Raw genomic sequence first — 122,932 nt, 5'->3', positions numbered from 1 at the left:
AAATAACATATATTTACAGCATGCTTTTCATAATTTTTAACACTGCAATTTTTCACCTTTCATGGTTTACTGACGTCAGTCCCTAAGTTTTAATCCTCTAAGGGGGCGAGGCCGTAAAACAGTTCTATCCCACTGTTAAGGGCCATATGTTGGAATTCCACCCATTTTCAGGGAATCCTCACAGTGTTCTCACAAAACGTAACAAGATTTAAAAAAAACGTAGACGGTGTTCGACCGCATTTTTTTCTTTAAAAGAAAAACACATAACCCAAAAATTTAAAACTTTAAAAAAATTTGCCCACTTACCTTAAATTCTTGATGCAAAAATTACGTGAATAATTAGGGTTGCTTGCACAGGAATTTCGAAAATTCCTCTTCAACGGCTGGACGGCGGCAGCGCTTCGCTGTGCTCGAAAATTCCTATGGAGACTAGAGGAGAATTTTCGAAAATTTGCTGTATTCTAAGGTGTGATTTTCGAAAACTAGGGCCCTTCTATTTATAGGAGTTGGCTGCTATCGTGATAGTGCGTTTGAACTGTGAATCAAATCTAAAATCTTGATATATCCGTGATCTAGGTAGATATCCGAAATCTCCTTCTTTTTTTTCCACCTAATTTTCGAAAATCTCATGGTGTATATTGTTAGATTTCGAATTCTAGGGATTTTATTATCTCTTATTTGATCTTTTATCCCGGTATCTCAATATCAACCTAAATCTTAGACATTTATCTGCTTATTTTTCAAAATTCCTTCTTTAATTCCTTAGATTGGGATAAATTTATTCCTACCAAAATTTCAAGTTTAAAAATAGATGATATTATCTTAATCTCGAGCTTTATAATTCTGTACACGATAAAATTATCTACACAATTATCTACTCAACTTAGATAACCTTAAAACAAATCTTATATTCTGAATGATTTAAATATTAATATCCAAGATTACACCATCAAATTATTAACCTGATATTAAACTGATATGATCACGATATTACAAAATCTCGGGTTTTACAACTCCATTATCTAAGTCATACAACAAACATTATGCGATGATTAGGCTGATTAAAATTTTGAGGTAACATTGACATTTGACTCATCAAAACATGCTCAAACATCATAAGATGATGATGAAAATTTAATTTTTTTTCATACATATCTAGGGTATGGTTTTTAGTTCTAATCCATTTTGATATTAAAACATAATTATTTATCAATAATCAAATAATTAATTTAAATAGTTTGTCTATTCTGTGTATAAAAAGGGTACGATAAGATAACAGTTGACGACAATCGATATGAGTTCTTTATTGAAAAATAATAATTATATCCTTTAGTTCAAACAAAAACTTTAATCATATAACCACTTAACATGTGGTGATACCCCAACAAAGAAAAATCGAGGATATAATTAGTATCTCACACGAGAAAACGTAAACCACAGTCTACGGGTTATAACATCACCATATGCGAGGCATTCACATAAAGTAACACAGTTTCACAATTTCACCATAAAACAGAATGAAACCTTGCGTTGGAACAAATTACTGATAACACATCAAATACAGTCGAATGCTAGAATAATACAGTGCACAAAGTTTTGTTTCCTTGGATCATATCTTGGATTAATAAGAGAGACCATAATCTGGTGGAATTTGAACAGCACAAAAATAGCTTGGTGAGATTCTTAAGCAAACCGAATTGTCCGTCACCAACTAAAATCGTTAATGCATAGAAAAGGGTAACATCAGATGGGGCATTGAACTATGTTCTCCAGCAGCCAAATACAAAGTAATCTTTCTCTGCAGAAAAAACCTCCAAACCTGTAGTCAAATATCAATATAAGCTGCTATAGAAAACTGTGTGCACCAGCAGGAATGCCTGACCTGCAAAACTTAAGAGGGGTATTAAATGGTCTTATATTATTAATATATAGAACGCATACAGCGCATACAGGTGAGGAAACTTACCTTGCTAATAAATTTATATTCTCATAATCACATGTCATATGCAAGAGAAATGGATGGTGAGAAGAATCTGTCTGACTCAAGTTAAAAACGCAATGGAATCATAAACCCTTCAGAAATTACCTTTTACAAGAAAAATAAAATGCTTTGTTCGGGTGGAAACATGCAGAAAGCCGAAGAAGTACAACAAAATCAGTATATAGTGATATGTTTGCAACAAGATAGGCAGATGGTAAAGAAATACTGCCTACTTCCCATGATAAATATGACCATATGACTATTTGAATTTGAAGGACGTTTTTAAGAGTTGAAATGGTAAGAATATATGAATTAGGATATCTTAGTTTTTCCTTCAAATTAGCATTAATGAATTGCTGTGGGCCATAGAGTAGTTACTTTCGAAAGAAAGCTGAGAATCTTTTAAGGACAACTCAAAGAGATAACTGAATACTCAAATTATAGAATCGGAAGGCAATGGAAGTATGTGCAGATAGCTGTTAAACCAGTTTCTTTTTTTAAAGGCCTAGGGAGTTTCTTTGGAAGGAGGAAACAGAGAGAACAGAGATTTTGGTTATTTAGGATACCACAGGAGAATGAATCTTCCTCACCTGCACAGTGGAAAATGGGCAGTAAGCCTTTTTTCCTCAAAGCTGCCCATATTTAACAAAAGAAATATCTCTAAACAAATAGCAAAAAGTAGCACAAGAAGGGAGAAATGAACAAAGAAAAGGAGACAGACCATGATAGCTGCAATGGCATTACAGGTCGTCATAACTTTCACTTCTTCGTCGGGGTGGGTGAAGGTTATTATCGTTGCCCTTCTCATTATTATGCTCATCTCCATTAGCACTACCATCAAAGTTATTATTGTCATCTCTGGCAGATTCTGCTTGCTCTCTTTCCTTGTTCCATTGCTCAATTTTAGCCCTTCTTTCAACACTGCTTTCCCGTGCTGGGCTCCTGTTTCTCCTTTCTCCAGGGCTCCTGCTTCTTCCACTCCTTCGACCAGGACCTCTGCTTCGAGGCCTTCTACCTCTATCATAGTGACGGTGATCGCCTCTTCTCTCAGAGCCATGCCGCTCATCTTGGTGACGATGACGAGGGCTATGGCTTCTACTTCTACTGCGACCATGCCTTCGTCTACTCCGAAATAATTGTTGCCGCAGCTCTCTTCAGAAAACAAATGGACCAATCAGCAACCAATCTGAAAGAAAATCCAAGATATGGAGAACAAATTCTGTTTAAAGCTGACCTGCTTATCTTTTTCAGATGCATAAAATTGCAGTATCCACCTCGATTGCACACATTCTCTTCGTACTGCCTACAAGTCGCTTCACGGAAATCCGTCACAGGGGAGAAGTCAGCAATGATTGGGCGCCCTAAAAATTCCAATACCAGCACTCTTATGATGGAAATAATGAAGTTATTTACTGAATTTAAAAGATTCCTGTTAATGCTAGACATACATGTAGGTAAAAAACGCACAGGCTCTGCATAAAAAATCCTATTGATCTTTCATAAAAAAATTTAGCACCATTATTTAGGTGATTTATGATAGGTCATGCGCAAACAAGTTCACACTCCTCCAGATAGTTCAGAGACCTGACCTCAAATATCTTAGTGTCTGTGGCCAGTAACCTATCTTTTAACAGTGAAAAATGTAGACACTAATGAGAAAAACTAGCCTTCATAAGATCTTCCCATGAGATTCTGAAGAGCAGCTTGTGCCTGGTCTTCCTCCCTAAACTGAATGTACACATTGCCTACCATGTGGTCAGCCAAATTATCACATATGTTGAGACTCTGGATGTCCCCGTACTTGCTCAGCTCCTGAAACAAATCTTCGTAGAAATCCTGTTTGATCGAAATTAATTAAACAAACATATATGCAAGTTCCACACTTTGTTTGTTTGTGAAAAGAAAATTAAGACCGATTAATCAATTAACCGAAACTATACTTGAATTCCAAATTTCAGACAACATGGGATGCATGTCAGTGAGAGACTGAGTATGCAAGTGTGTGTGTCAAGACAGACGCAAATTTAATCAAATTTAAAATCTAAGTGTCACCAAATCATACATTTATTACCAAATGTGTTGGAACAGCGTATGCACAAATTAAAACAAAGGCGGAAAAAAACAGCATCTAGAGATATTTCTATAGGACAACCCGGGTCAGGGGTGTCACGGAATCGAGCTTGATTTAACCTTGCATTCGATTCCCACTGCAACAGCTTATCGAGATAGTTTTTAGGTTATCAGATTCAAATATAGTAAAATAAGAACATCCTACATTGCATTACAAAGTAAGATTGCATCTATTTTTCAATATCAAAAACAATTTGATACGAATTTACTAACTTTCTAAAAACCATGTCAAAGCTCGAGTAGAATATATAACGGAAACAGAAGGGTAAATCAACGGAACCTCGAAGTGGGACTGGATCTTCTTAGGGTCAATGTTCTGGCACTGAGGATCGACACCAGGCGTGATCATATCAGGGCGTTGGTACATGTTGGAGAGCAGAAGCGTGGGGCTGATGCTGGGTTTCGTGTGCAGACGAGAGCAGCGGTCTCCGTGGCGGCACGCGCCGATCTTGAAGTAGAAGGGACAATTCACTCTATCCTTTTCCGTACCGAAGATGGACGCCAAGTGCTCCGCCATTATTTTTCAAATTCAGCTAGCTTTTGGGATTTGGGGACTGGTTAGGCGAAGAGAAGGGTTTCTTCCTAGGGTTTCAAATCGAAAAAAAGCCGGTCCATTATATAACTGATACTACTTACTTTGCATACGCAGTTTTTTTTATCATTATCGATGGATTAGATTGAAATTTGATAAATTATGAAAAAACTAAATTGATATTTGAATTGTTGAAATAAAAAAAATAAAAATAAATGTGTGTGTTTAAATTTTAAAAAAAAACAAAAAAAAATAATGTTAATATCATATAATGATAAAATTTGAAGAAAAAATTGGTGTCTTTTTTAAGTGGTTAATATCATGTTCTCAACTTTAATAAAATAAAATAGATATATAGACACACACGCAAACTTTTTACAATATTTAAAAATTCTTATTAAAACAATTTCTTATTAGTATTATTGTATCAATATATCATATTAAATATTTAAAAATAAATACAAAATTAAATGAGAAATTTTTTAAATTTCTTCAAAATTCAAATTTGCATTTTATATTCATTGAAAATATAAACCATATTAAATATCTACATTTGTTATATCATTTCATTAAATTTTGGTTAACGTTTTGAATTTTATGTTATTTTTATATATTTAATTAAATTTTGGTTAACGTTTTGAATTTTATGTTATTTTTATATATTTAATTTAATTATCATTACTTTCTATTATATCAAATAAAACATATTAAATTTAAAATTTAATATTTTTTTAAAATGAATCTTTTATTTATAATTTTAACCTCAAAAATTTGAATCATCGTGAAAAATACCATTTTCTTGAGTGATAAAAGTTCACATCAATAATTTTAAGGGGGCGTTTGGTTTAGGGGATAAGGGGGGATTATTTTTTTTATCCTACTTAGTCAGCTGTTTGGTACGCGTGATTATTTAACCAAGTCAATCCCTCCTATGAATGATTAGGTTATATTAGGTAGGTTAAAATAATACCTCTTCACCCCCTACGATTATTTATCCAACTCTTGATACCTCCTATTTTTCCAATTTTACCATTCTCTTATATTCAAACTCACCACCACTTCCCGCCACCGATCGCCGCCGCCGCCACGACCGCCGGGCGGGGTCGCCCACTTCCGGCGCCGGCCGACATTTCCGGCCGGTCGTTTCCGGCCGCCGCCCCCCGCCGGCTGTTTCCGGCCGGCCGCTGCCGCCACCGTCGCCGTCGCCCCCGCCGCGAAGGGTAATTTTGTCTTTTCATCAAAAAATTCAAAATTATCCTACACTTAAAAATCTTACCAAACATAATATTATTTTACACCATATATTACAATCCTACTACAATCAATTTCTTTATCATTTACATATTAATCATTAGTTTATCCTATCCTTCCAACCAATCGTAGCCTAAAAGTCAAAACTATCACTTTGTATCCTTTTATTTTATGTTTTCAAAGTTGATTTTTTAAAACATTAAAATATTTTTTAAAAATATGGAGATGCGGGGTATCGATCCCCGTACCTCTCGCATGCTAAGCGAGCGCTCTACCATCTGAGCTACATCCCAACTACAAATTGTAGGATTTTTTAAAATTACTATCTATTGTAATAATGATTCCAGAACAAAATTTAAATATTTTCACACCAATAACATCGGTATCTGCATTATAATTATATATTTTCTATAATAATATATTATCCATAATCTTAATTTATAATATTTTAAAATTGAAATATATTTATTCTGTTATGATATGTTTAAAATTGAAAATATTAGTTATAAAATTTTATTTTCTTATTAATTATTATTTGAATAAAAATTGATAGATTTTAATTTATCATAATATTTTTTCCGTTTCTAAATATTATTAATATAAAGTTGGAAAATAATTTTAATGATTTATTAATTTTATAAAAATAATATAATTTTAGAAGGTCCAACAGATTCAATTTTGATTGAACCCACTGGGTTTACGGGACGGGACACGATAGGCAGATCTAAAGTGAGGTGAGATGGGTTTTTGTTTGGCCAAACTCGAAACAGACCCGTCTCGTTGTAATAATTTGTCAAGTATTGTTAGTTTTCCTCGATAAATATAAATAATAGAACAAAAAACAGTATGAAATATAAATTAATAATAATAGTAACAATAAAAATTAAATATCTAATAATATTTATCATAAAAATAAAATATAAGTTAATAACACGAAGACGGGTAAAAATAAGTTTGTAAAAAATAATTTTTTTACCTAACGTAAACAAATAATAAGTGAAAATAGCGACAACTATAATAAATAATAGAAATAATGATATGACATAAGATAATAATACCATTCATGATAATAAATAAAATATAAAATATTATTGTCATCTCCTTGTTTTTATCTTTTGATAAAAATTTGTGTGAGATGGTCTCACGGGTCGTATTTGTGAGACGGATCTCTTATTTGGGTCATCCATGAAAAAGTATTACTTTTTATGCTAAGAGTATTACTTTATATTGTGAATATGGGTAGGGTTGACCCGTCTCACATATTAAGATCCGAGAGATGGTCTCACATGAGACCCACTCTTATCTTTTTATGTAGTTATGTTTTTGGTAAGTGATAGATTTTATATATTTGGAATTATTCAACAAAAAATTGAGTATATTAAAACAATTTAATTTTAAATATATTTTTATGTTATTGAGATTAAAACACAAATTTAATATGATTTTTTTCCTTTAACATAAAAATGATTTTTATAAAGTCACAATTCATGCAAAAACCGAGCTGTCTGACTTTGAAAACAACATTTTTAATTTTGTTTTGAAAGAGGCATAGGCGGTAATGGACACCAAACAAGACTAAGATTCATCACTAGATGCTATATTATTCAGCTCGGGCATTGCATCGAACATTTCGTAGGCATTGCTTTCAGCGGCACCAATTTCCGAACGACTATCCCCATCCTCTCTCTCGAGTCCACCAATCCTTTCCGACCAATCTCATCTACTTCCCAGTCAAACTCATGCAGCAAAGAACCTAACAAAAGGTGAAGCATTCGGTGAGCCAGAGGAATCCCGGCACACATCCTCCTGCCAGCGCCGAAAGGAATCAGCTCGTAATGCTGCCCTTTGTAATCAATCTTCGAGCCTAAGAATCTTTCCGGTTTGAAAGATAAAGGGTCATCCCAGCAAGCTTGGTCCCTTCCAATCGCCCAAGCGTTCACGAAAACCTGCGTGTTTTTGGGAATTTGGTAACCCAAGAAGTTGGCATCTTGAATTGCTTTGCGAGGGACCAGGAATGGAACCGGAGGATGTAGTCTGAGAGTTTCCTTTATCACAGCCTGCAAGTATGGTAGATTTTCGACGTGATTCTCGTCAAAAGTGTTGCTCTTTCCGACTACCTGGGCGAGTTCGTTTTTGGCCTTCGTCATTACCTCCGGGTGGCTGAGCAGCTCGACCATGGCCCACTCGGTGCTGCTGCTTGTAGTTTCTGAACCGGCCAGAAACACCTCCTGAGAATTCATAATTTTTTTTGCAAACGTTTATTTTTGTATGATGGTTTGGAAAGAAATAAATTTGCAGATTTAAATTTAAAAATAGGATTTGAATCCTAAATTCTAGTTCATTTAATTATTCATGACAAAAATATGAGGAAAAAAATAACATTATGTTATCATCACTTTCAGTTCAAATTAACTAGTTTAGAATTAAATGGAGTCGGGCTTTGAACTTGAAATATTCTTGATTAATAAATATGGAACTTGTATGTAAACTCCCGATCAATATAAACTGATAAAATGACTCAGTACATAGCTAGGAAAGATGATTTTATTTACCGTGATCATTATATTTAGGTCGTGGTCTGAAATCTTATCACCCCCATTCTTTCTTCCATTGACTTCACTTTCCAGTAACACTTCCAGAAAATCCTTCTTACCTTCTGCAACGGTTTGCTCCTTCAACCTCTCCGCCACGAACTGCCCCACAATCTTAATTGTTTTCCCCATTCCTTCCTCAGCTTTCCGCCTCAGACCCTGCGGATCCAGCCATTTCAGCCATGGAAACAGATCGACGATGTTCGGATGGCCCGACCACTCCATCAACTCAACCATGGCCGCCAAAAACTCCGATCCCTGAGTCGATTCAGGGCTCACCAAATCACGAGATAGCATTAAATTACCCAGCATGTTGAACGAAGCCAAGAACACAAACCGCGCCACGTGTATCCCTGCGGCGGAGGCTGTGGTGTCGGTGGATTCCTTTCCAATCCATTCCACCATGTCTGCAATGCACCGTCGCCGGATAGCGGCGGTCTCGTTGATCTTTTTGTGAACCAGCATTTCAACAGTCATCACACGCTTCATCACCCGCCAATATTGGCCGTAGGGGGCGAGGGAGACAGCCGCCTTGTTGAAGTCATGAGCCTTCATCACCTCTGTGATCGTGCGCTCAGCGAAGTTCGCGTCGTGATTCTTGAACAATTCCGCCGCGGTCTCGGCGGTGAGCAGCACCATTGTGTTGATAGAGCCGATTCGTAGCCAGACAACTGGGCCATAATCTTTCTGTAGCCAAGCTAGAGTTTTGTGCGGCATGGAACCGAGGTCGAACATGTTGCCGAACACTGGCCATCCCGGTGGCCCTGGCGGCAGCCTACGGGTGGGAGAGCGCCGCTGATGACGGAGGAGGAAGAGTACAGATGCCACAAGGAGAAGGCAACAATAGAGGATGGTCAACTCCCAGTGCATGTTTAATTTAATTTGTTTAATTCTCACTCGTAAATGTCTCCCATATTTAATATACAGGCGTTGCGGTCGTGAGAAGATTTTCTTGCCGACTTTTGATTGAACTTGTCGTATTTAATATTTCTGACTTCACAAACTTCTATGCTTCAATTTATTTATTTTTGGATCTATGTTTATAATTATATATACTTTTGGTTTAGGACTTGATCAAATATACAAAAGACCGATATCGAAAAACTTGTATCGTTTGTAGTGTGGTCCAGTAGAAATATACAATATATCTTTGGATTATGCTACACCTACAAATTAGGTTATAAATTGCATTTAAAATTAATAAATTTCTTAAATGCACTTTTGAAAATATTTTTTTCTAAATAAAGTACATGGATAATTTTATAAATTTAAATATATTTTGTAACTCAATTTGTACATATAGCATTTTCCTATATTTTTATCGTTTGTTTATAAATTTAATTTTATAAATGGATTAGTCGCATATTTTCTTGTATGAAGAATGTTGATAAAATATTTTTTTAATTAACTAGCTATAGTAAAAAGTTTTCCTCTGCATAATTACTATAACATTCAATGTTATATTAATAATTGATAAATACCTGTTTAATTCAACATATTTTAAAAAAATATCACATCAATAAAAGTCCAGCGTTTGATAATTAATTACTAATATAATAAAAAAAATATCAAAAAAATGACTAAATACCGTTTCAAGTGTAGGCTATTATCCTAACGAAATGAAATTGTCAGTTTCTTGTTAGTCAAGGAAAGAATCCGCATGCTTGAAGAAACCATGTTTGTTGAATTTGTCTTTAATGAAACATAATGAAACAAAATCAATATATCTAGTTGCCTAAAGCAAAAACTCGAGCGAGACGGTCTTACGAGTCGTATTTTGTGAGACAGATCTTTTATTTGAGTTATCCATGAAAAATAATTCCATGAAAAAGTATTATTTTTCATGCTAAGATTATTACTTTTTATTATTAATATCGGTAAGGTTGACCCGTCTCACAGATAAAGATTCGTGACACCGTCTCACAAGAGACCTACTCTATATAGAAACTTTTAATGTTAGACTAAAATATATAGTTGTTATTCAAGATATAAATTTATTTCTTTATATATGTGGTAACGCAAAGTGCTTACATGAGAGCTAATGTGTCGAGCTGTTAGACTCATAAATACGAGAAGGTGCGGTTTGTGTCCAAAATATTAAATATTATCTTTTAAGATTTGACTCTTTTACGATTCACTTAGTCAACCATTGATAATAAATTGATAACAATATAAATAACTAAACATAAATTGGAATCGAACGAGTGACTCTGGCATAGCGAAACTAAAAAAAAAAAAAAAAACCCTTTAATCAGAAGAAATACAAAAACACCCTCTGATAAAATTCCCATCGTTCTCACCATTTCTTTATAAGAGGTTATTAATCCAATACAATTCAAAACTGAACAAAATCAAGATCCGAAGAACCTTAAGCCGGCCGAATTGAAATAAACGATATTCATCAAGATTTTAACGAGTTCAACATATATAAGTTTTAACCTAATTAGAGCTAGTTTTGGGCCTTTTGGTTAGTCTATCCGTCATTTTATTTTTATTAGGAAACAAAGAATTTCATTAGGAAAAGGAATTATTTTGAATAATGATCAAATATCTAGGGAACTTCTCACAGTATTATCGAGCAAGAACAAATTATTAAGGAAAATTTTATTAGTTTAGAAAAGCCACTACAACAAAAATGACTTTCCGCAGCGCGCATATGGGCTTTCCGCAGCGCGCATTGCACGCTGCAAAATTGCAAGCCGTTGAAAATTCATGATTATCCGCGGTGTACATGTGCACGCTGTTAATACTATTATTAACGACATGCATATGTACGTCGTTAATAAAACTATCTGCAGCGCGCAATGTATGCCGTTAATATTCATAGAACATCTAACGTTTAGCGACAGTTTTTGTAAACACCGTCGCCATTTTGCGACGGGGCAAAACCTATAAAACCGTCGCTAAATAAACGACGGTCTTTAACTTTAGCGACGGTATTATTACCGTCGCTAAATTTTTAGTAAAAATAAAAAAAAATTTACTTTTATAATTTAGTAAATTTTAAAAATAAACTACAAAACAACCATAACAATTATGGTTAAAAAATTAACCAAAAATTGAAAAAAAAAAAAAAACTAAATCGAAACTTAAATGGAGAGAAATTTGAAGTGTTGAGAAGTGGTGTGTAGGAAAATAGAACGGAAATCTGATATTTATAAATAATTTGCGACAATTAGCGACGGTAAAAATCAAGTTGTCGCTAATAGCGACGGTTATTTATTAAACCGTTGCTGATTTACGCTGTTTGCGACGGTTTTTAAAACTGTCGCTAAGAGCGACGGTTATTTTAGTAAACTGTCGTCAATCTTAAATCGGCGATGGGTTATTGTAAACCGTCGCTAAATGTTGTATACACTGTCGCAAATTTAAAGTGGCGACGGTTTTAGTAAAACCGTCGCTAAATTTAAATTTCGGACCCATTTTCCGCAGCGTGCTAATAATATGCATGCCGTTAATGATATTATCGACGGCATGCGATTAATGTACGCCGTTAATGTATAAACATTATTTTTTTTAAAAAAAATGATTTACTTTTAACAGCGCACATAGACATGCACGCTGTTAATAATACTATTAATGGTGTGCCTTTATTGTGCGCTGCGAAAATATAATTTATTAACAGCACACATAAATGCGCAGCGTGCTTTTAATGCACGCTGTTATTGCTTTCAAGTGCAACACTATTAACAGCGCACGTATAGGTGCACGCCGTACGTGAAAAGTAGTTTCCGCAGCGTGTTTTTAATGCACGTTGTTGATTACGTGCTGCGGAAAATCATTTTTCTTGTAGTGAGCAACCTTTTATATTTAAATATATCAATATTATCAACAAGTTGCATACTATACATCTTACTTCTTTGAAATGGTTTTTATTTTTTAAATGTATGTTTTTTTTAATAATATATTAGATTACAATCTGATTTAGACACGCATCATCACTGGACATCTTGCATTCACTAATTCTATTATTCAAACTAGCACTTGCTATCATGTCGATATGGAAATGGAAATGGAAATGGTAATGGTATAGCCTTCAGTGAAACCCCTTTCCTCAAAGTAAACCCAATCTTCTCGCTCATGTCCATTTCATCAGGCTTCATCCCACCCGCCAACACCCAATCAAACGAGTGCACCATCGACCCCACAACCATCGGCAGCACGCGAGAGGCAAGAGGCATGGCCGGGCACATCCGACGCCCCGACCCGAACGGTATATACTCGAAGTTCTGCCCTTTGTAATCAGCCATGCTCGGGTCTAGAAACCTCTCTGGTTTAAACTCCAATGGGTCTTTCCACATTTTAGGGTCTCTTCCAATGGCCCAAACGTTAACAAGAATTTGTGTTTCTTTCGGAATATAGTAGCCTAACATCTTGCATGGATCCATGGCCATGTGGGGGACTAAAAACGGGAGGGGTGGGTGAAGTCTTAGAGTTTCTTTGATGACCGCTTTCAGGTATGGGAGGTGATCTAGGTTTTGTTCTTCGAGCTTTTTGCCGGGTGGGATTAGGGTTCGGAGCTCGGATTGGAGTTTTTGAAGAGTTTGGGGATTACGGAGGAGCTCCGCCATGGCCCATTCTAGTGTACTGGTGGTGGTATCAGTTCCCGCTATGAACATTTCCTGTAATGTTTCACAAAGGAAGAAAAGAAAAATATGATACGTACTTACATTCTGATTTGTACTATTTCCCAAAGTTGCCCATATTTTTAGTTGCTAAACTAGCCGAGTTAATTATAATAAATCCAGTGATGGAAGAAGGGCAAGTGGTAGTAGTTTTTAATTTTTGAGAATTGAGTAAAACAAATAGCTGCCTGACATCACATATATTAAAATAAAGTATAGATCCAAGTGAAGTATATAGGGTTTGAATTAAAGGGCTTTAATTAAAAGTAAGCGAGAATTGGAAAGGGGGGGAAGCTTGCTTACAAAAACAATAACGTTGATTACTGTTGAAGAAAAACTGGAAGGCCCCTCCACTCCATCTCCCCTGTATTCCAAAAGCACATCCAAATAATCCTTCTTCTTTCCAACACCGCTGTATTTAGTGGTCTCCATTTCTCTCATTCTTTCTTTCAAGAATTCTCCAGCAACATCAAACGCTCTTTTAACATGAAACTGTGTTTTTCTTCTAACCTGTTGAGGGTCAAGCCACCTAAACAGCGTCAAGAAATCTGAAACATTAGGTTTCCCTGCAAACTCCATAACTTTTCCTGCATGATATAAGAATTTGGCTCCCCTTTCTGATTTTGGGTCCAACAAATCCTTCGAGAACATGAGATTCCCGATCAGATTGAAAGCCATCAAGAAAAAGAAATTCCCCACATCAACACCGACGCTGTTTGCAGAACCAGAGGAGGATGCTTCTGTTATAAATTCGAGCATTTGATCGACGCACTTAGCTCTGACTTCTTGCATGGAGTCGAGGCGCGCGGTGGTGAAGAACTCTGATGTGCAGAGCCGCCGCAGCATCCGCCAGTGTGGCCCGTATTGGGCGGTGATGAGAGACCCTTCGTTGCTTATATCGCCTTTCATGGCTTCGTATATCTTTCTTCCTGCCAAAACTGCGTCGTGGTTTTTGAACATTACACGCGCTGCCTCACTGGAAGAGATCACCACCGTTCTCATGGAGCCGAGATAGAGCGTCATCACGGCGCCGTATCTATCAGCTAGTTCAGCAAAGTGTTCATGGGGTGCACGCGCGTCGCGTGCTAGTTGGAAGATGTTGCCAACCACCGGCAATGGCTGTGGCCCGGGCGGCATCCTGCCGAGCTCCTCCAATCGTCGGTGTCTCCGTTCTGTCACAACCGCCCATGCAACCCATAATAGCAATGCTAGAACGAGGCCCGCGATTTCGTAGTCCATTTTAATCTAGCCAAATAAATATATTTCGATTGATGGTAGTTTTATGTAATACGACATATTAAACGAGAAATTAATTTTCTGGCATGTTTCCTACTTGTAATTTTGTAAAGACAATTTTTTTTAATTAACATATTCAAACCCAAAAAAAAAAAAACAAGAAGAAGAAGAAAAAGTTATATATATAGTTAGAGAATTTGTCCAAGAAAACCAAATAATAGAATTTTCGAGGTAAATAAGAATGCATTATATAAAAATAAATGAACCCAAAACAATTTCCAAGAGCAAATACTCGAAAACAAAATAAATTTCACTTACCCGAAACCATGAACGTAACTTTTCTAATTATTTCCGAAGTGATAATAGTGAAAATAAACAAAATATAAAGCTATACTTTACTTACTTATTTTCGCACTCTTTGCCAACTAAATTGTAATAATGATACAAACATGTAGTAAGTAGCTACGTATACATATATAATCAAAAGATAGAGTAAATCCAAATAAAGTTGAATAAAATAAATTCAATTTGACGATGGTGACAAATATGGCATCTTCGATTACATATCTTCAGGAAAAATATCCATTATTCTTTTGAAATCTTGTTTTCTTCTAATTATTGAAAATCAAATTTATTATTAATCAATTACTACAGCACATATATTTATTATATATATAAACAAGGGAAGCACACCCAGACGTTTAGCCCAAAATTGATAATACCTGACAAGCTGTTTCGAAAAATAACAAAAATATAAGATAAAAACTTGTGTGAGACGGTCTCACAGGTCGTATTCTGTGAGACGGATTTCTTATTTGAGTCATCTTTAAAAAATATTATTTTTTATTGTGAATATCGGTAGGATTAACCCGTCTTAAAGATTCGTGAGATCGTTTCATAAGAGACTTATTCAAAATATAAATATAAAATCAGACTATTATTGTTAATATTAACATGTACCACGTGTTTAGTTGTCCTATCCTCTTCAAATCTATGAAAGTTTACGTAACCTTTACTCTAGTTCCATTTTAAGATAAATTACGATGTATATTTGGCTCATCTTAAACATGTTAATTTATTTAATAAATATACTTAATTAAAATTATGTTAATTAAAGTAATAGGATTTTTTTTAAAAAAAATTTAGATTAGAGAGACCGTACGTATTTATTTAATTTCGTTATTACAAATCTCACAATCTTTTACATTTTCCCTCCACACAAATATATCCATGCACATGCTAATTAAGATAAATCTGCATTTTTAGTCATGTATATTTGTCTTTTTATGATTTTGTTTATTTAGTCGGCTATATTTGTTTTTTTTTTCGGTTTTAGTCTTTTTTTATGTGGAGTCTATGTGACATGACCGACGTGACAACGCTGACGTGTGTAGTTTTCACTTCATCACTCATGTGAAAAAAATTACTGAAATTGGCAAGTTGAAAGATCTTGAATATAGAAACCAAAATCACTAAACGATTAAATAAAATAGAAATTTTTTATAATTTGAGAGGAAGGCTTTTTGGTTTACCAAAAAATATAAACCTTTCAACTTTAATAATATAATATAATATATATAGTATAAAAATATATATAATATTAAATAGTTAATTATCAATATTGATAAATATTAATTATGAATTTTTGTCCATGCACGGTATTTCAATTATCATTACATTTTGGAATAAAATTATTTATAATTACATAAATAACTGCGAACTACAGGGGACTTGTTGAAATGCGGTGAGCAAGGGTGCTGAGTCACATTGGAGGTCGATGTAACATATTTAATTTATTTTACGTAATTTACAACAAAGTTTGTATATATTTTTTGAATAATAAATAGCAACATGAATTGACAACTATTAAAAATATGTTTTCAGAAATCATTATTTTATTATTCGATTTTCCGACAAGAGAAGATGTATATCTTGAACAAATAGACTAATAGAGTAAATGCGGGGTTCCTAAAACAATAAATTAATGATGAATAGATATTGTAAATCAAAATGGGGAGAATATAATGGCCCTAGCATTTTTATTTATCTGAAATTATATATTTTCCTCCTTTTCCTGACTTAATTTATTAGAAAATGAAATAGAAAAATAAACATTGGTTCCATAAACATTTTTGGGTTTTTTTTGGTATAAAATTATATAATAAGTTATTAAAAAGGGAAAATTACAATTTAGATCTTCATGTATATTTGATTCTTTACGATTTTGGTTATTTATTTTATTAGATTTCGGTCTTAATCGTGTATCTTTTGATTTTTGAAATAAACGAACTCCAAACATATTTTATTGTTTTCATGAGTAAATATTACCCTATATACTATGAAGCTTGATAGAAAACGATCCATTATTATAGTTTACTATTCTAACACTTGATCAATCCCGCCTCAAATTATTACAAACGATTTTTTGATATTATATATGACGAAATCGTTTATTTAACTTAATCTATTTCGTAGAGAGTGAATGCGACTGCATGCATGCAAAATAATTATGAGTGAGTTAATACCATTGTGTAGATCGATATCATGGACTTATCAAAACTTGAATCTTCGATACCTACCAAATCATATATACAACTTTTTTCTGGGAGGCTCCGAAAATTTTAAACTTTGTATAAAAATAAAATCCATAAATTTTATCGCCCATCCGCCCTCGGGTTCGGCTGGTTATATAAGCCCCAGATTTTAATTTAATTTGCTGGATGTTCATGAATGTTTATATATATCCAAACCTTGGCATTATTTAGCGTGAATTTTGATTGAGACTACTACCTATTTTTTCTTATTTTGTTGCCAACCCTAATTACAAAATCTCATTCCGAACATAGAATCTTCCTCGTAATAATTCATTAGTTCAGGATCCTTGTGGCTGTACGACTATATTCACACTTTCAATTGATGAATTTAGCATTATCAGCCAGAATCTTATCCGAAATCAATTCTTAAAATTTATGTTTGTTGTCATGCATTATCAATCGTTACCGAGTTAGGTAGGTAGGGGGGGACAGGCACGTGCTATCAAACAATAAATTAATAAATTATAAAATATCACGTCATAGTTTTGATGTATACATTGTCGTCAAAATTTATAAATATAGACTTTGTAATATCAAATATCAATTGGATTACAAGCGAGTATGAAACGAAGCGTTAATATAGAAGAAATTTATTAGTTTTTATCATTTCTTCTACGCCAATCACGCCTTCAAGTTCAAATCTAGTGATGGGAAAATTATCAAATCTCATCTCGTTACAACACAAGAATTTTACCCACCGTTTGACATGAGAATTTGCACGATAAATTTCAGGCAAAGTATTTGACTCTAGCTAGTAGCTATCAAACTGAACTATCATATACGTACTAGATTCATGCTAATCAAATTGAATTTTCTTTATCGAGTAATAAATATTATAAGCAAATCTAACCAAAATAAATCGAAATGATCAAACGTAAAGAATATGGTCAATGTCGATTTTTCTCGGTAAAGCTCTCACATAAATTCTCTGAAATTGATATTTTTAGGATTTCATCAGACAACTTTGTTTACATTTTCTTTTTTCATCGGGTTTGGCGACACAAGTTTGTTTGTTTCTCACTTAAAGTGATTGCTTTTCTTTTGCAAACAAGTGAAAAAGAAAAGAAAAGAATAACAATTTCTAGATGGAACAAAGAAAGTGAAATGTCAAAATTATATTTAGCGACCAGAAGGGAAAATTTTAAAAAAAAATTATAATTCATTAATTAGAAATATTACGAATAATAATACATAGAATGTTGCAAAAACAATTCTTTATGTCTTGTCCGCCCACTGAAATCAACCTTTGTCTTAGCAAAGAAAGAATATATATGAGGGGAGGAAATATCGTGAAAACTGAAAAGAAAATTATGAAAATTATCTCGAAGGGCGCGCTCTACTTTTACATGAACTTCACTATGGATCCCAGTATAATAGAAGATAACAGACCGAATACACAATTATTATAAATAACCTTCATCTTCTTTTCCCCCTTTATTCACACTCTTTTTTTTACTCCATTACAATCCCCATTAAAAGGAGTGGAGAACAGCAATCATTTGAGCAATCAATTCCCTCCAAATGCTTCTTGTCTTCTTAATCATTTCCCTTACTAAAATCGAATAGTAAATATATATAATTTGTGTATATTTTCTTTAAAATAATCTAAATTTTGCATTCAAGTATTTCTGATTCATATCTATAAATTACTTTTCTCCCCAAATTTTGAAACTCATGATATCCTCCGACAGTAGAAAGCTAATAAAATTATTCGCCCATGCAATCGCTGCTCAGTGCAGCATTCACATATGGACCTCTACTTGATTTTTCTCCTCTTCCTCCTCCCACTCCTCAGCGGTACAGGTGCCACCAGCGACACCGCTGCCCTCTCCCTCTTCCGGTCCCAAGCCGACCTCCACGGAACACTCCTCTCCAACTGGACCACCACCACCACAGCATGCACGGCCAATTGGGCAGGAGTGAAATGCACCAACAACCGTGTGACCACCCTCTCCCTCCCCTACCTCAACCTCCGCGGCCCCATAGACGCGCTCTCATCTTTGGATCAGCTACGCTTCATTGATTTGCGTGGCAACCGCCTTAATGGCACCCTCACTCCGATATCCCAATGCCTTAACCTCAAGCTCATCTACCTCTCTGGAAACGACTTTTCCGGTGAAATCCCTCTAGAGTTCTCATCCCTCCACCGGCTCCTTCGCCTTGATCTCTCCAACAACAATCTCCAAGGTCCAATCCCCTCCAACCTCTCAAAATTATCCCGCTTGCACACTCTTCACCTCCAAAACAATGAGATTTCAGGGACAATTCCAGACTTGCTTGAGTCACTTCCACAGCTTAAAGAATTGAATCTGTCAAACAATGAACTACATGGAATGGTTCCAAAGTCATTATTATCAAAATTCGGCGACACCAGTTTTTCTGGCAATGAAGGGCTCTGTGGGAACAACCCTTTTCCGCCGTGTTCATACACGGGTGGACGACCAGCATCGCCACAAACTGTACTGTTCAATCCCAGTTCACTTCCCTCCTCATCAAGTACAACAATTGAAGAATCATCAAGCAAGCATCACAAAAGACTCGGCAACGGAGCAATAGTAGCAATAGTAGTGGCAAATTCAGCCCTTTTACTGGTTACAGGGTCTTTTGTAGTAGCATACTACTGTGGGAAGTGCCCGATAGACTCAAATTCAATGACGGGAACTGAGGGTGCGAAGAGAAGAAATGGCCACTCCGGAGAAAAGAGAGCGTATGCTAATAAGGGAGGGGGAGATAGTGATGGTACAAATGCCACTGATAAGAGTAGACTAGTGTTTTTTGATAGAAAAAAGCAATTTGAACTCGAGGATTTGCTCCGGGCATCGGCTGAAATGCTTGGTAAAGGGAGTCTGGGGACGGTGTATAAAGCCGTGCTTGATGATGGATGCATCGTGGCTGTAAAAAGGCTCAAGGATGCAAATCCTTGTGCTAGGAAAGAGTTTGAGCAGTACATGGATGTGATTGGGAAGATTAGACATCCTAATGTAGTGAGATTTAGAGCTTATTATTATGCAAGGGAAGAGAAGTTGCTTGTTTATGATTATCTGCCTAATGGGAGCTTACATTCACTTCTCCATGGTATGAAATTTGAGAACTTTAATAATTAATATTAATATATATAAAAAATTTCCCATGCTGATTTCTCGATGATGACAGGAAACAGAGGACCTGGGAGAATCCCACTGGATTGGACAACAAGAATCAGCTTAATTCTTGGGGCAGCTCGAGGGCTCGCAAGAATTCATGAAGAGTACTATGCAGCTTCCAGAATCCCTCATGGCAATGTGAAATCATCAAACGTATTACTAGATAAAAATGGAGTTTCTTGCATTTCGGATTTCGGATTATCGTTACTTTTGAGTCCCGTGCATGCCATAGCTAGATTGGGAGGGTATATGGCACCAGAGCAAGCAGAAATCAAGAGACTTTCACAAAAGTCTGATGTTTACAGCTTTGGAGTGCTGTTATTAGAAGTACTCGCAGGGAAGGTTCCATCACAGCATTCTTCCCTGAATAGGGCTAGAGTTAGAGAGGAGGAAACATCAGTTGATTTACCAAAATGGGTTCATTCTGTTGTGCGGGATGAGTGGACAGCTGAAGTGTTCGATCCAGAATTGTTGAGGTACAAGAATATTGAGGAAGAATTGGTATCGATGCTTCATGTGGCCATGGCTTGTGTGGTGCCACAGCCTGAAAAAAGGCCTACAATGGCTGAAACTGTTAAAATGATAGAGGAGATGAGGGTGGAGCAATCTCCTTTAGGGGAAGAGTATGATGAATCACGTACTTCACTTTCCCCCTCACTTCCGACTACGGAAGATGCGTTGGCTTGAATTTGCCTGACTTGGTTCTACCAGTTTCTTAAATGTGCAATGTTATATTGCGAATTTGTCTTTTTTGCAAGTTCTTTGCTTTGAGGATAAGGGTTCTTGATTCCATGTAGCTTTATAGTTCGTGATTTCCATGTCAGCGTCGTTATTTATCAGTGATTATTGTCCATTGGTGTCCTGCCTACAAGTCACCAAGTCTCTTCATTAAATATAAAGATAGGAGACTTGTGATCAATCGTTTATTTAATTTAAGCAGAAATAACAGATTCGAGATCCTTATTTTCTTTTCGAATATTTCATTTCAATTCAAATGACACTTTATGTACAAAGCAGATGAGTAATGTCAAAGAAAAACTTGACTTCGAATATCACACTGCCCGATGTGTGTTCTAAGCAAACTATCATGTCCCCCTTACGCCTGGGTCTTAAGCCGAAATAAATTAAATTATAGACACTTAAAAGGTATCATTGGCAAAAGAATCTAGTTAGATGTCTACTGAAATAGATGTCGACCTTGTCAAAGAATCAAAAACAATAACAAAATAGTTCTAAAGGTCGAGACCCCAAGATTTCGTTTGACGAGCTAGATTGATACTGGGAGATGAAACCTGATTTTCTAAGAAAATTAACCTACATTCTAAAATTCTTTTCGTTAATAGGCAACCAATCGATCCAATGCTTGATCTACCCCTACCTTGAGTGATTATGAAGCCTCATCTCCTCACTGTTGAATCCTTAGACAATTGTCCAAGAAACAATGAACACTCCGATGTCTCTAATCAATTCAAAACATCTGTAAAAGAACTTTTCCGTCGTACCCTGAGAATACCCCCTCAAAAAAAGGAAGGCAAAGACGATGTTTTAACAACTTTGTCCGACTAAATCATGATTGTTAATCATTTCCTTCTCATAATTACTCAACATTGTCATATGAGCGTTGCTTTTTAAAAATAATGGACGCAAGTCAAGCTCAAGCTGGCTCGATGAAATTGGAAGTCCAGACAGGAAATAAGAATGATATTCGACACAGTTCGACTCATTCTCACCTCTAATATTTACTATTACTAACAAAAATACACAAATGGCAGGATAATTTTAGCCATATTCTGCTATTGGTGTTGGGTACTGTCATGCTTAACAATGACAACAACCTGTTTTTTATACTCATGAGTAAAACCACATTGCATGAAATAAGAACAAATGGTAATAGTCTCGTACAAACAAAACAATATACATCTCCAGTCCTGTTTATAGGAGGCAAAACTTTTCATTAAATTCATAAAAAAAATTAAGAACGCAAACACATACATGAGGTATGTCCAAGCTGGTATCAGAAATACAAATCTTAACCAGATATCTTTCCTAGAGATACAAAGTGCTAACTAAAATGTCAAGAACACCATTACAATCCAGATTAGCCCAATTTAAGGAAAAACAAATGATAGAACAACAACAAGGTATACACTCAAGAAACACTCAAAATCGTGAAGAGGTACCTCAAATGTGTTTGAATTATGAAATTTAACCATTATCAGTTGCCTAAGGTATGCAACATAACCTTTTGGAACTTCTCCCAAATTCTACATATTACACAAATTATTTCGTTTATATCGGGTCACTTCGACCCAAACTTTGTTTTAGGAATGTTAGTTGGAGAAAGCTTTTTCACAGAACAAGAAGTTCAATCACCACATGCAACTAGATGCCAGATGCAGCAGCTGAAAATGAACATTAACATATGGTCCCAGTTTGACTGATTAGAGTACCGACCTGTTCTCCACATAATGCCCTTGATATTTTTCCAGGCTTGTGAAGATTGAAAACGACAACTGCAAAAAGTAATTCATTTTAATCAAGAACGAACAAATAGCCATTTTTTAAATAAAATGAAACTAAATTAAAATGCGAGAAACAGGGAAAATTTAAACACGACACGAGAAGTCAAATACCTGGAATTATATTCTCCTCACAGAATGTCATGGCCATCATGTCCATAGGAGATGCACCTCTAGAAGCCAAGTCTCTGAAAGAAATGTGTTCGGCTGCAGTATTTTCGTTTCTGGAGTCACAAATGTAGATGCCATCCACGTTTGTACCTTTCAAGACCGCATCAGCATGAACTGGAGAAAATCGAGGTAGAATAATCTCTATTAAGACATGCGCAAAATCATAGAAAAGACCATAACCATTAACCAAGATCATGCATACATACTCTCTGAAGCCCGGAGAGATGCAGCCGTATCGGTGGAAAAGAGTGGATTTCCAGTGCCAGCTCCAATGCCGCCAAAAATTACTACTCTTCCTTTTTCAAGATGCCGGATGGCTCGTTGCCTACCATATGGCTCAGCAACCTCAGGCATAGAAAATGCACTATGCACACGTGTCTGCACTCACAACTTCTCCAATGCTGACTAGAGAAGTACAGAATTCATCACAGTCGCCATCATTCTTTTGGCAGTAAAAATATGAATGAGAGGACATAAACCATTGACAGCTATGTGGAACTTTAAAACAAGAAAAGAAAAACTAAGAATTAAGACCCCTCTGATGATTTTTGCAACATGTGATTACTGCTAAACAAAACGATAAAAAAAGGAGTTCCAATCGGACCACTTGGTTAAATCTCACATCAAATTAGATTGTCAGTCAGTACACTTAGTGATACCCGCGGAGATGGGTTCGGCCCACTATCGGTAGCCCAGGTGGATTTGGGCCCAGTATTAATAAAATCCCGGAAAGTCATCTTCGCCCGTCAGGAGGTCACCTCATTTACACGAAGCTGGTGGGAGGTCATCTCGGCCGACCTCCCATATGTCCGTAATCTCGTCAATCAGGAGGTGGCCGACCTCCCATCATGACCCGAGCCGACCTCCACGATTATGGTATCGTGTTGATTGGGAATGTTTCGGCCGAGCTCCCGAGCCGAGCTCTCACAGGATCCAGATTATAGACGGGCTCCTATGTAGGAGAGCTCCTACTCATACATTAACGGATAACCATAGAAATCAAGCCCAAAAAGGTGAAGCCCACAAAGATTTAATCTAATCATGTCCAAGATTCTAAGAATCTAGACCTACCAAATCAAGACTTCATTATTCTCCTATAAATATCAGGTTCCATTCATTGTTTAATTATTTATATATTCACTCATTTTACACACATAATACTCTCTTTGTTTTCTATTATCTGACTTGAGCGTCGGAAGGGCTACGTCAGAACAACTTTCCGGCCCCCTTCTAATGTTCTTGTTTGTGTTTCTAGATTTCGAAGGTCCGATCCGAGCCTCCCAAATGAAGATCCGACCTCCCAACTACCATCCCGAATTTCAGCAACATCACTTAGCATCATCATCTAACAAGACTGAGAATTCATATATACTAAAATAAATGTTAATTTCATGCCAAGACACCTACCCTATCTGATAAGCAGTACACCTATGCAACCCAGTCGATGTTACCCATGTGTCACCGCAAAAGAAATTGTGGCCAACAACAACAATGGCCACTTATATGAAAAATGAAAACATGCATGTTAAAACAGATGAAACAACGAAAAATTTCATGACTTATATACAGAAAAATGAAGAAGTCGTCGCCGCCGACAGTTATTCCGTTCTGTTAATGATACCTCGACACCAACACGGGAAGCTACCGAGACTTCTCTAGCAATCAGCATGGCCACCTATGGATATCATTTTAAAAAATTAATCAAAAATTCAAAATCAGGATAATAGGTCCTCAGTGATGAAAGAAGAACCTGTCTACTTCAAAAAAATTTTCAGCCCAGAATTGGGGTGATTTTGATGATTTCACATAACCGTTTATTATGTAGAAAGTAAATAGTGGTACGAGAAAAATGCAGATATTTATTATGTCAGAGTGATTCGCATAAATTAAACAGGTAACATTATATAATTTCTAGCATATTGATTCCTACTGTCATTTTGTTCATCACATATGCCTTCTTCTCCTTAAGTCCAATAAGACAATGAAAATAAACACACGTCACCAAAAGGTCTTTTACATGTACGTGCACCTTCCATGTTGTCAGCGAAGTTGATTTCGAGGAGAGAAACCTGTGCAGAACAGCATTCTACATGAAAAGAATGTAGCACAAATAAAAACACATTTGAAACTTCACATCTCCCTGAGAGGGAGTTGAAGTTAATTTTAGAAAAATTACAATTGAAATTTCATAAATTTTTCAATCTGTGGGTCAACCATTGACAAAACTGCCGGTGAGATATATAAAAAATAAGCAAAAGACTGGAAACTAAAACCACTCTTTCCAATTTATATAGTTCTTTCATTTGGTTGTAAAAGAAATCAAATCAGTTCAGTTTCAAAAAGTTTCCATTGAAGTACTGGCGCAACTCAATTTTCTCAATCATGTTATGATAAATAGGACTACTTGAAACGAGGACAAAACTCATGATGACACAATTAATTGGGGACCATATAAATGGACTTGATTGCCCAACAAGTCAAAAACCGGGTCGGTAATAAACCTTCGGATCCATATTATTAGGAGCAGTACCAGCCAGAGCAGCACCACTAACTTTGAACACAAATCTTCGCCACCTAAGACTCAATGATTTTGGCTTCACGCTCATAACCTGACCACCAGGACTGGTAGATAATGTTCCTAGTCTGCCCATAAACAAGTTATTTCTCTATCATTCCAGAAATATAAATATGACTATATCATGCAACAACGGAATAACAAGTCAAACAACACAGTGTTTGTAGTGAATTATCCACTCCTTAATCAAATCAAATCGTATCACTTATTCCCAATCGTAATCAAACTCTAGTTTCCTATCAACATTAGAAGTCCTACATCTGATTAGTCTAGCTCTCCTACTTAGACACGAGACTTAGAGATATTCTTCACAATGTTTACAGGAGCTGGTACCATAAATGCAAACTAGACGACATAGATCACACAAGAAGAAATTATGATTAAAAATACACGAAAACAATGTTCTAGCATCACCTGCGCATCCATAAATTATCAAAAGATGCTACTTTTAAAGCAAATAATTGTTCCCGTGAGAATCGATTAAGCTTTCACATACTTGTGGTCAGCTCAGAACTTTTTTTCCACTTTCACAAGTTATTCAGTTTAACCAATAAAAAACCAATAAAAAGCTTAGTCGCGACTTACAATTTACTCTTTTCCCGTTCCGTTGGAACCTTTACATAAGATAAAAATGACACCAATAATTCATTTTTCGTAGCAAATAGACAAGAATTCGTGTTTTTTAGAGCTCAATACCTTTTGGACTGTCTCATGGAGTAAGGGGATCCACACCGGGGAACTTCTCTTCTTCGGCAGCTGCTTTGGCTGCAACAGAGTTGCCCACGATCTGCTCCATCTGCTTCGACCAAGGCCAGTGACTAACCGATACGCCACCATTGCTCAATCGATGCCTCTCCAATTTGTACCGCTTCTTCAAATTGTCAACCTTGTTCTTACACTGTTCAACAGTCTTTGTTTGCTTTTCGCACCTCTCGCTTACCACCGCAGCCACCTCCTCCCAATCCCTACATCTCAAGTTCCCTCTATTCAACTGCACAAACTTCTCCGTGTACGCCTCCAGCAAACACGTGATCGCGGTGTCACTCCATTCCTCCCGGTCCTTCCTGCAGTCTCCGGGGGTGGAAGAGGATGAATGCAATCTCGTTCTTTTAGAGGTAACACCGTGTATATCTTCCCGATCAGTGATGCGTTTTCCGGAGATAGAGTTGGGGTCAGGTTCTGAATCGAACTGATCGGAATCATGTTCGTACGGGCTGATGTTAAAAGGCGGCGTTTGAGCGGCTACGGAGGCGGAGGAATGGACGGAGTTAGGATTTGGTGGTCGTCGAGGAGGGAATAATCGTCGTCACAAGAGGCCATGGACGGTGTCAAGACGGACGTGAAAAAGAAGACGGCCGGAGTTTGCCGCCGTTAAAAGGAGTTAGGGTTTGGATGGTTTCGCGGAGTTGGGAGACGTGGCGTTACATTCGTGACGAGTCCGTTAGGTAGGCACGTGTTGGAGGGTCACGTGCGCGAAATACCGTTTGACCCTTAATTTTGTTTTTATAGCTACGACACCCCCCCCCCCCTCTCCGGCTTCAAATTTTCAAATAGATTAGTTAAATGTCACTTATAATTTTTGGTAGTCAATAAATTTATCAAAACATAGATTCAATTAGTTTGAGTATGCTAGGACATCCAATTTTTTCATAATTTGCCAATTGATATAACATTGAGCATTTTCACCCAAGAGATATTTATAATCTTTAATTAATATAACAACTTCCTTTCATATTTTAGAAACAGTCAACTATTTCACGCACAATTGGAAAGAACACCTCGTTTTGTCAGAAATCTAATTCCTCTATTACACCTTGTAACTACTGGTTCATCGACTAATCGAAGACGGGTCGCTCTTCTTGTTAGAGGATTGCTGCGGAATCTGTGGATGATCAAGGAAATCATGCTCCTTTTGCCGAATTAAGAGAACCTCTCTCTCATTCTCCAACTTCATTCTTTCATTCAAGAGCTTTTCCCTCTGCATTTCCCTCTCTTTCTTGGTACTGAATTTCAGCCATTTTAAACGCTGCTTTTCCAGCTCCAACATCTGGTACTGGACACCGACACTTTGCTCCTCCAATTGCATCAATTTTGCTCTCAACCACTGCCTCTTCTCGAAGGGACCCCTCGTACCATCTTGCAATATGTTAACTAACTCAGATTCCAGTTGTCGAATCAGAGGCGCAGAATGACAAGGCCATTCCCTCTCTCTCTTTCTTGATGATCGTTCATCCATTTCATTGATATCATCATCATGTGCCCGGTCATGACATCGCGATCCTCCACCTATCACCTCGTCAGATTCATCCTCATCTTCATCCTCCTCATCTTCATCACCGTAATCATCTTCAACACATATCCCTTTTACCGATTTAGATCCCTCGTGATTCTCCTCTCGATTTATGTTAGGCATGACCGGTATGCTTTCTGACGAGTGGAAGCACCTCTGCTGCTGACACTGTACTAGACCTTGAGTTGGCTCTGCCGCCACCTCTAGAGGCGAATGCTGAATACCACCACTTACAGGGGCAGCAGCACCTGCGTGACCACAACTATTATGATAAGCACACATCTCCCTGAAAAACAAGTGCTTAGAATTCAGCAATTTCTTGACTTCGTCCTTCATTTTAGAAGATAAGTGGTCCATTGTATCTAGCAAAGTCTGATTCTCCACAACTTGGCAAGCCGTTCCCTTTCCAAGAATCTCATTAACCCTCTTGTACCTCTTATTCAAATCATTGAACTTGTCTTCACATTGCTGTGGAGACACGAAATGTCCCCTCTCCATCAAAGCCCGCGACACTGATTTCCATTTCCCCTTCTTCTGCAAAATCACCCCACTTTTCTTCTTATTAACAGGATCATTACCCTCGGAGCCAACCTCATCACCAATATAAAACACAACCACAATCAATAACCTCACCATATCATCAGTCCACTTCATTCTCTGCCAAGGCGAAGTTTTCTTCTTCCCATCATCAGCACTGTTCTCGACAGCGAGCCCAGGCTCATCTTCATCACTCAATGCTAAAGTTTGATTCTTGGATATTACGGAAAATGGGTACCCTTGTTTCAAAGATTTCTGATTCTGTGGGCGGTAATCGCCTTCATTATGCCCATATGAAATCATGGGGAGCTGCTGTTGCTGCGGCAAAAGGGGAGAGTTTTGTGGTGGTGGTGGTATGTGGTGGTGGAGTGACATTTCCAGGCCTAAAATATCAGGATTTCTATTTGGGTGCGTTCCACCAGACATAACATTCAATTCCATACAACAAATCTTGAATTGCCACAGGTGGGAAATTGATGGAAACTACTAAAGATTCGTACTTTATGCGGAGCTAACAAGAAGGGGCCAGGATAAAACAATTAACATTCAAGAAAGTCACCCACTTCTTGAAAATATAATTTCTTACCAAAAAATAAGCATTCCCTATATAAGAAATGCACGAATTCGTAGTTATGATGCCAACCAAGGCTGGAGAATCTTTCTTGATTGATCAGAAACCCTATATGTCAAAGCAGAGAAAACTAAAAGTTTGAAGCAGCGATCATAAATTAAGAATTACGCTCGATACAAAAATAAAGAGCGGAAACAAAATGTGGTCTTGAATCGAGAGATCGTAGCATGTTTCAGTGGCGAGGAGTTTTCAAAAACTATACCGCTCCATGCCCATGGTTTTGGTTTTCTTTCCACTGCTGCAGTGCACTCTGTAGGAGAAGAGAGAGAAAGTAGAGAGAATTCACAGAATTGTGCAATACGAGCTTTCATCTTCATCCTATACTATTCCTGCAACTGGATGAATCTGGGCCCTTGATTTTTAGATTCGTAGTGGGTAGCCAAAAATGCACCTGTTGTGCAAATGTTCCCGGTCGACTGGCCCAATTTGATATATTTTTTTTATATATCAACATAATTTAAAAAAGATTATTAATTTTAAAATCTATAAATTAGTTTTATTTTATTCAACAACTTAACGAACCCGTAAAAAAATTATATGAGAAGAAAGCAGTTTTTGTGATATTTTTGATTCGTTTATTGTTTTAATTAAGATTATTTAAACATTTTCAGAATTTTGGTTTTTACATAAAATTGGTTATATTATTTTGATTTTTATATAATATTTTTTACTAACAATTCGATTTAATTCCACTATTTCGAAATAAATTTAATTTTTAAAATTTTTGTTCCCTTCCGAAGGAGAGGTGTCAAAATGGTACGGTACATTTGCTTGTTCTCCTGTTTTCATAATTTTGGGCACGATTACGAAACTGTAGCCCAATAGAGAACAATTATTTCGTTCCTTCGAGTAATTTTGGACGTAAACGTTTGACGCGATTTCTCTCGATTCTATAAATTGGGATGCTAAGTATGATATACTTAATTTTACTATGGTCAAATAAGCAACCTATAAAAAAACTGACTTCTACTGATAATTTGATGACTATAAACTTCAACACAGAGAAATTCAAAACTGGTTATTCAAGCTTTGGTTAAAGTTCGCAAAGAAACTTATTTTAAAATAAATTTGGATAGCCCAATCAGTTATTTGATTTGGTTAACTTCGTATGGAAACTTATTTTATTTGACTGCGTAAACTACATTCAACTTCTTCCTTTTTATCAAAATAAATTTGTTTGTCCCTAATAATAATAATTATTGATTATTGTACATAAATTTCGAATTTTCTTGTATTGAAATAGTTTAGTAATTACTTTAGCTGATGGCAGTCGCCATTTGGTACTAATTGGTAAGTGAGATAATATTTTTTCATGTCGTGGATATCGCAACTGTTAAATTTTGATCTGTGTTATGAGAATCTCTGAACTAACGTAATAATTTTCAAAACATGTTAGTCAGAGAAATCGTAATGAGTAAGCTATATATGACAAGCTCTCTCGAAAAGATGTTAGGCAACAAAAATTGAATTTCCGATCAAATATTCACATATTTCATCAACTAGTTGACCGTGGGAATCGGGGGAAAAAAACTTTACCGAGTACATGAACTTATTATTTGATGGATGTATGTTTGTTTTTTTGGGTACAAAACTACAAAGACATTTTAGGATTTTCCTCATTCTGCAACTTTTTCTTGTACCAAAAATGTTTTAATTTGTAAAACACTAAGCTAAATATTCATTTTATGCTTATTGTGTATTATGGACAAAGAAAATTTGGTTAAACAAAAATAACCAAAAGAGTGATCATATGAAAAAATTGGCTACAGTGATGAAAAACCTATTTTACATTAAATTTATGTTCAAAAAAAATGTCTCCCATGCTACATATTAGTATATATATCCAAAATTTATAATTTCACTCACGAAAACAAGAACAAATACAAAAAATTCATCCCAATTCTTCGTGAAGTAGAATGTTAAGTCTCCTCAACCAAATGGAATGAAGAGTCATATGAAACACATCGTACCTTTGAGGAACCAAATTGACCTCAAAATGTCGCCTAACTTGCACACCCCTCTTGTGCATCCTCACGTATCGTCTCATAGGGATTGCTTGTAGAATTTTCTTCATGTTAGGAATCTCATCCGTCGAGATCTCCACCGAAAACGACTCCCAGTTTAGGACATCCCCGAACGGGGGCGCGTAGTGATCTTTAATTAGCACGGGGACGCACCCCATGTACAGGGCTTCGACCATCCTAGGGCTCGCGACCTCGTACCCGCTGGGACAAATGCAGTACTTGCTTTGTCTCATCATTGAGAAATATGACATGTTTTTTGGTAGGTACTTGTGAACTTGAACGTCTGGATCTTTGTTCTCCCAATGGTCCAGAAGAATAGGCCTGATGGGGCCGTGGAGGCCTCCCGCAAAGAATACGAGAACCGGGCGTTTCCATGGGGCTGGTCCCCCAAGCAAGCCGGGCATTACGCCACCTACGAGGTTTATTTCAGGTATGGATACATCTTTCGAGGGCTGGAACCCTTCAGATGTGTTCGCGTTGCACAAAGCTCGAATCGAGTTCTTGAATAGCTCCGGAACAGACTTCGAAAGCTCAGGCCCCTGCATAATCATGGGATGAGGTACTCAAATTTGGTCGGTTTGGTAAAATAATAAAAAAAACAGAAATAAGTATAAGTACATTACCCAATCATGGCAAGCAAGCATGAAATGATCGGATCCGCTGCTTCGATTCCAATAAGGATACTTTACAGCGAGCAGATCCACGTAGTCCCTCACCGTCTGCTTCATCGGCTGCCATTGATCCGGAATATTCTTCTGGTATATGAAGTGGACTATGGATGCCACACTGAATGGAAGGAAGAAAACATGTGCATTCTCAGGATTCCTTGTCCGAAATCTGCTACATTCAATCTTGGACATGAAATTTCCCTCTATAGAATAGATGCTTCCACAAGGACCGTTGTGAAAAATAGGCTGCTCCCCTTCTTCGTATACGAATACTTTGAGCTTCTTTTCCATCTCCAAGTAACTCCTAAAACGCCAACAAGAACATTTCCACATGTTAAATGAATCAATTCCAAGCTTTTTCGATTGAGTTTGGTTCGTTTATCAGGTATAAGTTACAAATTATGCAAATATGGTTGAATAAATTAGTTGTAGCTCACAAGGTCCTACTTATATTCTGCTCATATATAGAGAGGAAAAATTCTTTAGGATCAATAATAGCAAGTATGAGAATACATCTCATTTCGAAATCCTCGTGATCTTACTCGATATTATACTTCATCCACTGTTTGTCTAGCTTTTTAACTAATGCAACGTGGTGGTGCCCGAGAAGGAAATATAGGTACCGGTGGAACGAGAGAGCATTCCGGTAAATTGGACCATCCGGGATGTAGTCCGTATCCTCTATATGATTGTTGTTCCCTGCATTTCGAATCGCGGCTCGAGCTTGCTGCAGCGTGGCCTCGACTCTTGGTAAATTGCTGATGTTTCTACTGATTGTTGCACTTGATGGAGGAGCAAGAGTATTATTGAATAATGTGACAGCTTGGGATCTAGTTTCTGTGCTTAAGGGTTTTTCTTCCTTGTCATGCACCTGTTTCACAAATTTATCAGAACAATGATATAAAAATTATGTAGGAAATCATTATTAGAATTGTCGTGATTGATGAATTAGTTAGAAGGGGTAAAATCATATCATGATGTGACAACGTTAATCTTTTTTTTTTTTTTTTTTTTTTTTTTTTTTTTTTNTAAAAAAAAAAAAGCAAAATAAACCATGAATACAAAGTTAATTTTCATTTTAATGCATAAGAAAGGTTATACATTCAATTTAGCTTCTTAGCAAAGTTAATTTTCGTTTTACAATTGTTAATTTATTTTTTAAGGATTGAAAGTATTCATTTTAATTTAGAAAGAGAAAAAATAGCAAATAAATCATTTCCGACATGATTAAAAGAACAACGAATTGAGTTAAGAGAAGTACCGGCTGTGCCGTCTCCGGTGGCACGCCGAAGATACCGAGACTGTTGTGATCCCTCGATAGTACCTCCGCCCTTTCTCCGTCTCCCGTTTCCCTTCCTTCGCCGCCCTGAACAAAACCCTTCAATAATATAGTACCGCTCGAATCATAGTAATTCCGGACAAACATCCAACTCGAAGACTTCGCACAAAATAACGCCACCAGCCCAGAAACCAACACCAATGGAAGCAAGATCACCGATAGTCTCGTAGAAGACGACGATGTTTTCCAGCACAAACACAGCCTGTTCTTACTCCTTTCCATCATAACGAAGCACAAATCTTTATTTCTCATACAATTCTGATGAATCTCATGATATGAGCCATATCCTTCTCTTGATTTTCAAAATCTTTATTTTCAAGCACTTACCTAAATTATCTCAATCTCTTTAAACTTCTATACATGTTTGTCTCTGATTCTCTCCGAACTTTCTCACTTTATGAAGCTATATTATATATGTATACGCAAACGCACGCACACAGAGTGCAAATTTATATATATAGACGAATGTATATGTATAGGTCAGTGAGTGAAATTAAGAAGGTGAGTAGGCATGAAGTGGAAGCGGAAGCTACGATTGGTGAGAGCTGATTCCGCCAAATAGCCAAGCGTCTCCTACCTCGGCCCGTATAATAGTTTTTTTTTTTTATCCTTTCATGCAAAATTATATTAGTCCTTTTCTAATATTAATTAATTTAGACCGGTCATAATTGTAATGATTGTATTATTGTCTTATCCAAATTTTATCCTTTATACGTTTTTATTAATCTGATTCAAAGTTTATTATATAATTTATGCATTTTTACGATACCCATTTAGAAATTACATGTTCCACAACTTAAATGGGCTTATAAGATATGAAAATTAAAGTGCTATATATATATATATATATATGTGTGTTGGGAACTTCGGACTAATCGTTATTTTATGAGTGTCAACATATTGTGAATATCACATAGTAAATCTCGAGAAACTGCATTAAATGCTTTCAAAATGTTCACATGAATATCTCGTGTAATATCACATCAAGAACATCTTGCGATGTCCATCCAAAGCCAGCATATTAAAATTATATATATAGTTGTTTTAATTGTTATGTGATAGTGAAAATGTGAAATTAATTATATTATGATATATAAATATATTTACATAATATTATATTAGTTAGTTAAAAAACTTATCTGTATCTCTACTTCGTGATTTCTTATCTACTTGATTACTTCACTCAGCAAATTTCTCGTGTAAAGTTGTTGCCTACTGCGTAGCCATGACGCTCCAAATGGTCCGTCGTGGACGGCGGCGGACGGGGCTTCGATGTTCGAAAACCGGTGAATTTTGTGGTGACTAATCACTACTGAATAGTGCAGTTAAAGATATATGTGTGAGGTGTGTAGCTAATTTATTATGGCATTAAGTTGACAAGTTTTGTTTGACAAAAGTTTGGCCGCTTGCTTAAACAGTATTAATGAGTACCTTTCGTCTATTTTGGACCATTAAATTCTGATTAATTTTTCCCACACGTCTCAATAAATATATTTTTCAAATATATATATATATGTATTTCTTCCTACATGTGAGGTAACCATCATGGTGAGTCTGACCATACTGCAGAGACATGAGACATGGTGAGATTGACCAGTTAGAAAGATGGAGGGATGGAGAGTTGAGACATAATGCATGGCTTGCGCCACTCTTTTTAAGGTTTCTTATTAATCTTAAACAACAACGTGTGATGTTTTTCTACTTTGCATTATGATTTCATTTTTCTTGTTTTCAGCAATAATGTTCCATTTTAATTTTAGAAATTGATTTTGACCATTTTTATTAAATACAACATAATTTCTATCTAAAAACATATTCGTTTTGATGCTTTCGCAGTTGATCGTCTTGGTTCGTTCTTAATTCTTTTAGGCATCAAGTTACTAGAAGTTGATTTTGATATCGTGATTGGATATAGTTCATTTCTCTTTTCACACATAAAATTTGTTAAGAGACAAATTAGATTCAGATATCTGGCTTAGAGATCGGACTGAAAATGGATGGATATATCGAATAAGACAATTTTAACTTCCAAGTTTCTGTGAAAAGAAGTCACTACGTTATTCACAAAATTAGCTTCTGCTAAATAACAATATACGTGTAAAATAAAAATGGAGTGGACTTGATATTTGATCGTTCTTCACAAGTCGTATAATCTTTGCAGGAACATTCAGTACCCATTGGAAATCGGTGAAAACCGGAGGCAGTTTTTGCACTGTGGTATAACAAAATATTCATCTTTTGATGCTCCTCTAGCTACTTCATGAATAACAAAGCTCGAATCAGGTGTATAAACCGGCTTTCAAACATTCCGAGTACAATATTTCGAGCCCACTGTAAATTCTTTCGACTGAGAATCATGAGATCTGTGCCTTTCAATATGAAATTCTTAATATTTTAGTTCGAATTTGGACGAATCAAGGCTCGATTTGACTTTGGTTCAAAATATTTGAATATATTAGTAAGTTAGTAAAAAATAAATGTTAAATATATTTATTTAATATTTAATTATATTATATTAAAAAAAATTTTGGCTTGGTTTTAGTTAAAAAAAAGTTCGAACATATTCGAGTTTGACTCAAATTTAATAATTTTAAATACGAATTAAATATTTTTCGAGTCGACTGAAAAGCTTGTGAACCAACTCAATTTGTTTATTCCCCTCGTACCAAAAAAAACATGTCTCATTATAAAATTTTTTTATTCATGTTTGGGTACTATAAAATCACATATTAGTGTCAGATCTGAAATATTTAATACTCAAATATCATATATCAATACTAAATTTTCAATGTTTTGTACCGAATTTTTATCTGAAAAAGATTTGTCATTAATACCAAAATTTGTTATACATGTTTGGTACTCGAAAATCATATTTAAAACATTTAATACTCAAATATCATATATTAGTAACAATTTTTCAAAGTTTTGTACAAAATTTCATCCGAAAGAGACATTTCATTAATATCAAAAAAATTTATACATGTTTGACTACTCAAAAATCATATATTAGTGACATATCTAAAGCATTAATTCCGAAATATTATATATTTATTCTAGATGTTTAATATTTTGTACCGAATTTCATTCGAAAAACGTATGTGGGCTCATAGAGTGCATAAATATTTTTTGTGTTAGTTAGATACTGCATAAAAAGATTCAATCTGATAGAGACTAAATAAAAAGATTAAGTCTGACAGAAACTAAACACACATTTAACTATTTAGATGATTTATTGATCATTTGCTCGTAAAATAGATGTCGAAATTATTTTATTTTAAAAACATATCAAATATAAATCAAACTCACCTATTTAATTAAATATAAGCCTATAGGAAGTATGAGATCCTAAAAATATATATTAATTATAGAGTTGTGAAAATAAGTTAGTTCAATCAGATCAGCCCATTCCATAAAATAAAATGGACGAATTGTGTTGGTAATTTCTAAACCGTCTAAAATATAGCAGTGAGTTGCAACGGGTTATGGCTCAGCCTAGCCCACCCAACACCCAATTTACATACAAAATTGACTAAGCGGATCGGATCAGGCTGTCCTTCTAGCTAAAATTAGTGGGTTGGTAATTTGCCAAACCCACCAAAAATTTTACATGTCTAAATATCTAACTAATTTCAAATGCAAATATACCTTGCTTTAAATTTTCGTGCTAATATCTTTTGCTAAAAAAATAAAATCGGCAGATCAAAGATATGGTCCAATATCGAAGCTTGGATGGGCTAAATCTGCATTTGTATTGGGCCTGTTAATCTGTAAAAGGAGCATGTCCAATAATTCCCACCTCTCCGATTTTCCTTCCCGCGGCCATGGCGGTTAGTCTCGTGGGAAGGAGAACGATTTTCAGTCATCTGTCGATCATCGCCGTCGTTCGCAGATCAACGGCCTCCATCAGCCATAGCTTGCAGGGACATGGATGTGCCGCCTCTTCATCCTCACCTTCACCGTCTTTGGCTAATCGGAGCAAGAAAATTAACGGCGATCGTCTCTCCGCCGTTATTGACTCCGTCAATGACCGAAAGCTGCCACCTGAGCTTCGTGGACAACGCAACGGTGTCAGGTCAATATCAATAAATTCTCTTTAACTATTTTCTCGATTTTGAGTTCACTTTTTAAATTTTGCGTCGAGGGTTTGCTGATTGCTGAGGATATTCCAAGAAATTATGTGAATTAAATTTGTCTACTGACAAGAGTTTGGTTATATTGTGACAAATGATACTGATGCATACACTATGGAGCCTAATATTGAATTTGGTTCTAAAGCTAGCTTATCGCGTTTATTTTTGAGTTGATATTTCTGATTTAAGTGCCGCAACTGCAAGTCTCGAAATATATTCAATTCCATATATCTCTAGCCAATGACTTGAATATTCGGATAACTTTCTGGGATTAGGTTTGATCTGGGCTCATGTTTAGGACATGTAGATAGAAAAATGCTTTCCTTATAGTTAATATTAAGTAAACGGCTGCGTTTATCATGTGAACAAGAGTAATATTTCTATTTAGTTTTGATATGCCGTATGTACTCTTCGCTACTTTCATGTAGAAAGGCGATCTTTGATGTTGGCATGTAATGGACCATATTCAGGATAAACTTAGTTGGCTTGGTTATCACATTGATTGCACTTTTCATAGAGTCTTGATTGTAAGCTACATCCCTATCAAAATGTAATGTCTTTACAGAGAATGGACCATATTCATGATAAACTTTTTTGGTTATGACATCGATTTCACTTGTCATAGAGTCTTGATTGTAAGCTAGATCCCTTTTAAAACGTAGTGGATAATAGTTTAAAATAATGTAGTTGTAATGTCAAAAGCTCATAAAGACTTTGCTTTTTCTCATCAATGAGCTAAATTCGGTCTGATGTCTCAATGCTGATACTTGTAGCCCCTTGTTACAATGATTGGTTTTGCTTGATAAGGTACCCATTTTGCAACGGCTTTTTGCTGTCCAGACTCAGGTTTTAATATTTATCTAGTAATCGTTTCGTTTACATCGGAAATTCTGATTACTTTGCCAAGTAGCGGGGGCCTGAGTACTTGCAGCAGCTGTGACTACTGAAGCTCGATCTAAATTTGACTATAACTGCAATTTGTTAAATTGAAAATTGACCATAAATGCTGGTAATGATCATCTTTGTTATTTAGCAGATCGGAAACTGAGATTATCAATGTCGTCGAGCGACGAGTGTGGCATGCAATGGAAGAAGGTCAATTTGAAAACTTGCCTGGTAAAGGAAAGCCCTTGGACCTCACCAGTAATCCTCATGTGGATCCTGCTGAAGACACCTTGTACAGGATACTCAATAAAAACGGATGTGCACCAGAATGGGTTGAACTTAACAAAGATATACGAAGTAAAATTGCTGCTTGGCGATTGGCCCTCAAGAAATCTTGGATGTTTAAAGGTGGACATGATGATTCCAAATGGGTTGAGTTGTCAGAGTCTTTGAAACTTCAACTGCGCGACTTGAACAACATGGTACGCTCTTCATTTTTAGCTTAGTAACGTACCTGCAGGATCATGAGACGATTAATCCAATAAAAAATTTGTGGCAACTTGTTTCTCGGACCTGGAACCAACATCAATTATTACTCCATCCTTGCAAAATCATATATCTTGTCCGTGCTTTATTGCTTAGACCGTATGTTTGGTATCTTGTAGGTGTTTCGATACAACCTCATTGTTCCATTTGGCCGCCAAATGTTTGGATTCAAGTGGGAGAAGGAATTAGATCGGCTGCAAGAGGAAACTCAGGTGGCAAAATAGTTTATATTTCTATGATACAACCGAGAAATACCTCACATGTCTTGTTCTGTTGACTTGCAAAACATAGGAGTGCCGTATTTGGGATTCAGAAAACTTCATTAATTCGAATATGTAGTAAACAAGTGTATTTTTAAATCTTTCATTGGAACTCAAGTCGTATCAATGTAAAGTTTCAATATCTTTACATTACAAAAGGCCGTGACTCCATTTAATAAAATCTATCATCCATCCATCTCATTGAGTTATTGATATGCGCCTCAGCATTGAGCAGTTTACTCAATGAATCCTATGTTAATATTTAAATATTTTTTATAAATTTTGAATGCTCAAAAAATATATATAAATTTTGAAAGCTATATTAGAAAACCTATACTATGATTATACAAAAAACTGAAATTGGATCTCGCCAAGGTTTTTGAATTTTAAATACTTTTGAAGATGATACGTTCGTGTCAGATGCTTGTCCGATTTGGCCGCTGAGCATGGAAGAAACATTTTAGACAGACAAAATTCATAAATAACTTAAAATAAAGTTTAATATAGCTCGGAAAATGGCCTTAAAATAGTACAAAAATCAATAAAAATTAAATAAATCATCCTGACAAAAATAAACATCTCTAACATTATCACAGTGATCAATGTCCCGTCGCTTATGTTTATTTCGAAATAAAGTCATTTTGGAATTAATTTAATTTAGTAGAGTATAAATTAATTAACTAAAAATAGAAGCTACAACAAGCTATATTAGAAGTCTCTATGAATATTTTTTCATGGAAAATTGGTATATCTATGATCTTAGGATTCTTATTTAACTTAAGTATTCCTTTGTTAAGAATTACAAGTATGAAAAAAAAACTTTAAAATGGCCACAAATTAGAAATTCATCTTAATATGAATTTATAAAAAATAAAAAATAAAAAAAAACTGATTATGTTGTTGATAGATTGTATAACATCCACAAGCTCATAATTGATAAATTTGATTTTTTTTTTTAAACGAGTATATAATAATATAGGAAGAGCTTGTAGTATGAAGATCTATACAAAGATGGGTATGGCTTACAGACGGCAGCATTAAGCACCGTTTTGTTCAACGATGGACAAGCATTTGGAGCCTGTTACGAGATCAAATGCCGCAATGAGAGCAAATGGTGCAAGCCAGGGCAGCCGTCCCTCTTCGTTACCGCCACCAATTTCTGTCCCCCGAACCCAAGCCAGCCCAATTATGACAATAGGGGGTGTGGTGCAACGTACCTCGCGAGCATTTCGATCTGTCTCAGCATTCATTTCTTCAGATTGCTCGGTAAGAGGCTGGCATTGTTCCTGTGCAATATCGCAGGTATAGCTTGTCTATTCTGAGCAACTAAACAACGGTGAAACGGGGGAAATTAGAATAGATGATTTTTTAAAGACTCTATAAAGAAAGCATGGCCACAACTAATTTGAGTGCATTTGCAGGGTTCCATGCAAGAAACGAGGAGTTCGATTCAAAATAACAGGGAATCCAATCTTCAACTTGGTCTCGGTCTTGAACGTTGTAGGAGCCGGGGATGTAACGAACGTGGAGGTGCGAGGCAATGAGAGCCAGAACTGGACTACTTTGAAGCGTAATCGGGGTCAGAAATGGGAGACTAATGCAAAGCTCGTCTGCCAGAACCTGAGTTTCCGGATCACGACCAGCGATGGAAGAACGCTGATTTCACGAAACATAGTCCCAAAATATCTTCAATCGTATTGTGTTCATGATGGTATGAGTTTACACAAGATATTTGGGTACATGATCTCTATTTTGATCGCCAGATTTCCTATTTTAACAAAAAATGCATATTGCGCGTTACAAATTTGGGATCAAAACACAACCTTACACGTAAAACCACCACCAAAACACAGCTCTTTGTTAGAGACTTGATATTTACCTTGTCCACCAATCTACATCACGACGTAAAACCATCTGTAATCTTGATCGAAGTTGAAAGCTCAACAAATAATCTCAGTGCTTGTATTGCGAACCGGGCTAGGAAATATGCTGCAAAAACGAGCATCTAGCTGCAGTTGTCGATGTTGACAAAGTAAAAATCACATTCTAAGAACTGTATCTTCATGACCAAACATGATCATTGTTCATCTTTTTCTTCTTTTGTTTGTGTCCTCGATTCCGCACGTTTCAAATACTGTGAGCGTATTTCCAATAACTTAGTTTTTGCATCTCGAAAGGGTGCATCCGTGCATCTGACTTTGTGGCCATCAGATGCTGAGAAAATTGGTGCGTGTTAAAGTTGCAGCAGAAGAACGAAATTAATAAATTTTGAGTGCCAGAATTTACTTTACCTTGAAATGTTCCATTGCTGCTAAATTGACGCCCAAGGTATTTTTGCATTCCTTTCACAAACAATCATAAAAAACATGGGCAGAAAATAAGCTCTTATTTTGGATTCGACTGCTAAAGCACTAAGAGGAATATAATTATTAAATTTCACCAGAATCTATATATACAAAAAAAAAAAAAAAAAAAAAAAAAAAAAAAAGCATGTGTCCCCATCCTATGGCTCTTTCCAAACATTTTGAGTGCTGAATGGGTCACGAAGGGGTTCGATTATGGGGAGAAATTGAAAAAATGGATAGAGTGGTCAGTACAAAGTTGAACTTAGGGCTTAGGCACGGGCCAAAATATTATTGGGAGAAATAAGTAGCGGTCAGAATATCAAAAGAACGATGAGAAACATTATTACCATAGGCGCAGGTTGAACATAATATTTAGCGACCTCAACATCTATTATTTGTATGACTAGAGTGTGCAAGCAATTCAGGTATTTATGCTAATTACCACTAGCATACATCATGCAAAATAAAATATTGGAATTGAGTAACTGTCATGGCGCTAGCACTACTATAAGTGTATAATTCCACATTACTCCAAAAATCATCTTGATCCTTGAATGCAAGATGTCTTTCAGCATGGATAATGCGGGTCTGGCAGACACATAGCTGATTATGATTGATCTGCAAAAAAATTGTAGCACTCGACAGACAAGCTCAACCTGCAAGGATAGCAAAACTAAATGTTTCCAACAATGAATCTGGTCGTTGATATCAAGAGACTTTTGTGGGATATACCAGGACCAAACCACAATTACACGAGTAAACAGAACTCTTACAGTTACCAACAACCAAATTAAACAAGAACATAAGCTGCAACCTAGGCAACAAGTTAGGTTCTATCAGCTATACTAAAAGTTTACCAAAAGAAAATATATATAAATTCGTCAAAGAACAAAATAAATAGCAGAGAACTTATAGTTGTTCGTGGATGTTGTTTGGTTATTATTTCGTTTAGTAACCTTTCTTTAACTGAACTCATCGGTTATAAATAGTCTTAGATTCCAACTGTCACATTGAATGCATTTAATGATTAATATCTGTTGAATCGTCTTATAGTCTATGTAGACGACTTTTTTCTAACAGTGAATTATGATGTATCAGACTTGCTCTGCTTCATCTGTTCTACTATGGTACGGACTGTCAGTTTGTCTGCTGATATTCAAATTGCAGTTGACGACGTGGCTAAATGATCACGGGTCAAACTGGTCGACTGATCAGTTCAGCTGGACTATATCAGTTCTAACTGATGTCTTCTTAGTTTGAACATTTTAGTTGAGTTATGTCATTTCAGTTCAGTTTTGCGAAGTTTTCAATTCTGATCTTCAATATGTTTAGCGAACTTCGAATCATCAGTTCGACGTCTTATTTATACTTATTAGAACATTAGTCCATTTATTTCAGTTCTTAATTTATTAAAATCCGATAAATCTTCTTTCAGTTACGACTTCTCAGTTGTGTCAGTTCAGTTTGATTTTTAAGTTCTCTTACTGATTTGTTTGTCAAGCTCTGAAACTCACAAATTCCAACAAACTTGTTTCCCTCACACTCTTAAAGTCGTATATTTCACAATGTAATTTGTGTGACGGTTTCAATATACGTATTTAACACATATTCGAAACAATCGATGTTATAGTTTTATCCAATATTCATGTTTTATCTCGTTTCTTTTAGTAACATATGTACACTAAAATTAAGCAAAAGAAACTGTTGCTATGTTAGTTAAAATCAAATTTGAGCCACAACTCTTGGATGGGAGGATAGCCAAGAATCGTTTTGTGCGGCAATCATTAAAGAGTGTGACAGCATTAATATACGATGTAACTGAAATTCATGCACAAACAGCAAGAAGCATGTGCACCCCTCCATCAATTAATACCAAAACCTTGATCGAGTGACACAAAATGTGACATTAAATGTATATGCGTGACATTGTATCTAATCATATTTCGTAGAAGCCATGAAACATGGAGTGTGTTTAATTTTGTCCCATTGAATTTGAGGCAACTGACGTACACATGTAACTAATAATCGTGGCCGAAACCTTTAAAAACACATTTTGTGGAATCTAAGGAAAAAAAATTTATTACAAAGCCATACCCGAATTTTGTCAACCCAACTTAATTTACAATATATTGAAATCACTTATTCAAAACGTTTGAGCAACGTAATATCACGATCTGAAAATTAATTTTGGATAGTTTGTATTTTATGTTTTGAGCTAAGTTCGATATCAAGCTTAAAAGTAAAATAATAGATGGATTCGGTTTCTATTCTAATCATTTGTGCCGGAATTGCTCCTAATTCAATGGTTGACAGACTAAAACAGATGTCAAAATTTATTACACATGTGAAAACATAATTATTTAATCTAATAAAAGTTTGTGTTGTTAGAGAAAAAATAGCAATAATTTTGATAGCACACCACTTTAGTTTGTGCTAAACCGATCCTAACTAGATATTCAATCCAGTCATCACATGCTGTCATGCGACAATTCAATGGAAAGCCATACTTATAATCAATTCTTGATCAGGAATTAATTAATTTTTTATATGCAAAAGAATCTATTTCAATTGATGATCGATAATCTTTATGATGTATAGAACAATGATAATTTTTTTTTACAAATAATTGATTCACAATTTCATTTGCAGGATTAATTAAAAAACAATAATACAGAAAAGAATTGATGGATGATAACTAGCTAGTAATGGCAATTAATTAGCGGGGTGGCGGAGAAGACTAGTTCTTCCGGGGCCGGAAGATTGAGGTCTAATGACAATATTTTTCCGGGCTTCTTTTCTTCTTGGGGCTCGCTGCGGCTGCTGTTTTCCAATGGCGGAAGTGGCCTGTGCCGCCGCATGTGGCCACCCAAGGCCTGGCCGGAGGCGAATTCAGCTCCACATATTGAACACTCATGAACCCTAGGCCTGTTTAACGTCCCGCCGCCTAAGGCTAGGCTTCTGCTCCTAATTTTGAGCGAAAGAATTGTGCGATCAACAGGTTTTTCCTTGTTTTCCGCTAATGGGTTCTCGTCCCCTGCAGTTGTTGGTAATGTCTTGATAATGGGCTTCTTGTGGCTGGCTCGGTGGCCACCTAATGCTTGGAATGAAGAAAAACTCTTGTAACAAGTCTTGCAGCGGTAAAACTCTGCAGCCCCCGCCTCGTTCCCGGAGGCGGGAAACCGCGGCGATGACACCTGGCGGCGGCCTTTGGCCAAGAGAATCAAACAATTCGCCATGTCTTCTTCTACTTCTTCTTCCATGCCTTGCTTGAACTCACCGGAAGTTAACGTCATGTAGTGATGATCAGAACTGCCAGTAAGGTCACTTATATCGCTGCTGCCGGTGCTAAAACCTCCGCCGCCGCTTCCGATGTTGGCGTTGCTCGATGAGCTTGTATCCATGGTTAAGGCAAGAGGCGAATCCGATCTTGGTCTCTTGCCACGTTTTCCTTTCATGGTATCATGGTAATCCTTGGCCACCATTGCCGTTTGTTCTTGAATTTGCATCATCCTTTTCGTGTCGTTCCCTTGTTTACTTTTTTTAGCTTCCCTTTTCTCCTATTTTTAATTAAAAAAAATAAGATGAAGGGAACTTTGTCATGCATGGGACTATTCAAAAGTGTGATAGAGATTGTATTTATAGAAGGGAATGACTTGATCAAGGGTTGGAATCACTTACGTTGAGATAATTAATTTTCATATGTTATTGGATAAAATATATATAATCACTTTTATGGAAAATTTACGTGACAATGTTATAATTTATGTCATATATAGAAATATGCAGCTAGCACAAAGTACTATTTATGCAACTTAACAGACTAAGATTAAATAATTTAATTTATCCAAAGATTACATGTATTAAATCAAATTTTTATTCCAAAACATGGTCTTAATTTAACACAAAAAATTAATTAATGTCTGGGAATAGCATTATTTCATAACATTTTTGAAATAAGGATCAAATTTCCTCATATCTATAAATTTTGAAAATATAGGAGGTGGGTAAAGTTAGACTCGAACTTTGTGATCCTAAAACTTTTCAACGAATAGAAATTATAAAAAAAAAAATAGAGAATTTTTATGACTGACAACCAAGGAAAGAAGTGGGAATCGGTTGGCTTTGAAGCAAACTTATTACCTTTTGTTTTGGCAACGATTCTTTGTGGAGGATTAGGGTGCAAGCAAGCCTGGCAACACAGAAATCCCGCTTCACCACCTCACTCCCTCTTTATTCTAATAAATATAATATAATTTTCTTATATTATTTTAATTACTTTATTCATATCTTGTCCTTGTAACTAATTAATACATTTTATATCGAATTTGTACCTATCTCAATTAATCGGTGCTTTGAAGTTCGCTTTATCTATTTTTAATACTCACGTTGGTTGTTATAACTTGTAAGTAACTAATTGATACAGATACATAAAGCACGTACCTTAAAAAAAATTATAGTCAATTTTTTTATAATGTTTGTACAACTGTCACTTATCGTTTAACCAAAAATTATAACTGATAATAATAATAATATGACTCAACTTTTTTAAATCGTACAACATCTCAAACATAATATTTTGACCCAACAAGACAATTGTTGCACTCCAACAATTTAAATTTCGTGAACTGTTTTAAAGTTTTATCATGAATTAACATAGCTTTTATGTATTTATGTTTTTTTTTTAAAATTTGTAAATAAACATGTATTTTTAAAAAGTACCTCAATCAACATTATTCAGCTTTAATACTAATAAAAATTTATAACATATCATGTAATTCGACGTTATAAAAAAATTTAATTTTTTATAAATATTATTTTTTTTAGACGCATAATTTTGTTGACGAGGTATCACTACATTTGGGCCGATTTGACTTTATTTTGAACTCTCCAATAGTTGACTAATAAAGAATTTCCCTGTGGAGTTGATGCACAAACTGTCTACTCGGGTACTCTGCATTGGCCCCAAATTTGTAAAAAGAATGACTTAAAGACCCAAAAATCCCGCCGGTCAAATAATTAAATAGGTAAAATTTTGGAATAATTAGCAACTTAATTAAATTTCAGCCAATAATTAAGAGTTGGTAAAAGTACACATCGATACGACGTTGTCCTAAATTGCTGATCAATCATACTGATGATATCTGTCACCAAGTATTATCAATTTGTTATTGTTTTCTAGGGGCAGGGGTTTAAAAAATGTCCAACCTGAGATGTCTCTCTTTAATTTCGCTTTGATTCTTAAGCGAAAAATGTTAGATAATTGATGCAGCCATGTTTATTCTTTTATTTTTCTTGTTCCGAGTCATTCATGAAATCTATAATATATATATTATTAAGCTTGAGACACTTAAAGCAACTAACTTTTGATATCGTATTCTGTTTTAATAATTATAAATAAACTCTAACCATACAGACAAGTTACATTGTGTTTCTTGCGAACTAGGAAATTTCAGTTGATGCTCCATATAAAGATGGGTCCGCATATTGTGAATTAAGAAATTTCTTTAATGATTAATTAAGTACAATAATTAAGCAAATACAGATGCTGCTATAGCCTATGATGGATCAGGAAATTAGATGTTACTTTTAGGATATTAGTCCAAGAATTCATATAATATTAAATATTTATCAATACATGTGGGGTTCATTGATTTTATATACATTTGTCATGTATTACTCTGAGATGTACGGTTGAGGTCGTAGTTTTCTACGAATAGCTTGAAACTTCCTAGATAGATCCACATAAAACAAGTAAGAGCATATCGATTTCATGAAATGAAATTTTTTTTTTTTTTGACTTCAAAATTTGAAGTTTGTACCCTCTTCAGGAAAAATTTTTTTTCCAATTTTTGCTCATCACAAAACACATATTTGGAATAATCAATTTGAGTAAGAGAGATTCTTGGAAATGTATTATGTGAGAACTTACACTTCTTGAATTATATGTAGCTGTCATGTATCCATTGCCAGCATGTATATTATCTGTGCATGTTAACCAGTCGACTTTTGCTCTGGCCTTTCTGTTCTTTTGGTTTTCTCGCCTGGAATTCATGTAAGATTGAGTATCTCATAAATCGAATTAAAAAAATGTATCTCGTAAATTTAATTTTGGATATTCAAGTATAGTTTTTCAAAAATTAACATTAATTTTTTTTTAAAAAATCATTTATTTGAATTACCAAAAATATATTTCAAAAAATTAACACCGATCTCAACCTAAAAGAAATTATGCGAAAGATTATTTTGGAAATAAGATAACTTTCTCATCAGTTATATTGCAATATTTATTAGGCATAGTGACGCATAAAAACAAATCTAGTATTTCCAGTTTAGTCCATAAAAATATATATTAAAGTTGCATTTTAATGATTTGTTTTCAAATCTACTTATGTCTCAAATCCATTGTATCAATTTAGCTCAAAAATGAATATCTTATCTTGCCAAATATATTTTTTCGTTTCAATTTCAAATCAAATCTCCAACTTAATAATTTGAAATCCATGAAACCCTCTCACAAATCCAAATTCTTCATCCTAACACAACATAACTTCAATCAAAAAAAAAATCGTTTTTTTCATCCTTTATATCTGTCTCTTTACACTTTCAAAATCAAGCTTGAGTCATAAATCTTTCAATTTTTGGGTTTTAGTCATTTTTCATCGAAAATATTAATGTGACACTCTACACGTGAGTTCCACGCCGTGTCTGATTAGTATTATGTTTACACTTTATCAGCACCACGTCGGAAAAAAGACCATAAATGCAAAAACACAAACGTAACAACTAAAACGATATTTTGATAGTATAAATGATCAAAAACACAAACAAACAAATAAATATAGCACTGAAAATCAGATGTTTACTGAGTAAACTCCGAATATGTGCAATACCTACAAACTACACAAACCAAGTAAAAATGAAGGAGACTGTATACAAGCTCAAGCAAAAAAAAAATTACTTTTGTAAAATTCAAACTTGGAATCTTTAATCCTACCTTTGCACGTTCACCCAACTCTCCTGTCCCTCTTGTTTTGATATTAAGTACTCTTCCTCCACAAGAGTGTTACGCCCCGAAACTCGGGATTGACACCGACGTTGTTTAACAATCACACAATCGAAACAACAAGCCTTTCGTACCACAGTATAAACCGAACCAGTTTATATATCATAATTTCAACTCAAAGTAAACATTGTCTTTTACAACCAAAAATTTCTAAACAACAGAAATAAATACGGAAACGTAAAACTGCATATTAATACTAACTTAAACTTAATCTAATTCTTGAGATTCACCATCCTCAGAACTGCTCGGATTCTTCATCCTCAACCTGTTCTTCGGACTTATCTTGGAGGGGAGAGTAAGGGGATGAGTATTTTGGGAAATACTCAGTAAATGGGGGAATTTCGAATACAACAAAAATTTTATAACATTTTCGAAAACATAACATATGAATACAGCATTCTTTTCATACTCTTAACATCATATTCGTAACATAACAACACTGCGATTTTTCACCTTTTAACGGTTTACTGACGTCAGTCCCTAAGTTTTGATCCTCTAAGGGGGCGAGGCCATAAAACGGTTCTATCCCACCGTGAAGGGCCATATGTTAGAATTCCACCCATTTTCAAGGGATTCTCACAGTGTCAAAACATAACGTACCAAAATTTCATAAAACGTATAGACGGGAGACGGAGCTCGACCGAATTTTAAAATAAAAAAAAAATCGAAATTTCATAAGCATCAAAACCGAAATTTAACTTTTAAAACAAGCCCACTTACAGCATAATGGATGCTAAAAACGTGGTGGTTCGGCTTCGGGAATGGATCGCTTCGCGTTCTCGCTCGGACGGTGCTTCGGATTCGATTTTCGATCAGATTTTCGGCTAGGGAGAGGCTGCTGAATTTCGAGAATTTCAACAAGGGAATTTCGGGTTTTTTGTGTAGGGAATGCTAGGCTTTGATGTGGTATTTATAGGGGAGAAGGGTGGAGCTCAATATGGTAGCCCAATCATGCCTAAATTTGGTTCAAATCTCTCAATTTTGGCTCTCATCTCCTTGCCATTATTTCGAAATTCTTGATGCTTAATTAGTGAGACTTATTCCTTGATCTCATGCTCTCCATTGGTTCAAGATTTAGGTTGCTAGGTGGAAAGGATTTTGGTCAACCTTGGATGATTTACTTCCATGTACACTAGTATCTATCCATCCCCATACTAGGTAATTAATCTAGGAGGAATTTTCGAGATTCCCTAGCAACATCCCACCTTAATTCTTTTAATTTGAATGATACCCAAATCTTGCAAAAATTTTCCTTCCCAATTTCGAAATTTGCNAAGAGTGTGTACATCTCTTTGATCCTCCGAATATTTATTACCTAATAAAATTTTGGTCTATAAATTCATCAGTAATCATCTTGGTCCAAATGTATCAAAATCACTGTATTTAGTTTTATCCTTATCTTTTCTTATCCATATATATATAACTTTTCTGATAAATATTAACACCAGACCTTTTTTTAAAATTAAAAAGGAAACAAAATTTATCGGACGGAAAAGAAATAAAAGGTTAAAAAAACAAATTATTTAGCGTGATAAAATATTTATAAGTTCATACAGTCAATCAAATTTGATTGTTCAGTAGGTCTCTTGTGATACGGTCTCACGAATCTTTATCTGTGAGACGGCTCAACCCTATCGATATTTACAATAAAAAGTAATACTCTTAGCATAAAAAGTAATACTTTTCATAAATGACCAAAATAAGAGATCCGTCTCACAAAATACGACTCGTGAGACCGTCTCACAAAAGTTTTTGTCTTGATTGTTTGGTACAATTTTTAGGTAAGTTAAAATAAAATAATTAATTCTAAAATTTGTAAAAAAAAATCTTTCAAGGTTATATTATATTTGTATAGTTTTTCAAAATATACGAGTCCGATATAACTTTAGCAAAATAGATCATGACGTAAAAATTTAATTGATTTGAAAATCTGATTAAAAGAATTTATACGAGTCAAAATTTGTTTAGATTTTTTGGAATAAAAAATTAAATTTTTTTTTTTTGCGTAATTTTCTTCTCTAAGAGTTATTATTTTGTTCTAAAAGCAAACTTATTGATATCGATTTTTATTTAAAAACAAATATTATCGGAAGATAAAAGTGTAAGGATGAAGATTAAAAAAATGGATTAATTCAAATACATTTAAGCCAAAATTGATCATATTTTGAAAAGCGATAAATGAAGTTAGTTCGATGGGCCATTTGAATTGGACAGAAAAATATTACGGATAGGGAGACTAATATAGAGAAGTTTTAAGTTTGAGACGATTTATTTGGTTAAAGATGCACTTGTAGCAAACTTCTCCTAGCTAAAAAGAAAACTCATAGCAAGATTGAATGTTTGATAATATCAATTAGTCGATTATTTAAGATGCAATTTGCATGTTTAAAAGTTTATAATGATCACCACAATTAATTTACAAGTAAACAAAAAGTCCAAATCTTGAAAACTTACAGATTCAAAGACAGTATCTGGATGTGGATTTAACACTTTACACGTATTTGACCGTAGGAATTGAATCCTGCTTACGCTTTCATTAGGTTACGTGCTTCTAAATAAAGGGATCTTCGCAATAGCAACTGATTTTACATTGGACCAGCTCAAACGATAAACTACACTCTATCTTTTTCATTCAAAATATTTTTAATTTTCTTTAAATAAAAATTCAGAAAATCTTATTAATCAAGCGCACTCAATTAATCACTTCTTCGATTTTAATAAAAATAATAATCGTAAAATCATGCATGTATAGTATTACTTATGTTCTCACATTTTGATACATCGATAAAAAAAACAGAAAAGAAAGTGAAATAAAGAACGAGAGCGGATGGATAAAGAAAACCAGCGAACGAACGAAAGCAACAGTGTAGTGATCTGAAATCAAAGCTGGAAATTAGGGGAACAAGTCTTGTTATTTTATGTGCCATTTTAAAAAGTTTCTTTTTTTTTTGTTTCTTTTTCTTTTTGGGTCAAAATAATCGTCTCAAATGGACAAAATACGCAGATTGTGATAAACATGAGGGAGCTGTCCTCCAACCCAGCTGTTAGATGAAGCTGATACGGATACTTTTGGTCCTTATCTCCTAGCTCCACACTCATTCTTAGATTCTTCAAGCAAACCCGCGGCCGACGGCCTACACATATCTACGTAAATTATAATCATAAAATATCCTTATTTTTTTAAAATTCACCGCGTTGATGCACCATGATATTATATAGAAAAAATTATATTTTTTGTAACGTACGTTTGTCTCTTTATGATTTTGATATTACATGTTATCAAATTTCAATATATCAACACTAGTTTTGTTTTGTTTTTTTTTTTTATTAGAACACTAACTTTGATTTTTTGGCAATAGCGTGGGGTTGGATTTCTCGGGTTCGGCTTTTTTTTTCAAGTAACAAATAATAGCTGAACCGAGAGAAACTCACAACCCGATTCCCGGGTACCCGAAAGATGTCGGGTTCCATTCGTCACTATTATTTTATTTTAGTAATGTTGTGATATTATTATTATTATTAATTAAATAAAATCTGAAACAATCAAACCTAAAAAAAATAACAAAAACAGTGTCCTAAACATGTCGAGTACCTAGTAAAAATAGTACCCAACACCAACCCGAAAAAAGTATCAGTTCGGATACGAACAGAAACCTGACATATCTGATAATTACCCGACCCGATCAAGGTAGTTTCGGGTACCCAAAACCCGAACCCAAACACCCTCACCTAAACTTGACGTGCGTCTGTAATGTTAGATCAATATTTTCACTTTAAAAAAAAACCAAAAATACAAAACTAAAACCGAAATATACACAAAAATTTGCCGATAGACACCTTTTAACTATAATATATATGGGAAGCATAGATTAATGAATCAAAGGAATATATAAAAAGAGTGGATGTCCCTTTCAAAACAAGTAAGGTTGCGTTGTAGTAGCATTAATGAGACAGGGTTGGGCCTAGGATGCGTCACATAAGGTGTCAAACGTACAGTACCCAATTCCTTATCACCAAATCTTCCCATATATGCCAAGAGCGCCACCTTGCTGCTAATTATACCAGCATCTTTTTCTTTTACATATATCGCGACAACTTTTCAATTATATATAAATACCATATATACATATTTAAATTCATAAACTATGTGATAGTAAATTGATTCGAATTTGTAATTCTAACTTCTAAGTTTATCTAATCAATTTTTCATATTTTTCTCAACTAACAATTAGAGATATGATAAATAATTTTTCAATTTATTTACATATTGTTTTAGCGGTAAAAAAACATAATTAAATCAAATATTTGGAGAAAAAATATATCTTATATATGAGGTCTAACATCTTATTTTAAAAATAAATTATTAAGATATTTGTGAAAAACAAGAGAAGACTAAAGATATTTTATGTTGGACATTATATTAGTTTTTTTTTTTGTTATGATAGTTATCAAAAATCGCATAATATGATGAAAATAATACAAAATGTAAGAATTTTATTAATAAAATATACCTATAAATATAAATACATAAAATTAACAACAACGACGATTGTTATAATTATAATTAATAATATTAAAATGATGAAGACGCTTCTGTACAAATACAATAACTCTTTCTTTTTTTTGAAATGACAAAAACAAGTATACAACTACTCTCTCTTAAATGGAAAAAAAAATTCAAAATTACAGGTAATATGACTCTCATTTAAATATAATTAATTCAAATTAAAATATATAATAATTTCAAATTAATCCGTCAATATTATTTTTATTTGATATAAATTAAATTAATTATAAAAAATTATTCATAAAAAAATGACATTAGACTAGTAAAAATTTACGTGTCTACTAAAATACACGTGGATGGTGGGAAAATATGGAGCAACGTAAATGTTTTTTCTTCGAAAATCGAAAAAAGGTAATAAAAAAATATATTTAAATTCAAGATTTTTAAATGTTGGGCCCACAGAAAAAGCGTACGCGCTTCTTCTTCCGCATATAAATACGACTACGCTAACAATGGAGTTTGTCATCATCCGTGAAACATCCCAATTTCCCAACTGTAATAACTTCCGTAAATACGACGTCGTCCCTCTGTTTTGGTATGAATTTCCTTCACCGCCTCCAATATTTCTGAATTATTTAATTTTGCTGTTGCGTTGGTAAGTATATAATTGAAGCTGGCGCCTGGCAATTGCTGGCGTGTTGCCTAGTGAGTCTTTGTCATTGCGGTTTTTAATTAAATTCGTATTTATTAATGGCTATGTGGGATTATAAATGTAACGCTCAACGGAAAAGATGGAGAAATTTAAGGGGCCCTCCTGATGATATTTTTATAATCTTGCAATCAGTGTTATAAAAATAATTTCTTTGTTGCTGTATCGTTTTAAGGGTTCTTGTGTTCCCCATCAGGATTTTAGCAAATCTTTGATCGCAACTCCACTAAGGGTCTGATTTGTGAACTTTCTTTTTTTCAAATCTCCTTTTTTTTTCCTACTTTATTATTGTGGATGTGTTATTTTCTTGTTTTGGTTGCTTTGTGCGCAGACTGGTGATTTTTATAGTTTATTTGCGATTTTTCAGGACAAATTCTGTGAGCAGACAAGAATTCGTAATGGACTGTGGTTTGAAGAATCAGATGATTTCTCATTCTTCTGCAAATGATGAGTACATGATGAAGATGGGTTTTGTTGAATATGGGTTTGTATCTCGGTCTCCGTATTTTTAAATATTCTAGCCTCTTATCTTAGTTTTTTTTAAAATAATGTTTGATCGGTTATTCACATTTTCGTAAGATGAATTTGTGTATAGAAGATAAATATTCATTTGGGAAAATATTTGACTGAATTTCAGGTGCTCTCATTACCAGAGGAAGTGTAAGATTGTAGCACCCTGTTGTAATGAGATATTTGCTTGCAGGCACTGCCACAATGATGCAAAGGTCCATTTTCTGTTTACAAATCTTTTTATTCATAATAAATTTAAGTTCTATTATTGTTTTCAATAGAGCTTAAAATTTTGTATTATCGATAAACAGAATTCAATAGACGTCGATCCACTCGAACGACATGATATCCCGCGGCATGATATAGAGAGGGTTAGTTTTAGTTTTCCTTTTTCTTGTTCGTATAAGTAATGTTCTCTTGGATGTGTTTTGAATACTATGAGGCATTAAGAGCATCTATGTTGAATATTTGAGGAATTGAAATGTTTTTGCGTTTTGGTCATCTAGAGTAGAAAGAGGAATTGAAGAAAAGAAATTTTATTCATTTCTGTCAATTTTTCAGCTGGATTACATGTCCAAAAATGATTCGATGCGCGAATAAGCATATGGCAATCGTCACCGATTCACAAGAATGCCGCAGCTTCTTGCGCATGAGCCATGGATACTCATTTTAGCTTGTTTTTCCCTTTTTGCTTATGTTGTAGCAGAGCGACACGGTTATTTTCTTGGTCTGATTCTTGATTTGATTGGGATCGTTCTCAACTTTGTAATGTTTTGATGTGCACGTACACAGATGAATTTTCTCGAATGGTATGTATATTTGTGATTTGATTAACTTGACTCGATAAATATGTGTATTCAGGTTGTCTGCTCTCTGTGCCACACAGAACAACAAGTAAGTCTCAGACCCTAAACTCATAGGGGTGTAATTCTTGTCATATTGCTTAAGCATACTTGGATCAGTTTGCTCAATTATTGATTTTTTTTGTTACCTTTTAGGTTCAGAAAACGTGTATTAATTGTGGTGTCATTATGGGGAATTACTATTGCCGAAAATGCAAATTCTTTGACGATGATGTAAGCTTCTTTGGTCATGATTTCGTGAACAATTAAATATTTGTTGTTGGTTGTTCATTTTAACCACACTACCTATTTTTGTAGGTTTCCAAGAAACAATTTCACTGTGATAAATGTGGAATTTGCAGGTGAAAATATTATCCTCCTTGTGCCTTTTATCGTTTCCTTCTTGCAACTTTGTTTCATTATGTAATATTTCTTTTTTTGGTTATAACAGAACTGGCGGTGAAGAAAACTTCTTCCATTGCTACAAATGTGGTAAGTTTTCTTAAATTTTCGATTTAGCTCACTAAATCATTGGATGTAATATAGACGAGTTGAAAGCGTGTTCTCTCCTTTTCAGAATGTTGTTATTCAAACTCATTGAGAGATTCACATGTTTGTGTTGAGAGAGCAATGCATCACAATTGCCCCGTGTGCTTCGAGGTAAATACATGCAGATTCATATGTACTAAGAAAAGTATATTTCTAACAGACCCGCTTTTTTATTAACTTCCAATATCCACAACTGCAGTATCTTTTTGACACGACAAGAGACGTCACTGTTTTGCCGTGTGGTCACACTATACATCTTGACTGCATTAAGGAAATGGAACGCCATTTTCAGTAAGATTTTAATCGTACTTTTCGGCCTCCTCCCATTTTTCAGCGCTATTATGCTAACAGCATACATATGCAGGTATTCATGCCCGGTTTGCTCGAAGTCTTATTGTGATATGACCCGTGTTTGGGAAAAACTTGATCAAGAGGTATATACACGAATTATACAGCTATTTATGTTTTACACTCGTAATTTAACCACTGTACTCTGATGATCTCTCGTGTATGCCTCAATTTTTAGGTTGCTGCTACTCCTATGCCTGAAATGTATCAAAACAAAATGGTGAGAAACATCTTTAGCCGTTGCCTATCTCACCTATGACTTATTTTGTGTGGGAGACGTGATTACTCGAGCAAGGCGACTACTATATGATCACCTGCCTAGTGTGGTGTTAGAAAATATAACCAGTGATTGCCATGAAAAACAAGTCTTTCAACTGTACCACAGTCCATGTGGCCAGTGGGTACATTTCAATCACTACGCCACATAGGCAAATTTAAAAGCCCCTCAGTTTTCCTTGTCCTCCCCCAGTTTTAGAAGGATATAAACTCAAATGAATAATTCTTGATGATTCAGGTCTGGATCCTTTGCAACGACTGTGGAGAAACGTCTGAGGTGAACTATCACATTCTGGCGAACAAATGCTTGAATTGCAACTCGTATAATACAAGGCAGACCAGAGGAAGCCATGCTTCTTGCTCATCGAGAATAGCAGAGATTGTTAGATGACACACAAATTTGGTGGCATGAATATATTCCAAGGAAGATGGAGACAAGACCGGTTGATGTGAATTATCAATTTGTTTCTTTGTTACTTTGTTACTTTGTTGGTTATTAATTTCCTAACTTAATCTCAGTATACTGAACTTTCCAATGGAGAACACAAGTTTGCAGTACTTCCTTTTTACTTGTGTATGAAATGAAGATCTATCTTAGTCATAAAGATTTGAGGTGTGTTACATGCACATGTGCTGGTGTATACATACACATATACGCAGATACGTTTCTGTATGTGATACGTGTGTGTATCATTGAATGTCGTAAGGAAAATGTAGCACTAAATGTGAATTTATTCGCACCAAAAAATCATGATCGATTATGATATAATTTATTTAAAATTTTCATCACCAGGCAGCACAGAGCGCCAAAATAGTATTCACTCTTAGATTTTTTAATTAAAATTTTCCCATAATATTTTTTTTAGAAAAAAAAAAGAAATTATTTGAGGAGCGACTGGAACCACAATCATATCCCTAACGAGAAGCCACGCTCGAAAGGTTGGAGCGAAAACCAGACGACAAATCAAAGTAGAGCAAAGATTTTCATAATCTCATTAGATTTTATTATGAATCTCCCATGTACAGAGTCCGGACAGTTACAGTACATAATGTCTAGGAAAAATGGAACCGTACAAGGAGGAGAGTTGAAGGGACTTCCTTGAATGTCTGCTTCCAGGATCCAAGCACGCGATATTACTAATTATTCTCGCACCACAAGCATAGCACATTTCACAGTTATCCAAGTTCTAGTATAATACACGATTTGTTAATAAGACTGACAGCTGAATCCATGAACTGCAACCACAAGAAAAAGTATAGACGTAACATATATGAGTGGAGTGGTGGCATGTGGAGTGATATCCAGCAACTTATGACACGTTCGAAAAGGGATGCTAGAAGGGATCGGGACCTCTTTCTAGCATGAATTTTCATGATACTTAAATTATCTTCACAAACTATCCCACTCGTGGACAAATTATCTTCACAAACTATCCCACTCGTGGACTGGATTAGAATTTGTCGCATTCCAAAGTCACTCAAAAAACCATCAAGTTGCACTATCCACTTCTGTTCCTCATCATCTAGCTAAAGCGTGAGCCACTATCCAATTTCGGCAACACCTCATGAACTACATGATATACACTTCTTTCCCTTCATGATATAGATTTCCAATCATAGGATACCGTAGGTTCAGAATTTTTAAAATGCTGCTTTGTCCAGATGGTGGAGAGAATGACGGCCATTAGAGGCAAGCTTCCCCCTCTTAAAATTTTTTTAACACTCTATGATCTTCATATTCGTTATATAGAACTTAATCTGTGTCATCCCCTGAATAAGTACTTTGATTTCACTAGTCCAAATTAAACTTGTCTTCTAATCTTTTTTGCGGTCGAAATTTTTTCTATGTTTAATGGTACCTAAACACTGAAGGATGATGAACTCTTGTTCCTTGTTAGCTACGTGTTCTATGACATGACAAGTGGAATAAAGCTTTTTGCGACCTCCTTTCTCATATATGTCATTTTAAAAAATCCCAACAACCTTGTTTTGCTGATATGTAGCCTGCATTGAACAGTTTAACAGCTTGGGCACAAGAAATAATAAAATAATAAAAGTTCTGCCCTTTCGATTGATTTGAGTTCCCGCGAAACTGGTTCGATAAATTTCAAGTCAATTTCAGAACCTGCAAAAAAGATGGAAATAGGAGGAATGAAAATTCTTACCAATTCATGTTCAAATCCGGTGGTGAAATTAAATGAGTTCTTCAAGCCTGGAATAAGGTCAATAGTGGAGTATCTAAGTATGGATAAAATTCAATTGGACCTAGAGGACTTGCAATACATGAAAACTTGAAAATCTAAAAGGAAGATCACAACCACGAAACAATAGACAAAGGAAATTGGATTCGAGCCCAAAATTACCAAGTTAGGCAGAAAAAAATAGAGGAAGAACCATGAATGATTGAATCACCACAAGATTTACATGATGCACTTGCTCGTTTCTACTAAAACAAGACTGAAAGGTGTCACTGAATGAGGGCGATGTAGATTATGAGCAATCCATGGATTACAAATTCCCTAAATTCACTCAGCAAAAGAAGACAGAACAAGAAAATCATAATTAACACAAAACACCAAAATCCTTATGAATACAGGATATATCTTGATGACAACCAGATAACAGATACACAAGAGACAACTAATGCACCATAAGCAGAGCCGTGGACACATAACATCGCGTGTTATACACAATGGTGTCACTCACTTCAAGTTTATATTACATCAGAAGTTCTATAACCAAACTGAAAAAAGTTCTTCCTCTTAAACATATTACAGTCCAGAAACATAAGGGATGGTGTCAAAATGAGAATGAAACCAGACGGAGGGAAACACACACCTTGAGACCAAGAAGCTTGATAGGCGCACTTGTCCTCGCACAATGCAATCCTGCCCTGCAGCTTCCACTACAGCCTCCATCCCTAGCCCATTTCCAATGGGATCTGGATGCTAAAAAATGATCTTCTAAAACTCATAACAGTTCAATCTATTATCAAAGAATGTATATTTACGCAACCTTATTATCAAAGAAATAAGAATCTTCACAAGAAATGTAGGAAGGGAACCAAACAGTCAGAAAGTATTACACTGCAATTTCAAAAACATAATAATGTATCATCCACAACTCAATACATTGTGATTATCTTCAATGCCAAATAAAATCTCAGAAATGCAAAGTGATTACACTCAAATTACTTCCCAACTCCACGGAAAAGAAAAATAGAGCATCAAAGAATCAAAAGTCTTCATCTTTTATGAATACCGATCAACCTCAATCTTTAGACACTTTTTAATCGCCTTTACAATTCAAAAACTAAAAAACCCATGTGAAAAAAAATACAAAAAAACAAAGCAAGACTGCGACTTTACAAAAAAAAAAAATAAAATCGAATACAAATAAAAATATAATACAACTACAATCACCTTCATAACAGATAGAGCACAGTTTGAATAGGAAGTCTGAGGTACACAAAGAACAGGCGAGTGATGAATTTTCGGAACAGGCTTTGCAGGGTGGCTGCTCCTTTCTTTGATATTGTTTATCGATTTTGAACCAATAAATACTGTAATCTGTATATATGTATGAATCTAAAACAGCAATTTATTCCAACTTACTCAAGCAAATTTTTACTTGGAGCGAGCGAGTGGTATCTAATCTATGAACGGGGAGAGCTTCCGTTTTTCAAAAATTTCTTTTTTAAAAAAATAAACTGAGATATGTGTAGTTTCGGTCTGGGTCCGGTTGGATTATAAATTAAGGATTTGGGGGATTGACGGTCTTGGAATTGAAATATCGTTTTAGTTGTTTGGGAACGTGAGATTCTTAAACAGGATTGGAATTTGATTGGGATTTCAGTGAAATCCTTCAAAATTGAATTGATTTCATGGGATTTGGATTTCAAAACTCTTTTTAACACTAAATATTTATTCTTTACAAATCTTTAATCTACTTTTCAAATTTTCTGAAGTATCAATGATCCCAAAAAATATTATACTATTAATTCAACACTTTACCATGTATTTCGATACATTTAATTTAAAACAAATTACAAATATTTTTATTTTAAACAATTCTATTAAAAATTTCATAATCTAAGTATGTCTCATGGATTTATTTCGGATTGACTCGGTCAATATTTAGAGTGAAAAACATTACTTTTAGCATAAAAATTAAAATTTTTAATAGATCAGATTAGATAAATATTTATTTCACAAAATTTACTCGTGTGATAGAGTTTTTTCAATTTTTATTTCTTAAACCAAACTTTAATTAAAAAAATGGTTTTTCTTCATATATTTGAAAATAGTTTTGTCCTCTATGTTTTAATAAACAAATATGCGTATTTACATAAATTTTATAATTAATTAAAGCAGGTATTTTAAATAATTTTTTAATATCTGACAATATTTTTAAAACGTGGAACCCACCCTAATTTGAAATAACATTTTAAACTTTTACCTTTTACCAAACATACGAAATTCCAATTCCATTTTTTATTTAGCCAACCAGACAGAGTTCCTCTTATTTTCACAGCCGCAACCAAAAACATTTCGGTTCCACATACCATGTTCTCCAAGTACGCTAAGTTATTTTGTCCCGCTCTCTCGACCAAAACGAATTAAAATATGACGTGGCTACCACGCGGGTGACACAAGGGAAGACGCCTACAGCACAATTTTTATAGAATATATATTTTCGATAACATCGACACTTCCTTTAACATATTATTAATAATAATATGTAACAAAATGTACCACTTATTTAGATGATAAATTAAAAGGTTCGATTATTAATAAATTATTCACAACTTAAAACCTACGAATATTCAGAGGAAAAGTTGCTAGAATTGGAGCAAAGCGCGCAATTTTAACCAAAGATCAACCCACATGCACATGGCATTGGCAGGAAATCGCGCAAGGAGGTACCGAATAATCAACCTCAAAATAATCGTAATCGAACTTAAAACATACGAGAGTAAAATGCTAAACATATATGAAGGCACTTCACAAGCCAATCTTAATATGCAGCACATTTTACATATAAAGTATGTCCTCACTTCGCCTGCTGCTTTGCCTCACATTAGATTTAGGAAAACTCACCTTTTGAAAGATTTATAAATGGATACCACAGAAGCCAAGAAGAGTAACCATAGTTTACACACATCCATCACGGACATTGATCATTTGACTTCAGCCTCCTTGAGCAGCTGCTGCCAATCTCTGCCACGTGAATTCTCGTTGTTCCTCCAGTTCCTTGGTTTTCACCTCCCTTTGTGCATAATGCCTCCCACACTCATCAAATAACTCAGCATCCATCGCCAAAAACAATTTCCGGACATTAACAGTTAGACCATGCACTGCCTGGTTCCAGTGGGATTGGATATTCTTTTCCAAAGCCTCAAATATGATAGGTAAAATGATACCACGATTCTGAGCAATCAAGGACACAATATGCTCATTATTCCACAAAAAGAGAGCTCGTTCTGCAACCTGCAACGTTCATAAGTCATAAGCACATAAATACCATCACGCTGACACAATGGTAGATATAAATAATGGTAAGGCAGCCTCTTTATTAATCAATTAGCTATGATCAGGCATATAGCCATATCCATTAAGTTCTCGAAGAAGAGTTAATCGGCATTCTTTTGTTTCCATAAACCATCTCTCACATTCGTGCAAGCAGCTTCCGATCAAGTTATACTCGTTTTCATCATGTAAGTGATTCCAAAAGCACCACAAACGATCCTATAGCCACCAGATTTCCTACTCTCAGCCAGAAGATTAAGAATTAGAGGGACATGCTATTAAGCTCTCACCGGACTATCTCCTATAAGGGCATAATCATTAAAGCAAATCCAAATTCATTGCAACAAGGTGGATGAAAAGTGAAAACAATGGAGTCATGTATGCGTGATTGATTTCCAAGATATGAATACCCAATTCTCTTTTTGGGAAGAAGTTGGTTAAGAAAGCTACCTAAAGCATTAACCACACCTTAATTCTTCTTAAAAATAAACATATGTTTTTGGAACATCTAAAAGGAAAAAGTAAGAAGTACATAAACAACACTGGAAACTAAGTTCACATTTCTAAGAAAATGACTCATATAAAATTGGAAAAAGAGCAGCGTTGATCAAGCTACGTGAGACAATAAACTAAAGCAAAACGTAGCTACAAAACAACAAATTAAATAAACACAAGATGGAATTGAAGTGAGCAGAAATCAACTGTAACACAAAATACTCAGGGTAAATTCTTACACCTGAAAATGAGAGCTGTTGAGGCAGCGAGCAATCTGTCGAAAAAGAGGGACCATGCAACGTTGAAATGCCGCCGCCTGTGTCGCCTCCAACACTTCCTCAAGTTCCCCCAGAAAGAGAACCTCCTTTTGGCAATTGGTGACGGGCCAATATTTCAGCAAACCCCGAATGACGGCATCAGCCAACTTGTAGTCCTTTTCCACAAACTGCGTAATGCAATATGACAGCTGGTGGTGGTAGGTGGCTACCAATTTGGGTTTGTGGAGTGGTATCAAAGCTCTAACTAGAAACAATTTGTGCTCTTCCTTCATTGGCAAGGCAAAACCATTAATTATGCTCCCCATTATCTCCAAAAGCTCTCCAATCCCGCTGAACCTCTCTGTCTCATATACGAACCTATAAAGGATATTGTTTATTGCTTTCCTAATAAATGGCCTATGCACCATGAATTTCCCGTATATTCTATGCAGAATAGTCTTCAAATACTCCCTCTCCCTCGGATCTTCAGAATCAAACAGATCAAGTAACTTCAAAACAAAAGAATGATCAATATACCGTTTGGCAATCTTTGTATCAATGTCGGATGAGACTACATATCGCAAGAGCAGTTCATAGACCAGCTGTAAATGTGGCCATGATGGATCAAGGTACTGGTCCTCCTCTTCAGGGTCAGCATTCTCAGAACCCGTATTTTCATGGGAGGCCGGGGGCAAGCAACGGAATATGTTAATAGATATCATTCTGATCATCTCCTCTTGATTAGATTCAGTTATTTTACCTGACCCAGCCTGAATAAAATCCACAAGCTCCGCAAGGGTTTGCCTTTTAATCTCTTTTTCCCTCACAATCTTCAGTGTATCCGAGAAATCAAAGAGGAAGCAGCAGACTTGCAGCTTCCGCATAAATAAACTCTGACGCTCGGTGACAGCGACATCCCTAAACATAGGTTGATTCTCAATGGAACCCGGAGGAGGCACTGCATCAGAAATCATATGATGCGGTTGATGTAAATTCGGAACCGCACCGCCCCGAGAGGCATGGTTGACTACGACGTCAGATGTAGACACCGAGCCGGAGCTCCGGCTTGGGGACACAAAGGCATAATCGGCGTCGGATTTGGCCACCTTTCGGTGGCCTCTCTTCATTATCTTTATCTTATTAAACATCCTCGCCCTCCGAATTACATTCAAAACCCTAACCCTAAACCAAGCATTTGCACCCTCTCATCTTAAATTCAAATGAACAGATAATTCCGCGCATAATATTTGACAAACAATTAATGGGAGAGAAAAAGGGTAACGATCAAAAGATATATATTAATAATAAAAAATGATAACTGCGGAGACAAACGAGCAAACAAATTAATAATCGGGAAGCAGAAGCTGGAAGATGACGAATACGGGAACGGAGGACGGGACGGGGAGCCAATCAAGAATCGCCGGCAACCGAATATTCCGGCGACCAAATGATGGAAGAGGACCACAATAGAGCGGTGCAGGTATATATACACACCTATATTTGTTAGAGCATCCACACCCACCAACTCATCAAAAAGCATGAGGTTCACTGTCACATACTCATTATAACAACATATTTTTTTTACCCACATCCCTTTTAACATTCAAACTCATTATTTATGGATCTCACAGTCCACTTAATCATCTTAAATTTTTTTCATATTAAAGGTACCCACATTGGATGCCACCCACTCTCCAATGTTATCAGTTTTTTTTTAAAAAAAAAATTCGATAATTAGCGAATGTTTATGATAAACCATCGCTATTTGCGACGGATTTTCAAAAACCGTCGATGAACGCGGGTCCCACACAAGTGATGAATATTGATTTAAATTTCAAATTTGTATGTTTTAAAAAAAAATTCGAAAAATAAAATAAATTAAAAAATAATGTTAAATTAAAAACTAACGGTTGTTTTTGTTTTTAAAATTAAAAAATTGTGTTAACGGCTAGTTTAATAAAAAAATTAATATATTCATCTATAAATATTCACACACTACACAAATTATTTCAAACATCAAAACATATTATTCTTCACTCCAAAAATCTTCTCTCTTCAAGAGATTAGGGGGAGATGGAATATTTAATTTTAAGTTATTGTAATTTTCGATTATTGTAATTTTCATTTGTTATAATTTTCATATTCGTTAATGTAACTCTCCGATCAATTAGTATTTTACATCTTCTCTTAAGTTTGATTTTTTTTTCTAATATTTTTATGCAATTGTTATTTATTATTTTATGTTGTACCGTTTTATTTTAGGTTTATAATAATTTTTTAATTTTAAATAAATGACATTCATAAAATTAAATGATTTTACGTATTAAATATATAAAAACATATTATTATTAATATAAAATAATAATAATTCAAATTTCTTAAAAAATTCGAAAGTGAATATATTTAATTTAAAGTAAGAGTAAGATGAATGAGTGGACAGCGGGACCGACAAATAATAAGTGTGAATGTTAAAATGAATGTGGGAGAATAGATGTGTTAATGTAATGTGTATGTGGCATGTGTACCCTACAATTTTTGATGAGGTGGTGGGTGTTATAACATATATTTTACATTATTTAAATCATTATTCTAATTTTTAAAACCATCTTATTTTTAATAAAATAATTTTATTAATTTTAAAATATAATATTAATTTTTTTAAAAATATATTTATTAAATAAAGTAGGTGTTCGAAAGAAATAATTATGAAATTAAAATTAAACAATAAATTAGAAATAAACCACACTTTGATGAAATTAAAACTAACATATGAAATAATAATTCAGAGAAAGTCAAAAATTTAAAAATTTAAAAGCAAAATTAAAATAATTAAAAAATATGTAGGGCCCACGCGTCAGCGACGGTTTGTGGAAAAATATCGCAAATTAGCAACGGTTTTTTAAAAACCGTCGCGATAAGCGACGGTTTTTGAACAACCGTTGCTAATTGTCGAATTTTTTAACAAAAAATAAACTGACAGAGGAGCGTTCAAATCTCTCAACCCCACTCACAATGGAGAAGAACACCTATTTAACACCCCATCGTGGGTGCCCTTAGAGATAATGCGGATAAACTAATATTTATTACATTAGCGCCCTCCATTTTACATATATATTACTTATTAATATTAATATTAAATAGGTCCCCTCATATTTTATTGTATATATTTCTTTTTTATTTTTTTTAAAAAAAATAGCAACATATGTATACAAATAAAAGTAAAATAAATGTGCTGAAAATCATACTAATCACTTGATATGTTCGAAGAATAAAATTGTAAAAATATTCAGATATCAATTTCCAAAACTGTGGTTGGTTTTACAACCAATTTTCAAAAAAGTATATATATATATATACTTTTCTTGATTACTTTGATTCACCTTAAATTTTATAATTATTAGACACGCTGGCCGTTTGTTAACTCCTGACTTAATGAATTTGTTTGTTCATAACAAAATTCAATTTTAGTTTTTAATACATCAAAATAATTCACAGGCAATAACAAATTATTGGTTGTTAATGTTTTTTTTACGGTACCAAGTTCTTCCAAGATCGCGATAAAAAAAAAAAAAGACCCATTACACCACAAACTTGACTCGTAATTGAATCGGAACAATATAATCTAATTTAGTACATGTATGTATCCTTCAGTAGCTAGTTATCTTGTCGTGGCGACAAATTTCTTGAACAAGAGCCTTAATAGTGATTATATAGTCAAGTAAAAATAAGGTTCGATGACTGAGAATTTCTTCGGAATGAATGATTGAAGCTTTTGACATCAAGTTGGGGGCAATCCGTATGAAGGTTCGAGAATGAATGATTAGTAACACATGACCAAATATAAGAAATTAAAAAAAATGATAGATATAAAAAGTTTTGTACTGTAATTACATATTATATAGTATTTCATGTATGAGTTATATGATACTAGCGGTACAAATGAACCAAATTGATCCGAATATTAGTAAAAATATAAGGCTCGAATTCGGTTCAAATTGAGTATATTCAAGTTCGAGCTCGATTCGAAACTCGAATATTTTAATTTTTGACTCGAGTGCTGCTCAAAATGAATTTGAGTTCGAGTTCAATTCAAAATATTCGAACCTATTTGCGAGCTATTCGAATTATTGTTCAAATATTAAAGTTCGAGAATGAATGTTCGAAAACACAAAATATATGTATTTTTAACATATAATTATATTATATGAATAAAATAATAAGACTTGTGAGCGGCTAACGAACTATCGAACAAAATAATTATGGTTCGAGTTCGACAAAATTCAAATATTTTCAAGTTAAACTTGATTCCGATAAATTCAAATATAAATTAAATATTTATCAAACCATTCGAAAAACTAGATGCGTTTTCTAGCTTAGATAATGCTAACTATAGACACAAAGATGCGTGATATATACACACGTGTTCACACAAATAGCTACATATATTGATTTTTTTTAAAAAAATCTGCTACATACAAAAAAAATGCTTGGTGGGCAATTATTTCCTTTGTCTGGGCTACACATATGATTAGGTGTCGATTGAAAGAAATTGTTGTTGATATATGTTTGGTTCAGTTTGATTAAATATCAGTTCATTTTGAGAGCAATGATTGATTCCGACAACCAATCTGATCGGACTTTTAATAATCAAGATTTTAAATTATTTTACAAGTTCTGTTTCTTCTTATGTTCGTCCTGCATTTTAACGTCAAATGATTAAGATGATGTTAATAAATACATTTGTTTTGTTTTCACGAGCTGTAGCATTATTAAATTCATATTTATATCGTTATTTCAAAAAATGATAAAAATTGATTTTTTATTTTTTTTTAAAAAAAAGAAGTAAACACTGGTTATTGCGACTAATTCTAAATTGATTTAATTAACTTGCTTTTCAAGAGAGAAAATGATTATTTCGATGTTTGCTCACCGCTATTTAAAGTTTTAACACATTAGTTAAATATCAAATATATGTGATTCGTAAAAATATATGTTTTTTTGTATCAAATTTAAAGTAACAAATAAAAAACAAAAATTCCAATAAAGCACAAAAAAATGAGAGCAACAAATTCCAAAAAATAGAAAGACAGCAGAGACTAGGTGTTCCATCAAACAAACATTCTTTTCATACATATTTCTTTGATTGATTTTGGTAGCGTTGGATTTATTTAACAACACATCCATAACTCGACCAAAAATAAAGACAAACATTAATTCAAGCATTTCATTCTATAAAATCTTGTATAATATATGATTTGAAGCATCCCGTGCGTCGAATCAGCTTGAATATATGATGATTTATTGAATAGTCATCTTATATTACATGGCCTGATCATTAGCCTGCTCTCTAAACTTCTTATATATGTCCCCTTTATAAAATTTCCTGGTTCTAAGTACCAAAATGAAGGAAACGAAACATCCAACCAATGTCGCAGCCGTGATTATCAAGAACGAAAGCTTATAGCATTCGACGCCGGTGCACGACAAGTGTTCGTCTTGTTTCCTCGGCACCCCTTTAGCAGCTAGTTGCCTAAGAGCCTCTTTATCATAAAAATGACCGGTTATTCTTACGTTCAGAATATAGGCCCCGAGCGGGCTCGCTGCCCCGCCTAAAGTATGCAATGTAGAGTAATATTTGAGACCAAATAGTTCGGATATGATCGCAAATATCAGCGGCCATTGTGCTCCGAAGCAGAATCCGATGATCACGGAGGAGAAATAGAGCGAATTCGGTACCCCAAAGGCGATCAAGAGATGGCCGACGCAGGATAAAAGGAGAACGAATGTGAGCATGAGTGGCCTAGGGAATTTGTATTTGGCCAAGAAAATCTCGGAACTGAAGCCCGATGCTACTCGTCCGAGGTAGTTCCATATGCTGACGAGTGAAACAAATGTGGTGACGCTTTTGCTTGGATACCCCAACGCCTTTCCCATTTGGCCTAAGTTGTCGATGGCGGTTAGGGTCCCTCCGACGCCGAATGTCACTGTGGTGAATAGTATGATCATGTCGATGCTGAAGAGTGCTTGCAGTATGTTGTAGTCTTCGCCCCTTTCCGGTGGGTTGAACACGTCTCGCCACCAGGGGAGCGGCTCTTTTATATCAGGCTGAGCGGCCATGTTTGGCGGTGGTTTAGGAGAAGGTTGTGATGTTTCGGCAGATGATGGTGGATTTTCAGAGATTATTTTTAACTGGGATTGGTCATTTTTGGGTTTTAATTTCTGGGCTTTCCGAAATATGAATTCTTCTCTAATTACTACAGCAATTGGAGCAAATAGGAAAAGTGTAACAACACTAGCGCCACCTGCAAATGCAGGCCTACTGAAAGCAAGAGAATTCTGTAAAATAATCAGAATCATGAGGAAACCAGCTAAACCCAGTGATATATAGAGAAGATGGTAGAAGATTTTCTGCTCATTTTCCTGTCGAGTTAGTTTCATGAGCCGCACAGTTCGTAGAAAAAAGCAATTCACCGCCGCCGGAAGCCAGCCGATGAGGAAGATCAGATCCCTGGAGTTGTTCCCGTAGAAGGCGTGGTAAAGCTGCGTGATAATAGCGCCACTAAGCCCGGTGAACCCCTTGAGTAAACCTATGACAATCCCCCTACTCTCCGGGAAATTCTTGACGCAGGTAACTAACGCGCCCGTGTTCGCAAATGTCTGCGAATTTGCGCCGATGCAGATGAACAAGCACATCTGCCACACCGGGGGCTTCGGAGTTCTTCTGGTGACGGCGAGCCATATCATGAAGTAGCCGGAGAAGTTCATGGCCATGCCGATGGCGAGCACAACCCACGGCGGCGTGACCTCATTGATTACACCGGACATGAGTCCGATGTTTCCTCCCAGATCTTTGAAGAAGCCAAGGAGGTTCAAGGTTGTTTGGTCGTAGCCCAGTGAGGTTTTGATCGCGTCGGAGTAGGCACCAAACATGTACGTGGCACCGGACATCGACATGATTAGCAGGGATGCGAAGACCATGAACCACCGCCCGGTAATTGCTCGGAGGACGAAGCGTCTCGCCGACGTACCCCCGGTTAGCGTCGCTGCTGCCATGCTGATTTCTTCCGTAAACTCGTCCACTCCTTGTTTAGAAACACGAGTTTAAAATGTCTTGCAACATCCAAGAAATGTTAAAGATTATATATAAGCATGCTAACCTTATATTGGTTGGACGAGAATTTGAACTCATTCTGAATTACTAATTACTAATTACTAAATACTAAATACTAAATACTAAAGTATAAGTTTCGTAAATAAAAATAGTACATATGTACACATACATGACACGATTATATACTGATAATAAAACTATTAGCCATTTACTCCCTAAGACTTAAGAAGTCAAGTGTAAGTAAACACACATCTTGTGGTTGCCATAAAATGTGGAATTTGGACCATAGGAAATGAAAAGCTTGTGTTTTTAGTTTCATAAATTTGGGAAATAAGAGGCCAAAATAGCGATAATGTTGAAAGTGAAGTGAGTGTCGACCTCTTACTTGGCTCTTTGATCAATACACTGAATCCACCATTGTTGACCTCGCTGACCTATTAATCAATCAGAGATCAATCATTCATATCTGTTTAATATTTCATATAGACAAGAAATAATATCAGCCAATTTGGATACGCAACTAATTCGATTGAAACTAGGCAATGGGAATAATCAACCAATCCGTATGGTTTGCTCACACAAAAAAAAATTATAACATATTATATCCTTCGAAAGAGTATTGGATAGTCGATATCATTTTAATTATCGGCCGATGAGCTAGTCAAAGTGTAACATAGCATTAAATACTAAACTTCTTCATCGACATTTTTCGAGTAAATTTTTCGCTCCGGTTTATCTGATAAACATAGTTTACAAACTATTGTTTTAGTCCATAAGTCTATTGGTATAACAAATGACATTTTAAAATATTCGGCAATTTATTGTAAAATCTATTGGTATAACAAATGGCATTTTAATTGACAGTAATAATTTTAGCACAAGTATTTCGACAATCATTATATATATCATAAAAATAATCAATCAAATATTTTTCCTCTGCCATGATATATATGAAGCTATGTCACACCGTAACATATTCTCATATCCATGATAATAATATAAGTTTATTAAAATATTATGTGAACTTGGAACATTGAAAAGAAGTAAAAATAATTAAAGCATACATCGTAAATAATTTTGAGAAATGGGTGTCTGTATGAGTTTTACAAATTTATTGTTCCAAATATAGAAACTTTTTGTTTTTTATATCTTAAGAAATAAAACACGTTCGTTAAAAAAATAAATAACTCTTGTTCAAGAGCAAGAATAAGTAATTTCAAAACTTATATCTCTCTTTAAATACAAGAAGAGTAATATCTTGTGAGACGGTCTCACGAATCTTTATCTGTAAAACGAGTCAAACTTATCGATATTCACAATAAAAAGTAATACTCTTCGTATAAAAAATAATATTTTTTCATGGATAACCCAAATAAGAGATCTGTCTCACAAAATACGACCCATAAGACCGTCTCACACAAGTTTTTGTCATACAAGAATCACTAAGATATCCAAAAATTAAAAGTACTAGTTAAAATTATTTTTTTTTAAAAAAAAAAAAAAAAACCAAACTTATCAAAAATGGTTTTTTTGGCTGTAAAATGATAATGTATATTGTGATACCTTACATAACCATATCGTTTACTGACATGCCAGCATAAGACAGCATCGTACGCAAAATTACCAGCATTGGAGATGGGTAGTCAAAGTTTGAACATTTTCAAGAAAACTCTATAGCAAATCAATGGTACTAAAAAAAATAAAACAACGAAATAAACACAAAAATAGTCTAGAAATATCAATTTCCCGGTAGAATGTAGGGTTTATACTTAGCAGATACATGTTTACAAAAAAAAATACACACATACAAGCATAAATAAGCTGTATTTCGGATAAACGTCATACAACGGGCGCAGATTCGTGTACTACACAATCGTCGCCACTTCAGATAACGGGAAAATACGTCTTTAACAGATATTTACATCTTCTTCTCCTTGATACTTCGTCTCAAACTAGCAGGTAGGCTGTGCAAACGCTAATCAAGAATTGCAAGCTAAATTCTTTATAGTGTGTATATATTATATGTATACATACATGGAGTAGACATATTTACATTTCGATGTCTAGCCTATTAAGTGTGAGGTGTACCATGGTTGAGGAGCTCGTTGTATCATAGGAAAATTATGGTTCCCAACTCATCAGCATACTCCAAACGGTCTCTTCTATCGCGGTTTTTGATATGGAAACATTGTCTCCTTCATCGAGTAAAACTCTGTAGATTTCCCATTCACGATCCCCGATCATGTACCTTCCTATGTCAGCCTTTAAAGATAATATACAGCGTGAAAAGGTGGAGAGGAAATCAATATTCAAAAAATAGTTAAAAAAAAAAGAATGAGAGCTACTCAAGAAGGTTCATTGAGAAGTACCAAAAAGATCCCTTTATCGAGTAACTTGAGAGCAAGGGTTATGTCATAAAAAACGAGGGGGCGTCCCTTGCCTGATAACTCTACAGGATTTGCGACTAACAGTTCTGTGTCAGGGCCACGATTAATCAATGCTACTCTGAGAGGTCTGCTTAGCTCCACTCGAAGGCGAGAGCATAATGACTTTTGTTTACTGAGGTCGATTATCTTCTTACCATCTGCTTGCATGATAAACAAGTCTAGTTCACATTCTGATTTCTCTTTCTTTGTGAATCGACCATAAGAAATCTGGGGTACAAAAGCATTAAGCTTACAACCACATTGGAAAAAACAGATGTCTGAAGATGTCGTGAAAAAATGACTTAAAATGATGATACGTCTGTGTATGATGCTACAATTAAACTATTAAATCACATACCTGGATGTTATAATCTTTAAAAGTTCGCATCACGTCAAACAATAAACCTTTGTGATCTTGGCAAACAATTTGGACAAGAGTGTGAGCCGGACTCAACAAGTTATCTATCGTGATGGACGGACTCTTGAATGCCACAGTTCTATTTTGGTGCTCGTCTGGTGTCTCTAAATAGAACATCTCGTCGGTAATTGCATCTGAAAGAAACGAGGGCCCTTGTGACGAACTCGTAATTTCAGGACCAACCATTTCGATCTCGCAACTTATCATCGAATCCCCAAGAACAGCTCTTAAATGGCCGTAGGTGTCATCTTTTCTCTTCTTCGTATGCAAAAGTTCCCTAGTAAATCACCGAAAGTAAGGCGTGACATAATCATACTCCAACAAAATTCAGGAAATCTAAAAAAGGAGCTAAAAGCATATAAATTCCTCCCATGCTCATGAACATCCCACAAAAAATTAGTGTTTAGCGAGCTGCAAAATCAAAGCCTAGTTAAATGAAGCAACCTCATGCTAGTTTCAAGACAAGTGTTAAAAAATGCAGAACCTTGTGTCGGTTATGAAGAAGAGATCCATTGCTTTCCCATCTGGAGTCATTGAAACCTTCACTCTCTTTATTATAAGCTCGAGCTCACAAAGAACCTCCGTCACATCTGTCAAAAAATTCTCTATATTTTCAACTAGTGGATCTAATCGAGACATCCTTCTCGATCGAGGTACTTTAGCACCAACGAGATGCCAGAACCACGGGAATACCAAATGCAAAATACAAAATACAGACCATTATAATTATCCAACTTGAATTTACAGAACCTTACCGCTGCAAAATTACAGCATTTACCGTGCAAAAGACCTTTTCGGTCATGACAACAGAACTTCAAGAGGAAAACATCGGAGGGTTTTGTTTCGGCCTCTTCGGATAATATCACAGATGCCAAGGAACAGGATGGGCACGCCTCCATCAATCTTTTCTTCAATAAACTCCATCTTGTACTCGGTTTGCCCACCACCCAGAACACTATGTAACACCATTTTCCATCCGTAGACATGTCTTTAAACACGCGATCAAATGGACAGGCATGAAGGAAAATTTACAAAATAATTAGGAAAAAGCTACCATCTATCACAAATGAAGAATTTCAAGTGTAACAGCTGGATTTCTAGGAAACCATCTTTTTTAAACTGTAAAACCACATTCGATTTTTAATTGTCAACCAATATTTTACATAACAAAACTTGGAAAAATAAATAAAAACAGAAAAAAACTTCAAACTGAAATTCTGGCAGGGTTATTTTTAAATTTTTTTCACTTGGCTAAGATTAAGTTTGCACCGACAGCAGCCGAATACTCACACTTTTACAACGAAACTTAATCCAGTAAATTTAGAGATAAAAATCTAAGAGCAACACAATCTTTCAAAGAACTTTTACTCCAGTCCAACATAATTAAATCCCAGAAAATACACAACACACATTTGTTAAAACAAGGTACTTTTGAATTATAACAACGTGTCTCTACGTTCTTGTTCTCCAATGCAACAGAAAACTACAATTCATTCACTTCTAAACACGGAGACAAATTAAGCCATGGTGAGAATATATTTACCAGTTCTTACAACCGTTAGCCCAAAGAAGAGAATTATGCGGCAGAGATCACACCCTAAACCAGTTTTGTCCCGACAATTCACAGTAATCACACTGGGCTCCTCCTCTTTCTCGGACAATCTAATTAACACCGCATCATCATACAAAATCCCCATCTCTCCCGCCTCTATCCCTTCAATTTTCAACCAAAAAGATTGAATCTTTCCCTAGTAACAGACCCAAAATTTTGTTTTTTTAACAAAAACAACAAAGTGGGCACTGATTTTATTAGGAATTGGTAACTTTCCTCCTCTATGGCCTCTTTTACATCGAAGATTGGTAACAAGTAGTTTTCACTGACCATAGGCACCAAACATACTGAAAGAGGACCTAGTGATTAAAAAAAACTAAATTCGGTGAGTCACACTATTTCTTGTGAATCACTCGTGCTTTTTTCTTGGTCAGGTGAAAAGTTTCCTACAAACTTTAAAAAAAAAAAATTGGTGCAATGAATGCAGGCTTCTCTCGAAGTTTTCAGAATCATAAATTTATCATTGGCTATAGTTTTCTGATCTGAAAAAGTTCTTTACTATTCTATTAAATATATGATTTTTCACAAAACGTTTTTTAATGGAAATGAATTAAATTTTTTTGAAAAATTGAAATAGAAGTTTAAATATTATAATTTTTTACATGTTAATAGTAATTTGGCTACATTATAAAAGAAAAATAATAAACAATAAAATACTTTTCAAATTACAACTTCTATTGATACAGCTCGGTGGAATCATAGATAAGAACCGGGTAAGGTTGTCTGGTGTCACCACAAAATGGTACTGTCAAATGCCAATAATTTGATTCTTTATTCAAGAAAATGGGAACTCAATGTTGGGATAAAGTTTAGGATATAAAAATATGATGGGAATATTCAACTTTCCATTGGGCTATCTTCTTTTTATTTTATTTTTTTTTATTTTTTGAACTAGGCCAATGTGAAATTAAATTAGTGTGCAACCTGACATCATTTTCCAATCGAAATCCTGCATTTGTCATTGCCATTGCTCCTCATCTAAATAATTTAATTTTAATTTGAGTTTGAATTTTTCTTTAATATATATATATATATATATATAATTTATAGAATATGAATTCTTTGTGATATTGGATTTGGACTCCCAAAGAAGCATGGATTCACTTGGATTTTAATTGTGTGAAAATTCCAATTTTGATTGGGAATAATCAATGTTTATCAAAATCATGTCGTAAAAAAGTGTGGCAGGGACAACAAAATTATTGGTACCATTAATTACATTATTCACGTCGAAGTTAAATATTATACGAACAAGTGGATACAATTAATTGTATTATTATGTAAGGATGGGACTACATTGATTCAAAGAAAATGAAAGTGTTGACAAGACCAACCATTAAAAGTATGGAGAAAAGCCCACCGTCAGATATATTGGATTAGCTTTCCCTGTTTTCATTATCCTTGTAACCGTTGGATTCTGGTCTTTTAGGACATTTTAAGGTTATTGTGACGCCAAGCCATGACGCAATGTTTTGGTAATGATTACGTAGGCAATATATATATATATATATATATATATTATATAGGGGGAGTTCGTGAAAAATCCACAATCAAAATATTTATTTGGGTTCACTCCCTACCCACAAAATTGTGGTACTATGTCGTACAAAATGTGATACACTTCATGTGGAAATGTGGTACTAAAAAAGTACCCAGGGATTGAACACAAAAAAAATCGACGGCTGGGGACTGAAGGGTATCATGTGCACCGCCTACGTGGCAGTGCATGATTAGCCCGCCATTTTTTAAAAAACAAAACAAAAAATTTTGTGTGGTTGTGGNATTTCATTGGATAAATTCATTAACTCATTAACAGAACGTGCAAAATAATTTATTTTTACGAAAATTTTAAACCATTCTTTAGTGGCATCTATGCTATCAATAATGGAGTAAAATAATTTTACAAAAAAATCATAGAATAGAAAAATTAAGAGTTTATTAAACATGAATTTTAACACAAAGAAAACAGCTTAAAATACGAGGAAATTTCGTGGGTGGATCGAACAATTAAAAAACGATAACCACCCACTTCATGTTGTCCTTTTCGGATAAATTTTTAAATTATTCGAAATTAGTATAATTAATTGTGATTAGAATTGTTAATGTGAAAACCTTTCCAGTAATAGTTGTGAATCAGAAATTTAAATAAGATTAAAGTCAATGCACGAGATTATTGGAGAGCTGTCTTCGTACCTGCTCCGAAAGTTGTGTATTCAAAGAAAATTAAATTGAAAACGACAACTTACAGGAATTTTTTTTGGCCAAAATATAGGATTTTTTTTTTTTTTTTAACGTGCTTTGATGATTCTTAAGTAGAATATGCTCCATTCAAAATCCAACTTTAAAAAAAATTTCACCCATTTTTAATTTTATTAATCTAAATTTAAACCATCGGATATTTTTAATTCTAAATTTTTTAAAACAACTATCATAATATAGTCATAAGAGAACGTAACTTTTAATATCGAAATATAATATTTCCAAAAATATTGTAATATTTTTCTTTTAAGTTTATTTTGGAAAGAAACAAGCCCGATTGAATTTCCAGGAAAAAGGGCCATAATTCGCAGTGATAAACCTTAATTTAATAACAGAAGCTGTACAAGTCAATCCAGTTTCATAAAAATATAATCCAAGAAACGTGTTAGTTTCTAAATTTTTCTACATTGAAGTTGCAAGCTGCCTTGTTCATACATTCACAAAAGTTTGAAATGAACGAATAAAACCGAGATTTCTTAAAAGAACTACATTATTTCCATTCATAAAAATTATAGAAAATATAGAATTGGTCATCAGCTGAGGACTTTTTTCTGGGTTCATGTTGGGTACTACTCGATTTCACGGGATATTTCTCTCCCGATGAACCCATATGTATTGATACCTGAACTTCGGGTATTCGATAATTTTCAAGTATTCATTTTACTTTTCTAAAACATGGTTCAGAAGTCAACACCCAAATAGCCAACTGATTCTGGGACTCAAAAACAAAAGACCAATTTGTGGGAAAAATTGTTACGATCTGGAATTCTTTATAATACAAGTTTAATATATTAACATTATTTATATTAGCACTTTTGATTAAATTCTTAACTCTGATGCTAGTTCAACAGCAACATTTTGCGACACTTTGCTAGTTAATAGATCAATCCAAAGACGAAGGAACAAGTGACTTAATGGGATCAACCACAGAAATTCACAAGCAAAAATCGAAAGGCTTTACGGTTGCAGAGCCAGTCATTTACGGGTTTCCTAACAACCATTGAGACCGTACATACGGAAGTAAAAGCATATAATCACATTGAATCAAATGACTTTAGACCTTAGATTCCTTCAGAAGTCAGCAGAAAATATTCACTTTTTTTTTAAATTATACAATGTAAGCACACCATTGTTAAACACAATTTCATATTAATGCTCCACAAGATAATAGGCATATAGCAATATGAGCACTCTTGGTTGACCGAAACAGGGATTTAAGCTTTCTCCCCCTTGCATGGTACTTCAGTGCAGCGACAAATGGGCTTTCCGGAAGCTTCCCAACCATTATAGCCACGTTCCAGAATCATGACATTTTTTATTCCCACGTCTTCTTTCATGGTAGTGAGATAATCTGTGAGCCTTCGCGCACATTTGGGTCCACGTACCTGAAAAAATAGTTCAGGCATTCATTCTGGTGACTTTTTCACCGGCATGCATCTTATTAATGTGAACTCTCAACAACTTAAGTAAATCAGACTTATGGGCTAACTACAGGCAATGCCTACTTTAATTATAAGCACTCTAAATGTGATCAAAGGCACCTACTAGATATGTACCTTCATGTTTTGCTAACCTTATAACGATCGATCGATGATTGTAAATTAAAATTTTTATACTGTTCAAATCCGTGGTACAGCCAACACAACTACTTCCAACTTAGAACTTGGGACTCAAACCGGTTTAGACTACAATTCGCACCCTGGCCCACCCCAAATCAAATAACAAAACCCCTACTTTTAGAAAGTTTAATGGGACATAAAACTAGAAAGAAGAAAAGACTAAGGGAGAGTGCGGCTAGTTTGCCTTCCACGTGTCATTTCAGAAAAAGTTCAACGATACAAGATCATAGCATAAGTTTACCATAGAGATACATAGTATTTTTGTCCACCTTGAAGATAACAATGAGTAGCTAATGCTTTGGTTCCTTTCCAGAGTGCATGAACATTCTTAACATCCCAACAATCTAAATTTCACGGCACATGGAACGGGAGAGATTAAAGCAAAATGCGAACACAGAACAGAGGCTAGCATGTCAAATCCACTTAGAAACCGATCTCTCTCTTGCGACCTCATTCTTATGTTTAGATCTCTATCTCAGGCTTTGTAGAAAATGAAAGCAAGAAAGTCAGATTGATCAAATCAGACTGATCAAATGATTAATGAATATAAGACAAGGCCAAATATATAAAGATTTAGATGAAGATTGAGTGAAATCCCTAAAAGAATCACTATTAGTATATGCTACGTTTGATTTAAAAATACCAAATCCCTCTACCAAAAACACAATTGTCAATCTTGCGGTAGGATACATGCTCTATAAAGACAGAATACTTTGCCATTGGGAAAGTGAGCTTGTTAACAACCAACCAAGCCGGCCACGATAACTCTAGACATGAGAAGTCAATAGTGGACTCACTAAATTACCCAGCTTCCCTCGAGGGCCAATTGCGAACTTCATTAAATGAGTTTTCCTCATCTATCATACTACTCGGTTTATGAGTGGCCTTAATTAATCAAAGTACACACACTTAGCCAGTTTTAGTCATTCCTAAGCCGTGGAAGAACGAGAGCACCAACCTTATAAAGAAAAGAACCCATAACTAGACCTAATACATTAAATGAGAAACCTCTCAAGCTTAACCCTCACTCCATAATGGAATGTGAATTCAGCTGTAAACAAAGCTCGAGATGATTGTGAATTTGTATCTTCTTCCATACTCAAACACGATCAAATACAAACTACAGTACGGAAAACTTGTCAGATCCTATAAAACACATAATAAAAATTAAACGCCAAACACCAATACGCGCATCCAGGAAGAAACGGAAAAATCATGGCAAACGAAACGTAATTCAGTAAACAACACCTGGCTGAGAGCACAATGGAAAACAAGGGTATCTTTGCCTTCAGCGGCTTGAATTAGATTGGGAATTTTTTCAACAAATGAGTCGCTGGAAAAGTGAAGCGAGCCAGCTATGTGCCCATCGGTGCTCCTTTCATCATCCCTAAAATTCGAACAAATTATCAATAAAAAGGATCATATTCGAGAAATCAAAAACACTTATCGTGTACCTGACGTCGACAATGGCTATATTGGGGCGGTTATTGAGAGAGGAAAGCTGAGAGCCGGTGATGTATGCGATGCTCCGAGCCATGGCTTTCTTCTTCTACACACTGATTTTTTACCTTTTAGAATAAGTAAATAAATTCTATGTACTCCATCTGTCCAGAGTTTGACCTGGTGAATTTAATTTAATATCTTAAAAATGTCGAATTTTGTTTTCTTTTTTAAAAAAAAAATTTTATTTTTAAATCTGGAGTCAGAACTTTGGTCGATAAATGCCTTATAGCATATGAGCGTGAAATTATTTTAAAACTAAAACTTCCAAAATAATAGCATCATTTTATGAATATTTGCATTTATTTTCTTTTTATTACTATCCGTCCATTTGTAAAAATATATAAAATCATACTACAGAGTACAGAATGAAACGTAGAGAAACATAACGAATTTTCAGTACATTGTAATTTTTGCATTGACAAGATACATAAAAAGCTACAAAAATAAGATACATAAAAAGATATAAAAATTTGAGCAATTTTAGAACGCCGACTGATAAATATGTTATGTTTTTTGTTGTATATACCCTACTTTATGTACAAAATTTATTAATAAAATAAAATATATACATTAAATAAATATAAAGTTTAAATTCACTTTATGCTAATGGATCTGCAATTTCTGGGCCGGTTGCTTAAGCCCAACATCATTTATTATTACCTTTTAAACAATGATGGTTACTTTACCGACCATTTATAAGTATATAAGTTCTTATAGACTATTTTAATATAAGTTAGGTAAAATAGGGAAGTATTTGGGGGCTACATAAACCTTTTTAAAAAATAAGGCATAACTTGATGAATTATTTTACACGAACGATGAAACGAAAATTCAAATACTAATACAAATTCAAGTATCATTAAATTATGAGAGTTGAGACTGATTATATTCACCACATACAACTGACTTTTATTGATTAGGCATATTCAATGACAACATACTAATACAAGTAAAAACTTAAAAATAGTAAAAACGACACAAATACACTTCCTTCCAAGAAGCATTTCTAAAATTTAAAGCACAAAACAATCCAGCATCATTTTTTAGGTCTGCTAAGGAACAATGACATTACGTTATCTGGCCACAGATTCAAGCTTTAGGCTTCAGGATTTTAACAGTTTCCCAAGTAAAATCAGGATCGTCGCGCCCAAAATGACCATAAGCAGCAGTTTTCTGGTACCTGAAGTTGCCCCCTCTCTTCAAATCGAGGTTGATGGCGATCATTCCAGGCCTAAAGTCGAACTTCTCCTTGATGAGCGCGAGTATATCCTTGTCTGGGATTTTACCAGTCTTGTAGGTGTCAACAAACACTGAAAGTGGTTCTGCTACACCGATAGCATAAGAAACTTGCACGATGCATCGACGAGCAAGTCCTGAAGCCACCACGCTCTTGGCTGCCTGCCTAACGACATACGCCCCACTTCTGTCCACCTTCGTGGGATCCTTTCCGGAGAAAGCGCCACCGCCATGAGCACCCCAGCCACCATAAGTGTCAATGATGATTTTCCGACCAGTGAGTCCTGCATCTCCATGTGGGCCACCAATGACGAATCGGCCAGATGGGTTGAGGTGGAAAATTGTGTTGTCATCAAGGTACTGGGCCGGGACCACAGGCTTGATCACATTCTCCTTCAAGTCTTCTGCAATCTGATCATTCGTTACTGTTTCGTCATGCTGGGTTGAGATGAGAACGGTATGGACTCGAATAGGGATCATGGCCCCATTGTCATTCTTGTACTCAACGGTAACTTGAGTTTTACCATCAGGTCTTAGCCACGGGCAAGTGTTGTTTTTCCTCACTTCTGTGAGCTTGGCCCCAAGCTTGGTGGCAAGGACATGAGTAAGTGGCATAAGTTCGGGTGTTTCATCGGTGGCATATCCAAACATGTGACCTTGGTCACCAGCTCCAATATCCTCAGGTTTCTTGGTGAGATGACCGTGAACTCCCTGGGCAATGTCAGGGCTCTGTTGTTCGATGTTGACTAGAACTTTGCAATTGTCAGCATCGAGTCCAACATCAGGTGATATGAAACCAATGCCTCTGCATGTATCACGAACAATCTTCTCATAGTTTACATCTGCCTTTGTTGTTATCTCGCCAAAGACCATTACCATATTAGTTTTTGTGCATGTTTCGCATGCAACTTTGCTCTCCGGATCCTGCTCCAAGCAAGCATCGAGAATGGCATCAGAGACTTGGTCGCAAAGTTTGTCGGGGTGACCTTCATTTACAGATTCTGAGGTGAACAGGAAGGTGTCCATATTATACCTGAAAAGTATTCCAAATAATGTGTTAATTCATATGCAGTCTTAAGTTGAAAGTAGTCAGATGCAGAACACCAAATCCAAAGCATATAAACCATGTGGATTACAGGATGCAACACTGTGGAATCTTTGACAGATCTATTCAAACTCTAGGAGAATATAAACGGGAAACTTATAATTTGGACTCAATGCAAAAATAAAAGCAAAATGAAACCCGGAGTTCATTTAAATCTAAAAATTAATTTGCCAGACTAGTGTATTTTGCAGCAACGTTGAGTCTCCAAACACAAAAATCGCACATAGAACACAAGTACCTGTCCACGGTCATAAAACAGTGTTTTTATCAGTTCCATACAAAAAATATAAACCAATATTACTTTCAGTAAAAATCCGGATCGTCGCCAAACAACAAATGAAAATGCATCTTAGAATCCAAGTCCAAATTCTGTCAATAATACCTAGGAATAGTTTATACCCAAAAATTCTGACAAACATCATTTACGCCGAAGCAATCCTGCATCAAAATGGAGGTGTGGAACAAGTATATATATTTATAAACACAACTTTTCAATGAAAATAGATTCTCAATCATAAACCACAACATTCTCGCTATGATGTAATACGTTCAACGATATCTGAATCTCCTGATGAAAGCACATGCAAAACCAATTACATCCGCGACAAATCAAAAACTACGTTAGTTGAATCCGTTAAAATTTATTCTAGAACCGGAAACATGAAACGAGATTCATTACAAAGATAGTTCCCATATTGCAACACAAATATGCAACGGATCTGCAAAAAGAAATGCAGCATCTTTAAATTTATTCGATTCGTCGTCAATCTCGGAACATTTCCACCTCAAACAAAAAACAAAAACATCAAATCTATCAACATTCAATCTCAAAACTTGAAATATGAATCACAAAGCAAGAACACACCAAGATGCCACGGATCTAAACAAGAGAGAGAGAGAGCAATTTAACCAGATCTAAAACAGAAAAATGCTTTAAAACGTAAATGAGTACCTTTGATCCACGCAGAAGCTTCAGATCTGAGTATATTAGTATCCCGATGAAGATAAGAAAGGAGGGAGATCTGAGAAAATAGGAGATGGTATTCAAACTTGAAGAAAGGGGGTGATATATATAGGAACGTGGATCCTCAGAATCTCACCCTCTCTCTCTCTCCCGTCGGTAAACCAAAAAACTACCCTGTCGTTATGCAGTGGGCCCCAATCGAGATAGAGGGCTTTAGGATGGTTCCAGCTGGCAAAATGAGAGAGCGTTCAACGGTGCAGATTCGGTCATATATTTTTATTTAATTTTCATTACTGGGTTAGGTAGTAAGAAAAATAAAAGAAGCGTCAAACTTTTTCAGAACTTGTACTCTGTGGACGAGAAAGTGTACGTGGTTTGGTGAAATTGGCATTCGGGGAATGCACACTTGAGTTGGTAGAGTACTCTTATCGTCGTTTTTTGAGCTTAAATAAATTGCTATTAACATTAGAGCGAAGACAAAACATTTAGTAAAATTGATTTTTTTGGTAGTTAGTATGTATTAAGGATAAATAATTATAAATACATACATACATACATACATACATAGAACGAGTAAATCGATATTATTAAGTAAAAATCACATTCAATAAATATTTTTTTGTTAGTTGCTGCGCTTCTTTCTTTTTACTCTAATTTAAAAAAAATTATAACTAAAAAAATTGTGACCAATGTTTTAAAATACGACAAAATTTAAGCGGGCTTAGACTTAATACAAGATTAAAATATTTAAAAAATATATTTTATTTATTTTTTTAATATTTTTCAAGTTGATTAATAGATAAACAGACAAACAAATTTTAAGAATAAATGCATATATAAGCCCCAAGTTTGCATGCTCATTTGCATGTACTGGTCTACATACACCTCATTTGACATTTATCCAACGATAGTTAACCCATCCAACGTATCTTGTAGATATCGGCATTCACATTTCACCAAGTTTCTTCTAGTGTCCGTAACACCCAACTAATCTTCAGTTGATAGCATGATAAGAAATGGAATAGAATAATCAACAAATGAACCAAACACAAGATGAATATGCATTAGAAATCTATTCTTATTTAACCAATCTATTATTGTTATTTACAAGCTAAGGATTTTGTCCAAGCAAAGGATGGTCATCTATCTACTTTAAGTATGTTGTTGTCCAAGGTGTCCCTTGTAACTGATTCCATCGAAGGATCGATCCTCCAATCACCATCAACAACGAATTTTATCTGTGAACCAAGAGCTGCTATAAGCAAACGAACAAAACCATATCCCTTGTATTGTAAATTGTTAATGAAATCAAGAAATGAGTGTGTTTAAAAGAAGCAGTAGCAGGTCGATGCCACCACTCTCTCCATATTATTACAATATTCTTTCATCCTCCTGTTCGTAAACCGAAAGTCGTAAATCATATTGGATTAAGGGAGGAGTGCATGCACGATCAGCGGCCTTGGTCCTCGAGGTTCAATTTTTTTTTTCCTAGATGATGGTTGAGAACACACGGTAATCTGTTGAACTAACCTCATAAACGCCGGGATAGAGCCACAAAACTGTTCTCCAAAGTTGTGATTTCCTGGAAAATTTTGGTAGTATATTTAAATTGTGATCCTATTCAGTAAAATGTATCGTAGGTATAAAACCAAAACTATAAACAGCAGTTGAGCGCTGATATAAACGAAATTGAATGTAAAACCTCGTTTCAGTATGGCCAACACCAGTGGATGATGACTGCGGATCCATTTTTATCTTGTGATGCCAACCGTTGAAGCTACCAGCCAGTTCTACAATCTCCCCATATCCCGTATATTTAACCTCAACCTAAACGAAAAGGTAACTTCACCTCAGTAATAATTGATAAAATGCTCTCTGAAACAAAGAGATGATATCATTATTCTTGAGAACAAAATTCAAAATCCTTGGTAAAAATAAAGTTCAGCAAACTTTCCAATATCTCCAAAATGTATTATTGAAAGTGGAGTAAAAGTTCAAGTTCAACCAAGACCCATTGTCGACTTGATGGAAATTTGTTCTGGCCTTCTGCCAATAGCCAAAATTGCCTGTGAACAGCTTCTCGTGCACATCAAGCGTGGATGTGGCGAAGCTCAATTTTCGAGGATTTAATATTAATTACCAACAAATTACCATCCACAGACTTTGAATGCATCTAGATAATGAAGTCAGATTTAAAAAACTGCTTTTTTGGAAAGTCATTTTGGAAAGAGAAGTTTCAAAACAGTGCTTAAAAAAGCAAAAAGCCCAAAGCTAGAAAATGTGCCTTTTACTATTTTATTAAAACACAAAATTGCTTTTGTTTATTTTAAAAGGCTCTCTTGATAAAATATTTTTATGCTAAATGTCTATGTATGACTTACTGGCCCAATATTTTATCATCAACGTAACAAATAGAAAATGCAATACCTCTTTCAGTCCGGATAAGCTTCCTGTGGCAGCATATAATTCATTCTCTTTTTCAGAAATAAGTTTATGTGCTCTGTTGATCTCTATTTCCACATTATTTTGCAAAGCGGACAAAGCAGTCTGAGATATTCAACCAAAAGGTATTTTCATAGCCCATTTTCTCAGGGATATGGAATTTCTATCCATTTTTATATTAAAGGTAATGTTTTCGATTGAAACCAAATGTCTGATTCCAAGTCGTCAACTGATCAAGGGGCGGAGCCCCCCAAACTTATGCTTGTAAGTAATGAAATAGTTGTTCACGCATATAAATTTATACCTTTTCTTTCTCAATCTGCTGCTTCAATTGATCTAGTTCTAATTCCTTCTGATGCTAAGAACAGACGACAACAATGCATAAAGCGATCACACGAGAAAACTTGAAGAATAATAAACATATTATAGTCTAGTTAATTACTCAGAGACAAACCAGCATAAACTTGAGGCGGTTAAACTCAGCTAGATTCTCTGCGTTTAGTTTCTGCAGCACAACATAACTAGCAAGCAATCATTCTATCCAGATAAACCAAGGTGAATTTTGAAGAAACCGGAAAAGCCATACAATGTCATAATCCAGAGAAATAATGGCCTAGATTGAAATAATGATGCACACAGACCTCATCCTCTATATCATTTTTGTGATTCACGGATGTTTGCTCTTCTTTTGAGACATAATTGTTCCTATTTAAGTCAGATGCAATGATGCAATTTAATAAGGAAAAATAATGTAGAAAAACAAAGTGACAGATGTTTTCTTTGAAGCAGATGAAGTACATGGATTTTCCATTTAATATTTCACCACTACTAGAGCAATGGATCAAAAGATTGTCGTTCCGTTGATCGCTTGAGCTATTTTGTACTTTGTGTTCATTTTCTGATTCAGTACTTCTCTCTCCTTTACGGACGTATATTTTGTCTGTAATTAGAAAGTCAACACAATCGGAGCATTACAAAAATAAATCGGATGAAAATACAATAAACATCTCCCTGCAAAATATCATGGCATCATAACAGAAAACATTATGGCAGATGGACTTGTTTTCTTGACAAGTAATAATCAAATAACCTGATTTGACGACATATTCCAACATATTCTAGAAGGCATCGTTTCTGAACTTTCATCAAGGGTAGCTTCTTATATATAGGTATAAACAATAAGTCAAAAACCAGAGCATAAGGAATCAACTATCGAATCCACTTGGAATTTTCTTCTTTTCTGGCAATGTACTGCCATAATTAATCATTGCACATCGGTAACTTATTTGCCAAAATTGCGAAGAATTAAAATTTAAAATTAGCATCCTGGGTTAGAAAGCACTTGGTAACAAAGCCAACAGCTGGAAACATACAAACCCGCTGCAATAATTGCTCAACAGGACTATCTCGGTACTCATATTAGCACTAACCATGTCCAGCCGTCAAAACTTTGATATTATCTCTGTTGCCACTTGCTTGTATTAGGAAATGGAAACAGGTTTCCCTTGAAATTAGCATTAGTTAGCTCTCACGAGGACATGATTCATGGTTTTCTACACACTACCCGACATTCATAGATTAATTACAAGAATTCCAACCATAGAAACAAGTGTTATAAGAAATATTATAGTTGATGGTAAAAATGTAAATAAAATATTTTAAACCAAATGGGAGCCTAAGCACAACCTTTTAATCATTGTACGACATAGAATAATATGAACTATCGTTACTTCCTAATAATCTGCGATTTAATAAACAAACCAATTTGCAACTAATTGGAATCTGAAAGGTGCAAGAATGACATCAGATATCAACTTTAGGAGAGAAACACATTAGGCCACCAAAGGAAAACTATGAATTGAGAAATAAGTTATAAAAGAGAATGTATAGAAATTAGCCCTCGAGAACTAACCATCAATTTCTACCAACATTCCGTGCTTAATAAAATTAGCCACCTTCTCCTTCATGAACTGTATATTTGAATCTGATGCCAAAGACCTTTGGTCACTCGAGAAAAGGTCTCCATCTTTTTCTTGATATCTATGCAAGTCTCCCTCTTCCATAACGTCCCTTGATAATACATCACTGACCAAGACTTTCAGTTTCTCATTCTGACCTTTTCAGACGACAAAATATTCTATCAATACCGATTTTAAATCGCATATTCATATCAAATTGCAAATAAGAATAATGTTAAAGTTTCATGTATTCACCTTCAGATCCCCCGAGCATCCTCAGTTTTCCTGTTTTGTCCATCTCTATATCGGACTTGATTAAGTTTGTTGTAGTTGAGGATTCAAGAATCTCTCTAATAAGTGTGTATCCTCTTCGCCGGACCATGTGTGCAAGGTCTTTCCTAAGGACCATCATTGAAATATAGGATATATGAATAAAATACATAAACTAGGAAAAATCTTTCTCCAAATGTATGTATCCCCACCATCCCACTCGTCCACGAGTTCAATAAATACATACATTAAAATTGCAAATGATGGAGCCTGTCTCCTACTTCACCATTGTTCAAATATATATATATATATATGCACTTCATCGCAGTTGTGCAATGTAACATCGATCATAACACTACAAATTAGAAAAATAAAATCCATGAAAACGAACCTTCCATGCTGCGCAAGCTCTTTCAGGGAGGGCAAATAATGTTCAGGATATCCAACGGTGGATAAAAATTCTCTAATCTCATTGCAAAGATCTTCATTGCTTTTGACCTTCTTGCTAGCTCTAAATCAAACAAAAGCAACCCAATAAATCACGACCATTGACAAATAACTACAAGAAACAGAAATTTCGCAAATACAAACACCCCGCAACGTTCTATGGCATATTAAGTACACTGTCATAAAAAAAATTCAAAATTTTTAAGTACTTGTACACTACATCAAAGAAAAAACCCATAATGATTAATCGACGAATACCTGGATTTCTTACATGAAGAAGCCCAAAATCGGGAATAGCTTTGCTTGTGGTGGTGTTGGTGGTAAATGCACAAGTTTTGTGAAGAGATTTGGTTTGAAAAGAAGATTTTATCAGAAGACAAACAATGAAAAGTTGGAAAGTAATAACAGGAGGCCATGAGAAGACGGTGGGGTGTGCTGTGAAGATGGGTTTCGCAGCATTTGAGGGATTTCGCTCCGAATTCCAGAGGATTTAAGTTCGAGAATTACAATTTATCAGCTGTCTGAATACGAGGCAATCAATTTGGATATACATAATTGATAGAACTGTGAAATTTCTCACATCCGAAAAAAAAAACTTAATCTTGGCCAGTGAACACTGTTTGATTGGGACGGAAGTGTGGAACTACGGAAGATCACGAGTCAGTCATCCATTTATTATGGGGATCCAAATCAATCGAAAATTTAACTCTCAAATCTGATTTTATATTATATTATATATTAAACTCGAAGATCATGAGTCAATCATCCATTTACAAATTTTTATTATGTCAAGTAATATTACTTTTAACTCTCAAATCTAATTTTATATATATATATATATTTAATTCACAATAAAATATAGATACATGCATATATATATATCCATCATTTGTTGCAAAACAATGGAATAAATTTAGAAATATTTTTTTAATAAAATAATTTTTACATGTAAAAATTAATTCTAAGATTTATTCAATATCTTATATTATATTATATTATATATTAAACTCGCGTGCTTGTGTATAATAATTTTAAAGATAAATAAGATAATTGTTTTGTTTTAAAATTATATTGATACAAATAAAATCATGGGAGAAAACTAATTCGGAAAATGAATTAATATGCCGAAGTGGATGAAAGTTAAAGGCCATTTTTGAAATTGAAAAATGCACACAGATGTGTGGATTTTTATTTAATAGAAATCATTACTTTGTATTTATAAAATTAAAGATATCTTAGGATATATAGATGTGTGAATCTATTTATGCATTACCAAATTTGCATTTTGATACTTTACCAAATTCACCTCGTATAAATGTTGATAATTATGATATAACGTTATTTCATATCATAAATCAAACTACTTACACAATTTTATTAAAATCCAAAAAAAAAATATACAAACATGCAACACAACGTGTGGATCGGGTATTTAATATAAATAAAAAATAAAAACAATTAAGAGTCGTCACAAAATTTTTAAACAAACACAAAAAACTCAAGCTCGATCATTATTGAGTTTAAATCGAACAAAAAAAATCGTGAGACAGATTTACGATCCGATCTGACCCATATAATATATTAATTGTTATGTCTAAAATTTTTATTTTTACATTAAAAAAATCATTTTTTGTTTGTCATTGTGTAATATACACATATGAGTTAAAAAATTATTTTTTATTTTAAAAATATATTGTTTTATGTATATCGATTTGAATTAAAAGTATTATACTTTTCACTGGAAACATGAAACAAAACGACCTCGAAAAAAAAAATAGATATGTAACATAACTCAGACACCATACTTTAAGTCACAAAGAAATATCTCAAGTTCTCTGATGATGGGTCTGTTAGGCCCAAAATATTATAAGCCCTTAAGACTTTTTCTATTATTTGGACCCAACAGAACAAGGACTTAAAAGCAAGAAAAGAGGCACGGAGTTCGGGATTTGACACGGTGTCGTGTCACAACTACGTCTACAGCTTGAAATATGTAAGAGTAACAAATGTTATAACGTAAATAAATTCTCATTTTCACGATTCTAATAGATATTTTATCTGAATGAAAGTAAAAAATCTATAATAGATTCCTTTTTGAAAGAATTTAATTATCGCATTCCGTGTTTAATATAAAAATATTAGAATCATTTCAAGTTGATACTATCATTTAAATTGAACATTTTTAGTTGGTCAGAAAAAAAAAACATCAGCCAATAATTATCACGACATGATTTTTCTCGATTTCGATTTATAGTAGTTGGGGAAAATGAATCCCATGATCTATCATACATCAACGATGACTTTTGTGAGTTGAAATCTTCGATAAGTGACATGAAACACAAGAATTTAATACAAGTTTGAAAACGAAGTCGTTTTTCATCACTAGACATTGTCGGGCACGTGAGGTTGCGTTCTTACTGTTATGAGTTATGGTACCATGGGAAAAAACCAATAGTTTGTGTACATGTCTCTCTAGTTATTTTCGTGATACGAGTTAACTTAATCTATATTTGAAATAACAAATTAATATTTATTTTCATAAAAAATAATATTTTTCATGGATCTGGTAAAATTATATATATGTTTCACAAAATCGATTCATGAAATTTTCTCACATGAATTTTTATGATATAGTTTAGGATTTTGAAATTAAAATTCATTACAATTTGGAAAATTTAAACTCAAATCTTTATCTACGATTTTAAACTTTCATATGAATTATTATTTACGTAAAAAAAACATTTTAGTGTTATCTTTTTAGCACCCATATAGAATTTATATATATACAATCAAAAAACCTTGAGTGATTGATAACTTGGAAAGACAAGCATGCGAGCTTACGATCAGAAATCTTGAGTGATCAACTCTATGTTATCGGTTTTTCGAAATTTCAAACCAAACCATGAATTTTGGTTTTATTCAATTTGGTATGACTTTGATGAATAATTTTAACTTTTGAGTTTCATAGTGAATTATTGCATGTGATATTGTAATTTGTAAAAAATAGCAATCGACACTTGATAGAAGTTAAATAAGTATTTTATTCGATCGTGAACTATAATGATTATAAATAAAAAAATCATAGATTAAATACTTAAATCGTGTTACAGAATTTTGCAACTTATACATTTTTTTAAAAGTTATAATTATGCTTATTTGTGCAAAAATTTGCAATAAATAAGTTATCAGTGTAATTGATTGTTACAAAGTTCACTACAAATAGAATACGAAATAAAAATCAAATAAAATAAAAATACATCCATGAATAATCATAATAAATTAACAAAATTTATTACATAATATTTTATATTAATGTAATCAATTTGACTTGGTTTATTTTTTTATCAAAATTTGAATTAAACTTGTTTTTACGGAAACAGTGATTGTCTGAAAACATATCCAAATGTTTTTGTTTTGATTTGATTTGGTTCGATTTGATTCAGTTTTTGAATACACTTACATATTATGTTTTATATGAAGTTTATAGATCTTAACGAGACAATGAAATAAAGAATTTGTAAAAATAAAAGGAAAGCAATATTCGAAACACAATCATAACAGCGATAACATCCCAAAATGGATGCATTCTAATGAACTGAGAAATAAAAAGAAAAAAGGATTCAGAAAAAAAATAAAGAAATAAAAAGAAAAAATGTTGGATAAATATCTATTCTCGAGGCATGGCCCATTGGGCTGAGCAAGCTTGACTTTTATAAAGGCATTTGATTCATGAACGGGTGACTTAGGTTCATCTAGCGGAATTGACGGTGACTTGGAGATTTTTATTTTTGGTTAAAACAAATCACCAAAAAACTAATGTGAGATGTCTTACTGCACAATTTTTTAAGACGGATATTTTATTTATATCACTCATAAAAAATATTATTTTTATGTCAAAAATTTTATATTTTATTGTAAATATAAACAGAGTTGACGCACCTCACGAATAAAGAACAAATTAGATTAGGTCCAATTTTAATAATATGAAAATTTGAAATTAAATTTTTTTATAAAATCACGTGATATATATTATATACTACATTGATTATTTAAATTTAAATATATAATTATTGTGAAAAAACGAGCGGTGTTATAAGTTGTAATCATGGTAATTTTCCGAATTCATAACCTTTTAAAAAGAATTTTTCGATGCCATGACACTTTTACTTTACAATACAGCTGAAATTTTTTCTTAAAATTCTCTATTTTTTTTATCTAGCTTGTAAGCTTCAACTATCAAAATAATTATGGAAATAAAAAAGAATAGATAACTAAATCATATCATCATATTTCTACATTCTATGTGAGATAATTCAAATTCAAATTAAAAAAAATTTCAAAATTTCTGTAGGCTGAATCTCTAGATCCAACAATTAAATATTGTATATGTTAAAATAAAAATTAATTTACTTTTATTATTATTTTTTTATGTTACCTGCCCCAGGTCCAAGGTGAGACAAAGTATTACTAACTTTGTCCGTACAATCAAAGTTGGGATGGTGTGCCATGCTTTCACAAAAAGAAAAGGGGAGGGCCAATTTAATAAATAGTTTTTGGAAAAAATATAATCAATTACAAAAATTACTGGAAAGAATAAATCCCAGTTTCAAATTTAAAATTTCGAAAAAGACAGAGAAAGTTTATGGAGGGCCTACCTCTCGTGGAAGATGCTAAAAAGTGGTCACATATACAATCAATGAACATGAATAATCATACTCACATTTTCACGCTTGGATACAACTTTCCACCTCCCCACTATGGAATTAAAAATAATAAAAATAATAATAATTAGTAGCAGTTAAATTATTTAAATGCTTGTTTTTTTTAAAATAAAAAATTTGTTTAAGAAATGTATTTCTAATGACGCTCATTTCAAATATATTTGAAATTCAACACAAAACTATTGAAATTGTATAACTTGATATAGAATGTATTTGAAATCAACTTATTTTTGGTTCAAATATGAACGGATTTGAAATTTATTATCTCAAATCCATCGTTCCACGACCTAAAGTATTTTATTATTGGATCCATTGATCATGAAATCACAGATAAAAATGACTCGCTCTTTTTGTCATTTGCTCAAAAGGTCAACTTTAATACATTTGTCAAGGCATCACACACTATATTTTATAATTATAGGATACCAACCCAACCTTTTCAAAAGCATTTTGCATGCAAGAACATATTATGATCTCTTATTACATCAATTTTTTTCCTAAAATATCCCTTTCCCATTATATTATTTTTTTGATGAAACAAATTAAACTAAACTACAATGAAATAGAACCTCAAATATTAACTCCAAAAATTATTTTAATTTTATAATATTTCACAAAAAAAATATTATATACAAATAAATATTTATATTTAAATTTAATTGTATGCACACAATTGCGTGCAAAAGTTTGCTACTTATATATGTTTTAATAAGATTAGTTTAATATGGTTGTAGTTTGCCACCGTTGATGATGATACCTAAACTTAAAAAAAATAAATTATTTTAAAAAATTACTATAAAAAATTTGATTTCATTATTCTTCACGAGGATCCCACCACGAAGCCGATCGGAGACCAACAGCACCAAATTATTTTTCATGCAATTTGTTTAATTATCCATCATGAATTATTATAAGTAACCACGTTCATGATTTCCATCTCATATTTTTATTTGGTTTTAATTTAATATTAGGGTTTTTGATCTCACATCTTAGGGTATGTCCATAATAGCTTAAATATTAATTTTTTTCCCTTTATCATATGGTGAGAAATAATAGAACATGCATCGAATTTCAAATCGAAAGAAAGCGTAGCCAATGAATCATTACTACTTTTCTCGAATAGTTGGTGGGATTTGTGGAGACAGTTGACCTAATACCAAAATGATTTATTAAATATTTTTGCAAACTAATGAAATAAAATAAATATAAATTTTGAATTAAAATAAAATTGTTTTTTTATTAAAAAAAATTAAACGTGATTGTTCACATCTACTTTTTGTTTACAATAATAATATTATTAAACAATATATAGACTCCTATGATGATTAATTTTATCCTTTTGCATGATTTCTATTTATTTATTTTTTAAATAATTATTTCGGTATATTAGTTTTCAAGTTTTTTAGGATGGAATTTTGCAGCACGTGTGTTTGTTGTCCTTTGTTTTAAATTATAATTAAAATATGAATCATTAAAAATTAATTATTTTTTAACGTTGATAAATTGTTTTTGGTGACATACTTAGGTGAAGTGCATGCATCAAATATGATGTTACGTCATATAAAAAAAAGTAATAAAATGATTGCTGATTTAATTAATTATTGGAAATATGATTAGCCAAAAACGACTTTTAGTTGAAGAGAAATACAAGTAAATTGGAAGAATTCATTCGTAACATCCATCAAAATTACAACTTATTCTATTTGCTACACGCTATGAGCTGCGGAAAAAAGTAAATATTTCCAATAGTTGATTAAATTCGGACCAATATCTCTCACATTTCTTATAAGAAGAATTAAATAACGCTTTCATTTTTAAAAGTTATTAGAAGAGAGCCGTCATCGGACAATGTTCTAGCATCTTTTGGTTTTTCAGTTGGTACGTCTCTTAAGTTATAAATCCATTAGGGGTATTATCTCAAATAGAATTCATATAATAATATTGTGTTTATAAACTACTCTTTTTTAATTTAATATATATCAATGCGAGATATATAATTGTATCACCGCCGACTATCTGAGAATTCGACGTTCAATTCGCGGCAACTCACTCTTAGCAGCTTTCACTCACATTTTCGATGGTGGCCCTTTTCTAGGTCATCCATTCAGTTACATCGAATCTCAATGAGAACACCAATGTTAGTTTATAAATCTACGAGGAGTATTGTTATATATTGTTTGTTTATTAGGTGGTGTAATCTTCTTGAGTTTGTTAGGTTTTTTTTTAATCAATTTCATATATTAACGTGAGATTATCCCAAAATGATACATAATATTACATTAATTTTGTTTATAAACTGATGTCATTTTTATCCATTATTCAAAATTTTTCATTAGCCTCATTAAATATCTTCTCTCATGACGGACTTATATAACATATAATATATAATGCTACATTATATATATTAATGCATTAATTATTATTATTTGATTATGGAAGAGTGTATATATATGATTCATGCGCAATTTAATTAAATTCAAGTACNTGTAGGCATGCAGCATATCAAACACACACACATATATATATAATCACGCTTGTCCAAATTCTAGTCCTAAACAAATATCTTATTCAAAGTGGTATTTTACTCCGTATTTTAAACTACATGTTTCGTTTCAAATAGATAATAAATTATAGGAAAATTAATTAATAATTCCCCTTTCATTCACCTAGCTAGAAAGGTCATTATTCTCTCCAATCATAGTGAAATATATAAATATGCGAAATTGTGTACAAACAACGCTTCGATTCTAAAAAGCTTGCAGGCCAAGTCAGATCCTCGCTTGTTTTATATATTCTTCACTAAAATATTACCACGTTAATCAAATACCAATTATACCTCATTATATTATTTTGTTTAACGAGTCGGTAAAATTTTCAAGTCAAGTTCGAATATTTTTATTACTAAATCCAGCTAAAAAATATATATTAAAATTCGAATTGAGACCTAGAATTACTATAAAAAATTAATATATATTAAATAACACAAATTTGAAAAATAAAAATTTTATTTTCGATGTTTAATTAAGTACCGATTTTGGGGTGGGGCGAATCAACATAACTGATTAAAAGTCATGGGTGTGTTATGTTATACTTGCTTTTAAGCCTTTATTATTAGGTAATTGAACTGATTTTGGTGGAATCATGTGTTGTGTTATTCGACAAATTGGAGCTTAAAGATAAAAGGGTTTTTTGTGGACAAAATTTAGTGGGGCATTTTATTGGAACATAGTTGGCATTTGTCACTGTATTATTTATTTTTCCTTTTTAAAAATATTATGCATATCTTGGTGGCATAGCATATGTGGTTAGTTATTAATTAATTTATATAAATATAAACCATAAAAATGAGAAACTTATCCCTAAAAAAAAAAACTAATGGTTCCGATCTATTGTACGTTAAATCAATAATCGGAAAATAAATGTAAGAAACCAACAAAGAAAACAGATACTAAGAAACAAATTAGAAACTACTTAAAGTAGTGAAATTTAACTCTTTTTAATTTCCCATTTTTCAAAGTATTAATTACTGAATGTAAATATCCTATTTGAGGGTATAAAATAAAAAAATTTTAAAAAAAGAAAAAGAAAAAGAAAAATGAAAGTGTAGAGGTTCACGAAGTACAAGAAAGACCGCCGGATTTGTAGGAGAAATACAGTCAAAAAGGTTTGAACATGGACTTTTTAACCCAAGATGTATCTTGTACCATAAGCCAATATTTTATAAACAAAATAATTAACCTTTGGTCAAACATAAATATGCTTTTAGAAATCTTTGACATCATGAGATTTGTAAGGTTGTATTTGGATGAAATATTATATAAATACATGGAAGGAATGAATATCTATAATTATAAAATTAAATTTAAATATATTTTAAATCCATCCATCTAAATACAACATAATAGAAATTTGGTTAAAACATTTGCCATTATATGAGAAGTCTTTTAACTTAATAAATGTGGGAAAAAGAAAAAATAATTGAAAAAGAAATGATGTGGGGAGTTTTAGCTCCAAACAAATAGCTGTCTAAATTATCTAACAAATATTTATTAACTAATTTATACAACTTTTGGTACAATAAGTGACCTAATCGAATCCTAACTACGTTAATCCGTTACTCGAGCTCCAACTTAACTGAATTTCAACATCAGTTTGAGTAATTTAGTCTTGAATTCGGCAAGATCAATTCTTTGAAAGTTGAAAGTAATTTGTTACTTTTCTAAATGTTTATAAACTTTGTTTAATATACTAAAATTAAAGATAAATTAATAACCAAAGATTGAGATATAATAAGTAAATAAAAAGAAAAGAGGATTTTCATTTTTTACCATTGACAAGTGACGGTGCATAAATAAATAATTCATAGCCATTTAATTCACATTCCGTAGTGTCTATGTTTGGTCAAAAACCCAACCTCTCGAGCTCTCACACAGTATTCTTTGTCGGGTGCCAAAACTTTCTTGCTTTTTCTGTCTCGCCTGCCTCATCCTCCCTTCATCTGTCATTTTTATGTCGCTTCTTTTTTTCCAAGCTTTGAGTTACATAGCCTGGTAAAGCAACTGTCACCCCAACTGTAAAAAGGAAACGTTATACAAATACACGACCAATTTCTTGCCAAAACATAAAGGGGTAGTGGGAATGCGGGGTAAATCTTAACTGGTGTGGACATTGGAGCCGCTGAAGACGACAAAGAGAAGTTATATGTACAAAGGGGAAAAAAACACGATCTTTAAAATATTGAAAAAGATGGAAATATATTCAAGGGTAGATTTATTGTAATCTGTGAAGCGAATAAAAGAATGACACAAAAAGATTTCCAGGAGATAAAGGCGATAGAGCAATGGAAATGGTCTGAAATGCAAGGCCTCGAGCTTGTTGCTTCAGCTAAGTCGGAGAACAGCCTTTCTTCTATTAAATCCCACGATAAATTTCACAGCAAGGATACACTGAAACAAGAGAATAGAGGAGAAGGGTTCTCACAAGATTTTGTGGAGAGAGGAGAAACGGTGGCAGCAATGGAGGTTTCGACTTCTGACGGGAAGAAAGACGGTGACGGAGAGGCGGAGAAGCCTGGGACCAGGCAGGTTACTGTTGGGTTTGGGGAGCTTTTCAGGTTTGCAGACGGGCTGGATTATGTTCTGATGAGTATTGGAACAGTTGGCGCCATTGTTCATGGAAGCTCGTTGCCTTTGTTCCTTAGATTCTTTGCTGATCTTGTTAATTCTTTTGGCTCCAATGCGGACAATGTCGATAAGATGACACAAGAAGTTTTGAAGGTTAGTTTTTAAATGTTTTTTCTTGGAAAGAAGGGGAAAAAATGAAGAAGTTTGATTCATTATTTCTTTGTATTGATGGTTATTTGCAGTACGCATTTTATTTTCTTGTAGTGGGAGCTGCAATATGGGCATCTTCATGGGCAGGTAAATTTGGGGGAAAAGTGACTCGTTTTCTTTTCCTCGAACGTTGGTTTCCTGATTGCAGTTAAGGTAATTCGATTGGTTCTTGTTTCAGAGATATCATGTTGGATGTGGACTGGGGAGAGACAATCAACAAAGATGAGGATCAAGTATTTAGAAGCAGTTTTAAGCCAAGATATTCAGTACTTCGATACTGAAGTTCGAACATCGGATGTAGTTTTCGCGATCAACACAGATGCAGTAATCGTTCAAGATGCCATCAGTGAAAAGGTGAAGTAAAAAGAAGAAAAAACAAACCGATTTGTGTATGATTATAAAAAGTTCCTGTTTTTTATTTGACTATTTATTTTCAGTTAGGAAATTTCTTGCATTATATGGCAACCTTTGTATCTGGATTTGTGGTGGGATTTACTGCAGTATGGCAACTGGCACTTGTAACTCTTGCTGTGGTTCCTCTCATAGCTGTAATCGGAGGAATCCATACAGTAACTTTATCCAAGCTCTCTGGCAAGAGCCAGGAAGCTCTGTCACAAGCAGGGAATATTGCGGAACAGGTGAGAAAAGTATGAATAGTCCTTGAATTCGGATATTGTTTATTGAAAAAAGATCCGCTGAGTTGAAAAATAATTGCAGACAATAGTCCAAATTCGGACTGTGCTGGCATTTGTAGGCGAGTCAAGAGCATTGAAGGCCTATTCTGCAGCACTCAAGATGGCTCAAAGAACTGGTTACAGGACTGGATTTGCCAAGGGAATTGGACTTGGAGCTACATATTTCACTGTTTTTTGCTGTTACGCGCTTCTACTCTGGTATGGAGGATACTTGGTTCGGCACCATTTCACTAACGGAGGGCTTGCAATAGCTACAATGTTTGCAGTAATGATTGGTGGGCTGTAAGTTCTTTTCCATTTGGTGATTTGTTTGTTTGCAAAAATTTGGTCTAAGAGTTTTTGTCATAATCTTGTTCTTGCTTCATAGTGCTTTAGGCCAGTCTGCTCCAAGCATGGCCGCATTTGTGAAGGCAAGAGTTGCAGCTGCAAAAATCTTCCGAATAATCGATCACGAACCAAGCGTCGACAGAAACGATGAATCGGGTTTGGAATTAGAGTCAGTAACAGGACAATTAGAGCTTATGAATGTGGATTTCTCCTATCCTTCAAGGCCAGAAACTAAAATACTTGACAACTTTTCTCTGACCGTTCCCGCTGGCAAAACAATAGCTCTAGTTGGAAGCAGTGGGTCTGGGAAAAGCACTGTCGTATCTCTCATTGAAAGATTTTATGATCCCACCTCAGGTGATGGATCTACACCACAGATTCATCGTAATCTTACTGAATTATGTCATATAGCATTTTAATCTTATTTGGACAAATTTATTACAGGACAAGTCCTATTAGACGGGCATGAATTAAAGAAACTGAAGCTAACATGGCTGAGACAGCAGATTGGTCTGGTGAGCCAAGAGCCGGCTCTATTTGCCACAACTATCACGGAAAACATACTTTTGGGTCGGCCCGATGCGAGTTTGATTGAAGTTGAAGAGGCTGCACGAGTTGCAAACGCTCATTCATTTGTTGTCAAGCTACCGGATGGCTACGATACTCAGGTTACATGCTAGTTTTTATTACTTGTATCACGATGAATTCAATTTCTTGCAATCAGGACTCAACACTAAACATCATCCAACCAGTATTATCAGGTCCCACGAGTCCTATCTAGATTGATTGGATAAGAAATCTCTCTTAGTCGCAAATTTAAAACTTTGCTTTAAGGACCACCTTTGATTTAGACATGAGCCAATCACTTTTGGAGTATAATAAAATCTTAAACCCCATATACCTGTATCTTTTGACAAAATCCTTGTGGAAACAAAAAACAAAACGTTTGTTGCTAAGTTCAACTCAAACTCGTATTAATGCGTCAAAATAAGAGTGGCAATGATGCATGTACTTTCTAATAGTTGAAAGGGAAAGACAGTACCATAGCCAGGCCATGGCTCTGGCATTTATCGTGCATTTACTATGTTTCTGTATTGGATGATTTGAAGTTGTGGGCATAGTGATGTTTTACGTTTTTTGGTCAAGATATGGATGGACTCGGTGGTGAATTTTGTCATGTCTCGAGCTTGCGGGCCCATCGAACATTGGGTTCGAAATTCAGCTATTTTAATCATGGCTGCAGATTGAATATCCAATGATGTACATAGATTCCGAACCCACACTTTTTGGGTTTTCGAAATTGAGATGTCTGATAGTGTCATGATATTTTATTGCACTACTGATTAAATGGCATGTTTGGTAAAAATAAAATTCAGTCTAACATTTAAGTACGAAGTCAAAATTTGGCAAGTGTTTGAACATGCATTAGTACAAAGTTACATGGTTTCAAGTCAGAGTTCTTGCGCATGACTTGGTTTTATTTACTCGTGCAGAAATCATTTGGATCAGGTGATTAGACCATAACATGATAATAATGCAGAATGAATCGCGTGAATTTTGGTGTAACTAACAAGAATGCTTGATTGTCAGGTTTAATTTAGAATATTGAAATTTAATTTAATGAACCATAGCATGAACTTCCTGGATGCATGGTTTTTCTTTAAACACAGCTTTATTTGCCTATTGAAATGTGTTAGTTACTCAATAATGTAACAGGTTGGGGAGAGGGGATTGCAACTTTCTGGTGGACAAAAGCAGAGAATTGCCATAGCAAGAGCAATGCTCAAGAATCCAGCAATCTTGTTGTTGGATGAAGCGACTAGTGCATTAGATTCTGAATCTGAAAAGCTGGTGCAAGAAGCATTGGACCGTTTCATGATTGGTAGGACTACTCTAGTAATCGCCCACCGCCTCTCAACGATACAGAAGGCTGATCTCGTGGCTGTACTGCAGCAAGGCAGGATTTCTGAAATTGGATCCCACGAAGAGCTACTTGTCAAAGGAGAAAATGGAGTGTACTCCAAGCTTATCAGATTGCAAGAAGCGGCTCATGAAGCTTCTGTCAACAATGCAAGAAAGAGTAGTGCAAGGTTTGCTGGTCGTCCCCTTTGCATTTGAGATAAAATTTCAATTCTCTTCTAGAATTTCGTGTTCATGATGTTTTAGTTCTTTCTTTGCAGGCCTTCCAGTGCGAGAAACTCAGTGAGCTCACCGATAATCAACAGAAACTCTTCATATGGTCGATCACCTTACTCGAGGAGATTGTCTGACTTCTCAACTTCTGACTTTAGTCTCTCTTTGGAGGCTTCATATCCTAATTATCGTCTTGAAAAGCTGGCGTTCAAAGAACAGGCTAGTTCATTCTGGCGGCTAGCGAAGATGAATTCTCCGGAATTTCTATACGCTTTCTTCGGTTCTATAGGATCTGTCGTGTGTGGCTCGCTTAGTGCATTCTTTGCATACGTTCTGAGCGCTGTTCTTAGTGTCTACTACAATCCTGATAACTCTTATATGATCAGGGAAATCGCAAAATATTGCTATCTTTTAATTGGTGTATCATCGGCTGCACTGATTTTCAACACCTTACAACATTTCTTCTGGGATGTTGTGGGAGAGAACTTGACGAAACGTGTTAGAGAAAAGATGTTAGAAGCGGTGTTAAAAAATGAAATGGCCTGGTTTGATCAAGAAGAGAATGAAAGCTCGAGAGTTGCTTCGAGGCTCGCTCTCGATGCAAATAATGTCAGGTCGGCAATTGGAGACAGAATATCGGTTATTGTGCAAAACTCCGCCCTTATGCTGGTTGCCTGCACAGCTGGTTTTGTGTTGCAATGGCGCCTTGCCCTTGTACTAGTTGCCGTTTTTCCTGTCGTTGTTGCAGCCACTGTTTTACAGGTTAGTACCCATCTTGGAAATCTGGTAATTGAAAGTTTAGTTTTGTTCTTTGACGATAAGATGTGATTATTTTGATGCTTTGGACAGAAAATGTTCATGAATGGATTCTCCGGGGATCTTGAAGCTGCACACGCTAATGCCACGCAGCTAGCTGGGGAAGCTGTTGCTAATGTAAGAACCGTTGCAGCCTTTAATTCGGAATCCAAGATTGTTGGCCTTTTCATTTCCAGCCTCCAGTCGCCACTGCGTCGCTGTTTCTGGAAGGGACAGATTGCTGGAATCGGGTATGGAATTGCGCAATTCTTGCTGTATGCATCCTACGCCCTAGGTCTGTGGTATGCCTCTTGGCTCGTGAAGCATGGAATCTCTGACTTCTCAAAAACGATCCGTGTTTTCATGGTCCTCATGGTCTCTGCCAACGGTGCTGCTGAAACACTGACTCTTGCTCCAGATTTCATAAAGGGTGGCCGAGCGATGCGCTCGGTGTTCAACCTTCTGGACAGAAAAAGTGAAATTGAGCCAGACGAGCCTGATTCAACCCCCATCCCAGACAGGCTGCGAGGCGAGGTGGAATTCAAGCATGTCGACTTCTCCTATCCCACCAGGCCTGATGTCTCCGTTTTCCGAGACTTCAATCTCCGTGCCAGGGCTGGGAAGACGCTCGCTCTCGTTGGGCCGAGTGGCTGTGGTAAGAGCTCAGTCATTGCACTTATACAAAGATTTTACGAGCCCTCATCAGGGCGTGTTATGATCGACGGAAAGGACATCAGAAAATACAACCTCAAGACCCTAAGACGGCACATAGCCGTTGTCCCACAAGAACCGTGCCTATTCGCCACCACCATCTATGAAAACATCGCCTATGGGCACGAATCTGCCACCGAGACCGAGGTAATCGAGGCAGCAACACTAGCGAACGCACACAAATTCATATCCTCACTGCCGGACGGGTACAAAACATCTGTCGGTGAAAGAGGGGTCCAGCTCTCTGGAGGTCAGAAACAGAGAGTTGCAATTGCCCGAGCTTTCTTGCGGAAAGCGGATATAGTTCTCCTCGACGAGGCCACCAGTGCACTCGACACAGAATCCGAAAGGTGCATACAAGAATCCATGGAGCGGATTTGTGCAGGAAGAACAACGATCATCGTTGCACATCGATTATCGACTATCAGGAGCGCACAAGTTATCGCTGTTCTCGATGACGGGAAAGTTGCGGAACAGGGCTCACATTCTCATCTGTTGAAAAATTATCCTGAGGGTATATATTCACGTATGATTCAGTTACAGAGATTTACGCATGGCCAAGCTGTGAGTATGGTATCGGGGTCGACTTCTTCTCGTCCTCGCGAAGATTAAGATTGAGGATAAAGGAACATAGCACTTGAAACAAGTTAAATACATGCAAGTGATTTTTGTGGCTCCTTTTGTTTTAGCTGCATTTTGATATATATTTATGAACTATACTACATAAATTGCGTATTAATTATAATATTTCCCACTACATTAATTTGTTTCAAGCAAAGAGATGTGAGGTTTCAAAAATTAATAGTTCTTGGTGCTGAAAATTAAAATAACTAGATATTTCATATATTTATTTATATTAAATTAATTATTAAACACGAAAAATGTAATTTTATAAATCAAACCAAAAATATTATTTACCCATGCTCTAATCACACAACTGGTTGGAATTATTATGACAATCAATGTCTTTTAAAATTAAATATTTCATGTTGAACGCATCTCTCTTCATAGGAGATCGATTGTTATTACTTGGTCAGATTTTGACATGTTTGGATGAAGTAGTCATTTTTAAACTCTTTTAATATTTTTTTCCCCAAAACATAAAGAGGCCGGCAATTTTTTTTTTTTTTTTTTGCTATGTATACATGCTTATGCATTATATTATCTTTATAAAAAAACTAATGAAAACGATTATTCGTAATCATACTTAATAAGCATAAAACATATTTTTCAAGCACTTAAAATTCATAACTTCTATTTTTTAAAATATTTTAAAAAATAAATAATCTACAACGTTACGATTTAAGGTGTGGAAACATCGGATAAAGTTCCAGCCCCCCTCTGATGAAACAACATCATTATCTATTGGCCTATGTTAACATCGGTACTGGTTTTCACATTTTATTGTTTGTTTTTTAAGAAACTCTACCTTAGTTGCCCGTGGGGAATATTACAAAATTAAGATAGCCTCATATATTTTTATAAAATCAAATTATATTTTAAAAAATTTAAACATGAAAGATGAAAATTATATAAATTGAAAAAAATAAAGAAAATCGATTAAAAGAAAGAAAGAAAAAATATATGAACGACATAACCATGTAAACACTTTCGATTTGGATATATTTGGACTCGAGATATTTAAATCAAATTCGAATATATTATTTTGGGCATCTTTCAAAGTTCAAACCAATTAATTTCAAATTCCGGATTATAATGATTTTATATCAATGAAAAATTTGAAATCATATTCTTTTCTTGAACAGAAATCCATCAAAATGCAACCTCGGCATCATCCGAACCAAAAACACTCTAGTTTAGATTGATTGGCAAAGCCCATTCCAGAAGTAAGTTTGCCATCGAGTTCGAGCAGAGACCATCGGAGCAGGAACTGTCATTTGGTGTAATATGTGTAAAAGAAACATCACCAATCCGTTCGAATCACTTAAAGACATGCAAAGTTAACTGATCAGTCAAAGTCTACACAAAATGACATGCATATACTTCTTCCTGAGGTTAATATTAATGCAATCATCTTTTTATACCCAATCAGGAAACAATGGGCTCCCGACTTAACGGGTGAACAGAAACTAACAAGATTACACCTTTCAGTAGCTTTCCATAAAGAATTGATCATAAAGGTAAAGGAGCCTAAAATCTGATGCCCGAGACAAATTTGTAAGACAAGTGACTCAGTGCAAAACCATTCCAGTACTGTCCATCTTATGTAACGTTATTAGCACCTTAAATATAAGATGAGTGACGGACAGAACATTAAAAGCTCCTTAGTTTTTCACATATTGGATGTATACCGCCACATGATCAAGTCTTACTACTATATAATCAAAGGCTAAAATAATTGAACTCGATTAAGACGGCAGGCTGGGTAAAAATATACCACTTCTTATGTTGTTTGGTCTTGAAATGTTCTTCCGTCACGTCCAAGTTAGCGAAGTCAGGACAGCGAGTTGAGCTGCCAACCTTAGGATGTGCTACTAATTAGCTCGTGTGGGAAGAATTGCACCATGCAGAAACCTAGAATGTGAAAGCTTTAGCCAGTCTTCCATTGTAAAAAAGGAATAAACTCACCATTTGCTAATGACAAATAAAAAATTCCACAAGATTAGTATAGATGAATGAAGAACTTTCAAGTAAAGAAAATAATCATTTAGCCATTGCTTGCGAGAATGTGGGAATGGTCCGATGCATACAAAAAATCCATGGAAACAAAACTTCAGTCGAGGCTCGTCGTGACTCAATTTAGTTAAGAGTTTTTTATGAAATCAAGAATGTCATATTCTCCTAGGATCACATGTTCATAAAATTTATTATAGGCTGGCACAGACCAGTTGTAAACTGCACGATAAATTGATATGAAAAGTAAACCAGGTTCTACCAAAATTTCTACTCCTACAAAACCCATAAGTCAACATCTCCTCTCTCTACAATACTATCATCACCTTTTCAAAAGTTTGACTTTGGGAGCTATTGTTTAGTTGGATACAAGTATTATAACCCACTGGGTTCTGGAATGAGAGGACAAAAAAACAAATACTCGATAGAACAAAAATGAAAAGTTTCCGATACGTAAACACAATACATCCAAGTACATCTCCATTGTAAACTTCGATTCGAAAATAAAATCCTTATTTGTAGAATCAAAAGCTTGAGTACGATAAAACAAGGTCACAAAAGTCGGATGTGGTATGATGGTGATTGTTCACTCAAAATCAAGAAAACAGTCTGTACTGCAATATCTTTAAAATACTTCAATCATAATAATTATCGATATAAATATCAATTGAAATATAATTAAAAATATTTATCAAACAAAATCTTATATTAGTTGACACACACAGTAAAAAATGTCCTTTCAGAAACTAATGCCAAACATACCTATTTATTCTCCAAAATCATTTCTCAAAAAATTTCCCCAAAACTTCAACTCAAAACATATAAAATGAAAGCAAACACAGCAAATGACTTTCAATAGATTAGGTTGTTTTCTGGATCCTATACCATGAAGGAAATGAAAAGTGTTTCCATATTATCAAGCCGATTTACCGATTCGGAGCTTAGTTAGCATATTAACAAAAGAATCATATATCATAATTTAAGAAAACTTGGTAAGCACCGGGCAGTTCATGCACTTCAAGTATAGTTCTCAAATTTTTTTTTTGGGTCTTTCAGATGTCATTATCTAATTCTTCCTATTTCTCCCTATTCCATCTGTGTTTCCATTTACTAGCATTTCTCACTATCTGCACCAATGCGATTTTATGTCATCCTTTTCTCATTTATTAAAACACACCATCTTAATATTTTTGTGAAAACTTTGATTCACTTCGCCTTTGAATGAAATTCAGTTTAGGAAATTTCCTAGTAAACAATATTAAAGAGTGACCGGTCATTGAATTTTTTTACTTTTTTATATTGTTGAGGGGATTATGAAAACTGCAGCATATCATTATACTCTTTTCCACCTAGTTTAACAGTTCAATGTTCATTCATGATTAACTCACCCTGCAACTACTACTAAGAGCACAAACTAATCACAGATATACATTATACTGTTGTTTCATATATTGGAGAAGTAAATCAGTTTGCGTCTATCATTTTTACCGCCACTGGTAAAAGACGCTACTGTTCCATATTTATGAATGAATCAAAATAACAGGCTTTAATATTCCTAACTATAAACTGGTACTTACCAAACTCACAACTTTCTCACCATATTATTAATACGATGACGTCTATACCTATTATTTTATCAACTTCAAAATGAATAAGACCAAACAATGAGCTGTACACATGCAAGTCGCGACAACGATCATATTACGTGTCGAAAATAAATTTTCATACCAATTATTCCACGAAGAAGTCGACACAATAGATGAGGCAATATGTAAACAATGACGACATTCAGCTTGAATGGACACTAAACTTTATTTTCCTTGCCATAGAATTACAAAAAAGCAAAATTATTCTGAGTTTTTGACATGCTTAAAGTTTATCTAATATTGAGGTAAACCATAGTTTTGGCAGCGGCTCAAATTTGACCATCACAATAATATTAATTTTTTTATCACATTATCTTAAAGGTGATTTATTGTCTTGTACATGATAATGCCAACTACAAGTGATCTCGAAAAATAATCTAAGCTGCAAAAATCAAGTGAACCCAATAAATCTTTATTTGCCAAAAAAATCATCAAAAAATCTATGCAGGTAAAATGAGCAACATCCCTATGGTAGGTACTAACTGGAGTTTCCTCTCTTGCTCTGTAATCAACTTAAGGTAAATTCCTTAAAAGGGAAATTATCCGTATTTAATTCCTCAACTGCAAACATCGGTGAGAAAAGCCAGAATTCCAGCTAGCAAGTACTACGTTGCAGCAACTTCATTTGCATGCACACCGTGTGTCTCTCTGAACGAGGAATCTCAATTTCCATAAAATCAATCTTTTTTCTGCATCTTCCACCTAATCCATTTAACGTGTCGTTGCCTAGTTACCTCTGAGTTCCCCTGCGCCTATTTAAAGCAAGAACCTAAGATGCCTGAAGCATTGTAACTACAACCTTTCATTGCATTCTGCTTTAATCTCTTGATTCTCCTTTTCTTTGACTCTAGAGTCTAGATTCAATATTTCATCCTTCCACATCACAAAGCCACTCATTCACCATGAGAAACATTGGTTTTACAGGCCTAGAGATCAACGAAACCTACAATCCCACAAGAGGCCTCAATTATGCTTGGGAGCGTATAAGGGCTCAAATAATTGTGCCTCTTTTACAAATTGCACTATACATATGCATAGGGATGTCAATCATGCTTTTCTTTGAACGGGTTTACATGGCTATTGTTATCATATGTGTCAAATGTCTGGGAAAGAAAAGATACACCGTGTACCAGCTAGATGCCATAAAAGAAGACCTGGAGAAAAACAAGAACTATCCTATGGTGTTGGTTCAAATCCCAATGTATAACGAAAAGGAGGTAAAATTCTAGAATTTCTAGTCTCATTGCTTGTGTCCATCCTGCTTTCTTCTGGCCATATAAAGTGCATCAATTGCATTGCAGGCTTTCACAAATATAATGATACATTATTTAAAATTGATGATACCATTCATCAGTTAATAATCTAACGAATGACCAAATAGATTTTTATATATCAGAAGCAATCATATTTCTTAATTTTATAATGTTGAAGCATTGTATGCATATACATCGCTACATGCACATACGATCTTGAAGAAAATTGATGTTTCTTGAATAAGAAATGAAGGGTCAGGCTAATGCAGATTATTTTTCTCACAATAAAGTGTGAGTTTCTTGAATAAGGAAGAAAGAATGATGCATTTGTAGATAATTTTCTCGCAATAAGGTGAAAGTTTCTTGAAGAAGAAATGAAGAGTGATGCAAAATTAATTTATGGTTTAGAGCTTTCAACGTTCTATCTTGGTTATTCACTTATTCTAAAGCTCTAACATTTTATCGTTAGGAACACACATACTTTAAAAGTTGCACAGTAAATGAAAAAGTTGACCGTTTGTTCTCTCTCTGTGTCGAAGTTGTTTGATTGATAAAAAAATGTTGGGAGTTTTATTCCCAATATTGCCTTCATGGTTGGCATACATTTTCTATTTTATCATAAAAAAAAATTTAGTTCATCTACTTGTTTGCTCTTTTTGTTGCAGCAAATGTACGGTGATTCTTGAATATAATTGTTTCTAATCCACATTTTTAAATACAGGTCTTAACTCACGTAAAGGTAGAACACATTCATATATAGCAATTTATTAATCTCGTACAAGAAATATAGTAAGTTAATGTATAATAGTACTCCTTTATCATAATAATTCACCAATACCCCAAAATATGTATACAAGATCATTTCAGATTTAACACGAAAGAATTCCAGCTTACAATTTCCATATATATGTAGTAGTTGATTAGAATTCTTATCATATATAAAACTGAAACATCCCATGTGTGTCTATGAATCTAGATTATTGTAAATTACCACCGAAAGTGTACATAAGCTACCAACATGCATCAAAGACATATAAAAAGTGAACACTACAAATGAAGAAAAGCTTACACCAGTGCTACATAGGGTGAACTATTGATCAACTCTGAAAATATTTGATTTTAAAGCCTTCATGCTATGCAGCAAAGGATCAAATTTGAGAAATGTACCACATAGGGAGACTAACGACAAATGTTATTTTTTATTTAGGTTTATAAGCTATCAATTGGAGCTGTATCTAATCTTTCATGGCCATCAGAGCGACTCATTGTGCAGGTTCTAGATGACTCTACCAATGCAGCCTTACGGGTATTCAGTCTCAACCCCAAAAGTAGTTCACATATGATTTGTGTTGTAATCTTGTCTGCGTATTGATTTCAAAGACTAAATCATGGCAGGCACTTGTGGAAATAGAGTGCCAAAAATGGATCCGCAGCGGTGTGAATATAAAGTATGAAACAAGGAACAACAGAAATGGTTACAAAGCAGGCGCCCTCCGAGAAGGTTTAAAAAAGAGTTATGTTGAAGCTTGTGAATTTGTAGTCATATTCGATGCAGACTTCCAGCCAGAAGAAGATTTTCTCTGGAGAACCATCCCCTACCTACTTGAAAACCCAGAATTGGGCTTGGTTCAGGCAAGGTGGAAATTTGGTAAGGCCAAAAGACATCCTACTTCAAAGATCTCCACAAGTCAAAACACTCAAATTTTGGAAATATTATCTCATTTAACATTGAAATGACACAACTGAGATTGGTGTGCTTAAGTCTTTACCCATGATCATCATATTTCAATCTTTAGTTAAAGTAAATCATGATGGCAATGGACTTTTGTCACAACACGCTAATTATTTGCTTGTTTTCTTGACACTAAAGGCAATTTAAATTTCCAGTGAATGCAGATGAATGCATAATGACTCGCCTCCAAGAGATGTCACTACAATATCATTTCAGCGTTGAGCAAGAAGTCGGATCCTCAACATGCTCGTTCTTTGGATTCAATGGTTGTCCAGCACTGATGTTTCAGTTTAAAAATTATTTTTTACTTCAAAAGTAAACAAGCTCTACGAGTAACAGTGTTAAGACATTTGACCTGTATTGTAGGGACTGCTGGTGTTTGGCGGATGAGTGCCCTAATTGATGCTGGTGGATGGAAGGACAGAACCACAGTAGAGGACATGGACCTTGCCGTGAGGGCTAGCCTTAAGGGCTGGAAATTCCTCTTTGTGGGTGACCTGGCGGTGAGTGTTCAATCTATTACTTAAATGCTTAGTATTTGCAAAGATAACATACATTTTTATTAATTTGCACATGATCACCTTTCTTCAGGTAAAAAACGAGCTACCAAGTACATTTAAGGCATACAGATACCAACAGCATCGCTGGTCATGCGGGCCGGCTAATCTTTTCAGGAAAATGTTCATGGAAATAGTTCTTTGTGAGGTAATACAAATATAGCTGTTCCCTGTTAGTATCAGTGACAAACTAGTTGTACGATTGAAAATTTTGAATCTTTCCAGTAAATGAATACATACTTTCCTTACCTGCAGCGTGTGTCAATCTGGAAGAAGTGGCACGTGATATATGCTTTTTTCTTTGTAAGGAAGATTGTTGCACATTGGGTTACGTTTTTCTTTTACTGCATCGTGATCCCAACAACAATCTTAATTCCTGAAGTCCATCTGCCAAAGCCGCTAGCGATTTATCTTCCAGCTGCCATTACCATTCTCAATGCAGTGTCCACTCTCAGGCATGTAAATTCAAACCACCAAAAATGGAAAAATCTACAACACTTTAATTATCTGTCATGGAATTAATTTTTCTAAGCTTCTACTTTACTTTGTCACAGGTCTATACATCTTCTAGTACTATGGATACTGTTTGAAAATGTCATGTCTCTTCATAGAACAAAGGCAGCAATAATTGGACTTCTTGAAGCTAACCGAGTAAATGAATGGGTTGTTACCGAAAAGCTGGGGAACACGGTAAGGAAGAACAATCCAAGAGCAGTCACGAGGACTCGATCGCGTATTGGTGAAAGGTAAATTAACTTCAGCAATTTCTATTTCCAACAATACAAAATTCATGTCAATCTGCCAGATTATAAAGATGGGTGACTAAATTATGAAAGCTAACCATTCTATAAAGAAAATAGAGACATTTTACAAACGTTGAAGACAACCAAGCTCATGCAAAACCCAAATCAACATCTACAAATCTCCATTTACTTGCTTGGGGGAGTAAGAGATGGAACCTTTAATTGATCAGACATCCTATGCACCCCCGGATGAAAGACAATTCAAATTTTAGCCAGTCATTAACTTAAATTCATTTTGTGCACAGGATCCACTTCACAGAGCTTACTCTAGGAATGTTTCTGCTACATTGTGCCATTTACAACATGCTGTATGGGAATGACCATTTCTATATTTACCTACTACTCCAGGCAACTGCTTTTTTTGTTGTTGGAGTTGGGTACGTAGGGACTATTGTACCGAACTAAAGATGATAAAGAAAGAACAAAGGTGGGCTGATGCAACCTACATGCTCTAGTGTTAAATGTCAGTCTACTGACAGAGTATACGAATAAAGGTGGTGTAATTATCTTATTGTTAAATTGAATAATTGTATTAAAAGGTTTGATCTATTTGTTTTTCCCTGTATTTTGAGTATTTATTTCATATCATCATGTAATCACGAAGCATAATAAAAATAGTATTTTATCATGCAGAAATTCCATAAAGTCGAGGCCATTGTATTAACAGAAAATTTACCCAATTTTCTGGAGCTTAAAAGACGAACTCATTAACAAAAGGGCAATATTTACATTGTAATCGGATGTCTGCAATAACTCAATCTAAAATACCCACAACAATCCAATGAAAAATCATACTCTGGATTTCTATCTGAACTTTAATTTGAGATCTAGCCATAAATTATATTTTCCAATAATGAACCAAACATATCATAATCCAAGTTCAATCCGCAACAATGAATCCCAATCAGCCAAATCCAACATATTCATTATTATTCACATCGGTAAAAAGATTAGGGGAAAAATCGACTTTCCTAATTTCATAACCTAGATAATAATTCTAGCACAATAAAAAATTCGCCCCATAAACAAACAAACAAAACAACCTAAAAAATAACACGAATTTGAATAAGCAACTGTAAATCATCAATCATTAACAATCCAGACATCTATACAAACTCCGGCCGACCATGCAGACACCCATCAAGAAAGGCAACCGAGAAAAAAGGAACGACATCGTTTCACGGACCACAGGAATCAAGATCGCTGTCGCGATCACGCCTCGCACAACTGTTGCTTCGTGGGAACACGGTTCTCGCATGCAATTTTATTTATCGACGGTGGCGTGGCGTGGAGGAAGTAATTTGGGAGTGGCACGTGGCAATTAAACAAATGAGTTTTGAGCACATGCAAGGAACATCGTAAGCATCGAGCTAATGACAAAAGTTGTTGGGAGTGGGTGGGAACTGTGGTTGGATCCATTTAATTATACAAATATATATTTTATAATCCAATAAATTATAATAATATTTCAGTCCCAAATTCCTAATTTTGTAACATTTTAAAAAAATCACATTATATGTATCAATTTATTGTCGTATCGAATAAATTATAGAGTTAACTATATAAATCTTTACTAAGGTTTTTAATAATTACTAAAATCTGGGTTAATTTTGAAAATTACATGGTACATTTCATAAGATTTGTATAAATCTTATATTTACATTCGTTAATTTTTAAAATTACGCATATCTCATCTGAATTATATGTCTAATTAAGTGAAGAGGCTGTATATGTAATTTTAAATTAGTGGGAATGAATGTTAAGAATGATACGATTTCGATGGATTTATAAGTAATTTTGAAGTAAGATAGATTTTTTTTTTATAGTTAATATTCTTTATTATTATAAACCTCACTAGGTATATCTAATTGTTCCTAAATTACAATATAGAAGGCTGGGTATGGGCAAAGTTATTAGGTGTCAAAGAAGGCCTGAGGACCCAATACAACTGTCGGGCCTCCAGAAGACTGCAACCAATTGTCCCATTTTGAGCCCAAAATATTTGTTAATCTATAATAAAGAGGCGAAGAAAGCTTATGAAAGCCCAAGATTGAGCCTTTATCGAACTTGTGGCTGCGTCCAGAAGACTGCAACCAAATTTCATTCTATTGAAAATGTTTAATATTAAAATTTGTATTTGATATTTAGACAACATTTAAATAACATCTTAATTTTTTCTTCTCTTTATCTTAAAAAACCTGTAATAGATTTATCAATTAATTATGAAAATATGCGAAAAAAAGATAAGAGAGAAGTAGAGGTGAATACTGTAAATAAAATTTAAACTTACGTTTAATTTTTGAATAAAAATATAAAATCATCTTCATTAAAATATAATAATGTTTTCATCCATAGCCAAACGCTTTGCTCCCCAAAAAATACAAATAAATATAAAACCAAGTGTCCGTAGCTTTGTATTATTGATCTCACTTTTAATAAACTGAAACCACTAATCAAAACAAAGTACTGATTTAAAATAAAGTGATTTCTTTCCTTTTTTTTTTAACATAAAAATAATATTTTTGACATAAATCATATCAAATTAAATATCAAAATTAACGACAAAAATGATATCGATTCTCATCACTCACTGAATATTAAATTTAAACAGTAAGTCAATTTATCATAAAATATTTAATTAAAGTTCGAAATAACAAATATATATTAAAAAGAGTACCAAGGGGCTGCTCGTTTGTCTCCAAGAAGTGTAACCTTTATCGGCAAAGACAAAATTTACAGAAGGAAAAATGGCAAGTTCCAGAAATGAAAAGCAGCCACATGCCATAATGATTTCAATGCACTTGCAAGGTCACATAATCCCTTATATAAACCTAGCTTTGAAGCTTGCTTCCAATGGTTTCACTGTCACTTTTGCTCATCTTGAATTCACTCATCACCACATCACCACTTGTCAAGACCAAACCAAGGGGATCGACATCTTTTCGGAAGCTCGGAGATCCGGCCTGGATATCAATTACGCAACGATTAGCGATGGTTTCCCCGTCGAATTCGACCGTAATAATAATCTCGACCAGTTTCTGGAATCGTATATTAATGATTTTCCAAGTAGAGTGGATGAATTTCTTGGACAAATTATGCGGACGCATTTGTCTTGGGATTATGAATACTTCTTGGTTGCTGATACTTTCTCTTTCTGGGCAGCGGAGATCGCGGAGAAGTATGAAATGGTTAGTGTTTCATTCTGGACTGAACCGGCAATTGTGTTCTCTTTGTATTATCACTTGCAGCTTCTGAAGGAAAACGGCCATGTCCCCGTAAACGGCCGGCAGGAAGAAGTTGATTACGTACCTGGAATTCGAGCGATCAATACGAAAGATTTCATGTCGTTTTTGCAAGAGTCGGAGTTGACTTTGTTACATAGAGCAATCTTTGGGGCATTCGATGACGTGAAAAAGTTAGATTTCATTTTGTGCAACACTGTTGAAGAACTTGAAGCAGAAGCCGTTTCAGTTTTACAGAAGAATCGGCCGTTTTACGCAATCGGGCCTCTTTTTCCCCTGGACTTACAGAAAGTTTTGGTTCCCCGAAGCTTGTTGCCAGAACTTGACTGTACGGAATGGCTGAATACGAAGGCTTCTGGATCAGTTTTGTATGTTTCATTTGGCAGCCTAGCAACGACTGAGAAAAATGTGATTCTTGAAATAGCTGGGGGGATTTTGCTAAGCGGAGTGAATTTTATTTGGGTTCTTCGGCCAGGAATCGTGGGTTCGGACGAGGATGGAATGCTGCCTGATGGATTCCAAGATCGTGTTAAAGATCAAGGTGTGATCGTGCCATGGTGCAAGCAGTGGCAGGTGCTGTCGAATCCGGGGATTGGAGGATTCTTGACGCACTGTGGATGGAATTCTGTGCTAGAAAGCATATGGTTTGGGGTTCCGATGATTTGTTATCCGCTGTTTACTGATCAGATCACTAACAGGAAGTTGGTGGTGGATGATTGGAAAGTTGGATTGAATCTCTGTAATGGGAAAAACATAACAAGGGAGGAAGTTGTGGAGAAGATTGGAACTTTGATGGATGAGGAAAAATCTTTTAAATTGAGGCAAGAAATCAAGAAATTGAGAAATACCCTGCAAAATGCCTCGAGTGAGGATGGATCATCAGAGAGGAATTTCGCTCGTTTTGTGGAGGATTTGAGGTATAAAGTTCTCACAAAACGCGAGAGTTCGAGGAGCTAGTTCAGCAAGCCAAGAAACGGAAACAATGCCAGTCACGGTTATGCCACCACAAAGGTCAAATCTCAAGCACTCAAAACCTTCGTATATTGGACTAAACCAAGTGTGTCGACTATGAACATTGGGAAATTATCATTTTGTTTCGTATACTTACTTTCCGTCATTTTAATTATACAGTTAATGAAAATACTAAATCGAGAAAAATTACATAAAATAAAAGACTAGGTTGGGACAATTAAAAAACGAGAGATTGAACCGAGGAAATACGATAAAATAGAGACTAAATAGGAAATGATATATTCATATATATTTTTCAGAACTATATATTTTACTTAATTTCTTTACTCAACAATTTATTTCGAGTATATGTGTGTCTATCAATATATCATCAATTATAAAAATTTTATAAATACTAACATGTAAAAAACAAATAAAATTTTTAGACATGCTTAATGAATGTATCCTTTCTACAAGCACATTAGTCTAATTCAAACTTTCAAAGGAAGTCGATACAAATAACTACTATATTCAATGTTTAAGCTCAACTTTTATAGCATGGATTAAAGGTGTTCAGGATGTGATTTGGTTGAGTTTGAAATCAAACAAGATTAATCGGTTCCGTTGAATAACACGTAAATTGTTAACCAAATTAAAAAAATTTGGTTTCGTTCAGTTTAGTTCGTTTTGGATTGGCAAATCTAAACTTTGGGGTTTATTAATCAAATATTTTGATTAATTTTCCAACATCCCACGTTGATTGAGAACAAGTACGATGTTTTCTAAAATTTTATAAAAACAATTTAAATTATATTAATATTATTTAAACTTTTCTACACTCATGCAACGTTCGATGTAGCCTCGAATTACAGAGCAGAAGCAACGAATCTAAACTGTACAGCAAGTGATGGAGAGTGAAGACATATGGATAATCTCCACGCACTGCAACCGACTTTTTCGCCATTTCCCTTCTCCTGTAGACTCGGGCTCACTCTCCCATGGCCACGTCCATTCCCAAAATAAAGAAAGAAAGAAAAAACACTTTTTCAGTTCACTTCTGTTATATTTTGCATCACTATCTGTCATCTTTTCTTTGTCTTCCGTTTCCATCTCGTGTTTCTTGAAAATTCAGGAAAAAATAAGGAGTGACGTTGATTCATGGCGTGCCTAAGGCTGGGCTCGAAAGCTGAATCGTTTCGCCGCGATGGGCAGTCTTGGTAAGCACTGAAAGAGGAAATGGGGGAAAATATGACGCTCGGTTGAATGTGTTTTTTCTGAATTTCTTGATAGAAGGTGGCGAAATTTTGTTGGATTCCATTGTGTTACAGGTTTACTTGATTATGGACTCGCTGAATGCCGAGTATTTGTCATATCATTCTTCTTCATAGTAATTAATGCTCCAAATCAATTTGGAGTTGTGTTTCAACCACTTAGGGCGGGCTATTACCCAGTGTGTATTTATGCTACCCATTGGGGTGTGTTAACCGCCCTTAATCTAATGATTGTACCCTTGGATTGACACCAAGGGTATGTTTGGTGTGAGTGATGAGTTAAGGATAGATTATTAATCTCATGTTTGTCTCATTTTTTATGGACCCAATTAATCAAGAAGCTCATGATAAAAAAAACCTATTTGGTTGAAAAGATATCTCATTGTTTTGGAGGGATTGACAATCCAATTCCTAAAATATAACATAAATTACCATTTTGCCTACAAAAAATCAACATTAGAGATCTACAATTTTGGATTCTATTCTTTGATGGTTTATTTTTTTTATTTGCACACATCACATAAATAATTTCATGATGAAACTAAATAAAATTTAAAAAATAGAGAAAAAAATAATTAGAAATCAATATTAAAAATGAGATAAAATGCAAAATCATATTAATTTTTATTAAAAAAATAAATTATCAGATGAATACATAATTTATAATTTAAAATTTTATAAAATATTTATTTATTAACAAAACACATGATTTTGAAAACATTGCTACAAATATCATTTTATATACCAAATTGTCATCAATGCTAGTTAGGGTATTTTTGTCTCAACAACAAAAAATGTAAAATTTATCATACTCATTAAAATCTTACCAAACAAAACATACTTTATCACAACACATTATATATCCTTACCTTGAGTTTTGTCATCAATCCAATTAGTTATCCTATACTACACACCAAACATAGCCTAAGGACAATATCCATACGGTAACTCGAACATATCCAAGACCAGACAATCCACGTTTATTCTAATAGCTCACATTTTGTATGCGGGCCTCATACCTTAGCATGTACGAGGACCATTAGATCCAACGTTGGAGTAATACTCTAATGCTAGCATTTCATTAACCTCATTTTGCTTTTATGCGATACAATAAATTCTTAATATTTGAGACGAAATTGGAAAAGTTGTTCTTCTTAGCTTGACCATTCTTACATAAAAGTTCAATTTCAAATAATTAATTCAAGCCCAATATCCGAATTTATCAAGCTTGTACTTGGTTTTGTTCAAGTTTCATGAGGTAGTTCAGTTTTATTACAGTTCACAATGGGAGTAAAGGGCATCGAGTTAACTGAAATTTAGTGTATTCAACAGCTTAGATGATAGAGTCCATTGTTTATCTGATTTATTTATCCGTAGATATTGATCAAGTTATGTTCATCTATGTGAAACTGCCCAATTACATATATTCTTGGACATATTCTTTGTTCTATATCTGCCATTATCAAATCCTTATAACCTTAGTCATGGTAAACAATTCAGTCAATTTCATAAAGCTTTCATGCAATCTCTTTAGGAATTGCACATCCGGCCTCCCAAGTGATGTCACCATTGAAATCGGAGAAATGTCTTTTCATCTTCATAAGGTATGAAGAGTTGAATTTCTTTGGCCTTCAATTTACTTAATGATTCTGCAAACTTCAGTGTTTACACGACAATGGTTTACATGAGTTGAAAATATACAGTTTCCATTGCTGTCAAGGAGTGGATTAATTGAGAGACGTATAGATGAATCAATTAGTTCTGATGCACCCGCTTGTGTCCTGCAACTTAGTGAGTTACCCGGAGGAGCCAAATCTTTCGAGCTAGTTGCCAAATTCTGTTACGGTGTCAAACTAGAGCTCTCCTCGATGAATGTAGTATGTCTTAGATGCGCAGCTGAGTTTCTTGAAATGACTGAAGAGTATGGAGAGGGAAATCTCATGGCACTAACTGAAGCTTTTCTCGCTGAAGTTCTCGGCAATTGGACTGATACAATAAGGGCTCTTGAAACCTGTGAAGAAGTTCTACAGTTTGCGGAGGAGCTTCACATTGTGTCGAGGTGCATAAACTCATTGGCAACGACAGCTTGTGCAAATTCTAAGTTATTCAATTGGCCCGTATCTGGGTTGGCAGAGACTGGAAGAGCAGCTGCTGGTGCTGTTTTGTGGAATGGAATATGTACTTTTACAGATACGAAGCCAACAAGTGATGACTGGTGGTACGAGGATGTTTCCTTTCTAGCTTTTTCTATGTTTAAACGCTTCATCCAGGCTGTTGAAGCTGGAGGTATGAAACCCGAAAATATTGTTGGAGCCCTTGTGTTTTATGCCAAGAGATACATCCCACAAATGAACAGACAATCAAGTTTTAAGAACTTGAATTCGGGTTCAACGATTTCCATTCCTTCAGAGGCAGATCAAAGGGCACTTCTTGAAGATATTGTGGAATCACTTCCAAACCAGAGAGGAGTCGTGCACACAAGGTTTCTTCTCAGGTTGCTTCACACTGCTATTGCTTTGCAAGGCAGTCCGTCATGCAGAGAAAATTTGGAGAGACGGGTTGGGGTCCAATTAGATCAAGCTGCATTGGAAGATCTCTTAGTTCCGAACATGGGGTCGTCTGTTGAATCTTTATACGATATTGACTGTTTCCAGAGGATTCTTGAGCATTTCATGTCAATGGACCAGGCATCAGCTGCTGCATCTCCTAGCATCGTGGAAGAAAGCCAACTGATGGAAGGGGTAAATTCTTTGACAGCTATAACGATGGTGGCAAATCTTGTGGACGCATATCTAGCTGATGTTGCATCAGATGTGAATCTGAAGTTCCAGAAATTCCAGTCCCTTGCCGCTGCCATTCCTGATTATGCTAGACCAGTTTCTGATGGGATTTATCGCGCCATCGATATATATCTGAAGGTAAACTTGTGTAAATTCTCTCTTACAAAATAACAATAGGATTTAGCTGTAGAAATTTTGATTTTTCAGATGTAATAACACGTATTGAAATGCAATAATATTAGGCACATCCCTGGCTCACAGACTCGGAGAGAGAGCAAACCTGTAGATTAATGAACTGCCAGAAGCTCTCGTTGGAGGCGAGTACACATGCTGCTCAAAACGAAAGGCTGCCACTAAGAGTGATTGTGCAGGTCTTATTCTTTGAACAACTGCGTCTACGCACTTCAATCTCAAGTTGGTTTTTTGTTTCAGACAATCTCAACAGCTCCCGCAACCTAGATTCAGCTCTTGATCTTGCGAACCACAATGGTGGTCGCCAGAGGGGCGTTTCACACGGTAGAGGATCGAGTTTAAACGATGTGAGGGAACGTGTTTCTGAGCTCGAAAAGGAGTGTGAGAGCATGAGGGAGAGGTTTCAGAAACTTGTCAAAACGAAGAGGAGTTGGAATATATTCTGCAGGAGGAAATCTCATCAATGCAATAACATGACATTCAAGCATAGCGACACGAAGCCACAGCCGCCATTTGCTACCGTACACGGGCAACATTAGATGGATGGTACTGGTAAGTTCTTGTGGGCGTGGCAAATGAAGCTTCTCCGGTCATTTTCTGGTCCCATGTTTGCAATAAGTTAGCATAACCTTTGGCTGCAGAAGAAAGAATTGAACATGGAACTGATGTGCCAAGTCATGCTTAGACTAGATCTTGTGATTCAGTTGGTATTTCATTCTTATATTCAGTACATATTAAATAAGTAATACCTATCATAGTATCATTAAAATTATTTCGTACATACTAAGTAAAACACAAACCGAAATTTAAAATTGTCACAAATGCATATTGTGACATTACGTTTTAATTAACACGATCATTGAATTTTCATATGTAAAACGAAAAACTCAGAGTGAAACAAATTTTACGTCTTTCCATTTCCTTCCACTTACGAAAAACTCAGAGAGAATTTGGAACCACATTATGCCCGAACTCGAATCAAATGTTAAATCGTTTGTATAACGAAAGAGTGAAAAGAATCGTTATGGAATCATTTGATTCGAGTTTGATTATCGTTGATATGTATGAATACATCATATTTCAGAAAGTCAACAGTCGATCGTAATTTTTTTTAGAAAATTATTTAATTCTACATTCAATAGTAAAACATAATACAAATTACAATATACCCTTACACACATATTGGTCAAATATTAGTACAATTAAGACCTCAGATATTAAAAAAATTGATCTAACGTTATTTGTAGTCACGCTTGAGACAGTTCACCTAAATTTTGCTCAGTAAACAGCTCAAATTCAAACTCAAAAATTAATAAAAATAGACATTAATCGGAAACTTTCAATCACTTTTAGACTCTACAAGAGCCCCATTTAAAATTTGCTGGTGAGATTTGATCATGCCTCCAACCACGGTGCAGACAGCCAGACACCAAATGGTAGTGCCGGGCTAATACCTTTTCTCACTTCTAAAATTTTCCGTATACAAACATATTTTTATACATTATATACACACACAAATATGATTTAAACAATAAAAAAAAATTACAATTTAAATTTGAAGCCTCACAAAATTTCCGATCCAACCTCGGGCCTACGCCACAGTTAGGTACCCCTTAAAACTTAAAGTCAGAAATAAGAAGGCAGCACAAAAGATAAAATGGAAGGTAACATTAGCTGGTACAAAGAAACCGAGAAGAAATAGTGTAGTACGGACATTCTTTTCTTTCTTTCTTTTTACTTAAAAATAAAGATATATTACTGAATTTATGGTAAGATAAGCAGTCAAAAAGAACATATAGAACCTGGTAATCAATTGAAAGAAACTCAGCCGAGAGTCATCTTATTTGAAACAAGTAAATCAAAATCAGCCGACACTCGAACCGAGTAACAGGCCATCTACTTTTGCTATTCATTCAACTGTTTCTTGCACAGTGCTAACAAATGTGTGTACTTTATGGCCGGAGCCAATCTCCAATAGGCTGCAAAATCATAAACTATTTCGATTAGTGAGCCACTGCTGATTTTTTGTTACCTTTCCTGCCATCAGCCTGCTCAGACTTTCCTATGATCATCCGAGAGAGAATATCTGCTTGTCTCGTGTTCCCTTCTCGATTGAGACTATTGATCAAATCTTTGCAGTAACTCCAATCCTTTACTCCTCCTTTCTCCATAAATTTACACAAGATCGAGTATGCATTGAGAGTTTTCCCCGCAGATAATAGAGCATCCAACACCTTCTCATAGCTCGAAATATCAATGGTGAAGTCTCTCTCCGAGCCAAAATCTAACAGTTTCAAGACAGCGATGGTCTTTCCTTTCGCACATAGAATGGACAAGAGGCTATCATAATAAAGTGAGATGCCACTGTGCATAATCAGTTCGATTCTTCCAAGGGCCACCTCAACATGACCCCTTAAGAGCAGACCTTCCACGATCTTAGCGATCAAATCTTCATGATCCTTGACCCCCTTCTCCAACATAGTTTTCATCACTCGACTTGCCGTCTGAACTCGTCCATCCTTGAATAAGCTATCAATTACAGTTCTAAACAACAATGAATCTGGAAGATGACCATTCTCAATCATACTATGCAAAGCCTCATTTGCATCGGCAGGCTCATTCTTTTCCAAGTAGCAATGGATAAGAGATTCATATGCACTTTTTTCAGAAAGGATGCTTCTCCTAACCATGATGTTCAGAAGTTCAAATGCGGGCTCCGAAGTTCCCTCTTTCGCATGCCCACGAATCAGATTGTTCAAGGCAATCGGATCTTGCACACCCAACTTCATCAACTGCCGCAAAAGTGTTTCAGCTTTTGCAGTTTGACCATTGCTGCAAAGATACTCTATCAGAGGGTTATATGCACTAGGCTCCATATGCAAAGTACTTTGAGGTCTCAAGATGATATCTTTTTCATGGAGCTTATCCAACAACTTCACCGCTTGATCATATTGACCAGCACTGCAGCAATTTTCAATCAGAACACTATAATGCCCAGCTTCTGTAGGAACACTCAATCTGATCATAGTCTTGAGAATCTGTAGCAGCATCCAGATCACCCGCCTTGCAGTGACCTGAAATAAGTCTCATGAAAATTGAGGAATCCTTAGGTACAATATACTTATCCATCATCTCTTTCAAAATTTTACGAGCTTCAGACATCTTATCTGCGTCACACAAACCGGGTAGCAACGTTGAGTACGTGATGGCATTCGGCTTAATTTTAAACCCCTTCATCTCCTCCACCAACCCCAATGCATCATCAACTCGCTCAGCAGAGACATACCCCTTAATCAAAGTCGTATGAGATACTATTGTTGGCTCAACGTTCCTCCCTTTCATCTCCACAAAATAATGTTCAGCTTCCTCCATGTTCTTAATTCGACAGTACCCATTGGTTAACGTATTATACGTGACCACGTCCGGAATTATACCCCTGCTCTTCATATCCTCAAAAAATCTATTCGCTGTCTCAACCTTTTCCGAAAGAAGAAATCCCCAAATCAAAACATTAAATGTATGTCTAGTGGGTTCGATGCCATCATTCAACATCTTGTTATAATATCTTTTGGCCATCATATACCTACCCCTACGCATGATTACCTTAAATAAAGCATCATAAGACTTCAATGTCCGCTCAACTCCATGCTCATTCATTTTCTGAAACAACTTCACGCTCTCCTGAACTATACCCGCTTT

General features: G+C 34.7%; 20 protein-coding genes, 2 long non-coding RNA genes and 2 pseudogenes across 76 annotated transcripts; 8 read left to right on the top strand and 16 right to left on the bottom strand.

The window, feature by feature from the left end:
- Positions 1–1,479: 1,479 nt before the first annotated feature.
- On the bottom strand, positions 1,480–4,719 carry LOC140971767 (splicing factor U2af small subunit B-like). Of its 9 annotated transcripts, none has more exons than XR_012174372.1 (7): positions 4,392–4,719; positions 3,649–3,817; positions 3,216–3,342; positions 2,703–3,133; positions 2,548–2,571; positions 1,967–2,037; positions 1,480–1,882 (listed from the first exon to the last, which is right to left on the bottom strand). XR_012174372.1 is itself a non-coding variant. In XM_073434252.1 (6 exons), the coding sequence occupies exons 1-4, from the start codon at positions 4,626–4,628 to the stop codon at positions 2,722–2,724; spliced, it is 945 nt and encodes a 314-aa protein (XP_073290353.1). In that variant the 5' UTR covers positions 4,629–4,719; the 3' UTR covers positions 1,480–2,037; positions 2,548–2,571; positions 2,703–2,721. The 9 variants fall into 9 exon arrangements, 5 of the variants coding, with proteins under 5 accessions (XP_073290353.1, XP_073290356.1, XP_073290351.1 ...); XR_012174373.1 differs by having other exon boundaries at positions 1,480–1,819; XR_012174370.1 differs by having other exon boundaries at positions 1,967–2,571.
- A 2,641-nt stretch (positions 4,720–7,360) lies between these two features.
- Positions 7,361–9,377, bottom strand: LOC140962056 (cytochrome P450 76A1-like). The gene is made up of 2 exons (XM_073420905.1): positions 8,447–9,377; positions 7,361–8,122 (listed from the first exon to the last, which is right to left on the bottom strand). Exons 1-2 carry the CDS (start codon positions 9,353–9,355, stop codon positions 7,499–7,501), a joined length of 1,533 nt encoding a protein of 510 aa, XP_073277006.1. The 5' UTR covers positions 9,356–9,377; the 3' UTR covers positions 7,361–7,498.
- Positions 9,378–12,382: 3,005 nt separating this feature from the next.
- On the bottom strand, positions 12,383–14,795 carry LOC140962042 (cytochrome P450 76A1-like). Of its 2 annotated transcripts, none has more exons than XM_073420887.1 (3): positions 14,750–14,795; positions 13,414–14,355; positions 12,383–13,107 (listed from the first exon to the last, which is right to left on the bottom strand). In XM_073420887.1, the coding sequence occupies exons 2-3, from the start codon at positions 14,347–14,349 to the stop codon at positions 12,463–12,465; spliced, it is 1,581 nt and encodes a 526-aa protein (XP_073276988.1). In that variant the 5' UTR covers positions 14,350–14,355; positions 14,750–14,795; the 3' UTR covers positions 12,383–12,462. The 2 variants fall into 2 exon arrangements, with proteins under 2 accessions (XP_073276988.1, XP_073276998.1); XM_073420897.1 differs by having other exon boundaries at positions 14,665–14,781.
- Positions 14,796–18,336: 3,541 nt separating this feature from the next.
- Positions 18,337–20,958, top strand: LOC140971763 (leucine-rich repeat receptor-like protein kinase PXC1). Its single transcript, XM_073434208.1, has 2 exons — positions 18,337–20,015; positions 20,094–20,958. Exons 1-2 carry the CDS (start codon positions 18,689–18,691, stop codon positions 20,768–20,770), a joined length of 2,004 nt encoding a protein of 667 aa, XP_073290309.1. The 5' UTR covers positions 18,337–18,688; the 3' UTR covers positions 20,771–20,958.
- A 1,066-nt stretch (positions 20,959–22,024) lies between these two features.
- On the bottom strand, positions 22,025–29,121 carry LOC140971764 (uncharacterized). Of its 40 annotated transcripts, none has more exons than XM_073434233.1 (7): positions 26,045–29,121; positions 25,275–25,416; positions 24,791–24,842; positions 24,395–24,448; positions 22,980–23,215; positions 22,717–22,887; positions 22,025–22,596 (listed from the first exon to the last, which is right to left on the bottom strand). In XM_073434233.1, the coding sequence occupies exon 1, from the start codon at positions 28,614–28,616 to the stop codon at positions 27,177–27,179; it is 1,440 nt and encodes a 479-aa protein (XP_073290334.1). In that variant the 5' UTR covers positions 28,617–29,121; the 3' UTR covers positions 22,025–22,596; positions 22,717–22,887; positions 22,980–23,215; positions 24,395–24,448; positions 24,791–24,842; positions 25,275–25,416; positions 26,045–27,176. The 40 variants fall into 40 exon arrangements, with proteins under 40 accessions (XP_073290334.1, XP_073290338.1, XP_073290336.1 ...); XM_073434237.1 differs by having other exon boundaries at positions 22,980–23,178; XM_073434235.1 differs by having other exon boundaries at positions 24,803–24,842.
- Positions 22,433–26,668, bottom strand: LOC140958510 (uncharacterized). The gene is made up of 10 exons (XM_073415975.1): positions 26,659–26,668; positions 26,081–26,590; positions 25,941–25,962; positions 25,275–25,416; positions 24,803–24,859; positions 24,395–24,448; positions 22,980–23,151; positions 22,717–22,914; positions 22,538–22,596; positions 22,433–22,465 (listed from the first exon to the last, which is right to left on the bottom strand). The coding sequence occupies exons 1-10, from the start codon at positions 26,666–26,668 to the stop codon at positions 22,433–22,435; spliced, it is 1,257 nt and encodes a 418-aa protein (XP_073272076.1).
- Positions 29,122–30,593: 1,472 nt separating the features above from the next.
- Positions 30,594–33,401, bottom strand: LOC140962032 (probable glycosyltransferase At5g03795). Its single transcript, XM_073420878.1, has 4 exons — positions 32,760–33,401; positions 32,122–32,369; positions 31,454–31,802; positions 30,594–31,369 (listed from the first exon to the last, which is right to left on the bottom strand). Exons 1-4 carry the CDS (start codon positions 33,087–33,089, stop codon positions 30,698–30,700), a joined length of 1,599 nt encoding a protein of 532 aa, XP_073276979.1. The 5' UTR covers positions 33,090–33,401; the 3' UTR covers positions 30,594–30,697.
- Positions 33,402–36,619: 3,218 nt separating this feature from the next.
- On the top strand, positions 36,620–38,854 carry LOC140971762 (uncharacterized). The gene is made up of 3 exons (XM_073434207.1): positions 36,620–36,909; positions 38,004–38,334; positions 38,518–38,854. The coding sequence occupies exons 1-3, from the start codon at positions 36,659–36,661 to the stop codon at positions 38,620–38,622; spliced, it is 687 nt and encodes a 228-aa protein (XP_073290308.1). The 5' UTR covers positions 36,620–36,658; the 3' UTR covers positions 38,623–38,854.
- Positions 38,855–38,996: 142 nt separating this feature from the next.
- LOC140958501 (expansin-A9-like) lies at positions 38,997–40,647 on the top strand (annotated as a pseudogene).
- Positions 40,648–43,569: 2,922 nt separating this feature from the next.
- LOC140962022 (zinc finger protein ZAT5-like) lies at positions 43,570–45,234 on the bottom strand. Its single transcript, XM_073420867.1, has 2 exons — positions 45,144–45,234; positions 43,570–44,560 (listed from the first exon to the last, which is right to left on the bottom strand). Exon 2 carries the CDS (start codon positions 44,510–44,512, stop codon positions 43,703–43,705), a length of 810 nt encoding a protein of 269 aa, XP_073276968.1. The 5' UTR covers positions 44,513–44,560; positions 45,144–45,234; the 3' UTR covers positions 43,570–43,702.
- A 7,807-nt stretch (positions 45,235–53,041) lies between these two features.
- LOC140971760 (E3 ubiquitin-protein ligase RZFP34-like) lies at positions 53,042–56,434 on the top strand. Of its 2 annotated transcripts, none has more exons than XM_073434205.1 (13): positions 53,042–53,168; positions 53,650–53,766; positions 53,920–54,007; positions 54,104–54,163; positions 54,654–54,686; positions 54,791–54,868; positions 54,953–54,996; positions 55,086–55,126; positions 55,212–55,294; positions 55,383–55,474; positions 55,548–55,617; positions 55,710–55,751; positions 56,046–56,434. In XM_073434205.1, the coding sequence occupies exons 1-13, from the start codon at positions 53,086–53,088 to the stop codon at positions 56,196–56,198; spliced, it is 984 nt and encodes a 327-aa protein (XP_073290306.1). In that variant the 5' UTR covers positions 53,042–53,085; the 3' UTR covers positions 56,199–56,434. The 2 variants fall into 2 exon arrangements, with proteins under 2 accessions (XP_073290306.1, XP_073290307.1); XM_073434206.1 differs by lacking the exon at positions 53,042–53,168 and adding an exon at positions 53,186–53,514.
- A 116-nt stretch (positions 56,435–56,550) lies between these two features.
- On the bottom strand, positions 56,551–59,540 carry LOC140971761 (uncharacterized). Of its 3 annotated transcripts, none has more exons than XR_012174368.1 (4): positions 59,230–59,540; positions 58,646–58,792; positions 57,973–58,019; positions 56,551–57,043 (listed from the first exon to the last, which is right to left on the bottom strand). It is a non-coding gene; the product is annotated as an uncharacterized lncRNA (long non-coding RNA). The 3 variants fall into 3 exon arrangements; XR_012174367.1 differs by lacking the exon at positions 57,973–58,019 and adding an exon at positions 57,667–57,932 and having other exon boundaries at positions 56,675–57,043; positions 58,640–58,792; positions 59,230–59,538; XR_012174369.1 differs by lacking the exon at positions 57,973–58,019.
- A 1,243-nt stretch (positions 59,541–60,783) lies between these two features.
- Positions 60,784–63,590, bottom strand: LOC140971759 (serine/threonine protein phosphatase 2A 57 kDa regulatory subunit B' beta isoform-like). The gene is made up of 2 exons (XM_073434204.1): positions 62,072–63,590; positions 60,784–61,296 (listed from the first exon to the last, which is right to left on the bottom strand). Exons 1-2 carry the CDS (start codon positions 63,233–63,235, stop codon positions 60,997–60,999), a joined length of 1,464 nt encoding a protein of 487 aa, XP_073290305.1. The 5' UTR covers positions 63,236–63,590; the 3' UTR covers positions 60,784–60,996.
- A 3,703-nt stretch (positions 63,591–67,293) lies between these two features.
- Positions 67,294–69,261, bottom strand: LOC140971758 (protein NUCLEAR FUSION DEFECTIVE 4-like). Its single transcript, XM_073434203.1, has one exon. It carries the CDS (start codon positions 69,138–69,140, stop codon positions 67,407–67,409), a length of 1,734 nt encoding a protein of 577 aa, XP_073290304.1. The 5' UTR covers positions 69,141–69,261; the 3' UTR covers positions 67,294–67,406.
- Positions 69,262–70,930: 1,669 nt separating this feature from the next.
- LOC140971757 (ACT domain-containing protein ACR10-like) lies at positions 70,931–74,099 on the bottom strand. Its single transcript, XM_073434202.1, has 6 exons — positions 73,586–74,099; positions 72,821–73,030; positions 72,527–72,632; positions 71,983–72,319; positions 71,568–71,852; positions 70,931–71,460 (listed from the first exon to the last, which is right to left on the bottom strand). Exons 1-6 carry the CDS (start codon positions 73,737–73,739, stop codon positions 71,320–71,322), a joined length of 1,233 nt encoding a protein of 410 aa, XP_073290303.1. The 5' UTR covers positions 73,740–74,099; the 3' UTR covers positions 70,931–71,319.
- Positions 74,100–76,952: 2,853 nt separating this feature from the next.
- LOC140971756 (dual specificity phosphatase Cdc25-like) lies at positions 76,953–79,180 on the bottom strand. The gene is made up of 3 exons (XM_073434201.1): positions 78,987–79,180; positions 78,781–78,919; positions 76,953–77,298 (listed from the first exon to the last, which is right to left on the bottom strand). Exons 1-3 carry the CDS (start codon positions 79,067–79,069, stop codon positions 77,128–77,130), a joined length of 393 nt encoding a protein of 130 aa, XP_073290302.1. The 5' UTR covers positions 79,070–79,180; the 3' UTR covers positions 76,953–77,127.
- A 685-nt stretch (positions 79,181–79,865) lies between these two features.
- Positions 79,866–82,532, bottom strand: LOC140971755 (S-adenosylmethionine synthase 3-like). The gene is made up of 2 exons (XM_073434200.1): positions 82,329–82,532; positions 79,866–81,304 (listed from the first exon to the last, which is right to left on the bottom strand). The coding sequence occupies exon 2, from the start codon at positions 81,295–81,297 to the stop codon at positions 80,125–80,127; it is 1,173 nt and encodes a 390-aa protein (XP_073290301.1). The 5' UTR covers positions 81,298–81,304; positions 82,329–82,532; the 3' UTR covers positions 79,866–80,124.
- Positions 82,533–83,283: 751 nt separating this feature from the next.
- LOC140971754 (protein PTST homolog 3, chloroplastic-like) lies at positions 83,284–88,157 on the bottom strand. Of its 2 annotated transcripts, XM_073434198.1 has the most exons (12): positions 87,716–88,157; positions 87,402–87,521; positions 86,996–87,138; positions 86,695–86,898; positions 85,581–85,722; positions 85,424–85,487; positions 85,237–85,287; positions 85,087–85,140; positions 84,768–84,887; positions 84,043–84,167; positions 83,871–83,922; positions 83,284–83,578 (listed from the first exon to the last, which is right to left on the bottom strand). In XM_073434198.1, exons 1-12 carry the CDS (start codon positions 87,871–87,873, stop codon positions 83,480–83,482), a joined length of 1,332 nt encoding a protein of 443 aa, XP_073290299.1. In that variant the 5' UTR covers positions 87,874–88,157; the 3' UTR covers positions 83,284–83,479. The 2 variants fall into 2 exon arrangements, with proteins under 2 accessions (XP_073290299.1, XP_073290300.1); XM_073434199.1 differs by lacking the exon at positions 83,284–83,578 and having other exon boundaries at positions 83,871–83,957.
- An 8,409-nt stretch (positions 88,158–96,566) lies between these two features.
- LOC140971753 (ABC transporter B family member 1) lies at positions 96,567–102,948 on the top strand. Its single transcript, XM_073434196.1, has 10 exons — positions 96,567–97,454; positions 97,544–97,598; positions 97,690–97,865; positions 97,949–98,149; positions 98,229–98,488; positions 98,574–98,890; positions 98,978–99,201; positions 100,250–100,623; positions 100,714–101,428; positions 101,516–102,948. Exons 1-10 carry the CDS (start codon positions 96,978–96,980, stop codon positions 102,782–102,784), a joined length of 4,068 nt encoding a protein of 1,355 aa, XP_073290297.1. The 5' UTR covers positions 96,567–96,977; the 3' UTR covers positions 102,785–102,948.
- Positions 102,949–104,412: 1,464 nt separating this feature from the next.
- LOC140971752 (uncharacterized) lies at positions 104,413–110,423 on the bottom strand. The gene is made up of 5 exons (XR_012174366.1): positions 110,244–110,423; positions 110,019–110,164; positions 109,793–109,934; positions 104,571–104,707; positions 104,413–104,507 (listed from the first exon to the last, which is right to left on the bottom strand). It is a non-coding gene; the product is annotated as an uncharacterized lncRNA (long non-coding RNA).
- LOC140971751 (glucomannan 4-beta-mannosyltransferase 1-like) lies at positions 104,703–112,186 on the top strand. Its single transcript, XM_073434195.1, has 9 exons — positions 104,703–107,669; positions 108,913–109,011; positions 109,101–109,353; positions 109,593–109,703; positions 109,804–109,940; positions 110,029–110,142; positions 110,250–110,449; positions 110,549–110,740; positions 111,043–112,186. Exons 1-9 carry the CDS (start codon positions 107,355–107,357, stop codon positions 111,200–111,202), a joined length of 1,581 nt encoding a protein of 526 aa, XP_073290296.1. The 5' UTR covers positions 104,703–107,354; the 3' UTR covers positions 111,203–112,186.
- Positions 112,187–113,484: 1,298 nt separating this feature from the next.
- On the top strand, positions 113,485–114,996 carry LOC140971749 (UDP-glycosyltransferase 86A1-like). Its single transcript, XM_073434194.1, has one exon. It carries the CDS (start codon positions 113,545–113,547, stop codon positions 114,994–114,996), a length of 1,452 nt encoding a protein of 483 aa, XP_073290295.1. The 5' UTR covers positions 113,485–113,544.
- LOC140971748 (BTB/POZ domain-containing protein At5g03250-like) lies at positions 114,920–119,772 on the top strand. 3 transcript variants are annotated; one of them, XM_073434193.1, is made up of 5 exons: positions 114,920–115,050; positions 116,123–116,207; positions 117,796–117,865; positions 117,965–119,179; positions 119,284–119,772. In XM_073434193.1, exons 2-5 carry the CDS (start codon positions 116,149–116,151, stop codon positions 119,770–119,772), a joined length of 1,833 nt encoding a protein of 610 aa, XP_073290294.1. In that variant the 5' UTR covers positions 114,920–115,050; positions 116,123–116,148. The 3 variants fall into 3 exon arrangements, with proteins under 3 accessions (XP_073290294.1, XP_073290293.1, XP_073290292.1); XM_073434192.1 differs by lacking the exon at positions 114,920–115,050 and having other exon boundaries at positions 115,864–116,207; XM_073434191.1 differs by lacking the exons at positions 114,920–115,050; positions 116,123–116,207 and having other exon boundaries at positions 117,382–117,865.
- LOC140958492 (large ribosomal subunit protein mL102 (rPPR5)-like) overlaps positions 119,578–122,932 on the bottom strand; it is a 3,486-nt pseudogene continuing 131 nt past the window's right edge.

The sequence above is a fragment of the Primulina huaijiensis genome, chromosome 2, assembly GCF_012295235.1.
Source record: "Primulina huaijiensis isolate GDHJ02 chromosome 2, ASM1229523v2, whole genome shotgun sequence".
Classification (NCBI taxonomy): domain Eukaryota; kingdom Viridiplantae; phylum Streptophyta; class Magnoliopsida; order Lamiales; family Gesneriaceae; genus Primulina; species Primulina huaijiensis.
The sequence above is the reverse complement of the archived record's forward strand: the minus strand, read 5'-3'. Positions and strand labels throughout refer to the sequence as shown.

Bases quoted from the DNA above. Each gene is read 5' to 3' on its own strand.
- LOC140962056 (XM_073420905.1), bottom strand. From the start codon at position 9,355: ATGCACTGGGAGTTGACCATCCTCTATTGTTGCCTTCTCCTTGTGGCA. The intron at 8,123-8,446 runs GTAAATAAAATC...ATGAATTCTCAG, and splicing joins ACCTAAATATAATGATCACG to GAGGTGTTTCTGGCCGGTTC.
- LOC140962022 (XM_073420867.1), bottom strand. From the start codon at position 44,512: ATGATGCAAATTCAAGAACAAACGGCAATGGTGGCCAAGGATTACCAT.
- LOC140971764 (XM_073434209.1), bottom strand. From the start codon at position 28,616: ATGGAATTGAATGTTATGTCTGGTGGAACGCACCCAAATAGAAATCCT.
- LOC140971762 (XM_073434207.1), top strand. From the start codon at position 36,659: ATGGCGGTTAGTCTCGTGGGAAGGAGAACGATTTTCAGTCATCTGTCG. The intron at 36,910-38,003 runs GTCAATATCAAT...GTTATTTAGCAG, and splicing joins GGACAACGCAACGGTGTCAG to ATCGGAAACTGAGATTATCA. The intron at 38,335-38,517 runs GTACGCTCTTCA...GGTATCTTGTAG, and splicing joins TGCGCGACTTGAACAACATG to GTGTTTCGATACAACCTCAT.
- LOC140971753 (XM_073434196.1), top strand. From the start codon at position 96,978: ATGACACAAAAAGATTTCCAGGAGATAAAGGCGATAGAGCAATGGAAA. The intron at 97,455-97,543 runs GTTAGTTTTTAA...GGTTATTTGCAG, and splicing joins TGACACAAGAAGTTTTGAAG to TACGCATTTTATTTTCTTGT. The intron at 99,202-100,249 runs GTTACATGCTAG...ATAATGTAACAG, and splicing joins CGGATGGCTACGATACTCAG to GTTGGGGAGAGGGGATTGCA.
- LOC140971754 (XM_073434198.1), bottom strand. From the start codon at position 87,873: ATGGCCTCCTGTTATTACTTTCCAACTTTTCATTGTTTGTCTTCTGAT. The intron at 85,488-85,580 runs GTACTTCATCTG...TGACTTAAATAG, and splicing joins ATATTAAATGGAAAATCCAT to GAACAATTATGTCTCAAAAG. The intron at 83,923-84,042 runs GTTTTACATTCA...AAAATTTTCCAG, and splicing joins GTTGGCCATACTGAAACGAG to GAAATCACAACTTTGGAGAA.
- LOC140971757 (XM_073434202.1), bottom strand. From the start codon at position 73,739: ATGGGGATTTTGTATGATGATGCGGTGTTAATTAGATTGTCCGAGAAA. The intron at 72,633-72,820 runs GTAAATGCTGTA...ATTTTTTGACAG, and splicing joins CCGAAAAGGTCTTTTGCACG to ATGTGACGGAGGTTCTTTGT. The intron at 71,461-71,567 runs GTACTTCTCAAT...TTATCTTTAAAG, and splicing joins TCGATAAAGGGATCTTTTTG to GCTGACATAGGAAGGTACAT.
- LOC140971763 (XM_073434208.1), top strand. From the start codon at position 18,689: ATGGACCTCTACTTGATTTTTCTCCTCTTCCTCCTCCCACTCCTCAGC. The intron at 20,016-20,093 runs GTATGAAATTTG...CGATGATGACAG, and splicing joins CTTACATTCACTTCTCCATG to GAAACAGAGGACCTGGGAGA.
- LOC140962032 (XM_073420878.1), bottom strand. From the start codon at position 33,089: ATGAGAAATAAAGATTTGTGCTTCGTTATGATGGAAAGGAGTAAGAAC. The intron at 32,370-32,759 runs GTACTTCTCTTA...TTTGTGAAACAG, and splicing joins CACCGGAGACGGCACAGCCG to GTGCATGACAAGGAAGAAAA. The intron at 31,370-31,453 runs GTAATGTACTTA...ATGATTATGCAG, and splicing joins TGCTTGCTTGCCATGATTGG to GGGCCTGAGCTTTCGAAGTC.
- LOC140971751 (XM_073434195.1), top strand. From the start codon at position 107,355: ATGAGAAACATTGGTTTTACAGGCCTAGAGATCAACGAAACCTACAAT. The intron at 109,354-109,592 runs GTAAGGCCAAAA...TTAAATTTCCAG, and splicing joins TCAGGCAAGGTGGAAATTTG to TGAATGCAGATGAATGCATA. The intron at 110,143-110,249 runs GTAATACAAATA...CCTTACCTGCAG, and splicing joins TGGAAATAGTTCTTTGTGAG to CGTGTGTCAATCTGGAAGAA.
- LOC140962042 (XM_073420887.1), bottom strand. From the start codon at position 14,349: ATGGACTACGAAATCGCGGGCCTCGTTCTAGCATTGCTATTATGGGTT. The intron at 13,108-13,413 runs GTAAGCAAGCTT...GAAACATTACAG, and splicing joins TAATCAACGTTATTGTTTTT to GAAATGTTCATAGCGGGAAC.
- LOC140971758 (XM_073434203.1), bottom strand. From the start codon at position 69,140: ATGGCAGCAGCGACGCTAACCGGGGGTACGTCGGCGAGACGCTTCGTC.
- LOC140971756 (XM_073434201.1), bottom strand. From the start codon at position 79,069: ATGGCTCGGAGCATCGCATACATCACCGGCTCTCAGCTTTCCTCTCTC. The intron at 78,920-78,986 runs GTACACGATAAG...TTCGAATTTTAG, and splicing joins ATAGCCATTGTCGACGTCAG to GGATGATGAAAGGAGCACCG. The intron at 77,299-78,780 runs GTGTTGTTTACT...CTATTTTTTCAG, and splicing joins TCCATTGTGCTCTCAGCCAG to GTACGTGGACCCAAATGTGC.
- LOC140971749 (XM_073434194.1), top strand. From the start codon at position 113,545: ATGGCAAGTTCCAGAAATGAAAAGCAGCCACATGCCATAATGATTTCA.
- LOC140971748 (XM_073434191.1), top strand. From the start codon at position 117,599: ATGATAGAGTCCATTGTTTATCTGATTTATTTATCCGTAGATATTGAT. The intron at 117,866-117,964 runs GTATGAAGAGTT...GAAAATATACAG, and splicing joins TGTCTTTTCATCTTCATAAG to TTTCCATTGCTGTCAAGGAG. The intron at 119,180-119,283 runs GTAAACTTGTGT...CAATAATATTAG, and splicing joins CCATCGATATATATCTGAAG to GCACATCCCTGGCTCACAGA.
- LOC140971767 (XM_073434250.1), bottom strand. From the start codon at position 4,628: ATGGCGGAGCACTTGGCGTCCATCTTCGGTACGGAAAAGGATAGAGTG. The intron at 3,818-4,391 runs GTTCCGTTGATT...TCGATCAAACAG, and splicing joins AGATCCAGTCCCACTTCGAG to GATTTCTACGAAGATTTGTT. The intron at 3,134-3,215 runs GTCAGCTTTAAA...TGTTTTCTGAAG, and splicing joins CATCTGAAAAAGATAAGCAG to AGAGCTGCGGCAACAATTAT.
- LOC140958510 (XM_073415975.1), bottom strand. The intron at 24,860-25,274 runs GTTTATTACCGA...CTTTTCATGTAG, and splicing joins CTAATAATATGGATCCGAAG to AATGCTGTTCTGCACAGGTT. The intron at 22,466-22,537 runs GTCGGTACTCTA...TCTGGCATCTAG, and splicing joins GGGCATTATGTGGAGAACAG to TTGCATGTGGTGATTGAACT.
- LOC140971759 (XM_073434204.1), bottom strand. From the start codon at position 63,235: ATGTTTAATAAGATAAAGATAATGAAGAGAGGCCACCGAAAGGTGGCC. The intron at 61,297-62,071 runs GTGTAAGAATTT...TGAACGTTGCAG, and splicing joins TCAACAGCTCTCATTTTCAG to GTTGCAGAACGAGCTCTCTT.
- LOC140971760 (XM_073434205.1), top strand. From the start codon at position 53,086: ATGGAGTTTGTCATCATCCGTGAAACATCCCAATTTCCCAACTGTAAT. The intron at 53,169-53,649 runs GTATGAATTTCC...GCGATTTTTCAG, and splicing joins GACGTCGTCCCTCTGTTTTG to GACAAATTCTGTGAGCAGAC. The intron at 55,618-55,709 runs GTATATACACGA...CTCAATTTTTAG, and splicing joins GGGAAAAACTTGATCAAGAG to GTTGCTGCTACTCCTATGCC.
- LOC140971755 (XM_073434200.1), bottom strand. From the start codon at position 81,297: ATGGACACCTTCCTGTTCACCTCAGAATCTGTAAATGAAGGTCACCCC.